We start from the raw sequence: 143,547 nt of genomic DNA on the forward strand, positions 1-143,547 counted from the left end.
TCCACCTTCTCTCCCTGCAGGTCCCCCGACCCACCTTCTCCTGGCAGGTCCCCCGGTCTCTCTTCTCCCTCAGCAGTGTTCCCCCGGCCCACCTTCTCCCCCGGCGGGGTACCCCGGCCCGCCTTCCCCGCGGTCCCCGGCCCGCCTTCCCGCGGCGGGAGCGGCGGCCCAGGCTGGCGGGCGGAGGCGGCGCCACCCGGGGCGCTGACGTAGAGGCCGCTCGGCGGCCGGGGGTCCCTTCGGTGGGGCCGCGGCTCTCCGCCCGCCGCCCCCGCGCGTCCATTCCCTTTTGTGTCCCGCGCGCGGCCCGTCCCCCGCGCACACTCGCGCCCTGCGCCCCGCGGGCCAGCGGGCGGCTCCCGGCGCGGCCCTGCACCGCGCGCCCCGCTTTGTGTGGACGCGCCGGCCGGGTGCGCGCGGGCTGTAGTGCGCCCCCGGCCCAGTCCCCGGCCCCGGCCCCGGCCCCGGCCCCCGCCCGGCCCGGCCCGCCCGGCCCGACCCGGGAGCGCAGCGCGGGCCGAGGGGCGGGCGGGCGGCGCGGCGAACATGGCGACGGTGCCCGTGTACTGCGTCTGCCGGCTCCCTTACGATGTTACCCGCTTCATGATCGAGTGCGACGCCTGCAAGGACTGGTTCCACGGCAGGTGAGCGCGCAGCCGCCCGGCCCCGGCCCCGGCCCCCGGCCCCCGGCCCCGGCCCGGCCCGGTGAGCGTCCCGCAGGCCCCCGCCCGCCGCCTCCCGCCGCCTCCCGCCGGCCGCGCGCCCTTTTGTGCCCGGGGCGGGGGCCGGGGCTGGGCGGGCGCCCCTCGCCGCCGCCGCTCACAAAGCGGGCCCGCGGGGGGCCGCGGGTGGGGGCCGGGCCGGGAAGTTGGGGCGCCCGGCCGGCCGGGCCGCCTGACAGCGGGGCCGCGGAGGCCGGGCTCCCGAGGCCCAGGCCCCGCGTCCGCCGCCTCCCCCGCGAAGTTGCAGGAACTTTCCCCGCGCGGGCCCCGGAGAGGCGCGAGTGGCGGGTTCGGACGCCGGCGGGGCTGGGACGGACGTGGGGCCCGGCCAGGTGGCGGCCGAAGCTCCCACCCTCCGCCGCGGCCCGGAGCTCCGGCACCTCGTCCGGGTGGACGGGACCCCTGCCCGGCCCCAGCAGGGCTCCTGGACCCGGCCGGCCTGCATGTCCCCGGGCGGGAGTGCGGGTGACAGAATGGTGTCTCTGTGTGGGTGGGGGTGTTGTGACTTTGCCGCCTCCTCCCTGGCCATCACATTTCCCCATTCCCCTCCTCTCTGTTTTCAGACACAGGCCCACCCTGGTTTTCACTTGACCTTATGCTCTCAGAGGAAGATGGGGTGGGGGGAGATAAAGCTTGGCCTTTGCCTGTGACCATGACCTGGCCCTGTGCCGAGTTTTCAAAAGCCCGAGGCCCCTTCCCACCCAGAAGTAAGTGGAGGAGGAGGAAGAGGAGGTGATACTGGTGCCCAAACTGCTCCAACAGGTTCTCATGTGTTTGGGCCTCAGCGGGACCGCCAGAGGCTGGCCAGGGTAGTGTGCTCTCCTATGCTCCAGTCTTAAACCCAGCAGGAGCAGGGCTGGGGGCAGGAGATGGGTGTGTGGTGGTAGGTGGTCCCTCAACCCCCAGAGAGGAGAGCCTCCCCCTGGCTTTAACTGTGGATGGGCCAGTGGCCCTTAAACATGGACTATGGTGTCCAGTCCTGCCAGTTTACATGTGGGGAGCCAGGCAGCCAGATGTGGCAGGGCTCACTCAGGTTGATCAGCACCAGGCCTGATTCCCAGCTCAGTGCCTGTGACAGTGACCCCAGTGAGGATGGGTGGGACTCCATGGGACAGGGACTCCCACTGAAATCTCCTGGGCTTCCTGGGCTGCCTTCCTGTGGATGTCCAGGGCTGCAGAGACCCCACAGAGCAGAGGAGCCTGGAGTGTGAGCGCTGGGCTCTGCCCAGAACACTGCTACTATGCACACCCACCAGTTGGCATCCTCTCAGAGTTCATGGCTGGATCAAGGGTGAGAGCTGCCATGTGATGCTTCATGGCTCCTCAGTTCCAGCGATACTGAGAAGTGGGCCCTGAGTGCCCTGAAAGTGGTAGGGCCTCTCCCTCCTCCGCCACCCCAACCGGGGGCCTGCAGAACTCCCTAGGTGCCCAGGCTGGGGGAGTGTGAGGGCCTGGGAGGACCCTTGTCTGGCTGCCCAGGGGCCCTCTCCTCTGGGTGGGGAAGGCAAGACCAGTTCTGAGCTAGACTTTGAGAAGGGAGGTAGGGGGTGGGAGGAGTGGAGGAGGTAGGGAGAGACCCAAGAATGCGGGGCAGGCAGGGGAAAGGGGCTGAGGGCTGGCCTGAGGGGCTGGTGGCATTTGCTCGATTGGTTTAGGCAGAGGCAGGGAGAAAGATGCGTCCTGACAGCTTAAAGGGGATGTTTTTGGGAGGTCTTATTTCTTTATTTCTTATTTTTCATGTGAGGTCTTGGATTTGATCTGATATACGCACAGATCATTTTGATCAGCACAGATTCATTTCCACCTATGTGGGGTCGCCCTAGGGTCTGAAAGGGGCTGTGCTTTCCCCCTGCCATGGGGCACATCTTCTCTACATCTAATCAAGGGTCCCTTACGGAAGTGAGTGAGCCCTGAGGCCAGAACACCTCCTGTAGTCCTTAGTCCCCTGGGTGGCTCAGGGGAGGTGCTGTGATGGGGGAACACAGGGTCAGGGGTTGGGACCTTTGTGGGCAAGGCTGCATGTGGCCCTCACAGCCCTGGGCAAACCCCCCACCTCTCTTGGCGTGGCCCTTCTCCACTGTGACAGGAAGGTGTGTGAAATGATCCACATGTTTCCAAATCTCCTGATATTCCTGGATGGATGGCCCTCCGTTCTTTCCAGATCCATGTATCATCTGTACTGTTGTTTACTTCATATTCAACAGCTCAACTCACTTTTTAAAAGTTTGAATACTTTGTAACTTTTTATTTTGAGAGAAGTTTAGACCTAAAGAAGAGTTACAAAAAAGGTACAGTTTCCTTCTATCCCACACCCTGCCTCCTCTGAAGTTAACATCTTATCAAATTATGCTGGAAGCATGGAAACTGAGGCAGAAACACTAGCGCAGTACTGCTAACCAAACTCCAGGCCTCGGGGCAGATTTATTTAGGTCTAGGACCCCATTTCACTCTTGTGTCTCCTCACTCTCCTGAATCTTTCTTTTCCAAGGAAACTTCATATCATTCCCTGAAATAGAACATTAGTATAACTTGCCATAGACAGTACTTGTAAAAATAAACATAACTGTGAAAGTAACAGGCTCCCTCTTGTTCCACCTGTGACCCCTCCCATCCCTACAATGCACCCCATTTTGGATGGATTGGAAGGGGGTCTCTGAGGTTACTTTCACTGGCAGTGGCCAACTCTTTGCTGGTAGGACTCTAGCAGCATCTCCGGCTGAGATTGTGGCCGGGGCAGTCCCCTTCTAGGGGAAGAACCTGCTCCCAGAATGTGTCCACCTTGGCAGGAAGCCTTGAGCACCCTGACCACCCCTCCTGGCATTCTTTGGGGAGGTCTTTCCGCTGGACTGTGCTGGTACTCATTCAGCCAGGAAGTCAGGAGCTCGTGTTCCACCCCATCTTGACCATGGCTAGTCACTCCTGGGGCTGGGATACCTTGTCAGCCTAGTCTGCCTTCACTGGCACCTACTGTAGTGTCGCCTGGGAATTGGCTTTGACTAGGAAGGGATGGATTTTGCGGCTGGTTGTCTTCAGAGCTGTCTTATCTGTGTGTTTGATAGGGAAGCATGGCACTACTCAGGCATTGGGAAACTTCCTCCCCAATTAGGGTGCCACAAAGCCACTTAGGGCCAAGAACTGGGGGGCTTCTCATGACTGTTGTCTTCTGTCAGACCCCATGTGTCCTTCCACCCCTGCCTTCAGCAAGGCGTCTGACCATGGACCAGTCACTCTAGGGAGTGACCTGGGCCTCTCACCTTGTCACCATCTTGATGTGAAGAGTCTCTGTCTCTGAGAAACAGGAAAGATTCTGTTAAAGTATCAGATATCCTGAAGCTTCCTGGCCCTCTTTAAGTTCCTGTTGTATTAAACTTGAAGGGTTTTTGGAAGCATAATCAGTAAAGTTGATTTTAAAGAGTTTGAAAGCTGAAGGTGCTGTACAAGTCCTTCAGTGGTAGAAGTTTCATTTATCCCTCAGTGAGTACTATGGGGTGCATGTTCTGTGTGGGGTGCAGTGCTGGCCCTGTGGGTTCCTGGGGTAACAAGGCAGCTCCCTTGCCTCTTACAAGGTTTTTTCTATGGGAGTCAGACTTGTGGATCAGGAGTTCCGTGCCAGCCTGGGGAGCTGTTTCAGAGCCCTGAGGAAGCACTGTGCAGGGCAAGGAAGCTGCATCAGGGACGGCCTGCAGGTGTGGCTAGGAGGCAGTAGCCGCCCTGGGGGCCCTGAGCAGAGCAGCAGTGGGAGGGGACTGAGGATTTGACAGGGTCCCTCTGGCTGCTGTGGGCACAGTTGGGGAAGAGGGTGGGGAGGGACAGGAGCCTTTGTCCAGGTGAGAGGTGACAGGCAGGACCTGGGGGTGGGGACTGGGGTGTGGAGAAGGGGTCGAATTCTGCAAGTACTCAGAAAGGTGGGCTGACAAGACTTGCCTAGTGTAGATCCCCTCTGATTCCTGTGTGTTTGTCCCTCCATCTGGGATCCGCCTGCCCTCCTCTCCAGGGCCCTATCTCTGTGCCCATCATCCCCAGGACTGGTTGGCCTTTGTGGGCTCTCGCTGTGTCTTTCACCCCATCCAGCCTTAAGCTTCCTGGGGCAAAGCCTCTTCCTGAGTCCTTGGCCCTCATGGCTGCTCAGTATCACAGAGTGAGACTGTTGGCTGGCTCTGCTGGCCAGCAAAGTGTGCGCACTTGGAGGGAAAGGAGGGCCTGCCAGGGGGACAGGCCTCAATGTGGCAATCTAGGTGATCAGAGCTGACAATTAAGTCTTCCAACCTGAGATCCCTTAATACTGGGGGAAGTGCCATTCACATGGCAATGGAGTTGTGGCGTGTTTGACGTGGTTAGGAATAACGATTCATCATTTTTAAATGAGGAATTCTCACTGTGTGAGTTTAAGAAGTTCCAGAGTTTAAGAAGTCCCAAAGGAGGTTGGGGGAATGTTCTGCCAACTTACAGAGGGCAGAGCAGATGTCCCCTGTCCATTGATCCTTTCCAAATGAGATGAATCTCAAAGGAAGAGACTTGGAGCTCATGGTAATTACCAGAATGTTTGCTTTTATTGAAAATATTGGCTCAGAAACATGCTTGGTGTGAGCCTCTGCACTGCAGCCCACATTTGTTTGGGGCTACTTTGGCTCAGGTGCGGCTGCAGTTGGCCTGAGATCGGGCAAAGATTTGGGGTACTTCATGTGGACCCTGCCACTGCTGGGTACCCAATCCTCTGGGGCCATCCCCTCGCCTCTGTGCTCGTGGCACCTGGCCGTGTGGCAGGGCCTTTTTCAAAAAGAATGAGCAGATTTGCTGTTGGGAGGGAGTATTGGCCAGAAAATAATGTTCCACGACAAAGTGTGCTAGAAGAATCTAACTCCTAAGGTTCCGGTGTGGGTAAAGCAAAGCTGTCAATTGACTTCTAAATGACTGATGTGACTAATAGTGCTGCAGGGCTCGCACTCAGGCTGGCCTTTGTGGCGTCAGGATTAGTTCACAGTTATCCTCTTTATTGGTTCTCACAGCTACTTGGGTGGTGGGCCAGGTGGGCCACCTTGTTCTCCCACTTCAAGCAGATGTGGGGGGGGGGTCTCGTCTCCTCACCTGCAGCAGGTGTACGTACCTCTGCCAGGTGCAGGGACAGAAGTGGCGTTTGGCATATTCTGGCTCAGGGTGCTGAAAACCCCAATACTGTCCACGGTTTTGAAATGCTATGTGGATGGAAACATCTTCTCAGCAGGAAGGCCACATCCGGTGCCAAGTAGGGAAGCTGGGCCCTCTGCAGCACCCTCTGTGTCTCAGGTGTGCCCAGTCACCCGCTGGCCTCCCATTTAGAGTTGTGCCTCCATCCCTGCACCTCTCCTCTGTCTCACTCCATTTCCATCCCCCTACTTCTGCCTGTCTTGGTTCTCAACTTTTTGGCTTGGTGGGAAGTGAGCCTAACCGTGCTCTTTGGAATGGGGCTTGGCCCTCTGCTTCAGGGTGCAGGGTCTCTTCACTTCCACCCAAAGTGCTGGGTCATCCGTGGAAAAACATCTGTGTAAAACATAGTTAGAATTCCAGCCAGTGACTGGCTTTGACCTCAGAGCATAAGAACTGAAGGTCCTGTGGTGTTTGTCCAGGCAAATGGTGAAACCCGCCTTTCATCCTTTTTTTAAAATTTAGGGTGAAATTCACATACCATGAACTTAACCATTTTAAAGTGCACAGTTAATAGCATTTAGTGCATTCAGAATGACTTGCAGCCATTATCTCTATCTAGTTCCTAAACATTTTCATCACCTCAAAAGAAAACCCATTAAACAACTTCCCCGTCCCTCCTCCTCTCAGCCCTGGACAACCACCCATCTGTTTTCTGTCCCTATGGATTTATCTATTCTGGACATTTCATAAATGGAATCATACTATATGTAACATTTTGTGTCTGTCTTCTTTCACTTAGCATAATGTTTTTTAGGATCAACCATGTTGTGGCATGTATCAGAACTTCACTGATTTTTTTATGGCTGAATAATACTCCATTGTAAGGATATACCACAGTTTGTATATACATTCCTCTGTTTATGGATACTTGGGCTTTTTCCACCTATGGCTATTGTCAGTAGTGCTGCTGAGAACATTTGTGTACAAATACTTGTTTGAAGACCTGTTTTCAATTGTTTAGGGAATTGCTGGGTCATATAATTATTCTATGTTTAACTTTTTGAGTAACCAACAAACTTTTCCACAGCAGCTGCGCCGTTTTACATTCTTACTACCAATGCAGGAGCAATCCGATTTCTCCTCATCCTTATCAACACTTGTTGTTTTCTATTTTTAAAATTATGGGCGTCCTAGTGGGTGAGAGTTGGTATCTCATTATGATTTTGTTTTGCATCTCTGTAATGGCTGATGATGTTGAGTATGTTTTCATGAGCTTGTTGTCCATTTGTGTATCTTCTTTGGAGAAACGTCTGTTGAAACAGTTTGCCCATTTTAAAATTGGGTTCTTTTTTTTTATTTTTGAATTTTAAGAGTTCTTTATATATTCTGGACACTAGACCCTTATCAGATACAAAATTGGCACATATTTTTCCATTTTGTGGATTGTCTTTTCACTTCTGTGGTAATGCCCACTGATGCACAAACATTTTTAATTTTGATGAAGTCCAATTTGTCTTTTTCTACTGTTGCTTATGCTTTTGGTGTTATATCTGAGAATCCATTGCCAAATCTGAGGTCATGAAGATTTACCCCTTTGATTTCTTCTAAGAGTTTTATAGTTTTAGCTCTTGTATTTAGTTTTTGACTCATTTTCAGTTAATTTTTATTTAAGATTTGAAGTAGGGATCCAACTTCATTTGTTTGCATGTGGGTATCCAGTTGTTCCAGAACCATTTGTTGAAAAGACTATTCTTTCCCTATCGAAAGTCTTGGTAGCCTTGTTGAAAACCATTTGACCATATACATGAGGATTTAATTCTGGACACCATTCCATTCCGTTGGCCTGTATGTCTGTTCTTATGCCAGTACCACACTGTTTTGATTACTGTAGCTTTGTAGTAAGTTTTGAAATCAGGAAGTGTGAGACTTCCAACCTTGTTCTTTTAAAAAAAATTATGTTGACTTTTTGGGGCTCCTTGCAATTCCATATGGATTTGAGGATTGGCTTCTCCATTTCTGCAAAAAGGGCTGTTGGAATTTCGACAGGGATTGCATTGAATCTGTAGATTGCTTTGGGTAGTATTGGCATCTTAGTATTACATCTTCTGATGCATGAGCATGGGATGTCTTTCCATTTATTTAGATTTAGGTAGCCCCTGATTTCTTTCAGCAATGTTTTATAGTTTTCAATGTACAAGTTTTAAATTTCTTGATTTAGTTTATTCCTAGGTACTTCATTCTCTTGGATGCAATTGTAAGTGGGATTGTTTTTGTAATTTCCCTTTTGTATTGTTCACTGCCGGTGCTTTTACCCCTTTTATTAAAAAAATCACCTTTTAACATGTGGCAGCTGAATTTCCAGAACCAGACATGTGTGGGGTGCAGGTGTTCATGCATGTGCTGGGGTGTGTACACACTCAGCTGGGTGCCTGTGGATGTCCTGTGTCCAGAGTGTGTCTGCATGCCCTGGGAGGGGTGCTGCTTTCCTTTTTAATCTTAAGTGTTTGTTGAGCCTTGCCTATGTCACATCCTGGGCTAGGCATTTTTCATACACATGTGTTGGGGGGGCTCCTTCTTGTATTGTGTGGGGGTCGCCATGCAGGTCTCTATCTCCTTTACCCTGACTGTTGAGGAAGCTGCCACTGAGTAGATCAGGGCCCACTGCTGGCCATGTGCTGCACATGGCCTTGCTGAACTTGCCACTGCCCCTGAGGGCTTGGTGGTGGTGGGCTGTTCTGATTGGGAGGCAAGCGAACTGTGGCTGGAGAGATCAGCTCGCTGAGGTCAACACTACAACATGATAGGCTGGGACAGCAGCAGTGTGTCTGTCCTGGAGCTCCCCCTACCAGCGCCCCTTCATTGATGTTAATGATGGGGGACAGTGCCCAGGACCCCAGAAGGCAGGAGGTCCCAGTGAATGCAAATCTGTAGGATGGGTCAGCACTGCTCCTTGGGTTGAGCAGGACATGAGGGCAGTGAACAAGCCCCTGGGATGGTAGCCCAAGCTGCTGACTAAACCGTGAGCCTTATGCTGGGGTGGGTCAAGTGCCTAGGAAGCTATGGGCACAGTCTCTGGCCTGGGTCCTTCAAGTGGGGTGCCGTTTTCTGCTTCACACAGAAGTGCAGAGTGGAACTCATTTCTTCTTGTGCCCTACACACCGTGGGCTGGGCACAGGTCCCATGGTGCCGGTTAAGTGTGAATGGCTGGATGGGCCTTGGAGAGTGCCCTGGGGCCAGGTCTGAGCTCATAGATACCTACCCTTGGGACAGCCAGACTTGGGCTGGCAATCCCAGACAGATGTATAACCAGCCCAGCTACACGAACTCTGATACTTGAAAATCTTCTTGTAACTTTGTGACTTTGCCTCTCATTTTATCCATCCCCTTAGAACTACCCCCCGAGTCAGAGTCTGAATGTGAATCTCAGGGAAGTTGGGCTAAGTGGGAAGGGCAGTGAGAAGGTGCTTCCTGGGGACATGAGCGTGTCCCAGTGAGACACAGGACCCTTCCCTGCCCAGACCCCATCTCACCACCCTCCTGGGCTGACTTGCCATCAGCTGGAGAGATGACACAGATTTAGGGGTTCAGCCCCCATTTCCTGCAGAAGAGACTGAGGCCTGGTGCAGCATGACTTTTGGCATCCTGGAATAATCAAGAAACTGCAGCCTGATCCAGTGTGCCTCCCAGATGAACAACGCCCAGGGAGGTGTGCAGCGAGCTCCCCAGGAGAGCTCCCCAAACCCTGTGGGGAGGGGGATCCCTCAGCACTGCATGAGGCAACACAGCGGATGTGCATCAGAGCTCGGGGTGGGTTCTCACTAAACATCCTTCTGCTGACATTTGCAAAACTCCAGGATTAGTTGCCATTGGTGCCTGTGGAGTTTCTTTCCTGGAAAGTCTAACGTAACTATGGCTAATCTCCCAGCTGTTTTGGAGCTATAGCTCGTAAAAAAAAGGGGCACCTGGGACGGTGAGGGGTGTTTCTAGCGTCTTGTTTGCTCCCAGCAACAGATACTTTCTGTCAACACCTCGTTCTTTCAGCAGCTCCCCAAGGGCACTAGGCTTGGGTCTGCTTAGGAGAGACTCTGGCTCGGAGAGGGCCAGCAGCCGGCCTGGGTCACCGGCTGATAAGTGGCACATGCGGCTTTGCCACTCTGACTTCCCCTTGGCAAGTTTGAAGTCTGCCAGGCACTGCTCTTTCCCCATGCTTCACCCATGCTGTTGGAAGGTGGAAGTCTTAGCTGCTGTTCGGCCTCGTGGTTCTCATGGTACCGTGTTGTCATGGTGACCTTTCGATCCCAGTCTGGGTGCTTGTGTAGCCGGCCCCCATCTGATCCTGGTACTGCCCCTGGGCCTCTCCAGCATCCCCCTCAGGAACCTGGACCCCAGTCTGCCAGGGCGCCTGCCACCTGCCCACTGTACAAGCACCAAGCATTTGCATTTCAGTCCCTGGCTCCAGATGTGGAGGTGGACAGGTAAACCTGGGGGTGGCTCACTAAGTGAGGGTGGGGCATCTTTGTGAGTCCAGGGGCCGGGTCATATCGGCACCCCCTTCACTGAGCCACAGCTAGGCGTGGAACTAGGGCTCTGAGGACTTTTTACCTGGGCTCAGCCCCAAAACACAGGTACAAGTGCTTTTCCACTGTGTCCTCAGCCCAGTTCTGCCCAGTGTGTGCTGTGTGGAACTAGGCTCTGAGGACTTTTTACCTGGGCTCAGCCCCAAAACACAGGTACAAGTGCTTTTCCACTGTGTCCTCAGCCCAGTTCTGCCCAGTGTGTGCTGTGTGGCCCTCTGCTGGCCTTGCGACGTCCCCTCCCGAGTCCCACAGCCACTCCCCACCCCCGACTCTCTAAAATCCCTGTGGGGCCTGAAGGTAATGCTGGGCAGAAGTGAGGAAGAGACCTGGAGCAGGGAGCCATGAAGCCACTTTCCCAGGCCCCCCATGCCGTGTCCCAGTCCTGCCCATCCCATGCCCTTCTCCAGCTCCACAGGGCACGTGGTTCCCTTCCTTTTCGTCCGCAGATGATGTGACCCTCTGGAATAGAAGGTGGGTGTTGGTGGGACCAGAGAGCACCACATGGCTCTGCTCATCCTTGCACTCAGCGGCTGAGCTCCGGAGGTGCAGCCCTGCATGATCCTTCTGCAGAGCAGCCGTCCCAGCCTCAGGACTGTGAAAAAACCAAGTGCTGGATTGAAGCTTGGAGAAGGAGGCAGGCAGATTTGCCTTCAGTTTGAGAAAAAACTTTTTAATGATTGAAACTGGCCCCAGACTGGACACATCTGGGGAAATAGTGTGTACGTTAGAGTAGGGTTTCTCAGCCTGCGCTCTGTGGACATCGGGGCCAGAAAATTCTTTGCTGTACAGGATGTGGAGCAGCATCCCTGGCCTCTGCCTACTAATCCAGTAGCACCCGCGCCCCCAGCTGTGACAGCAAAAGTGCCTCCAGGCATAGCCGATGTCCCTTGGGGGACACAGTTGCCGCCGGTTGAGGGCAAGAGGCGACTGGACTTCTGCAGAAACATAGTCACCTTTATTGGGTAGACGATGGAGCTTCTGACCCCTTTTCTTACGTTTATTGTGATAAGGAATAACTGCATTTATTCACCCAGAAAGAGTTAATTGAAAAAATTTGCAAACAGAACACTAAGACATGGGTTTTTAAAAAAGAGTATGAAAGAATATGTAGCGAAAAGCTGTCTTCTTACCAGAACCAACTCGATTGCAGCCCCTTAGGAAAAACTGCTGAGAGATTCCTGTCTATACAACGTCTGTGTCAGGCAACCACCCCCTCTCTCTTTTCCCAGGCACATAGGCACACAGACACACACTGCGGGCATGGCTCTGCCTGGGACATAGTTCTCAGACAGGGCTCTGTTGTGTGGGCTGCGCTCAGGGATGCGTTTTCCCCGTCTCCTCTGGCCTGGTTGGTGTTAAGCTTGTTTCTCATCTGGAGCAACTGCAGTTTTGTACAGGGAGCATCCTGGTACATACGACTACGTGTGCATATGTGCAAATTTATCTGTTGCATAAATTCCAAGACATAAAGGTGCTGAGTTGAAGGGAAGCATTTCAGGTTTTAAACTCGCCAGATAGGTTGTACAGATTTCTCTACACACTGGCAGCACGTTTTCTGAGCTTTTTGATCTTTTGTCAGTTCAGTCTGGAAGGTGAAAAATTGTATCTCACTATGGTTTTATAGTGCAGTTTTTATATATTATTATATTATCATTTCAGTTTGTAGTTGTCTAATTATTACGCTCACTCACTTTTAAATCCTTTTCTCCCTACAATTGTAGGATTTTGTAAGTGGCCCAGGTGCTTTCTAACAAAGACAAAAAGAGCAGGTTGAATCTGAGAAGTGAAGTGAGAGGCAGCCTTCCTCTGATGGGTCAGGGCAGCGGGGGGCACGCCCATCCTCTCCCTCCTCCCGCTCCAGCAGTGCTCTGAGCCCCTGCAAACCTCCAGGGCTGGCAGAGGGTGAAAGCTCACTTGTTTGCTAAATATCCCCTCTCCCCTCCCTTTGAGTCTTATTGTGAAGTCAGCCTCATTTGCTTTTATTTTCTTCATAAACTTTTATTTTAGACTTGTTTTAGGTTTATAGAAAAGTCGCAGCCATGGTAGAGTTTGTGCATGCCCCGGCTCAGTTCCTCTGATTGTTAGCATTTCACATCACTTCCATACCCTGGTCACAGCGCAGGAGTCCATGTTGCTTCATTGCCATGCACTTCCTACTCCTAGTCCTCCCCACAGAGCCACGTTTACTGGAGGCCTTGCACACCCAGCTGCTCCAGTTGTGGTGGCTTCTTGGACCCCTTTGTCCTCTGATCCTGACCCTGAAGATCCTTCAGGGTTTGTGTACCTTTGAGGAGCCATGTCTCCAGCTCATGAGGCCTCCCCCCAGGCACCTTCACACATCCCTGAACCTAGGACTCAAGCCCCAATGAGGGCACCCTGACAGCTCGCGGGGCTACCTGTGACCCTGTGAGGGAGCTGAGTGTCACTCAGCAGCCCTGCGGTGGCCCCTGCAACACGGACATGGGGCGCTCTCCACGTGGTCCTGATCACAAGGGCTGCCATTTAGGATCATGGTGCTGTTCCCCTTTCACAGTTTCTTCTAGATCTCAGACTTGTATTGTTTCATTAGATTTCAAACTACTCCTTGGAAAAGAAAGATGTAATTAGAGTGGGTTTTTGCACCGCCTCTCTGAAAAGCTGACTAAGAGAGCAGTTCCCCCCCTCCCCCACTCTTAACGCTCTGCCTTAGGGGCCAACATTACCACCATCCACTTGAATGGCTCCTGCCCTCCGGACACACCACTGGAATAGGATGTGCGAGTTGGGCCTCCCAGGGAGGACTTGGTCCAAGCCCCTCTTTCACAAACGAGAAACAGAGGCTGCCCAGCAGTCTGTGTCCTTTCTCAGCCTGGTGCTCTTTCCAGACCCTGGGGTGTTCCCCAAAGATGGGCTGGAACCCTCTTGGTTGGTTCTGCCCTTGGGGAAGCCCCCCTTACCCCCAGTCCTGAGCAGCACACGTTTGAGTGCGGGAAGCCCTGTGCCTCCTGTGATTCGGTGAGTGATGACTGTCGGCCCCCATTCCAGAACACCTCGCTGTGTGGCCGGGCTGCCTGTCTGCAGTGGGAGGCTGTGCCCAGCTGGCCTTGAGGTTCTGGGGTCAGGAGGAGGTGGCCTGATGCCTGTCCAGGTAGAGGCCTGCCCCACTCCGGGGTCATCCTGCTGGGGCCTCCCTTCCCTGCCTGCCCATTTGCCTTTTCTGCAGGACCTCTGTGTCACCCGGGCGGCCTGGCCAGCTCTCCAAGGTCCCTTGTTGGAACCACGGAGCAGGATCCAGCCCATCTTCAGCCACCCTCAGAGCTGGCCACTGGAGACCTGAGGGGTGGCAGAGCTGGGCCTGGTTGTCTCCTTGCCACTTCCCTGCCAACACTCCGGGATTCCAGGATTCAGATTCATTTTAAACTCTTGGGGGAGTCCCTGTGCAGACGGTCCCTGTGATGAGGCCGCTGGTCTGGATGATGGCACATGGTCACAGAGCCTTGTTGTACCAGCGTGTCCTCCTCTGGGAGCGCGCAGTCATCTCCCAGCACCGGCCTGTTCACCGTGATCTGCACACACTGTCAGTTAGTGAAGGAAAAGGCTCTTGGCGAGGTCACCCAGCAACACTTGGCAGCCTGCCATTCTTACCCGTCGCTTGGCAAGAGAATCCTTCAAGGCCTTCCCGGAAGTGTCCTGTCTGTCGGGGGGAACTATGGACAAGGCCTAACGCTGTGCTTGCGGGTATCTGCCAGTGTGAGTGTCCCTGGGATGGACGGAGGGCTCTGGTGCCCTCTGCACAGTGAGGTCCAAGGTATGTGTGTGCCTCATCTTGTCCTCAGGACCCGCTCCATGAGCCAGGCGAGGTCCCACATTTAGGGATGGCAACACTGATGCTCAGTGTTCCCAACACACCACTAGGTTGGAGGTGATCAAGCACAACCAGTGTCCTTTCACCACGCTCACTGCCCACTGGTCATGCTGGCTGCTGTTGAAGTGTGCCTTGAGGCCCAGCTTGTACCAACCTAGCCTCATGGCCCCGGTCCCCTCTGGGATAGGGTCCATCAAAAGGCACTCACCTCAGGGGGCCGCAGCACATGTCTGCTCCAGGCCCTACACCTTGCATTTGTGCCTTCTGGGAGTCTGGGGCAAGGGCCCGCTGGAGCCCATCCAGGTTTCAATATCCTGATCTTTGCTTTTCTTGTCCTTTATGGTTAAAAAAGAAAAAAAAGACAAAGAACAGATATTAGAATGTTCCAGCAGGATTGGACCTTGGAGCACACCAGTCACTCCTCCCTCAAGATATAGCAGCAGTGGGGACCACAGCCTTCCCTTCATTCTGGGCTGCCCCCTGTAGGGTCACAGCACAGAGTTTGTTCCCAGGCCCCACCCCTAAACACCCTCCAAGTTGATGCCCTCAGGGGTGTGGTAGGGGTTGAGGACAGGGGCCTTACCTCTCTTGGTCTAGAGTGGTATTTCTGTTAACATGACCTTGGATTGCATTTGCTCTCAGGTGAAATTCGTCTTCCCAGCCACCTTGTGAGTCTCTGAGGGTTTTATCCAGATGGAAGGCTGTAATTCCCAGAGCTTCCTGACAGAGGTATTTGCTCTATAGCTGCATACAGTTGGTTTCCCTAGAAACTGCTGGAATAAATACTCCAAAACCTGCTTCTGATTTTTAAAGAGACCATGCCATTTATCTGGAATATCTATTAAAAATCCACTGGAACAGGTTTAAAAACATATAAAGAGATATTTTGAATATTCATTTAATGTATCAAGGATTCTAGACTCTTAGATGATAGAATTGAGGGGAGGATTAAGTAAATTATAAAGTACTCACAATAGGAAATTATTCAGTCATCAACAGTGACGTTTACGACAAGATTTCAATGATACGGGAAAATGTTTATGCTATCATGTTAAATGGAAAAAAAACCCAAGATTCTACGTTGTCTATATAGGATGTTGGTGTGAATCAGTTAAAACAGAAGACATGCTGGAAGCAAATGTTAGAGGGTTGAGAGTGGTTTCTCCTGTTGCTTTCATACTTATCTCCACTTTCCAGCTTGTTTTCCAGGAGCATAATATCACTTTTATAATCAGAAATAAAATAAGCATGAAAATAAGATTTCAGAGTGCAGAGGTCATCCTCCCCTGCCTCTCATTTCACAGATTTTGTGGACTACAGGTTTTATAGACACTTGGGCTCAAGTGTCTCCCACTGCACAGCTGCCTGGAGGCAAGGGTGAGGGATGCTTTCTTTAGGACCCTTGACTCTAAAGGCCCTTCTGGCAACCCCTCTTCAGATGTGACCCCCCACCCCAATAATGAACGCTAGCCTAGCCTGCAGCCTGTCTGCTGAGGAGGGGCTCGGTCAGCCACCCAACAGCCCCATCTGCCCCAAGCATCTTTCTGCAAGTGGAGCTTTAAGTCCCATAGGACCCTGTCCAGTCAGAGGCCCCCTTTGGGATCATCCCAGGGATGAGACCTCAGGCTAATGGGTTGAGGATGGGCCCCCCCACCGCCCCCCCCCCCCCCCCTAACTAGGAGCAGTGACTGAGGCCCCATGACCACTTCCCAGAGCAGCAGGACCATCCTGTCACCAGCTACTCTCACGCCGGAGTGTCCCACCCTAGGTGGGGACCAAAGCATATGGCCAGCTTTGGAGGACAGAGCCTGTAAGCCAAGCTCCTTCTGGTCTGTCCTCACATTTCTCTCCTGCAGACTGACAGCTAAGCCCCTAGTTACTTCATTCCACGTGAGGGAAGACAAGTGAGGCCTCAGTGCCACAAAAATGTGTGGTTTGCAAGGCTGGTGGGGATGTGACACAAGAGGGGGCCCTTGGGGAGGTCCCAGCAGACACCAGCCTTACCAGACATGCTGAAGGCCCAGGCCAGCATAGGTTAGTTCCAGTCTGAGAAGCTAAACACTGCTCTATAAACGGGGAGTCCTCCTTCACAGAGCTTTAAAACATTACTTACAGACATCAAATGATTACGCAAATACACTTGGATACTTACAGATACTAAATTATTATTTACAGATGCTCCACCTAAAAATAAAGAGTAGAGTAACCTAAGGCCAAAAATATGGGGAGCCACTTCCAATCGGATCTACTTTAGCAATGACAGCAAAGAATTCTGAAAATACAATGTAAGCCATGAGAGATTTAGGATTTGGTGTTACAGAAAATATTTCCTGATCACATTCATTGTGTGACCATTCATTTTCAAAATGCTCATTCTGGTGGCGCTGGGTCGGAGGACGGAGAGAACTATTCAGAGAACTGTGATTTCTTCTTGAGTCAGACCGGCCGTGTGGCTGACAGGGTCTTGGTGCTCCGGCTGGGTGTCAGGCCTGAGCCTCTGAGGTGGGAGAGCCGAGGTCAGGACATTGGTCCACCAGAGACCTCCCGGCCCCACGTAATATCAAACAGCGAAAGCTCTCCCAGGGATCTCAAATCTCAACGCTAAGACACAGCTCCACTCAGTGACCAGCAAGCTACAGTGCTGAACACCCCATGCCAAATAACTAGCAAGACAGGAACACAACCACACCCATTAGCAGAGGGGCTGACTAAAATAATAATGAGTTCACAAACACCCCAAAACACACCACCAGACGCGGTCCTGCCCACCAGAAAGACAAGATCCAGCCTCAACCACCAGAACACAGGCACCGGTCCCCTCCACCAGGAAGCCTACACAACCCACTGAACCAACCTTACCCACTGGGGGCAGACACCAAAAACAATGGGAACTACAAACCTGCAGCCTGTGAAAAGGAGACCCCCAAACACAGTAAGTTAAGCAAAATGAGAAGACAGAGAAATACACAGCAGATGAAGGAGCAAGGTAAAAACCCACCAGACTAAACAAATGAAGAGGAAATAGGCAGTCTACCTGAAAAAGAATTCAGAGTAATGATAGTAAAGATGATCCAAAATATTGGAAATAGAATGGAGAATATACAAGAAACATTTAACAAGGATCTAGAAGAACTAAAGAGCAAACCAGCACTGATGACCAACACAAGAAATGAAATTAAAAATTCTCTAGAAGGAATCAGTAGCAGAATAACTGAGGCAGAAGAACGGATAAATGACCTGGAAGACAAAATAGTGGAAATAACTACTGCAGAACAGAATAAAGAAAAAAGAATGAAAAGAACTGAGGACAGTTTCAGAGACCTCTGGGACAACATTAAATACACCAACATTCGAATTATGGGGGTACCAGAAGAAGAAGAGAAAAAGATCAGGTCTGAGAATATATTTGAAGAGATTATAGTTGAAAACTTCCCTAATATGGGAAAGGAAATAGTCAATCAAGTCCAGGAAGCTCAAAGAGTCCCATACAGGATAAATCCAAGGAGAAACACGCCCAGACACATATTAATCAAACTATCAAAAATTAAATACAAAGAAAAAATATTAAAAGCAGCAAGGGAAAAGCAACAAATAACATACAAACGAATCCCTGTAAAGTTAACAGCTGATCTTTCAGCAGAAACTCTGCAAACCAGAAGGGAGTGGCAGGACATATTTAAAGTGATGAAAGGGAAAAACCTACAACCAAGATTACTCGGCCCAGCAAGGATCTCATTCAGATTTGACGGAGAAATTAAAACCTTTAGAGACAAGCAAAAGCTAAGAGAATTCAGCACCACCAAATCAGCTTTACAACAAATGCTAAAGGAACTTCTCTAGGCAGGAAACACAAGAGAAGGAAAAGACCTACAATAACAAACCCCCCAAAATTAAGAAAATGGTAATAGGAACATACATATCGATAATTACCTTAAATGTAAATGGATTAAATGCTCCAACCAAAAGACATAGACTGACGGAATGGGTACAAAAACAAGACCCGTATATATGCTGTCTACAAGAGACCCACTTCAGACCTAGGGACACATACAAACTGAAAGTGAGGGGATGGAAAAAGATATTCCATGCAAATGGAAATCAAAAGAAAGCTGGAGTAGGAATTCTCATATCAGACAAAATAGACTTTAAAATAAAGACTGTTACAAGAGACAAAGAAGGACACTACGTAATGATCAAGGGATCAATCCAAGAAGAAGATATAGCCATTGTAAATATTTATGCACCCAAGATAGGAGCGCCTCAATACATAAGGCAAATGCTAACAGCCATAAAAGGGCTAATCGACAGTAACACAATCATAGTAGGGGACTTTAACACCCCCCTTTCACCAATGGACAGATCATCCAAAATGAAAATAAATAAGGAAACATAAGCTTTAAATGATACATTAAACAAGATGGACTTAATTGATATTTATAGGGCATTCCATCCAGAAACAAAATAATACACTTTCTTCTCAAGTGCTCATGGAACATTCTCCAGGATAAATCGTATCTTGGGTCACAAATCAAGGCTTGGTAAACTTAAGGAAATTGAAATCGTATCAAGTATCTTTTCCGACCACAGTGCTATGAGATTAGATATCAATTACAGGAAAAAAACTGTAAAAAATACAAACGCATGGAGTCTAAACAATATGCTACTAAATAACCAAGAGATCACTGAAGAAATCAAAGAGGAAATCAAAAACTACCTTGAAACAAGTGACAATGAATACACAATGACCCAAAACCTATGGGATGCAGCAAAAGCAGTTCTAAGAGGGAAGTTTGTAGCTATACAATCCTACCTCAAGAAACAGGAAACATCTCGAATAAACAACCTAACCTTGCACCTAAAGCAATTAGAGAAAGAAGAGCAAAAAAACCCCAGAGCCAGCAGAAGGAAAGAAATCATAAAGATCAGATCAGAAATAAATGAAAAAGAAATGAAGGAAACAATAGCAAAGATCAATAAAACTAAAAGCTTGTTCTTTGAGAAGCTAAACAAAATTGATAAACCATTAGCCATACTCTTCAGGAAAAAAAGGGAGAAGACTCAAATCAACAGAATTAGAAATGAAAAAGGAGAAATAACAACTGACACTGCAGAAATACAAAGGATCATGAGAGATTACTACAAGCAACTCTATGCCAATAAAATGGACAACCTGGAAGAAATGGACAAATTCTTAGAAAAGCACAACCTTCCGAGACTGAACCAGGAAGAAATAGAAAATATAAACAGACCAATCACAAGCACTGAAATTGAAACTGTGATTAAAACTCTTCCAACAAGCAAAAGCCCAGGACCAGATGGCTTCACAGGCGAATTCTATCAAACACTTAGAGAAGAGCTAACACCTATCCTTCTCAAACTCTTTCAAAATATAGCAGAGGGAGGAACACTCCCCAACTCATTCTACGAGGACACCATCACCCTGATACCAAAACCAGACAAAGATGTCACAAAAAAAGAAAACTACAGGCCAACATCACTGATGAACATAGAAGCGAAAGTCCTCAACAAAATACTAGCAAACAGAATCCAGCAGCACATTAAAAGGATCATATACCATGATCAAGTGGGGTTTATCCCAGGAATGCAAGGATTCTTCAATATGCGCAAATCAATGTGATACACCATATTAACAAATTGAAGGATAAAAACCATATGATAATCTCACTAGATGCAGAAAAAGCTTTTGACAAAATTCAACACCCATTTATGATAAAAACTCTGCAGAAAGTAGGCATAGAGGGAACCTACCTCAACATAATAGAGGCCATATATAACAAACCCACAGCAAACATCATTCTCAATGGTGAAAAACTGAAAGCATTTCCTCTAAGATGAGGAACAAGACAAGGATGTCCACTCTCGCCACTTTTATACAACATAGTTTTGGAAGTTTTAGCCACAGCAGTCAGAGACGAAAAAGAAATAAAAGGAATCCAAATTGGAAAAGATGGAGTAAAACTGTCACTGTTTGCAGATGACATGATACTGTACATAGAGAATCCCAAAGATGCTATGAGAAAACTACTAGAGCTAATCAATGAATTTGGTAAAGTAGAAGGATACAAAATTAATGCACAGAAATCTCTTGCATTCCTATACACTAATGATGAAAAATCTGAAAGAGAAATTAAGGAAACACTCCCATTTACCACTGCAACAAAAAGAATAAAATACCTAGGAATAAACCTACCTAAGGAGACAAAATACCTGTATGCAGAAAACTATAATAAGACACTGATGAAAGAAATTAAAGATGATACAACAAATGGAGAGATATACCATGGTCTTGGATTGTAAGAATCAACATTGTGAAAATGACTGTACTACCCAAAGCAGTCTACAGATTCAATGCAATCCCTATCAAACTACCACTGGCATTTTTCCCAGAACTAGAACAAAAAATTTCACAATTTGTATGGAAACACAAAAGACCCCGAATAGCCAAAGCAATCTTGAGAAAGAAAAACGGAGCTGGAAGAATCAGGCTCCTGGACTCTAGACTATGTTACAAAGCTACAGTAATCAAGACAGTATGGTACTGGTACAAAAACAGAAATATAGATCAGTGGAACAGGATAGAAAGCCCAGAGATAAACCCACACACATATGGTCACCTTATCTTTGATAAAGGCGGCAAGAATATACAATGGAGAAAAGGCAGCCTGTTCAGTAAGTGGTGCTGGGAAAATTGGAGAGCTACATGTAAAAGAATGAAATTAGAACGCTCCCTCACGCCATACACAAAAATAAAGTCAAAATGGATTATAGACCTAAATGTGAGGCCAGACACTATAAAACTCTTAGAGGAAAACATAGGCAGAACACTCTATGACATAAATCACAGCAAGATCCTTTTGACCCACCTCCGAGAGAAATGGAAATAAAAACAAAAATAAACAAATGGGACCTAATGAAACTTAAAAGCTTTTGCACAGCAAAGGAAACCATAAACAAGATGAAAAGACAACCCTCAGAATGGGAGAAAATGTTTGCACACGAAGCAAGTGACAAAGGATTAATCTCCAAAATATATAAGCAGCTCATGCAGCTCAATTTCAAAAAAACAACCCAATCCAAAAATGGGCAGAAGACCTAAACAGACATTTCTCCAAAGAAGATATACAGATTGCCAACAAACACATGAAAGGATGCTCAACATCACTAATCATTAGGGAAATGCAAATCAGAACTACAATGAGGTATCATCTCACACTGGTCAGAATGGCCATCATCAAAAAATCTACAAACAATAAGTGTTGGAGAGGGTGTGGAGAAAAGGGGACCCTCTTGTACTGTTGGTGGGAATGTAAATTGATACAGCCACTGTGGAGAACAGTATAGAGGTTCCTTAAAAAGCTAAAAGTAGAACTATCGTATGACCCAGCAATCCCACTACTGGGCATATACCCTGAGAAAGCCATAATTCAAAAAGAGTCATGTACCACAATGTTCACTGCCGCTGTATTTACAATAGCCAGGACATGGAAGCAACCTAAGTGTCCATCGACAGATGAACGGATAAAGAAGATGTGGCTCATATATACAGTGGAATATTACTCAGCCATAAAAAGAAATGAAATTGAGTTATTTGTAGTGAGGTGTATGGACCCAGAGACTGTCATACAGAATGAAGTAAGTCAGAAAGAGAAAAACAAATACCATATGCTAACACATATATATGGAAACTAAAAAAGAAAAAAAAAAGGTTCTCAAGAACCTAATGGCAGGACAGTAATAAAGACGCAGATGTAGAGAATGGACTTGAGGACGTGGTGGGGGAGGGTAAGCTGGGACGAAGTGAGAGAGTGGCATGGACATATATACACTACTAAATGTAAAATAGATAGCTAGTGGGAAGCAGCCGCATAGCACAGGGAGATCAGCTCGGTGCTTTGTGTCCACCTAGAGGGGTGGGATAGGAGGGTGGGAGGGAGACACAAGAGGGAGGAGATATGGGGATATATGTATACATATAGCTGATTCACTTTGTTATACAGCAGCAACTAACACAACATTGTAAAGCAATTATACTCTAGTAAAGATGTTAAAAAATAAATAAATAAAAATAAATAAATATAAAACTTTTATGAAAGTAAAAAAAAAAAAAGCCTCTTCTGAAATGCCGTGAGAACACGTGTATCTGTATGCTGGTGCACACATCCTTTCTGAGTGTGCCAGGTGCACTTTGCAATGCACGAGGATGGGCATTCCTACAGATGCACCCTCTGGGCACATGTCCTTTACAAATGTGTGTGTCCACATGGCTGGTTTGCACCAAATATGTGCATATTCAAAGATGCCCTATTCTTTTTTTCTTACACATTTTACAAAATTCAGTTTTATTCTTTCCAGCTTTATTGAGTTGTAATTGACAAAGTTGTAATATATTTAAAGTGCACAATGTGATGATTTAATATATGTATACATTGTGGAAAGATTCCTGCAATTGAGTCAATTAACATATCCATCATCTCACATAGTTTTTTTTTCTTTTGGTTAGAACAGTAAAGTTATACTCTCTTGGCAAATTTCAATTATATAATACAGTGTTATGAACTCTAGTCACTGTGTTATACATTAGATCCTCAGACCTTATTAATCCTACAGCTGAGAGTTTGTGCCCTTTTACCAGCCTCTCCCCCCCCCTCCCCCAAAGATGCCTTGTTCTTGGAGGGATGGTAGACCTGGAATTCCTAAGATGATTCCATCAAACAGAAAGTCAATATCCCTAAGTTGACCCACTTCCTTTACTTCACCGAGCTTCGTATTACTGTTAGTTTTACTCCTGTACTATGTCAGATTTGGTAACTGGTTTCTGTTCGAATTGTTGTGTCCACGGCAGCCAGCAGGAGTGGACATTTTCCCAGTTCCTCATTTACCAACCATCCATCCTCTTGGGTGAGCTGCTCCCAGCTGTTCCTGAGTTTTCTTTTGAGCCGGGCTCCCTCCTCTCCTGTTTTCTGGTTGTGGGGTCTGTGCTGAGACATCTACAGGGTGCTTGAAGCAGAAGAGGCAGAACCAGGTTGAATGGGTGGCTGTCCTGGGCGGGTAACTTTGAACAACTGTGGGCGAGGAGAATCCAAGGAGGTTTGCTTGTTTCTGTCAGGACCCTGTGCCCAGAGCGGGAGGGAGGGAAGCTGCAGGTAGTGCTGGGGCAGCAACCCAAAAGGGTCTGGAGGTGCCCCCTGAGAACCAGGGCCGAGACTATTCTATAGAGACTGGTAGCCTTGTTGGGCCGTGCCTTCTTCACCTAGCTCAACCCAGTTCTGCACCTGGCAGGTTCTGGGCCTCTGGGAATGATGAGCAGTGTGGGCTCACAGGCTGCCAGGTGTGTCCGAGACCTCTATAGGAGGAGACAGGTGATGTCAAGTACTTTCCCAGCCCTAAAATCCCACACTTCTTGAATCTGATTGTTTTCTGTGGTGGGTTGGGTCTATCCTGGTGGGAGTGAGGGCTCCTGGCGGTCCCAGCCGGCGCCCACAGCTTTGAGGAGATGGCAGGCAGGGCAAGTGGGTGGGGTTGTTCTCGCTTCCTGGGGCTTCCCTCCCAGGACGATGCTGATACAGACAACTGAAGGTGTGTCCCTGGGCAGAGTTAGGGAAATCATGCCTGAGAGTCTCAGAATTTCTGCCACGTCTTAAGAAAATAAAAAGTGCCTGGCCATGAGGTTCTGGAAGACGTGCGACAGGAGTGACAGGCGTTCTGGGACTTTCGTCCTGGTTCCTCTTTGTTCCCGGACCCCCGCCTGCCGGCTGTGGGAAAAGCAGAGACAGAGCCCTGGAGGGAGGAGCTGTGAAGTGGGGGGAGGAGAGCAGAGGCTGCCAAACCTCAGTTTCCCTACCTGCGGAGCTGGAAGCAGCTGTTTGCTGGGTGCATGGGGCTGGTGGACATGCAGTGCCCACGGAGGGGTGTGGCTTTAACAGCCCTGCCTATGTTGGGATGCAGGAGATGGTTGAGTGTTCTGAGATCTGCTGGGGAAGGGCCCCTGTTGTCTCTAGGAGGAACCTGGCACATGCTCTCAGGGGGGCTGGGACCTATCCTGTAGGCGACATTTCAGTCCCCCTGCCGCTGAAGCCCTTTCATTCATCCCCTCCTGCATTTGTGGGTTCTTTCAGCCTCCCTTTCTATACAGTGTGGGAAATATCCATACAGCCACGAGTAGGGGGTTTTAAAGAAGTCCTCTCTTCTTGGCTCTCTGCTTCTCTGATTTTCCAACCCCTTCCCTCCCCAGGAGAGCACCTCGGCCTGGCATCCTCCTCCTCTAGGCACCCAGAAGGGGGGTGTGCTAATGTGTGCAGTGGTCCTCAGGAGCACCGTCTCCCAGTTTCAGCACTTCCTGTAGCTCAGCTGATAGGCCTCTGCACTTCATCTTTCCAGAGGGCTGGCTGGTCTGCCCCTGCAGCCTTCGGCTGCTCAGCCTTGGTGGGAGGCCTGCTGCGTGTCTGATGACCACCAGCCCGGGGTGGGGGGGTGCAAAAGTCCAGATGCCCCTAAGAGAAGACAGGAAAGCCTGACCCATTCAGGCACACAGCCCGCCGTGAACCCTGATTATTCTGACAGGTGAGAATCAGGCTGACTGATTGATAATGGTGGCACCAACTCCTTATGAATGTGGCTGCGCTTTGTGGGAGCCTTGCCGACTTCCTCATTTGCAAAACTTTGAGACTTGGCTCCTATCCCACCAGAAAGGCCATGGAGAGGGACACTGGGATGGGCAAGGGATGGGCAGCCATCAGGGTCCCTATGGGCTGGATCAAACTTCCACAAGTGATGATGACGAGCAGGGAAAGCCACCAATCTCAATCAGAAGCGCCGTGCCCATGCTGGTCCTGGCCCTTGCAGCTGTCGCCTCTGGAGGCGGGCATGGCCCCGCATCCTGCTACCTCCTGGGAGGCCCCACTCACCTTTCATGCTGTGTGAAGGCCCAACAGGCTGGCCCTGAGGCTTGGGGCGGGGTCCACTTTGCTGGGAAGATGGACAGAAGAGGAGCTTCCATAGGCCTTCTGGGCCAGGCTGGCTCCACAGCTGGAAGTCTTGGCTGCCATGTGCTCAGGTCTCATCATTGTTTCATGTACCCAAGAATGGCATCCTTAATGCTGGCCCATGTGGGCCTGGGTCTCTCTGTCCCAGGACTGGCTGTGGTTGGTCCAGGGAAGAGCCTAGTAGGGTGTCCTATTGGCCCTGAGCCCCAGAAAGTACAGTTGTCCTCCAGAGGATTCTGCCACAGGCATGTGCGGTGAGTGTGTTTTGGTGGACCAGCTACCTCTGACCCCACGAGAGGGTCCAGCACAGAGGTCCCCATGCAGGGAACTTATGATCACCTCCAGGAGGGCATTTCCCTAAGAAGCTGCATCCCGTGCCATCCTATTGGCCTCGCTCTGTCCCCACACTGCTGGGGGTCCAACATGAGCCCCCACCTTTCCACATGTTTGCTTCTTGCCCGCACCCTCAGAAACTGTTTTTATTGTGCATGTTCTTCATAAGTGATTTCATTTGTACCAGTTGTTCTTCAGCCCCTTCTTCCCTTCAATGCAGGCCTCAGTGAGCCAAGCCAGTTGGACACCCTCAGTTGTTCCAGAGCCCCCAGGATCTGCTGACCGTGCCCCTCACGGAGGTGGAGCAGCTCAGGCACCTGTCCCTATGGACCCTGCAGAGGCTCCCGACGGCAGTTTCGGGGTGGCTTGTGGGGCTGGGGCTATTCTCAGGGTTAGTTTTTATGTCCAGCACGTTCACTTCCCTCTGGCAGTGACAGGCAGAGATCAGGCGGCACTCGCATGGCCTGAAAGCATACGTGTACCCCCGGAGCAGGCTCACGCTGCACACAGTCACGCTGCTGCCCTTCCGTGACCTCCGGGTCAGCCTTTCTGTTCTGTAAGTCCAAGAAGTGAATTTTTAGAGGGATCAAGGAGGGGGTTTCAGACAAATTCCAAGTGAGTTATGGTCAAGGTCGTGCAAGGAGATGGGGTTGGAAAACCAAGTAAAGGAGCGTGCCGCATTCATCGTTTGAATGCCAGTGTTTCAAAACGAGATCCCGTGCCAGTAAACAGCTCATGGGGGAGCTAGTCTGCCACCTGGAGTGTTTGATGATCACCCCTGCATTTCACCTTTCCTGGTCTGCACTAAAGCATGAAATGTCTCAGCTGGGACAGACGGGGTCCAACTCTCATTTCGCACATTGTGGGATTCAGAGTCAGAAGGAACTTAGAAATGCAGGTAGGGGTGCCAGATAAAAAATAGTTTGAATTTCTTTTTATTGGAAATGCGTATTTGACTGGGTGTCCTGTATTTTTATTTGCTAACTCTGGCTACCCTAGGTGTAGCCCAGCCCTGTATCTTTGTCAGTGAAGATGTTGCAGCCAGGAAAGGTAGGACTTCCACTGTCCCAGCACTTTTCAGGGAGGGAATCTGGCTATTGGGATGCCTTGTGCCCCCCAGCTTGGTCTAGCCTGCTTTACCAGTGAGAGGAGAACCCTGCAGTGGGGTGTGTGTTTGTGTGTGTGTTTGTGTGGTGTGTGTAGGTGCGTGTGGTACATGTGGGGTGTGTCGTGTACATGTGTAGAGTGTGTGTGTATGTGTGTAGTGTGTGGCATGTGGGGTATGTGTGTATGTGTTGTGCATGTGTGTGGTGTGTTTGTGAGCATGTGTTTGCATGTATATGTGTATGGTTTGTGTGTGTGTGTTATGTGTGGTGTGTGTGTGGGTTATATGTGTATGTATGTTTGTGTGGCAGCCACAGGGCGGTGGAGTAGGATATGGCTGCCTGTGTTCAGCACCCTGAGAATTTGGGGGGAGGCCCTCGTAAACCCTCAAGGCCATGGATGCCGCACGTGCTTTCTCTTGAAGGGAAAGCAGATGCACTAGGAGGAGAGTCTAGGAATTTTCCAGAGCATCACCTGTGTGAATCTGTCCTCACTGTGGGAGCCTGGGCCACTGCTCCACTGATGTGAGGCTGCCTGGCCTTCCTACAGCGTGGGATGGCCTTGCAACCTCAGATCTGTGCAGCCACCTTCAGCACATGGCCTGAGTGAGCACCTCACCTGTCACAGTTTCTCACCTGTGAAGTGAAAGTGACAGGGCCACTTTGCATGTTGTCATGCAGATTGAGTCCCAGGCCAACAGCCACTCTTTGATCACATCCTGGCGCCTGTCAAAGTCAGCAGGCCAGTGTGGATGGGGTCTCAGCCCCACAGCCTGGAGGCACTTGGCTGGAGCCCCATTGGCTCAGCACGGGAAGTTCTAAGTAGCATCACGTCATAAAAGAGTTAAGTTTTGCTCAAGCCTGAGAGAGGGAAAGACTGTCACGACACCACAGTCAGGCTGAGTTTATAGCCAGGCTCTGACTGGTGCAAAACACAGAAAGGGGTTCTAATCTTTTTTTCGATGTGTTTATTTGGTAAAGAATAGAGGATAAATTGGGCAACTATAGACTTTAAAAATCGGTGTTTTGGATTAGTTGGCATTTCAGGAGCGGTAATTGTGTGCTAGCAGGAGGACTGGCACCCCGACCCCGTGCACTGTTGCCAGGAGGGTCTCTGTGGACCTAGGAGGACCCAGGAGGTAGATCAGTGCCCAGTGAGAGCCCCAGTGCCTAATGGGCACACCAGAAAGGCTCTCAGGAGGGTGGGAGCAAAGCCCAAACGTTGTTTCTGGGGGATGAGGGGACTGTTTTTTCCAGGACACTCCAGGTGGCGAAGCAGCTGCTGTCCCCACTCCCCCACGCCTCCCCGCCCCAAACCTGATGGCAGTGATGGGAAGAGATTCTTGGAGAAGGGGAAGCAGGGCCCTGACTAATGCAAGGGGCAGCAAGGTGGACGTTACGCTTCTCCAACTACTTACAGTCCATCCTGCCTTGGCTCTGCTTCCTAGAGCTGAGCTAGGCCTTTCTTCAATTCCATACAGCCCTCAGCCTCCATCTCTTGGCCTCTCTTCCATTCTCTCCTCACCTCCTGAAGCTGTTTTTTCTTGTGTTGGGCCCTCTCATTCTCTTTCGTGGCCCTTTACTTTGCTTTCACATTTTCCCATATCTTTTTCTTTCTTGGTGTTTCATTCCTGGTGACTCCAGTTCACCAATTCTCTGAATTCCATGGACACATTAAACAAATGTGTCTAATTTGTTGCTTAAACTGTTCATGGAGTTTTAAATTTTAATATCATTTTTCATTTCGAGAAGTTCTAGTTTTTCAGATTTGTCTGATCATTTTATTTTTCCAGCATGTGTGAGTGTGCGTTTAATGCTTTTGATTCTTTTTTTTCCCTACTATCATTTAAAATTGTTTTATATCTTCTATTAGATGACTCTATTATTGTATAATGTACTTGGGGGTTTAGTCCTACTTTCCCTCAGGGTAGGTCATCTCCTTGTGTTTGGAAATCTGTCCTCCTGAGGCCCCAGGGAGCTGCTGTCCTCACCCAGGTCTGTGGGGCACAGCCGGCACCTGCCCCTAGTGTAGTTTCTAGGGGGTGTTGGAGCATCTGAGATGGCCCCCTAAAGTGTGCCCCCTCTTCTCTGCTCCATGGGCTCTGGAAACCCCACCGCTGTGCAGAGGCTTTCAGCCAGCTTCTGTCTGATATTCTGTGGGCCTGGGCTGGTCTTGCGTTGATTTGCCTCTCTGACAAGGCCTTTCAGGGACTGGTGCCATGACTGAGCAGTGCAGAACTGTGAGAAGAGTTATTGATCAGTAAAAACACCTACAGTGTCATGAGGAGAAATGAGGTCCAGCAGCAGGCCCACCCATAGTCTACCATGGACTGCAGCCCTGCTTCTGTTCCCCTGGCCTTCAGGCCATGTGTGCCATTTCCACATGGCTGGAGACACATCCTGATGTTGTAAACGTTTTCCTGTGTTTTTCCACGGCCTCAGATTTCTCAGGGTGTGGCTCACTGTTAGTCCCTTGGTTAGTGGCACCCCTGCGCCAGGCCTCCCTCTGTGGAACACCCGGAACATCAAAAACATCCTCTTAACGTTCTTTGGAATCACATCTTTGGGGCAGAGTCCCAGCAGTGAATTTATTTGGTCAAAGGGCCTGAGGCTGGTTGTATGGCTCATTGGTTGCGATATTACCCCTTAGGGCACTCAGGGGTGGCTCTAGTGCTGTGACAGACTGGTGAGGCCATGGGGAGATGGAACCTTCTCATTCTTCCAGAGCCTGGGGCTGGGGGCCCTGCCTAGGAGTCTTTCCAGCAGGGAGGGGTGATGGACCCCTCCCTAAGAGGGAGGAGCCCTGAGTCCTCCCTCAGGGGCACAGATGGGGGCATCAGTGGGGGCACTGATGTGGGAAGGAAGCTGAGAAATGGAGATGGACTCCCAGGTCTGTGGCTTCCCTTCTCAGGGACCCAAGGCTGCAGAGGCAGCTGGCCCAGATGATGGCGCTGGTGCTGGGAACCTCATATTGGTGCCCTGGGCCACAGTGCATGGTCAGGACAAGGCCCAATCTAGATCCTGGGTCCCCTCCCCTAGGGCCCTGTCACCACTTGGCGGGAGCGGCCAGGTCGGGAAAGGGATGGTTGGCTCCTGGCTGGGCCTGGTGTTTCCAGCACAGAGCACAGGGCGTTCGCAGGCCTTGGATACAGTCTGTCCTTTGGTTGACTTTGAGGGGCCGTGGACCGCCCCCACAAAGTACTGCTGGTGCTGGACTCCCACTTTCCACACAGCTGGGGCCACAGCCCCTTCCCCTTCCCCAGGCTAGCCCTTACCTCAGGGCCTTCACAGCTGTTTTCTGTCTGCAGCCTCTCTTCGCTCAAGCCCGGCTATACCTGCTGCCTGAACATTCTCTCCACTAGGGTCGACCACATGGAAACCTGGACACCCCCATTGTCTGCAGATTCAAATGGCAACCCTCAGCCTGGGTCGGGACATGCTGGGTGCACCCTGAGTCCCTGCCAGCCTGTCTTGAGCCAGGACCACACAGGCTCCTCAGTGTACACTTCACCTTTGCCCAGCGGCACCCCTTACTGCAAACCTGCTTGTGGAAGGAAGCCTTATTCTCCCTTCAGGATGGCTTTGTTCCAGATGCTGCCGGAACTCCTATCTGATGGCATCCCCATGGGGTTGTGTGTGGCCTGGCATAGTGCACTTACCTTCAGTGCTCACCTTGTTATTGCCCCATTAGTCACCACCTGGAGGCTACCCAGTGGCTGCCTCTGGATCCCCAGCCCACAGCCAGTTCTGGTCCAGATGGGCTCAGGGTCTGGGGTGGGCCAGTCTGCACCCACTGGACACTGCTAGTGTGTCTGTGATCGTCTCAGAAGCCTGCTGGCCAAGGGGGCATTTCTGCTGTTTGGGGGGACACCCTGGCCTTGACCTGTGAGCATATGAGGGAGCACCGAGAGTGTGGAGGAGGAGACCCTGAGATAGGGAGGCCCCTGCAAGATGGGAGAAGACAGGTGGTGCTCCAGACATCAGACTAAGAGGCAGATAGTGGGTGGTGGGTGGAGGCCTGCACTCACTAGGTGGGGGCTGAGGGTCAGGCACAGTGGAGGCCTCAGCCTGGAGCCCTGAGCTCTGCTCCTGGTATCAGGGAATCAGGGAGAAGAGTGGGCTTAGTGGGGGCCAACAGGAGGCCTAGGCCTTGCTTTTAAATTTAGAGAGATGATTTACATTAGCATAGGATTCCAAAATTAAATAGCAGCATGTTTCACCATCTCATTACCCAGTAAGTCAGTATTTCTTATATCCTAGTCCTTGTCCATTTGCTTGCGCATTTTTAAGTTATTTTAAGTAATATCTGAGGTAGATATTATTTCTGTAGGTTTTTATTAGTATTTCCTTCATAAGATTTTCACATAAGGTTTTGGCAGTTTTTCTCCAGCATTCTCACCAGATGGCTCCCCATGTCTCTCTAGGATCTTTCAGTTAGTAAGCATGTGGACACACGTGGAACTTTTCCTTTCTGATTGAAAAAAGACGTTTTTAAAGAGTAGTTTTAGATTTACAGAAAGATTGAGTGCAAAGTGCAGAGTCCCCATGTACCCCTTCATACCTGCCCCCAGCCTTCCCTATTATTAACATCTTGCATTAGTGTGACATATGTGTTATAATTCATGAGCCAATATTGATGCATTATTACTAACTAAGGTCCATAGTTTACATTAGGGTTCACTCTTGGTGTTGTACACTCTATGTTTTTGGACACACGTATAATGACACGTACCTGCCATTATATCAATAGTATAATACAGAGTATTTTCACTGCCTTAAAAATCCTCTGTGATCCCTCCGCCTATCCCCCCTGGCAACCACTGATCATTTTACTGTCTCCGTAGTTTTGGGTTTTCCAGAATGTCATATAGTTGGAATCATACGTATGTAGTCTTTTCAGACTGGCTTCTTTCTCTTAGTGATATGCATTTAAGTTTCCTCCATGTCTTTCATGGCTTGATAGCTCATTTCTTTTTAGTGCTGAATAACATTCATCATCTGGATATGCAACAGCTTATTTATCTATTCAACTACTACAGGCATCTTCGTTGCTTCTGAGTTTTGGCAATTATGAATAAAGCTGCTATAAACATCCATGTGCAGGTATTTGTGTGGACATAAGTTTTCAGTTCATTTGAGTAAAAACCAAGGAATGCCATTTCTGGATCAAATGGTAAGAGTACACCTAGCTTTGTAAGAAACTGACAAACTGTCTTCCAAAGCGGCTACACCATTTGCATTCCCACCAACAATGAATGAGAGTTCCTGTTGTTCCACATTTTCACCAGCATTTGATGTTGTCAGTGTCCCAGATTTTGGTCATTCTAATAGGTGTGTAGTTGTATCCCATTGTTTTGTTTTAATTTTATTTATTTTTGGCTGCGTTGGGTCTTCGCTGCTGCACGGGCTTTCTCTAGTTGCAGCGAGTGGGGGCTACTCTTCATTGCAGTGCATGGGCTTCTCATTGCGGTGGCTTCTCTTGTTGCAGAGCACAGGCTCTAGGCGCGTGGGCTTCAGTAGTTGCAGCACGCGGGCTCAGTAGTTGCGGTTCATGGGCTCTAGAGAGCAGGTTCAGTAGTTGTGGTGCACAGGCTCAGTTGCTCTGTGGCATGTGGGATCTTCCCGGACCAGGGATCAAACCCGTGTCCCCCGCACTGGCAGGCGGACTCATAACCACTGCGCCACCAGGAAAGTCCCAATACCATGCTATCTTGATTACTGTAGCGTTATAGTAAGTCTTGAAGTTGGATAGTGTCAGTCCTCCAACTACTTTCTTCTCCTTCAATGTTGGCTATTCTGTCTCTTTACTTTCCATTTAAACTTTAGAATCAGTTTGTCAATATCCACAAAATAACTTGCTTTCCTTTTGATTGGGATCACATTAGATCTATAGATCAAGTTGTGAAGAACTGACATCTTGACAGTATTGATTCTTCCTATCCATGAATATGGAGTATTTCTCCACTTATTTAGTTCTTTGATTACATTCATCAAAGTTTTATAATTTTCCTCACATAGATCTTGTACATATTTTGCTAGATTTATACCTCAGTATTTCATTTTTGGGGGTGCTAATGTAAATTGTATTGCATTTTTAATTTCAATTTATAATTATTCATTGTGGTATGTAAGAAAGCAATTTACCTTTGTATATTAACGTTGGTATCCCACAACCTTGCTCTAATCACTTACAGTTCCAGAAGGTTTTTGTTGATTGCTTAGGACTTTTTACGTACACAATCATGTCATCTTCAAACAAAGACAGTTTTATTTCTTCCTTCCCAATCTGTATATTTTTTATTTACTTTTCTTGTCTTGTTTTATTAGCTAGGACTTCCAGTACCATGCTGAATAAGAGTGGTGGTATTGAATATCCTTGCCTGGTTCCTGATCTTAGGGGAAAAACATCTAGTTTTTCATATTACATATGATGTTAGCTGTAGTTTTGTGTGTGTGTGTGTGTGTGTGTTTGTTTTTTGTTTTTTTAGGACTTTGTTACCAAGTAGAGGAAATTACCCTCTATTCCTAGGTTGTTGTGAATTTTTACACGAAGGAGTGTTGGACTTTGTCAAATACTTTTTCCCCATCTATGATTATATAATTTTTCTTCTTTAGCCTGTTTATGTGGTGGACTATGTTAATTGATTTTCTTTTTAAAAATTTATTTATTTATTTATTTTTGGCTGTGTTGGGTCCTTGTTGCTGCACACGGGCTTTCTCTAGTTGTGGCGAGCGGGGGCTACTCTTTGTTGTGGTGCACAGGCTTCTCATTGCGGTGGCTTTTCTTGTTGTGGAGCACAGGCTCTAGCTGCGGGGGCTTCAGTAGTTGCAGCACGTGGGCTCAGTAGTTCCGGTGTGTGGGCCCAGTAGTTGTGGCTCGCAGGCTCTAGAGCGCAGACTCAGTAGTTGTGGTGCACCAGCTTAGTTGCTCCGTGGCATGTGGGATCTTCCTGGACCAGGGATCGAATCCATGTCCCCTGCATTGGCAGGCAGATTCTTAACCACTGCACCACCAGGGAAGTCCCAACTGATTTTCAACTACCGAATCAACCTTGCTTAGGTGAAATAAATCCCTCTTGGTCTTTTTACATATTGTTGAATTTGATTTGCTAATGTTTTGTAGAAGATTTTTGCATCTGTGTTCATGAAAGATATTGGTCCATAGTTTTCCTTTCTTGTCTTTGTCTGTATGGTTTTCCTTTCTTTGTCCTTGTCTGGTTTTAGTATTAAGATAATGCTGGCCTCATAGAAAGAGATAGGAAGTATTTCCTCTGCTTCTAATTTCTGGAAGAGATTGTAGAGAATTGGTATAATATTGTCCTTAAATTGTTTGGTAGAATTAATCAGAGAACCCATCTGGGCCTGGTGCTTTCTGTTTTGGAAGGTTTTTAAATATTGATTCAATTTCTTTAATAGATACAGTCATAAGCAGATTATTTCTCCTTGTGTGAGTTTTGGTAGATTGAACCTTTCAAAGAATTGGTTTATTTAATCTAGGTTATCAAATTTGTGGGCTTAGAGTTGTTCATAATATTCCTTCATTAACCATTCAATGTCCATGGGATCTGTAGTGATGGCCCCTCTTTCATTTCTGACATTAGTAATTTGTGTCTTCTCTCTCTCTTTTTCTTTGTTAACTTGGCTAGAGGCTGATTAATTGATTGATCTTTCCGAAGAACCATATTTTGCTTTCCTTGATTTTTTTCTATTTGCTGTTTTCATTTTCATTAATTTCTGCTCTAATTTTTTTATTATTTATTTCCTTCTGCTTACTTTGGATTTAGTTTTCTTTTCTTTTTCTAGTTTCCTTAGGTAGAAGCAGAGATAACTGATTTTAGATCTTCTTTTGTAATGTTTGCATTCAATGCTGTAAATTTCCCTTTAAGCACTACTTTCACTGCATCCCATAAATTTTCTTAAGTTGTGTTTCATTTTCATTTAGTTAGAAATATTTTTAAATTTCTCCTTAGACTTTGTCTATGTGTTATTTAGAAGTGAGTTATTTAATCTCCTAGTATTTGGGGGGTTTTCTAGATATCTTTTTATTATTGGTTTCTAGTGTAATTCCATTGTGGTATGTGAGCATCCTTTGTATGAATTCTAGTCTTTTAAATTTGTTAGTGTGTGTTTTATTGCCCAGAATGTGATCTCTCTCTTGGTGAATGTCCTGTGTGAGCTTGAGAGGAATGTTTATTCTGCTTTTGTTGGATGATGTATTCTATAAATGTCAATTAGATCAAGTTGGTTGGTGGTGTTGTTCAGTTCAACTATATCCTTACTGAGTTTTTGGTCTGTTGGATATGTCAATTATTGATAGAGGATGCGGAAATCTCTAATATAATAATGAATTTGTCTATTGCTCCTTGAAGCCTATCAGTTTTTGTCTCTGGTATTTTGATGTGCTGTTATTAGGCACAGACACGTTCAGGATTGTTATATCTTCTTGGAAAATGAACCCATTTATCATTACATAATGCCCCTCTTTATCCTGATGATTTTTCTTACTCTGAAGTTTACATTGTCTGAAATTACTTTAGCTACTCTGGCTTTCTTTTGACTAGTATAAGCAATGATGTATCTTTCTTCATCCCTTTACTTTTTCCCCTCCATCTAAATTTTTAAATTTTTATTATTTTCTAACAGACTTTTATTTTTTAGAGCAGTTTTAGATTAAAATTGAGCAGAAAGCACAGAGTTCCCATACCCTTCCTGCCCCTACATTATCCCTTTACTTTTTAAAATTAATTAATTAATTAATTAATTAATTTTTGTCTGCGTTGGGTCTTCGTTGCTGCGCACAGGCTTTCTCTAGTTGCAGTGAGTGGGGGCTACTCTTCGTTGTGGTGCGCAGGCTTCTCATTGTGGTGGCTTCTCTTGTTGCAGAGCACGGGCTGTAGGCGTGCAGGCTTCAGTAGTTGTGTCACGCGGGCTCAGTAGTTGTGGCTCATGGGCTCTAGAACGCAGGGTCAGTAGTTGTGGTGCATGGGTTTAGTTGCTCCGCGGCATGTGGGATTTTCCCAGACCAGGGATCAAACCCGTGTCCCCTGCATTGGCAGGTGGATTCTTAACCACTGCACCACCAGGGAAGTCCTGTCCCTTTACTTTTAATCTATCTCTTTATATTTAAAATGAGTTTCTGATAGAAAACATGTGGTTTTGTTTTTTCCCCCCGACTCTTATAATCTCTGTCTTTTAATTTGTGTATTTAGACCATTGATTTTTAAAGTGATTATTGAAAATGTTGGATTAATATCTTTATATTTGTTTTCGTTTTCTATTTGTTGCCCTTGTTGTTTGTTTAGGTTTTTGTCTTCCACTGTTTTTCTGCCTTCTCTGGTTTTAATTGAGCATTTTACATGATTTTTTTTTCTCCTCTCTTAGTATATATACTTCTTTTTAAACCTTTTTTTTAGTGGTTGCTCTTGAGTTTGCAATATATATATTTATGGCTAAGCCAAGTCCACTTTCAAACAATATACCAGTTATGGATAGTGCAAGTTCCTTATAACAGAGTATCCCCTATTCCTCCCTCCCATCTCCTATGACATGGCCATCATTCATTTCACTTATCCATAAGCTATAATCAAGTTCATTGTTGCTATTATTATTCTGAACAAATTATCATCTGTTAGATCAATTGAGAATAAGAAAATAAAAGATTTCATGTTCCCTTAATTTATGCCTTTTCTACTGCTCTTCTTTTCTTTATGTAGATCCAAATTTCTGACTTATGTTCTTTTCCTTCTCTCTGAAGATATTCTTTTAACATTTCTTGCAAGGTGGGTCTACTGGTGACAGGTTCCCTCAATTTTTGCTTGTCTGATAAAGTCTTCATTTCTCCTTCACCTTTGAAGGATAATTTTGCAGGATACAAAATTCTAGATTGGTGTTTTTTCTTTCAACATTTTAAATGTTTTACTCTGCTTTCTTCATATTTGAATGATTTCTAAAGAAAAGACCATATAATTCTTATCCTTGCTCTTCTATGAATAAAATGGTTTACCCCTATGGCTTTTGTTTCAAGATTTTCCCTCTTTCTTTTTTCTGTTACAGTGTTTTTGATTTCTAGCACTTCCTTTTGTTCCTTTCTTAGGATTTCCATCTCTGTGCTTACATTGCCCATCTGTTCTCACATGTTGTCCACTTTTTCCATTAAAACCCTTAACATAGTAATCATAGTTATTTTATTTCCTTATCTGATAATTCCAACATCTCTGCCATATCTGAGAAAGCATATCTCATGCTTTCTCTGTTTCTTCAGACTGTGTTTTGTTTTTTTGTGCAAAAAAGCTATTTTAAAGACAAGAAAACTGTCCCCCATCCAGAGGTGCTCACTTGTAACTGCTGTACACCACAGCCTCCCTCCCATCTCTTTTCTGTGTGGATGTTGGGGTGACTCAGTGTGCTGTTTCCTGTATTGCAGCATAAACGTGTCCCTGTCAGTACAAACCTTTGGGTGCATAACGATCTGTTAGGTGGAAGCTGACTTAACAGCTCCCCTGTTGTTGGATACTTTAGTTTGTGAGTTTTTTAGTCTCTCCTGACCTTGGGAGGCTGAAAAGCAGGTTTTCTTGCTGTAGTCTATGGACAAGGAGGCTGAGAGAGGCGCCCAGAGGGGCAGCACCCAGGCCAGCCTCCTCCCTCCTGCTCACCCTGATGCTGCTGCAGGCCTGGGTCGGACCAGGACTCCTGGCATTTCAGCGTCCTGGCCTCCCAGCATCCTGTGACCACATACCAGCTATGCTGTTAGTTCTGCAGGTCAGTGTCCCAGAGCAGCTCCAGGCCTAGCGTCTCCTAGGACAGATGCAGTCCCCTTGCTGCTGGACTGCCTTTCGGTCAGGATGTGTGCAGACCCTGTGTTGGTGGGGGAGGAGGGGTTGCTACCCCAGGCATCATCACTGAGGTCTGGCCAAGGAGGGAGCACTGGAAGGCCTCAGAGGCCAGTGGGACCTCTCACTACCCTGGCACTGGGCAGTGGAGGAGGGCCTCAGGTGGGCTCAGCTGCCTAGAGCAAGGGAGTATATTCTGACCTGGTGATGGGGGCAGAGGCAGAGGTTGCAAACTGCCTGCTGGGCCACAGGTGTGTGCTGGGCCCATGATGTTGGTCAACACAGGGTTTTCAAAAACAGTTCCATTAGCTGCAACATATTAAAATCAAGAAATTTCACATAAAGATGTGCATTCCCATGTTTTCTTGAAAAATCGGGAGATCCGACAGAGCTCAGTGCACATCCACAAGGTGCCCCCATGGGCCTGCTTGGCATTGGGCTGTGGTGTTCCCGTCTCTGCTGCTCACTGAGCTGAGTGGGGGCTGCACCTCTGCCCCCTCACACCTGCACCTCTGCCCCCTCACACCTGCCCGCTCCTACCTGTGGGCATGCAGCATCCCCTGTGCACAGTCAGGGCCCATTTGGTGGGTTGTTCTAGATGACCTTCAGGTCCCTGCCATGTAGAAATGTGATGGGTCTCTGAGGGCCAGCTGTGTGGAGACCCGTGAGTGCTAGGGCTTCTGTCCTTTCCTTAGAGCTGTGTCAGGGAAGGCTGTCCCTGTGCATTGGGCTGCCTGCTTCCTGCCATGGCCCAGAACAACATTAAATGTGATTTGTTGAAGGAATTAAAGCAGGGTGGGTAGGCCCACTGTCCACGCTTGGCCTTAGTGTCCTCGTCTCACAAATGAGAGTGCTGGGCAGGATGGATTTTTGCTGAGAGTCCCTTCATTTTTGATGCTGCAAGAGCCTTCAATTCTTACCTGCTTGAACCTGCTCTCAGAAAGTTCTGAGCACTTACCATAAGCACACGCCAGCACTTGCTTATGACCTACATTCTATGCAGATTTATTTTCGAGAGTCAGAAGAGTATATCTTTAAAAGTCTATTTTTGTCCTTTAAAAAATTCAAATAGCTCTAATATGAATCAAATCAGTTTATTGGGATTACAGTTGTTCTTTATAATGTTTAAAGGGAGATAGCAATATGCACACACAGGAAAAAAATTCAACAGTCAAGAATTTGTCTTCAGTGGCAACTCTGTCTCCTCCCTGCTGACCACCAGTCTTCTCCAAAGGTGGCCACTTGGGTTAGGTTTCTGAGTCTTTGCAGAACATTCTGATTACAGAGGAGCATGTGTATGCATTTCTTTCAATGCCCCACAAAAAATGCGTGTGTGCCCTGGCCCCTTCTGCAACTTGTGCTCTTTGCTGCACAATACATCCTGGAGATTGTTCCAGATAGAAAGTGTAGAGTTTGTACTTCCTGGCATTCCAGACATTTACCTAAGTCTCCCCTGGATGGGCACCTGGTTGCTGCTGCAGTAAACGCCCTGTACACCCCTCCGCCAGTGTACCTGTGCATTCCTGGAAGAGGGCCACAGACAAGGGTACACGTGTTCTCAGTATCAGCAGCTCCCATCCTAGAGGCTGTGCCAGTGTGTGTTTCTGCTGAGGACATAGAATGCTTGTCTGTCTGCAGCATTGACACACCAGGTACTCTCCAGTCTCCTAGGGCTGTGCCAGCCGATAGGTGGAAAACCTTGCACTTTTAGTTTGCATGTCTTACTGAAAGTGCTGTTGCACCTCTTTCCATATGTTGAAAAACCACTATGTCCTTTTCTGTAAATTGTTTACTAAAAGCCATGATTTGAATCACTGGTCAGGCAGTTTCACTATGTTTTTTTTCCTACAAAAAGTCTTTCTGCCGTTTACTCCATTCTTGACATGTGGTCCAGACCTAAACTGAGGTCTCGCAGAGGCACATAAGACTGCACGGAAAGCAGTCATTGACTTGGGTACTTGGTATTTTTCACTCCTGGTGCTGCTGTTCATTGTTTGGAATTGTTTGGGTTTTGTGTCCCTGAGGCCAGCAGCAGGGCACCCTGGCAGGGCTATGGGGAGATGTCCCCCTCAGCTGTGTCTCTGTGGGGTGTGGGAAAGGCCAGGTTTCCCTCCCTGACATGGCCTTGGTTAATTAGTGCCATGAGCCTCTGTGTCCTGCTTACTTCTCTCCAACAAACACTTACCTACACTAAACCTGCAGATGTGGTTTGTACTTTTAAATGCTTTAGGAGTAAGATTTTAAGAAGGCAACCCTTAGGAGGGTTGTTTCAGCTAAGTCCACATGAGTGTCGTGGGCCCTTGAGTGCTGACCTCCCTCTGGTTCCCTCCTGTTCTTGTTTGCTTATGGGTGGCAGTGGGGTGCGGGGGTGGGGGCGGCGTCTGCTCAGTTGTGATCTCTACTGGAGTCTCCGTGCCGACTGGAAATCAAGGACTTCCCTGCTTCCTCTGGGACGGAGCTGCCCATGGGTTTCTAGGTCGTGGAGCTTTAGTGCTCTTGGGACTTTGGAGATGCGCCGGCAGAGCGGTTTGCTTAGGGCTGAGTAACAGGACTCGTGGAGGATAAGTGACTTATGTCCCAGGTGCAGGGGGCTGTGCTCCATCTGTGGTTTCCACCAGTCACTCCTGGGGTTTTCGATCAGCAAATATAGTCCAGAAATGAGGTTGAGCAGTGAATTCCTAGGCAAAGCTGGCACCTGGGTGCAGACTGTGGCCGAGGGCCAAGGTTGCTAACCAGGAGCGAGCCTGGGACTCATGCTATGCATGTGGGCTGCTTTTCTGGAAGGGGTTGTGTGTCCGCCTAAGAAGGAAGTTATAGCCCCGATGGCTCATGGAAACCCCAGGTGAGAGCTGAGAGGAGCATAGGTCCGGCCCCACCTGGCTTCCTAAAATAGGCCCTGCTACAGCAGCTCCCAGGCCCCAGCTTGTCTTTAGAAATGGGCCTGATCCAGTAAGTTAGGTGGGGCTTGGGGTCCAGATCTTCAAAACCTTCCCAAAGGCTCTACCATCTTGTCTGGACATATTGCCAAGACAATATAATTGCCAGGACATATTGGTAAGTGGAAACCCCAGGGCAATAACTGGATCAGCCCTGGACACTGAGGCCACAGGTCAGACGTTGTGGGGGCAACAGAGTGACCCCGCACGAAGTCGCTTCTTCATCACCTGATAGTGGACTTTCCCTGGCCAAGAGACTCCAGTCTGCATGCCCATGGGGGCACAGCCTGACCCGAGTCTGTGACCTGCACCAGCACCACCCATGGGGCACTCGTGTCAGGTGTGGTTGTGCAGGAACACCAGATAGTCCAGAACTCAGTGTCTGTAGGAGATCACTGGCTTGGAGCTTACAAAAGGCAATAGCGCCAAAGACAAATAGCATCCCTCACCCCCATTTAAGGAGCCCAGAGGCTGGGCAGCTGGTGCCATGTGTGATTCTGAGTCAAATATACAAACAGCTGTGAGGAATGTTGTCGAGACAACCGGGAAAATGTGACTATGTAGACATGTGCATTAGGACACATCTTATGGTGTTAACTTTGATGTTGTGGTTATGGTGGCGACAGCTTGGTTCTTAGGAGACTGCAGGCTGATGAATTAGGGGGCCGGTCCTCATGTCTATAACATATTTTCAAGTGTTTCAGAAAAAAACTACAGAGATATAAAGCAAATGAGGGGAATTGTTAACCACTGGAGAACCTGAGTAAAGGGAACACGGGCATCCATTGTAATTTTTCTATAGGGTTTAAAATTTCAAAATGGGAAGTGGGTCGGGAGAGCCCTCTCAGGTGATGGTGACATTGAGCAGGCAGAGAACTGTCACCTACCTGCTCTGCCTGAGTCCCTCACCCGTGCCAGGGGAGGGCCTGGGTCCTGTCCATCTCATAGTGGCACCTGTTTGTAGACTCCCCAGGGCTGTACTCTGCCCCACTTGGGACCCTTCCCAGGGCCCTGTGCTTGCTCCCCCCTGCCCTGCTTTTCTCTATCCTGTCAATCCTCTCACTGCCCCTCCCACTGCCTTCGGTGCCTTTACTAGATGAAGGAGACTGGGGACGTGAGTCACCTGCTCCAAGGTGGCTGGCAAGAGAGGTGTGTGGACATTGGAGACCTTGACCTCCACCTGCACCCACTGGAGTGAGCGACATCAGTTTATAGGGTCGTGACCCACCTTGTTTAAACCTTTGAACTAGGAGAGAGGAGAAACCCCACGTGTCCTGCAAGGTACATCTATGAATATGTTTGCTTCCATTGTAAGTATGGACGCAAGTGTTTCTTTTAGAGATTGTGATAAATTGTGATAAATTGGGAAGTTAAGTGAAGGCTCTTTGGGCTCTGCTTTCCTCCCCTGCAGTGGTGCTTCCTCCAGATTCCTCTGAATGGTGCTCTCCGGGTTGGCCTGGAAGATGATGGAGACTCCTCTCCAGCATGTCTGCCTGTGGCTTCCATCCCCCCATGGCTTTCATCCCCTCCGTGGCTGCTGTTCCCCCATGGCTTCCAACCCCCCGTATCTTCCATCCCCCAGAGGCTTCTGTTTCCCCTGGGTGCCCCATCCTGCTGAGGGAAGTGTGGAGAAGCACAAACAAAGGTATTACGGCCAGGAAGGAAAAACTTCGGGCAAGATGGGGTGGGGCTCAGCTGGTCAGAGGCCACTGGTCCCTTATTCTCTCCTTGGAGATAGGGAGGGGCTGGGCTGGAGTCCATTCACCTCAGAGTCCTGGAGGAGTGGATGTGACACATCTGGGAAGAAGAATAGATGTTGACATTCTTTCCATGTGGATTCTGTGTTTCCCTCTGGAGTTTTGCTCTTTCTCAGCCACTTGCTGACAGATGAGAGCATGTGTCATGATCCATCAGACCAGCAGGAGAAAACGTTGATGCTGATGATAATGATGATGGTGATGGTGATGGTAGTGACGGTATTGGTGATGGTGGTGATGATAATAGTGATGATGGTGATGATTGCAGTGATGATGATGGTGATGGTGATGGTGACTACAACAAGCAGTAAACTGTCTTTGCAGGCTCCTCCTGTGTGCCAGGCGTGGCGCTGGGCATTGTACATACAATCCTTTTTGAGCTTACCTGCCCCACTGGCAGGGGCTGGGAGGACAATTGTCCTTCACATTCTGGAACCTGTTTTCATTTCTTCTGAGTATTCAGTCCCTCCCCATAGTCCTGGTTATCTGTGGCTGTGTAATAGTCACCCCAAAACATAGTGGCTTCTGACAACAACTGTGTGGATTTTTCCCACAAGTCTGCATCTGAGCTCAGCAGACAGACCTACCCCCACCAAATCTCTGTCATTGCTCTGTGGCTGGGTCCCCACGAGGTCCAGGTGGAAGCCACATGGTCTGTGTGACTCTTGGGGGTCCTGATATACTGAGTCCCCAGGCTGACTGCCCTCCAGGGTTGGTAGTGAGACCCTCCTCTGTGGCGCAGTGTCACCTACCGCCCCCCAGGCCATGGCAGGCACCCTGTCATCCCATGCACACAGGCACCCCCCTCCCTGGGGGCCAGGCTTTTCCAGCTGGGCCAGGTCTGGCTGTTTTCTCTTTCCCCTTTCCTGCTCTTCTTTATGAACTTGTCCTATGAGGGCTCAGCTGCCTCAGGGGTCCGGTCCTTATTGCACCCCCCACCTCCTCCTGTGGCAAAGTGTTTGCTACCTACTCCTGCAAAGCAGGCCCTTGGCTGACTGGAAGCTGTGAAGGCTCCTGAGCCTGGCGTACGAGCTGTGGGGTGCAAACAGACTTGGCTGCCCCCACCTGCTCTTGCCACCTTTTCACATGGTCCTGGCAAATGCGGACCTCTCTGGGCCTCAGCTTCCCCCTTGCACACCATGCCTGAGGCTCTTAGGGTGAAACCACAAAACCCATGGACAGCTGCTGCCTGGGGGCATCCCGAGGTGGGACCCAGACACACTGCCTTGAGCCCATGTGTGGCTCTGAGGGTGTCAATTCCCTTCTCCCACTGTGATTTCTCCCCTGTCGTGTGCAGAAGGTTGTGTGGCTCCTGGACTAGTGGCTGGGCATTCACTGATTTAGTAGTTGTTCACACGATTAGGGCCTAAAGGACCACCTTAAGTATGACATGTGGCTGATGACCATCTTGAAGCCGAGTGGTGACCGAGTTGTGGTCCCCATGGCTGCATCGTGTGGAAATGTGCCAGTGAACAGTTTCTGGGTATCCTTCGGAGACCGCAGGCTGGAATGGGGGAGGATGAGGGAGGAAGGGGATGGCTGTGAAGTGGGGCTGGCTTGACATAGGATGAAGTCATCATGAGGGGAATCACTGAGCACCCCCATGCCTTCTGGGGCTCCTTGGCCAGCCCAGGCTTCCATGCAGGTGTCTGCCTGCCCTGCCTCTCCCTGTTGTCTCCAACGTGGCCTCTCCCCTCCATCAGGCTCCCTGGGGGAGACCCAGGGGCCCTGAGATGGGTGTCCCAGCCTCGCTGCAGGGTGGACAGCTCAGGAGCCCTTCTCAATGGGGCACCAGGACCTAAGAAATGCAGGAGGAGGTGAGCTGGGAAGGGGCACCGTTCTGACTTTCCAAATAAAGCAGGAATTTTGCTGCTTGTTATAAAAAGAATACACACTCATTTTCAGTGAGTTAGGAAAGTACAGAAAAGTGTAAAGAGAAAACAAGCATGCCACTGCCCGGCACCAGTGTGGAACCCTTCTGTGTGCCAGGGCTGTAGTTTTAGTGTCTGCAGATCTTAAACATGTAAACTTAAAAATAAAACCTGAGTTTTGATGACTGCATAATATTCTGCTGTGTGAGCGTAGCATGACCTGGGTATCTGACCTCCTGGCTGTAAAAGTTTACCACTCCTAATTTTTTGCTGTTTTAAATAATCTTGCGGTGGACCATCTTGCATGTGAATCTTGTATGCATTTCTACTTTCTGCCTTGTAATAGGTTTGTAGTTGTGGAATTACTGGCCGGAAGGATAAAATCCTTCTTAAAGCTCTTGGCACACACGACCATATTTGGGGAGACTCCTCCCCATGTTAATTCCTCCATGGGCAGGATGAGTGCCTGGTCCCTGCGGCCCCACCTGCATCATGACCATTATTGACACGTCAACTGTGCCACCTCTGAGCCCCTCGGTGCTTCACACTGCAGGGGCTGGCATGTGAGGCGAGGTTTACCCGTCCCCCTCCCCTCTGGAACTGAAAGGGGCCGCTTCCTTCTTTGAGGCTCCTCCCCTAACTTAAAAACAAGTCAAAACAGTGTTACAGAAGTTGTGGTTTATGTTAAATCAACATTCTTGACAACACAATAGAAAAAAACCACAATGCAATCTAATTGTGGATTCATGAGAAAATTCCAGCCTTGATTCTCACAGGCTGAGCAGAGGAGTGTGGTGGGGTGCCCAGGCCGGGCCAGGAGCCTGTGCCCTGGGGAGCTCCTCAGGCAGGGCCATCACCATGAGGTCATACCCTGCATGCTTGGGGCTGGGATTCTAGAAAGTCCTGCTGGAAGTCGCCCTACTGGAGGGCAGAGCAGGGATTACTGTGGGACGACCTCAGAAGAGCCGCTTCCTCTCTCGGTCCCCCTGGCCCTTGGTGTCACAAGGGTCTCACAACCAGAGCATCTCCAAGGGGCAGATTCAGATTTTGCACAAAGAGCAGGGAACCCAGGCTTCCTTGGGAGCAGGACTTCCCAAGGGCAGCTGGCCACTTTGGCAATTCTGACATGATTTTGCCGCCTTTGCAAGTGTCTGAAATCTGCAGCCTCCCACCCCTCCGTTCCCTTTTTCTTGGTCATTTTCTTTGATGTCTTATCCCCCACTCACCTCTGCCTTTGAAAATTCTGTTGTCTTTCTACTTACTTGGCTCTGGGTACCAGATTACCTTTAACATTTGTTTGGGGTTGACTTTCTGGCATGCTGGGGTGGCTGGTGGCTCAGATCAAACCAGTTCCTGGCCCCACTGTGTCATGAGCCCCTGAAAATGCAGCTGCATCTCTCCTTGTTTCTCACCACCTGCCCCCTCAGTGGCAAGGTGAGTGCGGTGGACTGAATGAGCACATAGACAGGAACACATGGGCCCACACACACACTTGCACACATGTGTATGCACACATGTGCAACTTACACATGTATGCACACATGCATGCAGTGCACATACACTCATGCGCGCGCGCACACACACACACACACACACACACATTCACACACCCCATAATTTTGTTTTGGGTTTTCCACCAATAGAAATTATACCATACACATTCTCCTATTACCTGCGATTTTTCAATTTACAATTACTGTGGATATCTTTCCATGTCAGGATGTAAAAATCTACATCATTCTTTTTATTTTTAAATTAGTTCAGCAGTATCCTGCCCGCACAGAGCATTCTGCATTACCGTCTGCCTGTGCCGGGCAGGTGGTTTCCAGGTTTCCTTTATGCTGTGAGGCCTGGGTCCAACCTCGGTCTGTGTCCCAGCCTCTCCCTCAGCTGTCACATGGGCAGAGCCATCCCTGGGCCCCTGGGAGGTCTACAGGTTGGTGGAAACATCACTCATTCATTTGAGTCTTCTCCTAGGAACCTGGAGTCCTGGGTGCCAGCGACCTGGGTTCTCTCCAAGGGAGGGAAAGCGGGGTCAGCAGGGTCCGTGTTGATGTCTTAGGTGGCCCTGGCAGCCTGTGCTTCTGCCTGCTGCCCACCCCCTGGGTGGGCCATGGCTTTCCACCCTGGGCACGGAGGCTGGGCAGGCTGGATTTGGCCCCTGAAGCTTCTGTCCTTTAGGAAGCCATGTGGCCTATGGGGTGCTTGGGGGACTGCTGCTCTCACCAGAGTTAAAAATGACAAACGCCACAATTATCTGGCTGACTGTGTCTTTTTGCCAAGGTGTCAGGGCTGTTGCAGTTGGAGCTCTGTTTTAGAACTGATGTCCTGGGTGATTCTGTCCCCATCTAGCCTCGAGGTCTGTGTAGGGCTCCCCTGCCTTGGCCCCACAACACCTCTCCCAGCTGCTGGTCTTTTCCCCTGTGCCCTGAGTTACCTCCCCCACTCTCTCTCCCTGCCTCTGCCCCTCTTCCTCTCACCCTCATGCCCTCCCCCAGACACCACAGTGTGCTCACCTGGCCAGCGCAGCCCGAGGCCTGGCTGACCCTCCCAGGCTGCAGTTGGGGCTACCTTGTGCAGTTGTGATGATCTTGGGGACACGGATGCAGCTGGGCCCGGACACGTCCAGGGCCCAGCTTGCAGGTGATGCCCCTCATCCTCCTTTTTCCCGTGGACCATTTGCAGGTAACTTCGAACCCCTGCTTGGGCCTGGAGTGTATGGCAGGCTCTAGTGCCTGCTTCCCAGGAGAGTGATGCCCACCTTCCATCAGGAAGCTCACTGTATCCTCATAGAGCTTTCGTCTGTTGCAGTCCCACAAGGGGCAGGGGGCAGGGGGCAGGGGACAGGCGAGGCTCTTGGGTGCGTTGCTGTAGACACAGGAGGACTAGCAGGCTGGGTGTGCTGAGCCCCCCACGTCCATCAGGGCAGTCCTTGGGTGCCCAGCTCTTGTTGTGAGCCAGCAGTGGTCTCCATGGGGTGGGTGGCCCAAGCACTGGCTGCCCCTCCTAGGTGAGGGGCAGCTCTAAGGTGTTCCCAGCAGAACAGAACCCACCTTCCCTGCTTCTCACTTTCTCTTTCAGTCCCGGGGCCTTCCTGCACAACATAGCAAACAGGCAGACCCATCCTGGCCCTGGCGAGACCTGAGGCCACCAGGTGGTGGTGTTCTAAAGACCCCCAGGGGTGGAGTTGGGGTGTCAGCATGCACAATGCACATGGTCGTGACCCCTGGGTCTCAGCTTCCACACCTGTCACAGGGGCCCCTGCCGTGGGCTTTTCAGAGCATGGTGAGGGTTCAGGGATGTGTGGGACCAGCAGGTAGTGTTTGGGGCAGCCAGTCCCAGTAACTAGGCCTGAGGAATGCCAAGTGGGGGGTTTGTATTTTAAGGCACATTGGTTTCCTTCCTTTTGATTGACCTGGAGCCTCCATCAGAGAAGCCCCTTGGACCTTCCAAGGTGCACCTGACTCCTGACCTCCTGAAAGGGCCCTAAGTCTGTGTCATCTGACCTCAGACCTCCTGCCCACCTGCAGGGTCAGTGCCGGCACATAGAGGCCTTGCAGCAGAACCTGCTGCAGCCTCCTTGTTTGTCCCTGGGGCCCCTGGGACCTGGGCAGGCAGGGGTTCACACCGGGCCATGGGACAGAGGCAGACCCATCAGGGGAGGTCGGCCATCCTCAGTGTTTGTGAGCTCCAGGAGCTGCCAGTGAGAAGATAGCCTGGAGCCACTGCCCAGTGTGGACGTGTAGTATGCACTGTTGACCTAAAATAATAACACAGCCAGCTGTTTTACCAGAAAAATGGGTTTATTCAGGCACAGCAAAGAATTGCAGTTTGGGACATGCAATCTCTGGCAAGCCACAGGCAAGTCCAGGGAACAAAGGAGAGTAACATTCTTTTATAGAGGAGAAGGGAGAGTTGGGAGGAGCTGTTGTAAAACAAGAGTCCATTGGAGGAAACTGGGAGTTCGAAATATAGTGGCTTTCATTGGCTAAGTGTGACAGCCTTTGGTTGGCTGGGCTGTTGCCAGGCAAGGAGAAATTCTTCCTCCTTCTGGGTAGTAGTAAAGTAGTAACATTCTTCCTGTTGGAGATACAAAGGTATAGTCTCTTCCTCTGGGTCTATAATTGACATTGAGTGATAGGGTGTAAGAGCTCTCCATTAAGGCCTCCTGACTCCATTTTAAATGAGGGTCTGTTTATTAATTTTCACAGGACTCCAGGTGTGGATGTGGGGTGTAACTTCTGGGTCCAGTCTCTGGACCTGGCCAATCCTGAGCAGTTGCAGGGCTCTGCCTTTGTCTCAGTCCATGACTCCTGGTGGGTATGGGTGATGGGGGCTCACTGTGTGCCCGGTTCTACAGTTGCTGGGTTTCAGCCGTCTTCACCCTGGTGTGATCGCTGGTATCATGAGCCCACTTTATGGATGAGCAAACTGAGGACAGCCAGCTCAGGGCCTGCCATGCAGAGAAGACCCAAGGCACAGGACCCTTCTGTAGCCTGGCTCTGGAAGGCAGGGGCTTGGGGAAGACTGGTAGGGAAGGAGCAGAGGGTCAGGCCTGGTGGGCTAGCCCTGGGTAGGGGGTGGGGGTTCAGGTGAGCCAGCTCTTCCTCCTCCTGGGTGGAGAGAAGCTGTCCTCTGCTGCCCCGGCCTCCAGGGAGCGCCCCATGCCCGGGGGGCTGGGGAGATCTGGCTGTGTTTACTGTCCTCACTGTGCCTTTGCCAATGTGGCATGTTACCAGTTTAATGTGTTCGGTTTTGGTTAATTTGTCAGTTGAAAATGATACGTATTGTGATTTTAGCTTGCCTTTCATGGGTGGTTAATGAGGTTCGGCATCCTTCTCACACAGCTGTAGCATGTGCCTGTTCTGTTCCTGGCTCTGCCCTGTTCTTTTGGGAGATGCCAGTATATAGTTCATGGAGGAAGAGTAGAAAAGCTTTGCTATATTTGCTGTACATACTTTTCATAGCACTTTGAAGTTTGTTTTCATGATTTGGAGCACTGTTTCAATCCATCAGTGTCCTCTCCGGTTTCCTTTCCATTTTCTTTTTTGTTTGTTTGTTTAGAAAGTCACTTTGCGTCATGAGAGCAAATGTGCCCTCATGTTCTGATTTTGATGGCTTTGTCTTTTACATCTGACTCTTTAGAGTTCTTTCACTTTATTACCGTTTATGTTCTGAAGTGAAGACCGAACTTTATATTTTCAAAAAACACTTGCCAAGGTCTTTCTGGGCTTCAGGCTCTGTTCCCAGGGCTGTCGGACTGCGGCAGCTGTGGCAGGCAGTGTCCTGCCCAGGGAGCCTGGGGCGTTGGTGGCCTGCAGAGGGTCTTGTCTGCTGAGTGCTCATCCTGGGCCAATGGCTGAGGGTGGGGGGAGAACTGTCCCTCTGAACGGTGAGGAGACCTTTGGGTGTGGGCAGACAGCTAACCTCTTATGACTCAGTTTCCTCATTGTACAATAGGGCTAATGATAATTATCCCGATTACTGCAAGGTTGTTGCAAAAAAATGAATGTAGAGTTCTTGATGCTGCCAGATGCAGAGTCAGCACTCAGCCAGCCTTAGTGATGATGGATGGTGTCACTCTCACAGGGCCACCAGGTTCTTTTCTTTTTCTTTTTTATTGAGATAAAATTCACATAAAATTAACCATTTTAAAGTGAACAATTTGGTGGCATTTAATACATTCACAGTATTGTGCAACCATCACCTCTATCTAGTTCCAGAACATTTTCATACCAAAAGGAAACTCTGTGTGCACTAAACAGTCACTCCCCATTCCTCTCTGCCCCCACCCTCTGGTGCTGCCAGTCGGCCTCTGTCTCTCTGCATTTACCTATTCTGGGCATGATCATGTAAATGGAATCACAATATGTGGCCTTCTATGTCTGGTTTCCTTCACTCAGCACAGTGCTTTTGAGGCTCATCCTTGTTGTAGTGTACATCAGCACTTCATTCCTTTTTAAGGCTGAATACTACTCCATTGTATGGCAGCACTGCAATTTGTTGAGCCATTCATCAGTTGACAGACATTTGGGTTGCTTCCATCTTTTGGCTATTGTGACTAATGCTGCTGTTAACATTTGTATACAAGGATTTGTTTGAGAAACTGTTCTTCGTTCTTTTGGGTCTATACCTTGGAGTGGAATTGCCAGGTCATATTATAATTTTATATTTAACTTTTTGAGGAACCACCATACTGTTTTGCATAGAAAATATACCATTTTATGTTCCTACCAGTAATGTGAGAGGGTTCTAATTTCTCCACATCTTCACCAGCACTTGCTAGTCTCCTGCTTGTTTGTTTTTTTTCTTTTTAAAATTATAGCCATCCTAGTGAGTGTATAGTGCTATCTCATGGTTTTGATTTGCATTTCAGTGGCATCCAGATGACTTAAGGGTGTTGAGCTTCTCTTCATGAGCTTGTTGGCCATTTGTATTTCTTCTTTGGAGAAATGTCTATTCAGATCCTTTGACCATTTTTAAATTGATTTGTCTTTTTGTTGTTAAGTTGTAAAGTTCTTTATGCATTCTGTATGATAGACCCTTATCAGGTAATATGATTTGCAAATATTTTCTCCCATTCTGCACAGTGCCTTTTCACTTTCTTGATAGTGTCCTTTAATGCAGAAAAGTTTTAAAGTTTGATGATGTTTAATTTATGTCTTTTTCCTTTTGTTTCTTGTGCTTTTGGTGTCATTTCTAGGAATCCATGTCCAAATCCAAGGTCATGAAGATTCACTCCTGTGTTTTCTTCTAAGGGTGTTATAGTTTTAGCTCTTATATTTAGATTGTTAATCCATTTTCAGTTAATTTTTTGTATATGATGTGAGGTAGGGGTTCAACTTCACCCTTTTGATATCCAGTTGTCCCAGCACCATGGTACAGCTCCCTGGGGAAGGTGACTTACAGCAGTCCCCTTCACGGGGTCCAGAGGGGCCCTGCCTATGGCTGCAAACTGCCTATGGTGAAATGGTGGGGGTGCCCTGGCTCTGAGACACGCCCGCCCCCCCCCCCCCCCACCTCAACCTCCCTGGGCTCTGTGGTGACAGGGCAGTAATGGCCCTCATGGAGGCAGGCCCAAAGGATGGCCAGTTCCCTCTGCCTTTCCCAGTCACACATGGTGAGGTCTTCCTTGACCCTCCCTCTCCACTTCAAGTCTCCCATCCCATCCATGTGGGCCACTGTCCCCACACACAGTCTGCCCCAGCTGCCCTCATGCTACCCTGCCCTTCCTCTTGAAAAGTGAGTGGGAGGTGCTGCAGATCTTTGCAGGGGAAGCCCTTGAGGAGTCGCTGACTGCTGGTTAATGATGTCTGTTTCTCATCCGTTTCAGCTGTGTTGGAGTGGAAGAGGAGGAGGCCCCAGACATCGACATATACCACTGCCCAAACTGTGAGAAAACCCATGGGAAGTCCACCCGTAAGTATAGCACCATGCTGCTGCTCCTTGGATCTGACTGTGGGGGCAGGGTCTCTGCTTGGCCTTGACCCCAACCCCAACTGGACCCCACCTTGCTGGCATGAACCGCCCTGTGTAGTTGCAGCCAGGGGACTCTGGTATCTAGGGACCACCTCCTGCCTCATTCATTGCCCCTCATGGCCTTGCTGGGCCCACTGTGGCCCCTCCTGATCATCTCCTGCCTGCACATGCAGCTGGGGCCCCTCACGGCCTTTGCAAAGAGCCCACCAGCCTTCAAAGGCCTGGGCAGGGGTTGCAAAGTCCAGGATTAGCAGTGACCAGGCAACCTGAGATGGGTACATAGCCTGGGAGATGTCCAAGGGGCCATCCATCCCAGCCCTGCCCAGCTCTGCCCAGCTGGCCATCTCTCTGCAGGGGTCCAGGAATGTGCATTGTTGGGGATTTGCTCTCCTTCTCTTCTCTAACCCCCCCTGCATGGAATCTTAGGTGATCACCTTTCTCTCTCTCTCTTTTTTTTTCCAGCAGTGAAAAACATTTTATTTCCTGTCAATTCTACATTATTAATAAGTAAGAGTACAGGGAGGAAAAATAATAGTTTTTTTTTTTTTATTGAAGTATACGGCCAAGGAATTTTGTATTTTTGAAATGCAAAAGAATTCCCTTCTCAAACTGCTATTTGTGCATCACAAGGACTTTATCCTCCTCCCCTTCCATCTGGTCCTTTGGGGGCGTGGGAGGCCCAGTGGGGGCTCCCCAAGGCACAGGCTTATCCAGGGTGGCCCACATCATGGCTAGAAGGCAAGTTCTGAGGCCAGGTCTATGTGGGGGAAGTGCCATGGGGCTTCTGGGGCTGGACCCCTGTAGCCCTTGTGGAGTGAGTCCTGTGGATCCAGTGGGCATAGAGGGAGGACACCAGCACAGGGCGGAAGCCCACCTCCAGCACCCCTGTTCTGTGAGTCGAGGCCAGCCAAGGGAGCCCAGCCCAGCCCCTTGGGAAGCTGGGTGTAGTGGGGTCTCACCTCTCCTTGACTTTTCTTGGGCCTCTCTTTGTGCCTGGCCTGTGCCCCATCATCACTAAGTGACCATGGGAGCTGTATGCATTTCGGCTCTTGTGCCCTACCCTCCAGCACGTGTGGGCGTGAGGTAAATGCATGAGAAGACGAAGAAGAGAAGGCCTGGTGGCTTCTGAACTTCCTAGGCATGAAGATTCTCAAGTTCCTGACTTACCCTCATGCCCCTAGAAGCTGGCAGCACTGATGCTCACAATACGTCTCACCTAAATTACCCGATCCTTCTGGTAACTGCTTTCCAGCAGGTACAGGAGGATGACTATCATCTCACCTAAATTACCCGATCCTTCTGGTAACTGCTTTCCAGCAGGTACAGGAGAATGACTATCATCTCACCTAAATTACCCGATCCTTCTGGTAACTGCTTTCCAGCAGGTACAGGAGGATGACTATCATCTCACCTAAATTACCCGATCCTTCTGGTAACTGCTTTCCAGCAGGTACAGGAGGATGACTATCACCTCACCTAAATTACCCGATCCTTCTGGTAACTGCTTTCCAGCAGGTACAGGAGGATGACTATCACCTCACCTAAATTACCCGATCCTTCTGGTAACTGCTTTCCAGCAGGTACAGGAGGATGACTATCACCTCACCTAAATTACCCGATCCTTCTGGTAACTGCTTTCCAGCAGGTACAGGAGGATGACTATCATCTCACCTAAATTACCCGATCCTTCTGGTAACTGCTTTCCAGCAGGTACAGGAGGATGACTATCACCCCGTGGCTTAACCTGAATTCCTGGCACCTCATGAACCTCCAGGAAAGCTCAGAGCCTAGGAGAGACAGACAGGGTGTGGACCCAGGTCCTGCATCTCGTGGCCCTGGGTGTGGGGTGGGGGGCTGATCAGGGCTGGGGCCGGGAGACACCCCCCTGCCATATAGAGCTGAATGGCTGGGTAGGCGCTACCCTGGGAGGTGCTCAAGGAGGGTGGGGGGCAGGGCCACCTCTGTGAGCGCTGTTCTAGATCAGCAGACAGTGTGGGACTGCAGCCTGGCAGGACCTTGCAGCCCCTCCTTGGCTGTGTGTGTGTATGTGTGTCTTGCATGTGTGCACACGTGTGTGCGTGCATATGTGATTTATAAATTCTGTGAATCAGACTTCTTCTTGTTATTGAGGCCTGTGTGCCCATCAGGGACGAAGGCACTGGTTTTAGCATCTTCCGCCAGTGTGGGCTCCTAGATTGCCCATCACCCTTTATTTTACATGTGTGTGCCCTGACCAGAGCCTGTCTGTGACACACTGGTTGGTTTTTTCTGCTTGGATTCCAGTCACACCTTCCACAGTAAGGCCCCTCGATGACCCTGTGCCCCCTGGGGGCCCCCTAAGCCCATGAGCCTGCCTCCTTTCCTCGCCCTGGCCTGGGTGAGGTTTGTGATGGGCACAGTGAGGTGGGGATGGCAGGGAGAGGACCAGAACAGGATAGAGTTGGGGAATGGAGCACCAGGATGGGATGGAGGCGGGGTTCCCAGAGTGAGCTGGGCCTGAGGCCACATCCCTCTAGCTTTGCATGTCTTTACCAGATCACAGGGTTCTCGCCCCATGCTGTTGCCACCTGTCCCTTGGACTGATTTTGGTCTGTGACCCTCAGGCCCACAGGTTTACACAATTCACAGATTTAGGGGGGGGCCCAGGGGTCCCTGTGGGAACTCGTCAAGGTATCCTTACTGACACGAAGGCTCGCAGGAAGCGGGTGACATGGCCCTTAAAGTGGTTCTGAATCCTGGTGTTGCCTCTTGTTAGCTCTATGACTGCTTAAGAGGTTACTTACTAATTTCTTACTTTCCTCCTCCCTGAGGCAGGTGTAGCTGTCACATCTTCCTGGTGGGGTGGACCACGCTTAGGACGGTGGGCCGGGCTCTGGTGCTGAATGCCTTAGGGACACCTCTTGCCCCCATAACCAAGGGGACCCACTGAGACCCACCAGCTTCCTGCTGTCTCCTGGGCACCTTGTCAGAGGGCCCCTGCCTTGGGCCACCATAGGCAGGAGAAGGCTCAGCCTCTGGGCTTAGGAGGGTCATGGGCCCTGGGGAGGGAGGGAGCCCACCAGCCAGGGCTGCAGAGGGGTTCAAGGGTAGCCCCATGGAGCTCAGACCCTGCCTCACAGCTTCATCTTTGGCTGTTGTCCCAGCATACCTGCTCCTGCCACAGTATCAGGCGTATTCCAGCCTCTCCATGAGGTGCTTGGAGCTGCCCAGTCCCGAGTGAGGGCCTGGGAAGCCCAGGTGACCCAGGACTGCCACTGGCCCCTGGTCAGCATGCACTTCTCAGGCCCAGCTCCTGGCAGGCAGTGGAGATGCTGCTTCTTTCTCCTGCTGCCCACTGCTCCCCTGCATGTCTGCTATCGCTGGGCTGCATGCCCCCTCCAAGACTTGGTTTCCCCACATGACCTTCTGACACAGGTCACTCCACGCTCACGAGGAGCCTGGGAAGCCAGGACTAGCATTAATGATGAAGCACAGAAATACCTAGTAACTTGCCTAGGGTCACATGACTACAAGATAGTTGGATCCCTTTGGATCTCCTGTCTGTGCCTGGTGCTGCCACCAGAAGTTCCAGCTCCGGACCTCACTTCGTAGGATCTTGACAGATTTCTATAGTATCCACTCACACCTTGGTCTTGGAGACCAAGCATGATGTAAATATCACCTGTTGTAGGAGACAGTCTCAAGGAGCTATGACTTGATGAGACGGGGAAGGGGTGGCAGTTTCGAACAGAGCTAAGCTCAGCCACCACCCACCTAGCGCCTTCCCCTTCTTGCTTTAGGCAGGTCCTACTCAGGGCCAGTTGTCAGCTCCCTTCATCCCCACAACCACCGAGATGCAGGAGGACTGCAGCCCCCACCCTGTCTGCATCTGTGAAGGACAGGCACCCTGAGGGCCCCGCCAGCTCTCCCTCACCTCCAGTCCCATCTCAGCCTGTTTCAAACCCTTCCAGGCAGCCCCCAGGGATGGTCTCCATGCCTGGCCCATCTTCACTCACCGAGTTATCTGTGGCTTCCCTGAATGGGAGCAAGGGTATCAAGGAAATAGCTTCCTTCCCTCTGGGGGCTCGAAGTCCAGTAGGGGCAAATGTTAGTGTGTATGCGTGTGCACGTTTGTGCTTGCGTGTGTGTGTGTGTGCTAGTGTGCACGTGCCTGTCCCAGTCCAGTAGGGGCATGTGTGCTTGCATGTGGGTGCACATACATGTGTATGTGTGTGCACGTGTGTCACAGCCCAGTAGGGACAGGTGTGCATACTCACGTGTAAAAAGTCCAAGGTGGGTGTGTCCAGTGCCCTTGGAGCATGTGTGACAATAGGACAGCCTGAGGGAGTGGGCAGGGGGTGGGGAGGGCAGAGGGCGGGCACAGCAGGTGGCGCTGGCCTGCCTTGCCTGTGAGTTGTGGTCTGTCATGGCAGCAAAGGTCCCAGCAGGGAAGGACAGGGTTGGTGCTGTTTGAGGGCAAATCTGAGGGGAGGCCAGGCGGGAGGTGTCCAGAATAGCGAGCCTTAGTGGGACCTTCTCAGGAGGCGCCTCTGACGAGTTCTCAGCAGACTGAGTGCTGAGTGACATGGGGTCCCAGGAAGGCCCCAGCTTTCGGGTGCCATCGTCTGAGCTGGCAGGTCGGGAGGTAGGGGGTGAGGTGGGGGCTGTGACTCAAGGATGTGGAGGGCGGGGGCTCCTGACCATGTGACAACTTGGGGTCCTGAGAGGCAGGGGAGGCTGGGTGGGCCAGGGACAGGGAACCCCAAGTTCTTTGCCTCTGAGGGGTCTGAGTCTTGCAGCATTCACGGTGGCTGCCCTCGCGGCCGGATCCCTGGAAGCACGGGGAGGGGGCTGTGGGTGATGACCTGCCTCTTGTTCCCCCGCAGTGAAAAAGAAGCGAACCTGGCACAAACACGGCCCCGGGCAGACTCCCGAAGTGAAGCCCGTGCAGAACGGCAGCCAGCTCTTCATCAAGGAGTTGCGGAGTCGGACCTTTCCCAGGTGAGCAGGTGGCAGCCTTTTCCTCTCCAGCCTGCCTGCTCCCTCCGAGGTCTGGATACGCACCCCACCACTAGGGCTCCAGGGCCATGGGTTTCCTTCCGGGGGAGCAGCACAGTCCCCAAAACTCCAGGTGCTCCCGGCATGGGGGCTGATCTCTCCCTTCTCAGTACCTCCGAGGACAGGTTATGGGGACCCTCTTCACAGCCCGGGAGGGAAGGGACCTATCTCCCCCACCTGGTATGGCCCTTCCCATGGAACCTTCCTGAGAGAGAGGCTACCGTCCCCATTTTATGGACCAGGAGTGGGGGCTGGTGTCCAGCCTGAGACCATCCTCTGGAGGTGGCAGGTCCTGGTATCAGATGGCTGTGGGCTTTCCTCTGTGTCCACGGCCTGGTAGGGTGTCCCTACGTCTTCTTAGAGCACACTCTCCCCCTGCGCAGCCTTGTCCTATATGAGGACCGAGGGCAGAGAGCAGGATCAGGGCCACAGGAAATGGTTTCTGGTGAGAGGGGCACCATGACTGCATGGACGTGAGGTTGTACAGACAGCTGCTCTGAACCACCCTTGTCCCTTCACAGCTGGAAGACAGTTTCTGTTTGTGTGACAAAGTCTTTACTTCTTCTTCACTTTTGAAGGATAATTTGATGGGCACAGAATTCTAAGTTGGTGGGTTTTTTCTTTTAACACTTTAAATGTCTCACCCTATGCTCAACTTGAGTGCATGGTTTCTGGTGGGAAATTCAGTGTAACTCTTACCCTTGCTCCTCAGTGGATAAGGTATTTTTCCTCTCTGGCTTCTTTCTTTTTTATTTTCTTTTTTCCCACCTTTATTGAGATATAATTCATATACTATACAATCCATCCATTTAAAGGGTACAATTCAGTGTATTCACAGCTCTGCACCACCACCAGTCAGTTTTAGAACGTTTCCATCACCTCAAAAAGAAACCTGTAGCTTTATCATCCTCATTCCTCCCCACTTCTCCCTGAAGTCCTATCACTAATCTGCTTTCTGTCACTGTAGATTTGCCTATTCTGAACATTTCATCAAAATGAAATCAGAGAATATGTGGCCTTTGTGACTGGCTTATTTCACTTAGCATAATGTCTTCAAGGTTCATCCAGGGTGTAGCAAGTGTCAGTGCTTCATTCCTTTTTTATGGCTGAATAATATTCCGTTGTATGGATAGACCACATTTTGTTTATCCATTCTTCAGCTGATGGACATTTGGGTTATTTCTGATTTTTGGCTACTGTGAAGAATTCTACTATAAATGTTCTTGTAAAATATTTTGTTTGGACATATATTTTCATTTTTTTAGGAGTAACTCAATATTTAATTGTTTGAGGAACTGCCAGACTGTTTTCTAAAGTGGTTGTACCACTTTCCATTCCCACCAGCAGCGTCTGAGGGTTTCAATTCACCAGAACTTGTTATTATCTGACTTTTTTTTTGGCTGCGTCGGGTCTTAGTTGCGGCACGCGGGATCTTTGTTGAGGCGTGCAGGATCTTTCGTTGAGAGGCACAGGCTTCTCTCTAGTTGTGGCATGTGGGCTTCTCTGTAGCGGGCTTTTCTCTAGTTGTGGCATGTGGGTTTTCTCTCTCTCGTTGAGGCGTGCGAGCTCAGTAGTTGTGGTGAGCCAGCTTAGTTGCCCCGCGGCATGTGGGATCTTAGTTCTCCAACCAGGGATCAAACCCCGCATCCCCTGAGTTGGAAGGTGGATTCTTTACCAGTGGACCACCAGGGAAGTCCCTTATCTGACTTTCTGATTCTACCTATCCTTGTAGGTGTGAAGTGGTCTCTTACTGTGGTTTTAATTTGCATTTCCCTGATGACTAGTGATGTTGAGCATCTTTTCATGTTCTTATTGGCCATTTGTTGTTTGCCCATTAAAAGTTTTTTTTTTTTGTCTTTTTATTATTGAATTGTAAGAATTCTTTATGTATTTTAGATACAAGTCCCTTACCAGATATATGATGTGCAAATACTTTCTCCAATTTTGTGGGTTGTCTTTTCACTTTCTTGGTGTCTTTTGAAGAACAAAAGTTTTTAATTTTGATTAAGTCTAATTTATTTAGTTTTTCTATTGTTGCTTGTGCTTTTGTTTTAGACAAAAACAAAAAGAAACCATTGCCAAATTCAAGGTCATGAAGATTTATGCCTATGTTTTCTTCTAAAAGTTTTATAGTTTTAGCTCTTATATTTATGTCTTCAACTCATGTTGAGTTAATTTTTGTATATGGTGTGAGGTAAAGGTCCAACTTCATTCCTTTGCATGTGGATATCCAGTTCTCCGATGCACCATTTATTGAAATGCCTAGTCTTTCGCCATTGAATTATATTGGTACCCTTGATGAAAAACAATTGACCATAGATGTTTGGGTTTATTTCTGGACCCTCAGTTCTGTTCCATTGATCCATATGTCTCATATTATGCCAGTACCACACAATCTTGATTACTGTAGCTTTGTAGTGAAGTTCGAAATTGGGAAGTGCCCTCCAACTTCCTTCTTTTTAAAGACTGTTTTGGTTATCTGGGTGCCTTGTATTTCATTTAGCATTCCAAGTTCAGCATGTCAGTTTCTGCAAAGTAGTCAGCTGGTATTTTGACAGGGATTGTGTGGAATCTGTAGATCAGTTTTCCATTATTTCTTGAATCCCACTCCTTCCTTCTAGATTTGGTTTCCTTCTTGTTGAATTATATCCGTTAGTAGTTCTTTCAGAAAAGGCCTATAAAAATATTCTCTGTGTCTGAAAATATTTTTATTTTGTCTTTATTCTTGCATGATTCTAATTTTCTAAAATGGATCTAAAATTCTAGAGTAAAAGTTATTTTCCTTGAACTTTTTGGAGATACTATTTTGTTGTCTTTTGACATTTCTTGTTACTGATATCAGTCTAGCCACTGGAGTTTTTGTTTTGTTTCATTTTCATTTTTGGTAAATAATCTGTTTTTTTCTCTGAAAACTTTTGAGATTGTTTTCTCATTTTTAATATACTATAGGTATACTGCAGTGCCTCTAATGGGCATTTGTTTTTATTTATCCTGTTCAGGACTCAGTAAGTGCCTTTAATTTGAGGTGTCATATTTTATCTCAATTCTGAAAAATGTCCTGTTTTCTCTTTTAATAGCACTTCTTCCCCATTCTGTCTTATTTTTCAGATCTTTTCATCAAATTCACTATTTTCTTTTCAGCCAGCTACTATTTAATGTATCTACTGAGTTTTAAAAAATGTCAATCATCATATTTTTCTTTTCTACAATTTCTATTCCTTTTTAGTGTTGCCTGTTCTTTTCCCTCCTTCTCTGTTCTTTGCCTTATCCTCTCATTATCCCTTTGGATGTGTTTAATGTACTTGTCTTAAAATCCCCTTTTCAATTATCCTATTATCCGCAGTTCTTGGGATCTACTCTTCTGGGCAGATGAGGCTGCTGGCTCTCCCTCCTGGGGGTTCACCTCCTTCTGTGAGGCGTAATCTTCAGAGGGCATCATTCCCATGGCAGCCAGTCTGCCCTGGGCTCTGAGGTGTCCCTACAGGATGGTTTCGTGTTTGCCTCTTGCTGGGTCCTCATGGGTTTCACAGTTCCAGATCCAATCCATGGGTGTGAATTTGGAACTCTCACTAGTGAGACAAGAGCTTGGGATTCCAGTTTATCAAGGGTGACCTTCTACGTCTGGCTGCCTTGTAGCTTCCACAGCTGACTCTGTGCTGTCCCAGTACTCCCAGAGCTTCTCACAGCAGTTGCCCACCACACGACTTCTTCTTCCTCACCCTCCACTCACTCCTTCTGATTTATCCCTAACAGTCTGTCACCATGGCGTCAAACCCCAGGATCACTCTTCAGTCCTCGCCTTAACTGACCCTTGCCAACACGTAGCAGTGGTGCAGCCCCCTCTCCTTGAGTCCTGTCCTCTGTGGAGACCATGCCACCATGCTCTGCTGTCTGTCCTCCCCTGCCCGGCCCCCTCCCCTGCTGACGACTCTCCCTGAGGGATTCTGGGAACTCTGCTCGATCCCCACCATCTGTTGCCCTGGCCTCATAGATTGTCCCTTGGCCAGCAGCTCCTCAACTTCTTTCTCCAGCCACTAGTCCTTCTGAGCTCCTGACCGGTCTGTCCAACTGGTGCATCCACTGGCCAGTCCCAACAAGTGTGTTCCTACTCAGCTCTGGATCTGCCCCCACCCCCATTCCTGCCCCACCTCCAGGCCTCAGTCGGTGGCCCCGGTCCCTTGGTCACTCAGGCCAGTCCCTTGGCCATTCACCTTTGCCTCCCCCTGTTCCCCCACCCCCATCTGATCTCCTGAGTCCACCACCTCCCTCTCACTGTCGCCTTCTGGTCCAGGCACCGCATGCTGAGCCTCCTCCTCCATGGTTGCCGTGCCCCTCCGTGGTCCTGCTGCTGTCCACTGTACAGCCGCACAGCAGCCAGGTGAACCTCTGACTGTCACTGCCCTTCTCAAGTTGTCCAGTGGCTCCCCAGTGCTCTTGGCATAGGTGGCCTGGCCCACCACCTCACTGACTTGGGTGCTTGCCCCTACCCCCACCCCCAGCCACCCAGGTCCTTCTTATTCCTCACACTTGCCACATCCTCCTCCCTCCAAGGCCTTTGCTGGTACATTCCTTCTACTTGGAGCCCTGCCCCTCTCACTCCTGCTCCCCCAGTCTTCGACAGGCCCAGTCTGACACTGCTTCCTGCTGTCTCCACCACAGCACACAGCACTGCTCTCAGCTGTGGGTTAATGGCCTTGCATGCTCATCTGATGAAAGCCCCTCTCTGGCGTCACCACACAGGGGTCTTTCCAGCTGGGCCCCACAGGTCTCTGGCGCCCAGGGCAGCATCTGGCACACAGGGAGGCAGGAGAGCTGCTGACCACAGCATCCCAGTCCAGCCCTGGGTCCTGTGTTTGGCTTGTCCAGGGGGTAGGTTCTCTCTGAAAAGGGGTTTATCTCCATCTGCTGTGTCCTTAGACCTACCCCCATGCAGGGGTCTGATCTCTGAGCACTTGAGAGGAATATTATCGAGTGGAGGGTGAGTGGAGAGCAAGGGAGGTGGGGGGGGGAATCTCGTTCACATCTCTCGAGGCTCCCTCTGCCATAGTAAGAGGGATGGGTGCGGTGTGTCCCCATTCTCTACTCACCACGGCCCTGGACAGGTGCCCAGACCTCCTGGACCTCAAGGTTCCTGTCTGTGACGAGTGTGTGGGACCCTGTCATGTCTACCTTGTGGCTGCCCTGTGGCCACTGAGTGGCACCGTGGCAGGTCCTCCTTCTGGGGCATGGGCGGTGTGTGCCTGGAGCTCAGGCTCCATGTCTGCAGCCCTGAGGCCCTGTCCAGGCCTATCATGGAGGCTGGGACCTGGACTTGATGTGACCCCCGACTGTATTTCCCTGCAGCGCGGAAGACGTGGTGGCCCGCGTGACGGGCAACCAGCTCACGCTGGGCTACATGGAAGAGCATGGCTTCACCGAGCCCATCCTTGTCCCCAAGAAAGATGGGCTGGGCCTGGCGGTCCCAGCCCCCACCTTCTACGTCAGCGACGTCGAGAACTACGTGGGTAAGTGCCCTCTCCTGCAAGTGAGGTGTGGGCTCCCTGAGCCAGGAGTCCCTGTATACGCTGCCCAGGCCCTGACTGTGTCCCAGAGCCATGTGAGCCAGTGTGACTCAGGGTCCTCTTGTTCCGTTCTGGGTGCTTTTCTTAGAATGAGACCCCATGCCCCAGCAAATGATGCTGGACCCTGGCCCCTTCCCTTCTCAGTTACTCTGCCCGCAAAATGGGGGCTTCGTGGGGACCCCTGGATTCTGCCAGCTACAGTACTGTTGGGCGCTAATGATAGTCATGCCTGGGAGGGCCCCAGCTGTGTTGTCCACAGTTCCTGATGTTCGTGCCATGTCCTTCTCAGCCTCTGCTGGGGCCAACGTGGGGGCTGACCTCCCTTGTCTGCCCTGGACACGCTGTCCCATGGCCCCAGGACTACCTCCTCTTCTGGATCCCTTTGGGTTCTAGCTGGTGCTATTGGCGCCCTGTCTTGTGTTCCCTGGCAGCTCCCAGTGCTGTGGACACCCTCGGTCAGGACACCGCTGGGTGGATGAAGTGCTTGTATGTGCTGGGACATCATCTGGCACAGAGAGGCCAGCACGTGCTTGCAATGACCTTGGCAGGGCTGGTGGCCTCACAGCCCTGGCTCTGAGGCCCTTATGTTTGCTGGGTATTGGGGTGTTCACAGGGATGCCTGGGTGGCCAGTGAGGAGAGGGGAGAGAAAAGACCCTGTAAAGGCAAATGCTCAGGCCAGCTCTGGCCGCACACTGGACAGGAGAGGGCACAGGTGCTGAAACCCTCAGACAAGTTGTTCCATCACTGAGCTCTTGACCCTTTGCATCTGTAAGGCTTATGAATGGGGGGCAGGGGGCAGATGGGTGTGAGGATTAAATGAGATCATCTGTACAAGCCACACAGGAAGCCAGTGGCATTCCAGAGAACAGGGGGCGGGGTGGGAAACACCCCTTCTCTGAAGCTGAAGCCCACCAGGGGAGGCCCCAAGGCTGGCCAGCTTGTGGCAGGGAGGAAGAAGGGACTCATGTTTTCAGTCTGGGAATGACCACAGTCCAGGACTGTTTTCTGCCATGTCGTAGCGCCTGTAATAACAGATAATAGCTAGGGAGTGTCTACCAGGTGCCGGGCATTTTTCTAAGCTGTTTCTGCATAGGAGCTAGTGTTGTCCTGCTCACAACTCTGTCATCCAGGCCCCAGGCTCAGCCAGCTGCAAAGGACAGGGCCAGGTCTGCCGCAGACCCTGCCTCTCCCCCACCCCCCAACCAGTTGTGCTTACAGGAGTGGGAAACAGCTTACTGAATAGGGGAGGAGACGGTCCAGAGGTTTCTGTTGTAAACGTCTTTCTTTCACCTCTTAATTTTTTTATTATGCAACTTTTCACACACACACAAAATGAGAGAAATAAGCAGTGAACCCTCATGTACCCAGTACTGGTCACAAAACCCATCAGCTTTTGGCTGTTTTCCTGTCTCCCCAACTCCCTCCTCCCCCAAGTACTTGAAGGCAAGTCTCTGGTACATACATCATTTTACCCATGAAAACTCCAGTACACAGCGCTAACAGACAGTTTTAAAAAAAATATAATCACAGTTCCATCTTGCACTTTACGACCCTAACAATAATTCCTTAAAATCACCTAAGACCACCTAAATTCTCCCCAGTTGCCTCAAAAACACCTTTTTATATTTGGATGTTTGACTCTGAATCTAAACAAGACCCACACACTACATTTGGGTTTGATGTCCCTTCAGTCTCTTCTGTAACAGCCCCCATCCCCTTTCCATTCCCTTGGTTTTTTGGAGAAATGGGGTTGTTAGTCCTGGAGAATCTTTCTTTTTTTTCTTTTTGGCATTTTATTTTATTTATTTTTTTATACAGCAGGTTGTTACTAGTTATCCATTTAATACATATTAGTATATGTATGTCAATCCCAATCTCCCAATTCATCCCCCCCCACCCCGCCACTTTCCCCCCCTTGGTGTCCATACGTTTGTTCTCTACATCTGTGTCTCAATTTCTGCCCTGCAAACTGATTCATCTGTACCATTTTTCTAGGTTCCACATATATGCGTTAATATACAATATTTGTTTTTCTCTTTCTGACTTACTTCACTCTGCATGACAGTCTCTAGATCCATCCACATCTCTACAAATGACCCAGTTTCATTCCTTTTTATGGCTGAATAATATTCCATGGTATATATGTACCACATCTTCCTTATCCATTCATCTGTCGATGGGCATGTAGGTTGCTTCCATGACCTGGCTATTGTAAATAGTGCTGCAATGAACATTGGGGTGCATGTGTCTTTTTGAATTATGGTTTTCTCTGGGCATATGCCCAGTAGTGGGATTGCTGGGTCATATGGTAATTCTGTTTTTAGTTTTTTAAGGAACCTCCATACTGTTTTCCATAGTGGCTGTATCAATTTACATTCCCACCAACAGTGCAAGAGGGTTCCCTTTTCTCCACACCCTCTCCAGCATTTGTTGTTTGTAGATTTTCTGATGATGCCCATTCTAACTGGTGTGAGGTGATACCTCATTGCAGTTTTGATGTGCATTTCTCTAATAATTAGTGATGTTGAGCAGCTTTTCATGTGCTTCTTGGCCATCTGTATGTCTTCTTTGGAGAAATGTCTACTTAGGTCATCTGCCCATTTTTGGATTGGGTTGTTTGTTTTTTTAATATTGAGCTGCATGAGCTGTTTATATATTTTGGAGATTAATCCTTTGTCACTTGCTTCATTTGCAAATATTTTCTCCCATTCTGAGGGTTGTCTTTTTGTCTTGTTTGTAGTTTCCTTTGCTTTGCAAAAGCTTTTAAGTTTAATTAGGTCCCATTTGTTTATTTTTGTTTTTATTTCCATCACTCTAGGAGGTGGGTCAAAAATGATCTTGCTGTAATTTTTGTCAAAGAGTGTTCTTCCTATGTTTTCCTCTAAGAGTTTCATAGTGTCCAGTCTTACATTTAGGTCTCTAACGCATTTTGAGTTTATTTTTGTGTATGGTGTTAGGGAGTGTTCTAATTTCATTCTTTTCCATGTAGCTGTCCATTTTTCCCAGCACCACTTATTGAAGAGGCTGTCTTTTCTCCATTTTATATCCTTGCCTCCTTTGTCATAGATTAGTTGACCATAGGTGCGTGGGTTTATCTCTGGGATTTCTATCCTGTTCCATTGATCTATATTTCTGTTTTTGTGCCAGTACCATATTCTCTTGATTACTGTAGCTTTGTAAGATAGTCTGAAGTCAGGGAGTCTGATTCCTCCAGCTCCGTTTTTTTCCCTCAAAACTGCTTTGGCTATTCGGGGTCTTTTGTGTCTCCATACAAAGTTTAAGATTTTTTTCTTCAAGTTCTGTAAAAAATGCCATTGGTAATTTGATAGGGATTGCACTGAATCTGTAGATTGCTTTGGGTAGTATAGTCATTTTCACAATATTGATTCTTCCAATCCAAGAACATGGTATATCTCTCCATCTGTTTGTATCATCTTTAATTTCTTTCATCAGTGTCTTATAGTTTTCTGCATACAGGTCTTTTGTCCCCCTAGGTAGGTTTATTCCTAGGTATTTTATTCTTTTTGTTGCAATGGTAACTGGGAGTGTTTCCTTAATTTCACTTTCAGATTTTTCATCATTAGTGTATAGGAATGCAAGAGATTTCTGTGCATTAATTTTGTATCCTGCAACTTTACCAAATTCATTGATTAGCTCTAGTAGTTTTCTGGTGGCATCTTTAGGATTCTCTATGTATAGTATCATGTCATCTGCAAACAGTGACAGTTTTACTTCTTCTTTTCCAATTTGTATTCCTTTTTTTAAAAAAATTATTTATTTACTTATTTATTTATTGGGCTGTGTTGGGTCTTCGTTTCTGTGCGAGGGCTTCCTCTAGCTGTGGCAAGCGGGGGCCACTCTTCATCGCGGTGTGCGGGCCTCTCACTATCGTGGCCTCTCTTGTTGTGGAGCACAGACTCCAGACGTGCAGGCTCAGCAGTTGTGGCTCACGGGCCTAGTTGCTCCGCGGCATGTGGGATCTTCCCAGACCAGGGCTCGAACCCGTGTTCCCTGCATTAGCAGGCGGTTTCTCAACCACTGCTCCACCAGGGAAGCCCTATTCCTTTTATTTCTTTTTCTTCTCTGATTGCCGTGGCTAGGACTTGCAAAACTATATTAAATAATAGTGGTGAGAGTGGACATCCTTGTCTTGTTCTGATCTTAGAAGAAATGCTTTCGGTTTTTCACCATTGAGAATGATGTTTGCTGTGGGTTTGTCATATATGGCCTTTATTAAGTTGAGGTAGGTTCTCTCTGTGCCCACTTTCTGGAGAGTTTTTATCATAAATGGGTATTGAGTTTTGTCAAAAGCTTTTTCTGCATCTGTTGAGATAAGCATATGGTTTTTGTTCTTCAGTTTGTTAATATGGTGTATCACATTGATTGATTTGCGTATATTGAAGAATCCTTGCATTCCTGGGATAAACCCCACTTGATCATGGTGTATGATCCTTTTAATGTGTTGTTGGATGCTGTTTGCTAGTATTTTGTTGAGGATTTTTGCATCTATATTCATCAGCGATATTGGCTGTAATTTTCTTTTTTTTGTAGTATCTTTGTCTGGTTTTGGTATCAGGGAGATGGTGCCCTCATAGAATGAGTTTGGGAGTGTTCCTTCCTCTGCAGTTTTTTGGAAGAGTTGGAGAAGGATGGGTGTTAGCTCTTCTCTAAATGTTTGATAGAATTCACCTGTGAAGCCATCTGGTCCTGGACTTTTGTTTGTTGGAAGAGTTTTAATCACAGTTTCAATTTCATGACTTGTGATTGGTCTATTCATATTTTCTATTTCTTCCTGGTTCAGTCTTGGAAGGTTTTACCTTTCTAAGAATTTGTCCATTTCTTCCAGGTTGTCCATTTTATTGGCATAGAGTTGCTTGTAGTAGTCTCTTAGGATGCTTTGTATTTCTGCAGTGTCTGTTGTAACTTCTCCTTTTTCATTTCTAATTTTACTGATTTGAGTCCTCTCCCTCTTTTTCTTGATGAGTCTGACTAATGGTTTATCAATTTTGTTTATCTTTTCAAAGAACCAGCTTTTAGTTTTATTTATCTTTGCTATTGTTTTCCTTGTTTCTATTTCATTTATTTCTGTGCTGATATTTATGATTTCTTTCCTTCTACTAACTTTGGGTTTTGTTTGTTCTTCTTTCTCTGGTTCCTTTAGGTGTAAGGTTAGATTGTTTATTTGAGATTTTCCTTGTTTCTTGAGGTAGGCTTGTATAGCTATAAACTTCACTCTTAGAACTGCTTTTGCTGCATCCCATAGGTTTTGGATCATCATGTTTTCATTGTCATTTGTTTCTAGGTATTTTTTGATTTCCTCAGTGATCTCTTGGTTATTTAGTAACATATTGTTTAGCCTCCACATGTTTGTGTTTTTTACGTTTTTTTCCCTGTAATTGATTTCTAATCTCATAGTGTTGTGGTCAGAAAAGATGCTTGACACGATTTCAATTTTCTTAAGTTTACTGAGGCTTGATTTGTGACCCAAGATGTGATCCATCCTGGAGAATGTTCCGTGTGCACTTGAGAAGAAAGTGTAATCTGCTGTTTTCAGATGGAATGTCCTATAAATATCAATTAAATCTATCTGGTCTATTGTGTGATTTAAAGCTTGTGTTTCCTTATTAATTTTCTGTTTGGATGATCTGTCCATTGGTGTAAGTGAGGTGTTAAAATTCCCCACTGTTATTGTGTTACTGTCGATTTCCTCTTTTATAGCTGTGAGCAGTTGCCTTATGTATTGAGGTGCTGCTATGTTGGGTGCATATATATTTATAATTGTTATATCTTCTTCTTGGATTGATCCCTTGATCATTATGTAGTGTCCTTCTTTGTCTCTTGTAATAGTCTTTATTTTAAAGTCTATTTGATCTGATAGGAGTATTGCTACTCCAGCTTTCTTCTGATTTCCATTTGCATGGAATATCTTTTTCCATCCCCTCACTTTCAGTCTGTATGTATCCCTAGGTCTGAAGTGTGTCTCTTGTAGACAGCATATATATGGGTCTTGTTTTTGTATCCATTCAGCGTGCCTCTGTCTTTTGGTTGGAGCATTTAATCCACTCACGTTTAAGGTAATTATCGATATGTATGTTCCCGTTACCATTTTCTTAATTGTTATGGGTTTGTTTTTGTAGGTCCTTTTCTTCTCTTGTGTTTCCCACTGAGAAAAGTTCCTTTAGCATTTGTTGTAGAGCTGCTTTGATGGTGCTGAATTCTCTTAGCTTTTGCTTGTCTGTAAAGCTTTTGATTCCTCCATCAAATCTGAATGAGATCCTTGCTGGGTAGAGTAATCTTGGTTATAGGTTCTTCCCTTTCATCCCTTTAAATATATCATGCCACTCCCTTCTGGCTTGTAGAGTTTCTGCTGAGAAATCAGCTGTTAACCTTATGGGAGTTCCCTTGTATGTTATTTGTCATGTTTCCCTTCTTGGTTTCAAAAATTTTTCTTTGTCTTTAATTTTTGTCAATATGATTACTATGTGTCTTGGCGTGTTTCTCTTTGGGTTTATCGTGCCTGGGACTCTCTGCGCTTCCTGGACTTGAGTGGCTATTTCCTTTCCTATGTTAGGGAGGTTTTCGACTATAATCGCTTCAAACATTTTCTCAGGTCCATTCTCTCTCTCTTCTCCTTCTGGGACCCCTATAATGTGAATGTTGTTGATTTTAATGTTGTCCCAGAGGTCTCTTAGGCTGTCTTCATTTCTTTTCATTCTTTTTTCTTTATTCTGTTCCATGGCAGTGAATTCCACCATTATGTCTTCCAGGTCACTTAGCCGTTCTTCTGCCTCAGTTATTCTGGTATTGATTCCTTCTAGTGTATTTTTCATTCAGTTATTATATTGTTCATCTCTGTTTGTTTGTTCTTTAATTCTTCTAGGTCTTTGTTAATCATTTCTTGCATCTTCTCAGTCTTTGCCTCCTTTCTTTTTTCCAAGGTCCTGGATCATCTTCACTATCATTATTCTGAATTCTTTTTCTGGAAGGTTGCCTATCTCCACTTCATTTAGTTGTTTTTCTGGGGTTTTATCTTGTTCCTTCATCTGGTACGTAGCCCTCTGCCTTTTCATCTTGTCTGTCTTTCTGTGACTGTGGTTTTTGTTCCACAGGCTGCTGCAGGATTGTGGTTCTTGTTGCTTCTGCTGTCTGCCCTCTGGTGGATGAGGCTATATAAGAGGCTTGTGCAAGTTTCTTGATGGGAGGGACTGGTGGTGGGTAGAGCTGGCTGTTGCTCTGGTGGGCAGAGCTCAGTAAAACTTTAATCCACTTGTCTGCTGATGGGTGGGTCTGGGTTCCCTCCCTGTTGGTTGTTTGGCCTGAGGCGACCCAACACTGGAGCCTACCGGGCTCTTTGGTGGGGCTATTGGCGGACTCTGGGAGGGCTCACACCAAGGAGTACTTCCCAGAACTTCTGCTGCCAGTGTCCTTGTCCTCATGGTGAGCCACATCCACCCCCCGCCTCTGCAGGAGACCCTCCAACACCAGCAGGTAGGTCTGGTTCAGTCTCCAGTGGGGTCACTGCTCTTTCCCCTGTCCCGATGCACACCGTACTTTGTGTGTGCCCTCCAAGAGTGGAGTCTCTGTTTCCCCCAGTCCTGTCGAAGTCCTGCAATCAAATCCCGCTAGCTTTCAAAGTCTGATTCTCTAGGATTTCCTCCTCCTGTTGCCGGACCCCCAGGTTGGGAAGCCTGATGTAGGGCTCAGAACATTCACTCCAGTGGGTGGAGTTCTGTGGTATAAGTGTTCTCCAGTTTGTGAGTCACCCACCCAGCAGTTATGGGATTTGATTTTATTGTGATTGCGCCCCTCCTACCATCTCATTGTGGCTTCTCCTTTGTCTTTGGCTGTGGGGTATCTTTTTTGGTGAGTTCCAGTGGCTTCCTGTCGATGATTATTCAGCAGTTAGTTGTGATTCCGGTGCTCTTGCAAGAGGGAGTAAGCTCATGTCCTTCTACTCCGCCATCTTGAACCAATCTCTCTGGAGAATCTTTCATATTTGCGATTTGGGAAGATCTTACATTAGGGATTTGGCTGACAGCGTCCCTGTGGTGTCATTTAACGTGTTCTTCTGTCCCTAATAGTTCCTGTAACAGGTGGTTAGAGGTTGCTTAGATTTGTGTTCAAGTTGTTGGCAGGACTCCTTCTTGGGGTAGGGGTGCTGCCACCCACTTCTTTTCAGTGGTCAAGGCAGTGCAGTCTCATCTGTTCACAGAATGCTCCATCAGCCTTTCAGCTCACTGTCTGAGCAGCCAGTGAGGACTGTTGCAAAGGAGGAGTGTGCTAATTCTGTCCTTCTCTCTCTGTCTATTGTGAGTCTTCTGTAAAGAACTTTCCCTTATTAGTTACTTGGTTATCCAGAACTCTATTTCTGTCATCAACAATTTTTACCCTGAACTTTTCCCATCAAGTATAGAAAATGTAGGATAAATGTTTTTCCTTTTATTATCAATTTTCAGAATAATACGTTGGTGTCCTAGAAATGCAAGAATTTTTTTGATTTAAAAAATTTTTAAGTATAAATATGTCCATGCATTATTTGGGACATATTTACACTAAAAACATCTTCATTGTTTATCTGAAGTGTAAGTTTTTACCTGGTGTCCTGTATTTTTATTTGCTTATCTGGCCGCCTTAGCTGAGGCTCATGACTGTGCCACCCCACTGTACCAGGGGGTCTTCATGGCCACCCAAGGGAAGGAGCAGGCAGGGCAGGTGGGGGGAGGGTCAGACGTTAGAGCCTAGAGCCTCAGCGTTCAGCCCTCCCTCAGTTGTCTTCTGAGGGTGAGTGAGCATTTCCTCTGCACATCCTGGCCCCCGACCTCACGGAAGGCCACACCATCTTCCCTGGGTGTGCTCACCCTCCCCTGCTGCCTCCCCAGGCCCAGAGCGGAGTGTGGACGTAACAGACGTCACCAAGCAGAAGGACTGCAAGATGAAGCTGAAGGAGTTTGTGGACTATTACTACAGCACCAACCGCAAGCGGGTCCTTAACCTTACCAACCTTGAGTTCTCTGACACCAGGTGAGTGGGGCCAGGGTGGAGGGATGGAGAGGGATACTAGTTTGCAACATGCTGGAGATTTAAGCCTGTGACTGAGGCTGTTGAGGTCAGGGTGGCCTGGCTTATGATTTGTGAACATCTTGTCCGAGCAGGCATGGCCTTGAAGGCAGAGATGTGCCCAGGGCAGCAAGAACACTGAGACCCCGTTCTCGGCTGGGCTGAAGTGTCACTGCACAGGTGCTGCTGAGCTGGATGTTTTTGATGCAGTATTGTGCATTCTATCCAGGACAGTGACATTTAATAGAATCAAAGGCTGCCTTTGCCTTTTCTCATCTTCCCTGGAGATGAGTTATCTGGTCTGACATGGCCCAGTATGGCAAGGAGTTGCAGGCACCCCTGTTGTCTGCTCTGGAGAGAAGTGGCTTTTCCTTAGGTGTTGCCAGGAAGCGCCTGGGCTGTGCATGAGCAATGATATTCACTCTCAGGGCCCCATCGTGCCCAGCGACACTAGCATGAGCCCACCTGACAAGTCTCTTTCCAGTTCTCCAGGAAGGAAGTTGTTTCTGGGGTAGATGGTTCTCAGGCCTTCTCCATGCCCGTCTTTGGGTGAGAGCTCAGTGTTGGATGCCTGCCGCAGTCACACCCAGCAGCTGGGCTCATTCTGCCCTCTGTGAACCTCAGTTTGCTCATCTGTAGAATGGGAGCAATGCCATGTAGCCCGAGGTGGAGAAATAGGCATGGGACACACATCTCAGAGCACCTTTCCCACCCTGCCCAGTGGGCAAAACAAATGTGCTGACGGCTCCCATCACTGTTGACTGCTCCTGTCCCTGCCCCCAGAATGTCCAGCTTTGTGGAGCCTCCTGACATCGTAAAGAAACTGTCCTGGGTAGAAAACTACTGGCCCGACGACGCACTGTTGGCCAAGCCCAAGGTGACCAAGTACTGCCTGATCTGTGTGAAGGACAGCTACACTGACTTTCACATCGACTCCGGGGGTGCCTCTGCATGGTACCACGTGCTCAAGGTGAGCGCTGCCTCTGCTCCCCATGTGGGCCCTACGTGGGCCTCAGGGGCAAGACCTGCTCTTGACCAGGCCACTGTCCGCCTGCAGGACCGTTTGTAGTCCCCACAGGCCCTAACGGTGGCCAGCATCAAGTGGGATGAGGGACAAGATGTTTCTCCACAGAAGGGACACAGATGTTGGGCCCTTGGGAGGCATGGGGGTGGGGGAGAGCACCTCAGGACCAGAGCAGCACATGTGTGTTGCCTTTTCTAAAGATTGAGGCTCATGAAGCAATTGGAGGAGGCCCACTGCAGTGGTGACCAAGGGCTCATGTCCAGGGAAGGGAGAGCAGTGCTGGGAAGACTTCCTGGCAGAAGGGATGAGGGAGCATGCCCCACTGGGAGGATGAGGGGGTGGGCTGGGGGCTGGGGAGCAAGGCTGCAGTGGCATCTGAGTGGCAGAGAGATCTAGGGGACTTCTGGCTGGGGACAGATAGGGAAGCTAGGGGAAAACGGAGATGTGAAAACAAACAAAAAAGGAGAACCTAAGCCTTGGGCTCACCACCTTGCCCCGGGTCTCCCCAGACCTGCTAGAGCCCAGGCTAGGGTAGGCAGCTCAGCTTCTGATCCTAGCCCTTCGAGGCCCTGAGCAAGTCCTGCCCCCGCCCCCCGTGCATCCCCACCCTCAGCCTGTCTGCCTCGTGAGTGAGGACCTCTGTATCTCCCTAGTCCAAGTGCGTGCAGGGCTGGGCTGGTGCTGATGCTGGCAGCAGGGCCATCCTTCCATCTCCAGCTGGGACCCAAGCCACTCTCAAGAGCAGAGCTTTCTTGTAACTCGTCAGACAGCAGGTCACAACGTTGTTCCCCTTGTCAGATAGGCATCCATAGTGCTGCAGAAATATGGTGTGTGGAGTGGTAGGGGTTGCCCTGAACATGCCGGAGGCGCCTGTGCCTAGAGTCTTCCTAACACGCAGACGTCTGAATTGCAAAGCACATGTGGCCCCAGTGTTTCAGGGGAGGAATGATGGGCCTGGGCAGGATGCTGTTGAAGCTAGGACCCATCCCCGGGACATGGTGGGCTCCGTCCCCTCTCAGCATCCCCAGGACATGATGGGCACTGCCCACCCCCAGCATCCCCAGCATATGACAGGCTCCGCCAATGGCCTCTTGTTGGCAGGGGGAGAAGATCTTCTATCTCATCAAGCCAGCTTCGGCCAACATCTCCCTGTATGAGCGCTGGCAGTCGGCCTCAAACCACAGTGAGATGTTCTTTGCTGACCAGGTGGACAAATGCTACAAGTGCACCCTCAAGCAGGGCCAGACGCTCTTCATCCCCTCGGGTGAGTGCCCTGTCCCCATGTTGTGTCTCCCACCTCTGATGTCTGCCAGGGGAGGTCATGCCCTGGCTGTTCCCTGCCTTGCCTTGGGGTCAGTCCTGCTCTGTGGTCACCTCTGGGGCCACCTCGGGGCCATGAGCCCCTGCAGCTTCCAGCCTGGCTGTGCTCACAGAGGCCAGGCACGTGGGATTGCATGGGGCCCCAAGAGCCCAGCCCAGAGAGCGCAGCCACACTGTCAGAGATGGTGTTTGCTGATCTCAACATCTCAAACATATGCAGAAGGAGGAAGCATGACATGAGCAGATAAATGCCCTTTACAGATGTCATGTTGCTTCACCCATAAATATTTCACCGTATCTGTAAGGTTTCCTTTTAAAAATAACATAATTACAATACTGTCATCACACTTTAAAAATGAACAGTTAACAGTTCCTTAGTATCACCAAATAGCTAGCCAGTGTTCAGATTTTCTAATTGTCATATATGGAGGCCCTCACATTTCCACTGATTTATGTGCCTCTGAGTGAGTGCCTCCTGATCTAGCGCCTACCCCTGTTTCCTACAATCACAGTTATTTCCCAAAGTCTGTAGGGACAAACCCAGCTCTCCCGGGAGGTGTGGCAACTCTGCCTGTCTCTTTCCACCCCTGCATGTGGAGATCAGGGATGCCAGGCAGCCCGACTCTGGGGTGGGTCTGAGCAAGTCCCCTTGGCTCCTGGGCCTCAGTTTCCCTGTCTATACCATACAGGGCTGGATAGAATAGACTGAGTGAGCTCGGACACAGTCTGTCCTTCTGGGAGGGCCCACCCACTCATTACACGGAAGCCAGGGCCAGAGCACCTTCCAGGGGGCCCGGGTGGATGGGGGCACAGAGGAAGGGCTGGCAGGAGTCAGGCCCGGTAGCTGCCAAGAGCCTGGCATGAGAACACTGTGAAGAGATAGCCCCATCCCTGTCTCCCCAGGCTGGATTTATGCCACACTTACACCTGTGGACTGCCTGGCCTTCGCGGGACATTTCCTCCACAGCCTGAGTGTGGAGATGCAGATGAGGTAGGGCCACACCTGACTCCCAGGATCCGCTGGGCAGGGTCCCCACCGTCGGTGTGATGATCCCTCTCCTGAGCCCTGGCCGGGCCTCCGTGTGGTGGGGAGGAAGGAGGAGAGGGGCCATGATCTTACCAGGGCCCCTGAGGTGCCTGGCCGCTGCACAGCCTCGGGACTGTAGTGGGTTTGGGGTGGGCTGAAAGGCCGAGTTGCCTTCTCCTTGGGCACTGACCCAGAGGTCTAGAAGCCGCGGCCCATGGGGCTTGCCGTTAACGCAAAGCACTCATCCTGATGTGGTCCTCTGGTCCACCTCGCCGCGTAGGGCCCAGAAGGGAGGCCTGAGCGGTCATGGCCTAGGTGTGGCCTCTGGTCATAGTGTGGGTTCACCTTCCTTTATCATTGCCTGCTCAGGGCTTAATGCACTGAATAGTTCTTTGCTATGGCTTCCAGAGCATACGAAGTGGAAAGAAGGTTGAAACTGGGCAGCCTGACTCAGTTTCCCAACTTCGAAACTGCCTGCTGGTACATGGGGAAGCACCTGCTGGAGGCATTCAAAAGTACGTCCCCTGGTCGGCGTCTCAGCCTGCGGCTCTGGACAGTTCGTTTGCGTGCGGAGCTCAGGGACGCCGGGGAGTGGTAACAGTTCTGCCATCATGCAGCAGGGTGGCTGGGCCCTGGGGGACAGGCTGAGCGATGCCTTCATGGGCCCTGAGCAAGTCCCCTTAGCTCACGGGCCTTGCTTTCCCTGTCTGTGTGCTGTGGGGCTGGACTGGACTCCTGCCTGCAGGGTCATCTGGTGTTGCAAAAAGAGCACTGGCCGCATGTTCCCAGACCGGGTGTGTGTTCTGCTCGGTTCATGTGGCCTTGTGTGGTTACTGACAGGGCTCAGTTGGGACATTGAGAGGCCTGGGGGCCTGCCTGGCTACCAGCTGAGGGACCCCTGCAGCATCCCTGCTGTACTGGGGGTGGGTGTGCATGCCAGAGTCCCCTGTGGAAGGCCTGTGGGGAGGGGTGGGCTCCACTGGGTCCATGCCCTCTGTGGGCATGGCCCTCCGTCCCAGGCCCTGCCAGGCCATGCCTTTGGGATCAGCGTTTGGCTCCTGGTGGCCAACCCCTGCTCAGGTCTCCAAACTTTCTGCAGCTGGGTGAGGGACCCAGGAGGAGCATTTGCTTTCATGGAGAGCTTCCTTTTTCAGCAGCACCCACCCTTCCAGGAAACTGCTGTTTTGTGTTCTGATAAGAGCTATGAGTGGAGACCACCGCATCAGGACTCCTTTGCACTTTGGCTCTAATTTGAGATGAGAAAGCTGAAAATGGTTCTTAACCTGGGCTGGCCAAGTTTCAGTGAAATTCTTCCATCGCTCTCTAAATTCAAGCCCTGTGCTCCACCCTGGCAGAGCGAGTGCCCTGCCCTAGGGGCCTCTTGCCAGGGAGATGGAATGGGGGTAGTGTAGGTGGAGTCACACCCTGGGGACCTTGGGACAGCCTGACCAGGGTGACCGCTGACTAGCTGGGCCTCGCTGAGCTGCCCCTGCCTCTCTGCCTCGGGCCTTCCTCTGTGAAGGGGCTGGCAGCTCAGCAGCCCCAGAGCTGAGAGGACCCAGGGATTTGCCACAGGCCAGACAAATGGTCACCTGGTGGTGTCAGAGCTCGGGGCTGCTCTGCCTCCATGCTGAGCTCTCTGCCTGAAGGGGGAATGCTCTGTCCCTTTTGTTTGGGGCTGGCTCTGGCTCCCAAGGGTGTGTTTGAGGTGGTGCTTGCCCTGAGCCACCCCAGTGGGAACTGGACCCACTGCCCGGCATCCTTCAGCTATGCAGGGGGCAGTGTGATGGTGGGAATCAGAAAGCGTCTAGGGATGCTTGGTTTGGGGCATGACTGTGGCCCCTCACTGATGCAGGCTGGGGACCAGGTGGAGGGAGGAGCCGGGCCACCTGCATGAGGGGCCTGGTGTGTAGACAATGGGAAGGCCAATCCTGCCCCTCGCAGGGCATCTTAGGTGGGCGTCCCCTAGGTTCCAAGAGGAACCATTGGCAGTCGGGCAGGTGGCAGTGGGCAGAGGCCTCTGAAAGGTCTGGCCCTGAGCGTCCCCCACCACTGGGGCTTTAAGTCACCTGCAGGCGGCAGGTGAGAGTGGGCACCCTCCTGAGCAAACCTGTCTATCTTCCCCCAGGTTCTCACAAGTCTGGGAAGCAGCTGCCCCCTCATTTAGTCCAAGGAGCTAAAATTCTCAATGGTGCTTTCAGATCATGGACGAAAAAGCAGGTAGGGATGTGTACTAGGAGTGATCCAGGGCAGAAGGGAGGGTGGCAGGCGGGGAGCCATTCCCAGGGCTTGTCCTTCCTTTGGTGGGAACTAGCACGTGAAAAGCAGGTGGGTGCCACCTGGCCAGGTCAGACACCTGTTGGTGGGGGCAGATGCAGCACAGAGCCCTCCATCTAGGGACCTGGCCTGAGGGGTGGGGGCTGGGCGGCAGGGAGGTTCAGTGGGAGGAAATCAGGTGGTGGAGACAGCACTGCGCAAACCCGAAAAGACAGGGAGCAGGGAGGACTCGAGTCAGTGACTGGCTGGATGTTCAGGGGTCTGAAGAGGAGAGTGGAGATGTCCTCCTTGTCCTACTGGCTGTCCCAGGCATCAACTCAGAAGCTGGCTTTGCTCTGTGACTAAGACAGTCCCTTTGCCCCGTGCCCCTCCATCATCCCCCCCCACACCACCACAGTAGCACTGCCCTTTGCCCCTCATGGCTCCCTTGAAGCAGCATGTCTGGGCCCCACCTCATGCCCCCACTGTAAAGTGTTAGCATCCATGCAGCAGCTACTTCTCCTAATGGAGGCTCCAGAGAAGCATCTTCCAACTTCCTTTGGCATCTTGCCTGGATTGTTGGTACAGAGGGAGGGGAGAGGCCTGGCCAGCCTTGGGACTCCCTGTCCACTGCCAAGGGACTCTCTCCCAGTCAGGGGTGCCAGCGTAGTCTGAGCAGGTCCCATCAGGCCCGCAGGAGGCCTTGTGGGGGTGGGGAGTCCAGGAGGGGAACACCTGTGCACTTCCTGCTGCTCTCATGGGTGAGCTGGGTGGGGTGGGGCAGCAGATACCCTCCTAGAGCCCTCTTTCAGCCACATCTTCTCTTGCCTCAAGGCCTGGAGTAATGCAGGGTGTCCCTCCTACCTCACATCAGCTGTGTGGCCAGGTGGAGTGGCCTCGTGCCCAGGAAGAAGGGATGGCCCACATTCACTTCACAGCTGGTGGTGGCCTCAGGCACCCCCTCCTCTCTGGGACTTGTTTGTCCACCTGTAGAGTGGAGTCATGGCAGAGCCAACTCGTTGGGGCAGTGTCTGGCCAGAGTGGGCTAACTCCCTTAGGACCCCATGCAGACAGTCCACACCTTTGGCAGCGCCTGCCCTTGTGCCTGTCGGGATGGCAGTGGGGCCGGAGGTCCTGGGTGGGTAGATGGGGGACAGCCTGGAGGGACAGAGGGCATGAGTCAGGAACCACAGAAGCTGAGCCTGCTTGGGGCCCCTGTGGGTGGAGGGTGGGTGGGCATCAGTGCCCAGACTCGGCGGCTGGCCCGCTGACCCTGTGCGTGGCTGTCCTGCAGGCTTTGGCGGAGCATGAGGATGAGCTACCAGAGCACTTCAAGCCATCGCAGCTCATCAAAGACCTCGCCAAAGAGATCCGGCTCAGTGAGGTAGGGCTGACCCTCAGGGCCCGCTGACCTTGGTTGAGGGAGGCCCCTGCCTGTCTTCCCTGGGTATCTCTCCAGAGATGGCCATGTGTGAGGCAGCCCCTCCTGTAGCCCTCTGCGGCAGGGTCACCTGCATGATGGCTCTGGACTCCTAGCTCCCGGTGGTAGACTTGCAGTCTTCTGGTGGGAGCCCTGGGAATTAGTGTGGGGACTCCCTGCAGCTCCCTGTGGGGGTGGGGAAGGACTCTGCAGGGAGGACTTCAGTCCCTTGAGACCCTGCTTGTGTGAGCCTGTCTAGTCCCCACCAAGGAGGTAAAGGGGTCAAGTGGCTGGTGATGTAGATGGATGGCACCCTGCCTCACGGATGGTGTGGGACAGATGTGAATGTGTCACACAGATGGTGTAGATGGATGTGAGCCTGTCACACAGATGGTGTGGGATGAATGTGAGCATGTCACTGATGATGTAGACAGATGCTCCTTTTCTGCTCGAGTGTCTCCCATGGCCTGGGGCTATGAGACCCTCCTGGCAGGGTGTGGTTGGTCACCTCTCCCTGTCCTTTTCCTAGAATGCCTCCAAGGCCTCCCGACCTGAAGTAACTGCAGCCATCTCCTCGGACGAGGTCTGTTTTGGGGACCGAGAAAAGGAGGAGCCCCCATCCCCCATTGAGGCCAGCCCTCCTCGGTCCTTCCTGGAGAAAGTGTCCAAAAAAAAGACTCCCAAAACCGTGAAGATGCCCAAGCCGTCCAAAGTTCCCAAGCCCCCAAAGCCCCCCAAGCCTCCCAAATCACTGAAGCTCAAGGACGGGGGCAAGAAGAAAGGGAAGAAGTGCAGGGGCTCGGCTTCACCCACCATCCCCAACCTGGACCTGCTGGAGGCCCACACCAAGGAGGCACTGACCAAGATTGAGCCTCCTAAGAAGGGCAAGGTGGGTAGCCTCACCCTCCCCACCTATAGTCAGCAGGCCTGCAGACACCTCCGAGGACCAGGCCTGTGGGATGTGCTGGGGCTGCCATGTCCTTGTGCTAGAGACCCAGGGCAGCTGGGCTCTGCCGCAACAAGCTTGGTGTAGTGGGCAGCTGGAGAGAGACCCTCACGATGAAGGCAGCAGAGTCTCTGCTGGGTCAGGGTGGCACCACTGAGGGTCATCTGGGGGGACAAGCCGGCTGAGTCTTCCCTGGGGCCCAGACATTGGCTGAGACCTGAAGGTGGGTGAGGTACCAGTGGAGGGCAGTGAGGAGGCAGGGGTGGAGCCGGTGATGGGGGCAGGTGTCCTTGGGGGCCTGAGCCCCTGTGGCAGTGAGAGAGGCAGGCCTGGCCCTGAGGACCCACCAGTGTGAGTAGAGGGTCTTAGGTGTGGGCTTTGGGGACCATGAGTCCCTGAGACCAGGCCACAATGAGTGATTTCCTGCTAGTGGGAGGTCATTGCTCACTTCCCAGGGGTTTGGTGGCCACCGGAGCTAGTGTTGCAGGGCTTAAGTGGGGCACATTGGTTTTCCCTTCCTCAAGGCAAAGAGGGTAGATGAATGTATGAATGAATGAATGGATGGAAGGAAGGAAGGAAGGGAGGGAGGAGTAAGAGTAGATGAATGAATGTGTGGGTAAATGGTTTGATGGATGGATGGTGAATGGATGAGTGGATGGATGAGTGGGTGGGTGGCTGGCTGGCTGGTGAATGGATGGGTGGGTGGATGGATGGATGGTTGGTTAGTTGGGTGGGTGGTTGGGGAGATTGATGGATTAGCTGATGCATGCAGGCCAGCAGGAGACAGGGACTCTGTGCTGTGTGGTTCTCACTTTGTACTGTAGTCTGGTGGAGCACTGCCGCCCACCCATGTCCGCTACCAGATAATGGCTGGTATTTTCTAGGCCGCAAAGAATGTCCTGAATGTGCCCAACAAGGAGGTTGTCAGCACGCAGAACGACGTGGAGAGGTTGGAAATCCGAGAGCAGACTAAGAGCAAGTCGGAGGCCAAGTGGAAGTACAAGGTGAGATGTGTGTGTACAGGTATGCTGGTGAGTGAATCTACTCTCAGGGAGGGCTATGTTAGTGAAAGAAGGTGGTGTGTGGGGCAAGTGTGGGCTTGGTGGTGTGTGTGTGTGCCTGTAGGGTATGTCAGGTGTGTGTCTTCCTGTCCGCGGGTGGGCAGTGCTGTGAAGGTCTTTGAGGGTCTGGGTGTGCACGTGGCTTCCATGGAGCTACCTTCTGAGGGGTTGGCGCGGGCACATCTCGGCCTAAGAGGATGGATGGCGTTGCCCTTTGTGGCCTGCCCTGGTTCAAGCTCACACTGCCTGGAGCTGGGCAGCATCCGAGGGCAGGTCCTGTGGGCCTGGGGCTGCAGTGGGTCCCCAGGTGACATGTCAGAGGGAGGAGGCTGCCCAGTCCAGCTGCCTCTGCCCACTGGGCGCCTGTATGGGGCTCAGGGATGGTCCTGGGTTTGCTTTTCAGAACAGCAAACCCGACTCCCTACTGAAGATGGAGGAAGAGCAGAAGTTGGAGAAGTCTCCTCTGTCAGGGAACAAGGACAACAAGTTCTCATTTTCCTTCTCCAACAAGAAACTGCTAGGGTACGTGAGTGCTCGTGCCAGGAGGGGTTGGTTGCACAGGTGCCACATGCCACACACACACCCTGAGCACCGCCCCCCCACATCACACACACACATCCCCTGCTTGTGCACACATGACACACACACACACACCTTCCTGGAGGTCTCCGCGGTGAGCCCCCCTTCTGAGCTGGCTGCTGTTGCTCGGCACACCCTTCATGAGGGCCTCCAGGCAGGCTCCTTTCCTGCCTACTAAGCCAAAAAGCTCGGGTAGGTGGGCAGGGGGCAGTGGTGTGTGCCAGCAAGGAGTAGGAGAGTGTGATTGGGCAGATATTAGCCGAGTGGCTGTCCTGGGCTGGCACAGAGGACATGGTGGGGGTCAGGATCTTGGCCTTGGAGTCTAGATGCCAGTGGGGAGGGGCTGGTATGAATCCAACACTCTCAAATCCATCTAAAATTATGGCTGTGATTGGGGCCATGGAAGAAGGATTTGTGGGGCCTGGGGTGCTGTGGAGTCCTTGTGTGTCCAAGGGAGTTGGTGGGAGGGCTTCCTGGAGGAGATGGCACTGAGCTGAGAGACTGGGGCACCTAGCCTGGGAGGGTATGTGTGTGTGAGCTGGTGTGTCCGGGTTCTGGACTGTATAAGGGGTCTCCATCTGCTGACCAGTGTGGTGGGCTGGCCAGATGGGAGGTTGGTGGGCCAGACACCCTGTGCCCACCAAGAAGCCCTTTGTGGCTTCGGTCCCACACCCAGTTGTATGCTGAATCCAAAGTGCAGGGTGGGTGCCCAGCAATCAGGAAGCAGACATGTCCCAGTGGGAATGGGGCCACTTTTCTGCTGTAGGCCTGAGTTTTCTCATCTGCAAGATGAGGGGAGAAGGCCATTTTTAGGTGGTGGGGGAACAGAGCTGGTCAGCATCTTGTGCTCTTGCAGAGCCTGGCACAAGTGGGCCCGTTATTCCCAAGAGCTCACGGCAATGTGCCAAGGCTGCTTGGTGAGCAGGTGGGTTGGGTCTGATCTGCAGGGGCCCGGTTGCCCTGACTTCATGGCCCTGAGCACGTCCTTGATTTATCTGAAGCTCAGCTGCTAGGTCCCGGGGAGCTTTTGCACAGCATTAACTCTACGACTGACTGCCTGCGCTACAGAGTTTAGAAATGGAGGGGAGAAAGGGAGACATGATTCTATAACTATGTCACACCTGTGTGTATGTACATGGGTGTGTGTGTACATGTGTGTGTTGTGTTATGTAGCTCATGACTACACCCAGCAGGGCTCACTGCCAGCCGTCCTCTGTGTTTCCATTGTTGGGAATCAGAGCTGTACCTGTTGGGAATTGCAGATGCCTGTGCCCCGCCTGCTGTCCCCACTGCTGAGTGTGCGCTTGTGCCCTCAGCCGACAGGGAGACAGCGGCTGGAGCGTTGGACTCTCCTCGTTTGCAGTAGCCCTGTCTTGCCCCAGGAGAGAGATGAGTTGTGTGATACTTTTTAGACTATTGTGTCTACACCTCAGCCCTGAAATTATTTTTCTAGAATAGCTATGTAGAAAACCCAGGCCAGTTGGCACTGGCTCCGTCTGACACTGGGCTTGTATCAGGCCCCAGAGCAGCCTGAAAGAAGGCGTGCTCATCCATTGGCTAGGGTGAGGGGGCAGTGAGGGGCACAACCTTAAATAGCCCGAGAAAGGGCCAGGCATATACCCTGTGGGTTGTGCGTTGTCTTCACTGGGGTCACGACATTGGAGAGGAGGCTGTGGGGTTGGGAAGGGTCCAGCCTGGCTGTTGATCCTCCAAGGCCTGTGTGGGGTGGTGCTGGGGACACTAGCCAGGCTGTGCGGATGTCCACTGACCGGCCCACTTCTGCCGCCCCAGCTCCAAGGCCCTCAAGCCACAGCCAGGCCCAGGGGTGTTTGGAGCCTTGCAGAACTTCAAGGAGGACAAGCCCCAGCCAGTGCGGGATGAGTATGAGTACGTGTCGGATGACGGGGAGCTCAAGATTGACGAATTTCCTATTAGGAGGAAGAAAAATGCTCCGAAGAGGGACTTGTCCTGTGAGTTGGGGGGACATGGGGAGGGGGCAGGCCCAGCCCCATAAAGGCCATCTCAGGCATGTGGAGTGGGCATCGGGTGTGGCTGGACCAGGTTCCCCCTCTGCTCCTCCGAAACTGCTGCTGACTCCCATGTGCTCTGCTTTCAGTCTTACTGGACAAGAAGGAGCCGCTGCCCACGCCCGTTACGAAGCCAAAGCTGGACTCGGCGCTTTACAAGGTAAGCGAGTGCCTTCTGGGTGACTGAGCTTTCTGGGTGGAGTGCAGAGGGGGATGTTTTCCTGGGGAGGCTGGCTGGGCTCCAGATGAAGAGCTCTGAGCCCCGGGACCCTGCACAAAGGGACAAAAGCAGATGCAGGACTTGTGGAAGGTCTGCAGGTCTCTTATGAGTGGTGGGGCCTTGGGAGCCGCACTCCGTAGTCAGATCCACCGTGAAGATAATGCATCTCCTTGATGCCGGAGGACTGGGGTACAGGGGGTAGCAGGCCAGGCCTGCTGGGGGTTGGGTCTTGCACTAAACATGTGGGGGTTAAGTTAGATGTCCTCCAAGGCCATGCATGTCCAACCCAGGACGCAGTGGCCGTCTCCAAGGAAGCCAGGTTCCCTGTTGGGGTCATACCCTGCCTGCAGAGCCCAAGGTGTCCCTGCAGAGCCACTTGCCAGGGGCTGTTAACTGGTGTCCCTCAGGTACAGGCACACCGCCTGTTCCCAGTCCAACCATGCCGACTCCTCTTGTATCTGTGTTCAATACTGGGGTCTCATGTAAGGTCCTGTGAACCAAGCTTCACCTGGGGAAATGGTGCAGGCAGGGCTCCAAGATCCCAGCACAAAGCTCTGGCCCCTGTGCCCTGCTCTGTGTGTCTGGTCAGCCAGCCCCATGGTGCTCGTTACAAGGACAGGCTCTTTAAAAACCTCTTTTTCTCACTGAAGGGAAACAGTAGTCCCTACCCCTACCCCCAAGTCCTTTTCCGACCGGCTACTCTGTCCCCACAGCAGAGTGATGACTCCTCTGATGAGGGTTCGCTGCACATAGACACGGACACTAAGCCCGCCCGCAATGCCAAAGTGAAGAAAGATGGCGGGGGTTCGGCTGCGGGCATCTTGGACCTGCTGCAGGCCAGCGAGGAGGTCGGCGCGCTCGAGTACAACCCCAACAGGTAGGCCCGGTGCCCACGGGGAACTTGGGGAAGTGGGTGCTTCCACAGAGGTGGGCCAAGCAGGGCTCCGTCAGCCCACGTCCCAGAGGCCAGGCGGCCAGAGCAGGACCCCTGCCTGGCAGAGGTGGTGCCAGGTGGCCAGAGAGGTGAGCGGGGGCTGGCTGTGCAGGTCCTGTGTGTTGCAGAGCTCCTGAGCGAGGGCACAGAGCTCTGAGGACAGATGCTTCTAGATGCTAGATGGGGAGGCAGCTGAGAAGTAGTTCCACGTTGGGGCCTTGGAGGGAGGAGTCTGTGGGGCCACCATACCTCTAGGTGCCTGTAGGGAAGCAGGGCCAGGCTGGGCACCTGGAGGGTGTCAGGGTTGTTCCAGGCCAAGACCCCCAGCTGTCTCTGTCTCATCACTTCCTGAATGCCATAAAAATAACATAAGAAAAATTCCACGGTGTGTGCCCAGTGTCAGGGTCAAGGGCGTTTAATGGGCCTCTCTGGGACCCCAAGCTGGCTTCCCTGCAGAGACCTTATCTGCGGCAAGGGAAATGATGGCTTCAGAGCTCGGGGACGTGAGAGCCCACTCCCTGAGGAGGGGCTGGATCGGCCAGGGGTCCCAGGTTCCCACACCAACTGCGGGGTGTGTGGGAACCAAGCCACGCTGTCCTTGAGACCTGTGTGCATCCAGATGTGCAGCCTCAGGAGCCCACTCGCTGCTGGTGTATATGCTGTTCTTTCCTGGAGGCCCTGAGATTCTGGGCAGTCGGGCAGGCTAGGACATGTGTCTCCTCAGCTCAGGCGGTCTTCCCTACCTAGGCCTGCCCAATTGCAGTCCTTTGATTTGAGAGAAATGGATTAATCCTCTTTGGGTTTGCATTGGTGGAAGGCCACAGGGCTTGTTTTTCTCATGGTGGTCCCAGTTAAATTCTCTTTTGATCCCAATTAACTTTTGTTTTTATGCATCATGGCCATTTTTTTTTTCCACATGGAATTTCTACAAGTACCACAGACAGAAAACCAAGGGATCAGGGCCCGTGCCCCCTGTAGCCTCCCCATTCTGGGGACCTCAGCCACCATGGAGGGGGGTGGCTCCCCTCCTAGTCCTTGAGCCAGCAGGAGAGTCCTGCTGCACGGATGGGGAAACTGAGGCTCAGGGAGCTTAGGTGACTTGCTCAAGGCCGCACCGCCAGGAAGTGGCAGAGGCAGGGCCAGAATCTCCATCTGCTGATAATGGAACCCAAGCGTGGGGGTCCTGGAATGTTAACCATGCTGGGCGGTGACATCCAGCCAGGAGTGACTTGGCTTGAGGAAGGCAGGGCTCATGTGACCTGCTTGGGGTTCGCTTGGTCCTCCAGATCTGCGTTCCACCCGTCCCCCTCTGCCTCTCAGTCTGTGCTTCCAGAATCGAGGTCCAGGGGCTACACGAGCCTGTGGAGGCAGCATGTCAGCCCCGTCTTAGACAGTGGGACTCCGGGAGGCGGATTAGGGCTTGATTGAAAAGCGTTCTTGCTAAATCAAATGGTTGTATTTTCTTTCATAAATTACCATAATTTGTGCAGTGTTACGCTCACAGACAGCCGTAGGCGCCTTCTCTCATGGGAGTGGAGTGTATGGCTGGAGGCTTCTACAGAGCTGTGGGGTGCAGATTTCCTGTTCAGCATTAAGTGGTTTCTGTAGATGAGCAAACCTAAGCCCCTCACTGCAGAGATGCCCTGTGGCCTTTGCAGTGGTGGAGGGACCCTGACCTGAGGCCCTTAGCCATGAGGAGAAGCCTGGCTGTGAACCTCCTTTTCCTGGAAGGTGCTGGTGCCCAGGCTGGCCCCTCACCTCTTTGGAGGTGCCTTTCTTCTGGGAAGGCTATGGCTAGCTGGCACCTCAGTGACGGATTGACGCTCAGACCCTGGAGAAGTGCCCTACACACCCTGGGTCCCCCATGAGTTCCAGGCAGAGGCACCCCTGGGATGAGGGCAGGTGGGGCTGGTGCCAAAACTCTGCATGGAGCTGGGACACAGGTGCTGCAGCTTGGGCTCCTAACTGAACCTGGACACAGCCTGCCGGGAGGAGGGCAGCCAGTTTGAGGATGCTCTGTGAACTGCTCTGTAGGCACACACGTATGTGCTCACACACGCCTGCACACGTGCACGTGTGCCTGCTGGGGCTGGGTCCCCTCGGCCGCTGCAGGCAGTTCCTTTCCCAAGTCTCCCATTTGGAGTGTAGGTCAGTGTTTGATGGTCCATTTGCTCTGTTTTAAGTATTTGCTGTTTGGAAAAAGCCAGCTGAAGAAAATGGAGGAAAATATGTTAATTTCTTCTGGATGGTTTGCTTAGTGTTTACTGCCTGGGGGTGGGGGAAAGAGAGGATTTTGGTATGATAATTGGAGGATTAAGGTATTATTTTCCATGCGCACTAGTTAGACTTTGCTCCTTGATTCGCCGGCCCACGTGGACAGCCTGCAGCCCTGGGCTCCAAGGCCCCTCCCTCTTAGGTTGCAGCCGAGCTGGGCTGGGACCATGAGGTCCAGATGGCACAGGCAGGCGGCTGGCTTCCATGCTGGCTCCCGGAGGACCCTCATGGTGAGTGTCCCGGCCCCCACCCTCCCATCCCTGCAGGAAGCCTGCTGTTTGGCTGGGCCATGAGGCTGGGTGAGGGTGCCTGAGACCTTCAGGGTGAGCCTGGAAGGGCCTCATTCGTAGAGCACTGGAGAGCCTGGCAGAGGATGGGGGGCCAGCTATCAGCTCTTGCTGGCTCTAGTGCTGGGTCGGGGGCCTGTCCGTGCTCAGAAAGCATCAGCGATGATGGTACAACAATGATACTACTGCTACCAAATGCCATGTGCTCTTGGCTGGGTCTGGGTAGCCCTTTGCCGTCATGGCATGGGACAGTGGGGGTCTGGAGGATGCTGGGGCAGGTGGAGAGTCTGGTGGAAGTCTCCCGACTCTCCATGGCGGTCTGACCATACTTGATTTTTCCCATTGTTTGTGGCTTTGGAACCGTAATCCATTTGCTTCCAGCAAAACCCCAAAACACTGCGATCCAGTGTGTCTCGGGCAGGGCTTGCGGAAGTGGTATTCGTGGAGGGCTGCCCAGAGAGGCGCCTGCCCGTCGCCTCCTCCTGGCTTGGGGCAGGAGTCCTTGGCCTGGAGCCCAGCAGTACCCCTCACAGGATGGCTTTTGTCCAAGCTTGCCTCGGTGGGCCCCCAGGACCACAGGGGACCACCCTCTGTGTCTGTGCTTCCTGGGTCCAGCTCCATCTCCCTGCACCCTCCAGCCTCAATCTTGGGAACCTTATTTCTGAGCAGGGACTCCTTCTTGTTCTGATGTCTTACTAAACATGCTTCGAATACTTCTCAGAAGTGGAGGAGGGAGCAGGGACCATACAGAACCACCAGGGGCCCATGTGGACTGGCACTTTTGGGTGCTGCTTCTGGGTCTGGCAGCCCTGCAGGTGGGTCCACTCCCTGGGGGCACATGGGGCAGGCAAGAGGGGGCCTGGATGTCAGACACACAGGGCAGGCCCGCTGCTGGGACTCCTGGGCCTCCTGGGTCTGTGACCAGGGAGGAGGGCTAAGCAGTGCCCCACTCCAGGTCCTGCTTCCTAGGGTCCCAGGGTGCAATGAGAGGTATGGCCAGGCTGCCCAGAGGCCGTGGTGGGCCATCCTGACCCAGGTGGACAAAAGCGCGCGGGGTGATGGGCAAGGACGAGGGTCTGGGTGCTGGTGCAGGTGCAGTCATGAAAAGATGGTGTGGGTCACCTGGGGAGATCGAGTGCCATGGGAGGGAGAGGGCTCTGCTGCCCCATCTCAGGTACCGGATGGGAGGACGCCCTTGAAGACATGGGGGAGGGAGCGCTTGGGGCTGGGGCTGAGTGCAGGAGTCCACGGTGGGTGGAGGTGTGCACAAAACCAGCAGGAGTGGAAGAGGGAGGGAGGGGGGTGGCCTGGGTCCTTGGGGGAGTCTGCTTGTTGACTTTATGGTAGGAGAGATCAGGAGTAATGGCACCTTTGTCTACCACCTTCTATCCCTCTGCCCCTCTTCATCCCCTCCCTCCACATCCTCCCCCCTCTCTTCTCTCTTTATGCCCCTCTCTGTCCCAAGGCCTCCAGCCCTCCTTTGGTGTTGCGGGGTGGGAACAGAGGGTAGGGGAAGGGGATAGCTGGCTCTTTCCATGGGGGAGTTATCAGCTACCACTATCCTCCACCCCACACCCTCTGCTGGCTGCTGAGTGGGAGGATGTGTGGGCCATGGGCTGAGTGCCTGTCTCTCTGTGCCTCCAGCCAGCCCCCCGCCTCCCCCAGCACACAGGAAGCCATTCAGGGAATGCTGTCCATGGCCAACCTGCAGGCCTCCGACTCCTGCCTGCAGACCACATGGGGTGCTGGCCAGGCCAAGGGCAGCTCGCTGGCGGCCCATGGCACCCGGAAGAATGGGGCTGGTGGTAAGAGCGCAGGCAAGCGGCTGCTGAAGAGGGCGGCCAAGAACAGTGTGGACCTGGATGATTACGAGGAGGAGCAGGACCACCTGGACGCCTGCTTCAAGGACTCGGACTACGGTGAGCGTGGCTGTGCAGGGAGGGGTGCTAAACCTGGGGGTTGGGAGCCAGGCCCTCTTATGGATATAATTCACAGACCTTAACAGTCACCCTTTAAAAGCGTGTAACTCAGTGGTGCTTAGTGTATTTAGAGGGATGTGCATGCCACCATCATCACACCCAATTTGAGAACGTTTCATCATTCAGAAAGGAACACCCTGCCCTGTACCTGTTAAGAGTCAGTACCTCTCCTCTGGCCCCTGGCAGCCACTGATTTATGCTGCCTCGTAGATATTCCTAATCAGCATGTGTCACGTGAACAGAACTGCACAGTGCTTGGTCTTTGGTGCCTGGCTTCTTTCATTAGCATACTCTTCAGGCTTCATCCACGATGTAGCATATGTCAGCTCTTTGTTCCTTTTGATGGCTGAATAATATTCCACCACGTGGACACACCATGTTTGTTTATCCCTTCATCCATCCACAGGCACTTGGATGGCTTCCACCTTTTGGCAGTTGTGCACAGTGCTGCTGTGAATGTTGGTGTGCAGGGAGTTTTGTATGGCCTGTGTCTATGGTGCTCCTGTGGTGTATACCTGGGTCACTGCCTGTTTCACCTTCTGAGAACCTGCCCGACTATTCTCCACGTGGCTATACCATTTCAGACACGTTGAGACCATGTCCATCCTATGTCTGTGTAGACAGAGAAACCGAGGCCCAGGGTGGCTTTGTGGCCTGAGTCTGAGGTGGGCAGTGAGTTGGTGGCTGGGCCACAGCTGTGGCCTCTGCCCAGGGGCATGGCCCCTCGCCTCCCACTACAGCCCTTCCTTCCAGGCCTGGCGCTTTGGGTTCCAACGGGCTCTGAAGGAGCTGCCGTTGGCCGCCTGGGAGGGGACTTGGAGCAAGGACCTGCCTCCATGCCTCAGCCCATTGCCCATAGATGTTCCAGGCCCCGCGGGTGCGGTGTGCTCCTCAGGGCCAGGGCCGTGTTGGCCCCCATGGTGCAGGGCCTGTTTTCAGTTCAGTCCTGACGGTCTGAGGGCAGTGTATTTGTCCTGGAGACCCTGTCCCTGGAGAGCCCTCCCGTGGTGAGGCTGGACCTACCCTATCTGGTGGACACTTTCAGGCCTCAGTGAGGGGCCTGCCGTGGTCTGACAGATCAACAGCGGGGTGAACTCCATTTTCTGGGCACCCTTGGGGCACAGGGCAGGTCCTGGGGGTTCGGGTGTCACAAGCCTTGGAGGTTGAACCTGTGATGGGAGGAGGTACCCAGCGAGTCACCCAGGGCTGCTGTGTGGGTCTCCCTCCTCCAGAGACTTGCTGAGGTGAGCCTGGGGTCCTTCAGAGCCACCCAGCTCCGTGGACATCAGATGTTTTCTTCTCTGATAGCAGCAGAGGAGATGTTTCGAGAATCGGGCATTCAGGTGGGTGCGGTGGCCAGGCTGGGGTAGGAACAGCTGGTCAGGTGGCCATGGAGGCTGGATGGAGCCCATTGCCTGGCCCTCTCTGGACCTCAAGGGGGCCTGGGCTTGACAGTTTCAGAGGCCACCTGTGCCTTGCCTATGCGTGTGGCGGCCACACCAGGAGGGCTGGTGCTCTGCAGCCTGGGGACAGCCTGGGGGATGCCGGTCACAAGGTCTGCCAGTAGCCTGCGGCAGCCACCCTCCTGTGGCCACACCAGCAGCCCAGCCCTCCTCCCCTTTGCCCCTCTAGTTTACCCCTCCCTGGAGTCGGACGAGGACAGTCCTGTTTTCAAGTCCCGGTCCAAGAAGAGGAAAGGCTCGGATGATGCTCCCTACAGCCCGACAGGTAGTGCTGGGGGCTGGAAGGGGCGCTCCATCCACACTGAATGCCAGCAGCCATGTTCCACACCCACGAGCCCCGTGTGGGGCTCAGACGGGCTGTCACTTGCCTGCAGGAGCCTGATTGGCGTTCCACGTCTTTCTCCCGGGACCTCAGCCCAGGTGCTCTTGCAAGCTCACCCAAAGGCATCCCAGCTCCTGCCAGTAGGGCAGTGCGGTGTCCCTGTCGTGAGGTGGCCCTCTGCCTAGTTTCTCCTCTATGAACAGCCCTGGGAGGGTCACGTTTGTACCTGGCCCCCCATCATGGCAGCCAGCGGGGTGGGGTCTGGTTCACCCAGCACATGACTTCCCTTCTGACCTCTCCTGTCTTGCTGGTGTAGGGGAACCAGCCCCACACCAGCTTAGGGCCCATGCTGACACTCCCCGAATTGTGAGTTGTCCCTGGGATTTGGGGACAGACTGGGGCAGGACCTGGGGATCCCAGGAGGGCGCACAGGCAGTGGGTGGCTGCTCGAGGCAGGTTGACCTTCTCTCCCGCAGCGAGGGTCGGCCCGTCGGTGCCAAGGCAGGACAGGCCTGTGCGTGAGGGGACCAGAGTGGCCTCCATTGAGACCGGGCTGGCGGCTGCTGCAGCCAAACTGTCCCAGCAGGTGAGGAGGGGACCCACTCCTGGGCTCAGGCTCCCCAGATGCCTCTGCTCACCCCACCCTCATGTACGGAGACCACCCAGTCTGGGGCTGTCACAGCCTTGGGGACATTTGAGTATTGCTGACCCTGGTTCCTCCAGGCTCCCAAGTCCCTGCTAGTGGGAAGCAGAGAAGCTGGGAACTGGTGGCAGGAGTCTCATGGCAGCTCAGAGTGGGGCGGTGGGGAATGGAGGGGGTTAGGGTGACGGGGGAGGGGGCCCATACTACGTGCCCACCAATAGGTAAACTCAGATTGAGTCTGTCCACTACAGCTGAGTGCTGGTGCCACATCCCACACGTCCCCGTGTCCAGGACGGCCCACCTCACAGAGGGGGGCCTGGTGGTCTCTCCACAGGCCCCGGTACTGCTCTGCAGGGCTCGTGGTGGCTGGAGGTGGGGCTTGGGTGTGGTCCAGCCCTTTCTGCTCCTGCAGTGCTGGCTTGCTCAGCTCCATGGGAGAAGCCTTGTACACAGCAGACCAGGCTGCTCCCAGGCTGCAGGCTGCTTCCCAGTGTCCGAAACCTGGCCAGCCCTGTGGGGTGACACACCTGCATGTTTTGTTCAAAGGAGGAGCAGAAAAGCAAAAAGAAAAAGAACACCAAAAGGAAGCTGGCTCCCAACACCACCTCCCCTTCCGCCTCTGCCTCTGCCAGCACCGCCTCAGCCGGCACCACCTCAGCCGGCACCACCTCGGCCTCTACCACCTCGGCCTCCACCACCTCGGCCTCCACCGCCTCGGCCTCCACCACCCCAGCCTCCACCACCCCAGCCTCCACCAGCACGGCCAGCAGCCAGGCCTCACAGGAGGGTAGCTCACCTGAGCCCCCACCAGAGTCCCACAGCAGCAGCCTGGTTGACCACGAGTACACGGCAGCCGGCGCCTTTGCTGGGGCCCAAGCCGGCCGTGCCTCTCAGCCCATGGCCCCTGGGGTCTTCCTCACCACGAGGAGGCCCTCCTCGTCATCCCCCAACAACACCGCTGCCAAAGGTACCTTGCCCGCCGACCCTGAGTCACCTAGACTTGCAGACTGTCCCTGTGGATGACCACAGGTCTCCTTTGTCCCCGCAGCCATGAGTGTGTATGGCCAGGCACTCAGTCAGTATGTGGAACAAATGGTCCCTTTCAAGACCAAGAGCTCTGGTTACTCACCAGGGGGGTTCTGGTTACTTTGGAGTTAGGTCTGGCCCTTCAGACTCCCAGGGCCTCGGCTTTGGGGCCTGGCTTGAAGTCAGAGTGTGGTTGGTGGTTTGCCGAGGATTCACTGGGAGGAGCCTAAGGTGACCCAGCCTCCTCTGTGTGAATTAGGGGTGGGACAGCTGTCCGGGTCTCGTGGTATCCCCACTGTCACCCCCGGACGCCCTGCACCATGGGCGTGAGGCCCAGCCGGCCATGGACATGGGGAGTGTGGCTCTAGGTGGCCCTAATGCCATCCCTGGCCTGTCCCTACCCTACTCACCACGGCCCAGCCCCTTGTCGACATAGCCTTTGAGTGGGGCGCTTTGCTGACAATTGGTGGTTTTGGAGGGATTCAGGACTCCCTGGACCTGGGAATTGCAGGCCCATTTTACAGACAGGGTGGGGGCTCAGGAGGGTTACAGACCCCCATCCCACATGCTGCTCCTGTCACTCATCTGTCTTTTTTGTGTCTGTGCCTCCCCCAGGAAAGCGTACAAAAAAGGGCATGGCCACTGCCAAACAGAGGCTTGGGAAAATTTTGAAAATTCATCGGAATGGAAAGCTGCTCCTTTAAAGTTTGGAAAGCCAGGATCCTTCTGCTCCGCTCAGGACCCTTGGAGCCCTGCTAAAACATCAGCCCCCAGGAGGGTGGCCTTGCTGCCTCACCCCAGGGAGGGCCTGGCCTCTTCCCGGCAGCCATCCCCCTCACATGAGCATCTGTTGCTTCAGCGGGCGGAGCTCGCCAATACGGACAGACGTCCTTTCTCAAGTTGCTTAGAGTGACCAGTTCCCGAAACGTGGCCGTGCCAGTTTGAGGACCATTCCAGTTTCAGGACAGTCTCCAGGCATCCCCGAGCATGGGTGTGATTGCAGGGCCTTTGCAGCTCTGCTGGGAGCATGAGTCCTTCAAGGAAGGAGGAGTGAGCCAATGCTCACCAGGCCCAGAGTATGAGCTGGCCACAGGCTGGTAGCCTCCAGAGGCTTTAAAAAAGGCAAAGAACACTAGAGAGGAAGAGGAGGAGAGATCGGGGTGTGTATGTGCCCCCCTTCTCTTCCCAAGTGATTCTCAGACAAGTCCAGAGACTGTTGGGCCCAGCCAGGAGAGGAGCCTCTGTGCTCCCCGGCTGGTGGGTGGTGGGCCGGATGGTGGGTGTTGCACCCTGAATGCCTGGGGCATTTCTCAGGGCTGGCTGGGGCCATCAGCAGGGTCAGTGTGTCAGTGTTGGGGGGGAAGCCATCATGGGGTCCCCAGGGAAGGGTTCAGGCCCAGCCACAGTGTGGGGCCCAGGGGGCCCAGGCTAAGCTACATGGGTGGGCCCCGTCCAGCCTGACCATCTATACTCCGAGAAGCACTTCCCAGCCAAGGCACCCCGCCATATGCCTGGTGGGGCAGATGGTGGCCGGGTGGCCCGAGGACTTGGGGGCCAGGCACTTCTGTCTTGTCACCTGTTAACGTTTGGTGTCGAGTGCATGGGTGGCTCCTGGACCACGTGTCTGCCCATCGACACGGAGGGGCTGGATTTGTTTCTCAGGCAATCCTGTATTTTAATTTTAGATGTATCTCCTGAAGCATATTTTTCATAGAATGTAGCGTGTAAATAGCTTTTTAAATAACTTCTTTTTTATAAGAGTAAAAGTATCTTTAGGAATTTCTTTCTATAGAGTCCTTCATTAACATTTATACGAGTTTTTTGCCGAGTATGATGAACAGTTGGGTTTCCGATGCTTTTCCTTTTCCTTCTTTCTTTGTATTATTATGGTTATTATTATTATTTTTTCTTTTAGGAACTAAGGTATTGCCTGAAAAACAAGTGATGTCTTTGCAGCCTTATATCTGTCTTTACAGAAGCAAACAGTACACAAAAGATCTATTTCAGACACATTTGAAGAGGAATCTTCAACTTGAATACCAGCTCTTTCTTTCCTTCTTGTTGATGAAGGGGGTGGGGGTACAGTTATTTTACTAGCACCTTGTGAAGTGTTTCTGTGTTTTGTGATGCTGTAATTTATTAATGTTTGTAGCTTTTTATATTTGTACATTTCTTATGAGCTTTGTTTATATGCCCATCCCTGGGTGTTCTGTCCATGAGGAGAGGCAGCTTTGCGTGGGCCTTGCCACCCTTGCTCATCCTGTTTGGGGGATGCAGCCCCAGGACCCAGAGGCTGGGAGGGGCGAGCCTCATGGGGCCCTCACTATTCCAACCGGGCGTTTTGAAGGTTTCCTTTCCTGTCCTTGTTGAACATTTATATAATCTAACCTGGCCATCAAGCTGTTCTCTCTCTTCCTCTCTCTATCTCTCTTTTATTTTTTTAATTTTATTATTATTATTTTGGCAACATGTACATTTCTAACAAAGTTTATTGTGGCTATTAAAGTGTTTTATTTCCCAATTCATATTACTCTTGTATCGAGTTCATGAGGTCTAAGGTAACTTAGATCAAAGTTTTAAAAGAGTAAAAATATTTCAGGTTTTGTACAGAACCATGTCTGTGTCATTTCTGCCTTGTTCACTGTCATCCACTCTGGTAGTGAGGACGGTGGGGATCCTCGACGCTGGGGAGAGGAGTGGGCCAGTGAGTGGGCTGGGTGTGAGGGTGAGCAGTCAGGCCAGGCCCCCTACCCAGGCCCAGCCCTGGCTGCCAACTTTCCCCTTGGAAAGCCTTTGGATTGCCCACAGGGCATATGTACTGCCCTGCACCCCAAAGCTGCAGCACCCTGAGCCAGCCTGCAGGAGCAGGCAGACGAGACTCTTGGTCAGAGTGGGCAGCCTTTGAGACCCTGACAGTACCAGCCCCAGCCCCTAGCATCCTCTAGTACCTTCTTAGTGGTCACACGTGTGCGGTTTAGTTGAGTCCGGTGAGAGGCACCGGAGAACATGTGCAGGACTTCAGTCTAAAGCTGATGTTAGGGACTTCCCTGATGGTGCAGTTGTTAAGAATCCACCTGCCAATGCAGGGGACATAGGTTCAATCCCTGATCCGGGAAGATCCCACGTGCTGTGGAGCAACTAAGCCTGTGCGCCACAACTACTGAGTCTGCACTCTAGAGCCCGTGAGCCACAACTACTGAGCCCGCATGCCACAGCTACTGAAGCCTGCACGCCCTAGAGCCCATGCGCTGCAACTACTGAAGCCCGAACGCCTAGAGCCCGTGCTCCGCAACAAGAGAAACCACCCAATGAGAAACCCACGAACCACAATGAAGAGTAGACCCCGCTCGCCACAACTAGAGAAATCCCACATGCAGCAACGAAGACCCAATGCAGCCAAAAAAAAAAAGAGCTGATGTTATTCCCAACAAATGAACAAAAGCAGACCCCTCCCCCCCCCCCCCCCCCACGCATACACAGATGCACAGTGCAGGGCACAGTGAGGATCGAGGATTAGGGAGAAAGAATGACCAACTGGCCAGAGGGGACTGCCACAGAGGAGACCCTAGGCCCACGCTGGGGCTGCCCCAGCTGCCAGGCATCTCAGACGTTGCTGGGCCCTGGTATGCAGTGTTCAGCCAAGGCAGCTCCACAGCCTGAATTCGCTCCGCTGAACCCCGCAAGAGGGGCCTCGGCAAACCCCAAGGTTGGGCATTCACCCTCCTGGCAGCTGTCCTGTCCCTGCCCAGATCCAGCCAGATCTTGCCCTGTGGCTTCCCCAGGGGTCCCCACCCCCTCACCCCACAGCCGCTGGGGGACCGTGCCAAGCCCTGGGCTGTTCTGTACAGCCCACCCCCCCGAGGCCTGGCTCTGGCTGCCCAGCCTCTGAGCTGGAGTCCTTGAGGCTGAGCTATCTGGGTGCTCCTTGGGTCTTCCCACGCCAGCATGGCTGTAGGGACTGGGTCTTCAGAGGGCCATCTGGGACCTAGGGACTTAGGCTTGGGAAGGACCTCCCAGAAGGTACCCAGAGCCTCTTCCCTGGCCCTAGGCCCTATCCTGGGCTGCACCCACACCATCCTGGTGCAGCATGGCCTGGTCGTGCCCTGGGCCATCACTGTGGCCCCAGCTGCACTTATGTGCGGGAATGTCTGTAGGTGGACCAGAGGCATGCATTTCTGGGTGTGCCTGCAGCAGGGGCAGCAAGGGGCCTGTGTCACTCTGTGCTTGGTGCTGGCTGTGGCCCTTCCAGGGTCTTCTCCCCATCTCCATGCAGGGCCAACAGCCCTGTGACAGTGAACTGGGAGGGGAGGGGCTGAGCAAGCTCCCTGCCCGGCCCCACGGACCCCTCATTTAACAGGTAGGTAAACTGAGGCCCACACTGAAGCCCTCCATGGATGAGACTTGAGTGCTCCAGGATTGTCCCTTGCTCACCATAATTTCTCAGCCTCCTGGTGACAGGTGTAAGTGGAACACCACCATCGTGTTGAGGCAGCTTCTGGGGGCCGCAGGATGCCAGCAGCAGGGTCCTGGAGAGCCACCTGACCAGCAACAAAGGTTGCAAGAGGAAACGTGAAGGGTTGCATGTTAGGCCTCTGAGATGTTGGGAGCTGTTTTTTTACTGCAGGCTGCCTAGTTCTGTCTGACTGAGACTCACATGCGGCTGTGTCCTGTGTACTGAACATGGCATAAATAAACAAATTGCCCCTTAAGTCGGCTTCCAAATTTCAGCTGAATTTTACAGTCATTTCCTGAGCACCTATTGTGTTCCAGGCTCAGTGTTGAGAAACTTCTAGAGGCTTCATCGGGGCCGATTTTGCCAAGGAGGACTCCAAGCTCAGAGGGGGCACCTGTTCCCCTGCTCCTCTTGGGAAGCGTGGGCCTTGCCTGGGACCCACACTGCCACCTGCTCACTTGTACAGTAGGACAAGCTGTGATGAGACACACCCATGGTGTTGTGTTACACTCCAGGTGAATGAAGGGGGTCTGGAAGCTTCCCTGGAGCAGCCCATGAGATGAAATTGTCTTCAGCAACACAAGCAAAGGCCGCAGGGCAAGTGACCAGACCTCAGGGTGGTCAGATGGTGGGAGGTAGGGCTGGAGCTGGCTCAGAGCAGGCGGAGGGTGTCCACACAGTGGGGAATGTGGCAGGCCCTGGGGAGCCCCTGCAGGTTAGCAAGCAGGTGCAGTGGACTCTCCGGGAAAGCAGCCTCTGCAGGGTAGGCTGAGGGCAAGGGGATTACCCTCCCCCTGGCTCACATTCCCCTAGGATCCCCCTCCTCCTAGGGCTCCCTCTCCCCTCAAAGGCTCCTCCTCCCCCAAGTCTTGCCCTCTACCCCTTGTGCCCATCAGGCACATGTTGCCATCGTCTCTGTGCAAGTGGGGAGCTTAGCCCCGCCGGCAGCCCAGTCTGCTTTGCATGGTCCTGCCTGGGTGCTCAGAGCCTTGTACGGACCCTGAGCCAGTCCCCAAACCTGCAGGAAAGAGTCCCACTTGGTGCCTTGGGGCAATACTGAGAGCGACCACCAGGGGGCATGGGAGGGCCACGAACGAACAGTCCTTCAAGAGAACAGCAGTTCGTTTAGCACATGTTGTCCTGTGGGCAAGACCCTGGGGCTAACAGCCGAAGGGACAGCAATGGGCAAAGAGGAATAAAGTTAACAGCATGCTGTGAGCGTTGGGAAGGAGATGATAATAATCAGATCAGCTTGGTCCTGAACTGTTTTAAGGGCTGGGTGTGCTGGGACCTGTTTAAGTATCTGGCCTGTATTAGCGCATTCACGCCTCACAACTGCCCTCTGAGGAAGGTCCTTCAACTGTCTCTATCCTACCAAGGAGGAAACTGAGGCACAGAGTCTCACAGTTAGTGGAGCTGGCAGGACAGTTACAGAGCCCTTGAGCTAATGAGAGGCACCATCCTGCAGACGGCGGCCAGGAGGGCAGCTCCCCAAGGCCCAGGAGGAAGAGCTGTGCCAGAGCAGAGGAAAGGAGCTACCGTTCAAAGGCCCTGAAGTGGGGACAAGGTGAGGTGCTGTCTTTGAGGATGGCTGGAGTGAGGGGCTGAGCACAGGGGATGGGGTGGAAGGTTGGGCAGGGCAGCAGGCTGGGCCATCCCCTTGCCTGACTCTCCCTTCCATCGTGGGGGTCTCCCTCTTCCCCAGGCTGCACAGAGACCTTCAAACCCCCCTTTCCCCCAACCACACTTTCCCCTCTGGACCCAGCCCACTCTGCCTCTGTGCACAGCCCTGAACCAGGAACCCTCTTTGCAGATGAGGACACTGAGGCAGGTCTTGTGTTGGACACATGGCTGCCGGGGTCTCTGCCCTCCTTGTCCACGGTACTGAGCGCTGGATGGTGTGTGGGAGGAAGAGTGAAGTGGGCTCATTGTCCAAGGGTTAAAGAAAAAGATGCTGGGCTTCCCTGGTGGCGCATTGGTTAAGAGCCCACCTACCAATGCAGGTGACACAGGTTCAAGCCCTGGTCTGGGAAGATCCCACATGCTGAGGAGCAACTAAGCCCGTGCGCCGCAGCTACTAAGCCTGCGCTCTAGAACCCGCGAGCCACAATTGCTGAGCCCATGTGCCACAACTACTGAAGCCCGCGTGCCTAGACCCCGTGCTCCACAACAAGAGAAGCCACCACAGTGAGAGGCCCGCGCACTGCAACGAAGAGTGACTCCTGCTTGCTGCAGCTAGAGAGGGCCCGCGCACAGCAACAGAGACCCAGTGCAACCAAATATAAATAATAAATAAATTAATTTAAAAAAAAATAAAAAGATGCTGCTGATGTAAAACTTCAGGCTGTGTTCCCAGCCCTGTGAAAGCAATTCTCCATAACAATAATGATAATGGTGCATAAGATTCATATCAAAGACATTAGAGGCTGGTGCTGAATTCCATAGGTTTCATGTAGTAATTGTGCTGCCAGTGTGGTCCCATTTCCTGAGTGCCTACAGTGTGCTGGGCAGGGTGCCATGAGCTTTCCCAAGGCTAATCACTTACCACTGCCCCTACACCTCAGGCTTGGGTCCTGGGACTGGGAGGCCTCTCTGAGAAGGTGACCTTTGAGCAGAGCCCAGAGACCATGGGGGAATAGTGTTGCGACCGAGGGAACAGTAGAGCAAAGACCCTGGGGCAGGATCCAGCTTCGTGAGGAACAGTGGGGGCAGTGTGGGTGGAGAAGTTGGCAGGGCCAGGGTTCCAGCAAGGCTTCGTCTGCCCCAGGCCTTGGTCCAGGCTGCGCCCCCTGACATGAGTGGCTATACTCTTGGCCCAAGGAGCCCGTGGCAGGCCCAGCCCAGCCTGGCTGTGGAACCTTGGGGCTGGCCTCACCTTCCTCATCTGTAGAGTGGCTGATAGCGCGACCCCCACACAGAGGTGCTGCAGGGCTGGCTTCTCCCCACAGGCCCGCCATTCCCACCTGGCCCTCTACTGGGGCACGCCCCACTCTACCTGCCTGCCCTGACAGCCTGTTTGCTGTGTGATCTCAGGCAGGACTTCCCCTCTCTGGGCCTCTTCTTCCATCAGCCTTCCTGATGATGAGGGGGGTGATGGAGTAGGGATCTGGAGCTGAGGGGACAGCATGTCCCCGCCTGGTCTGCCCTACGTCTTCTCTGCTATGGCCTGCAGAGGACTGCCCACACAGGAGGCAAGTCGCAGCAGGACACAGGACACAGCCCGGCCTTAGGTGGCCAGGCCTGGCCTGAGAGATCTGTCAACAGCATGCTACGTGCACCCCGACCTGCAGAGGTGTGAGGTGTGGAGCAGAGGCTGTGCCCTGGGCTGGGTGTGTACCCAGGTGGTTGTGTCGATGATCAGTTAAACGTTTATTCACATCCAGTTTGCAGTCTCCTTCCCATATTTTGGAGTGGATCCTTACTTTTCGCCACTCATGCTTTTGTGTCCCTAGAGCCCGGTGGACGGAGGGACACCAGGTGGGGCTGCAGGGTTGAGGAGGCGTGGTGGTGTGAGCGGAGCACTGCGGGCTGTCGGGCAGCCTGACAAATGGCCTCCCTCCTCAGCCGCCAGCCCGCCTTTCCCAGGCTGAGTCCCATCGGCCGCCTCATCCAAACATCCCAGGGGATGCCACCTCGGCAGAAAAATGATGCTGTTCCATTAACATCTGACACGGATTTGCAGGCCCCAAACAGACGAGCGTGCATGTAAACACCCGGCCTAGCTGGGCCCTCGCCCGGCTCAAAGCGGGATCCTCGTCATTAATTGTCCGCCTGCCGGCCTGCCGGCCTGAACCCACACTCCAGCCCATGTTATTTCAAGATCGCAATCCCTCCTGTCCCCCCACCCCGCCCAACTGCATTTACCAAACAGCGGATGTGCTGGAGCTTGTAGGAAGGAGCAGAGAGATGGTCCTGGCTCTGCAGGCCTCCATTTCCTCCCGGTAAGATGGAGCCATCGACTTGGCTTCCCTGATGGTCAGGAGAACAGGGCCCATGTGCCTGGCTTGAGTTGGGCCAGAGCATCTGCACACTCATGAGCATGCTGTCTCGGGCTGACCGGCCCAAATGGGTCGCATGCTGAGAGAGCACAGCCCCGACAGGCCACCAGGGTCTCCGCACCCCGGATGTGGGCTCAGCTAGGCTGACACTGCTGTTTATCTTTTCTGCTCATTTTGGCTGATGAGTAAGTGTGTAAAGCCACATGTGTTACAATATGTGCCTTTTTACCTTGAAGAGGGAGGATTTTTTGTAGAATGCTGTTCTAGAATGTTGTCTAGAGTCAGTGATACCTTGTGCATATGTGTACACCAATAATACCTCTTTCGCTTATCAAAGAGAAATCTCATATAAATGGGCCACAATCCTGAGTAAGCTTTGGTCTGCCACATTTATATTTCCTTCCTTCCCTCCTTTTTGGTTTAATTTATTTTAGAGTTTAGGAAAACTGCATAACTTTGCCGGCGATGGGCCATCAAGGGTCTCCCTGCTCTGCACCTGCAGCTGGTAGAGATGCCACCTCTGTGAGCTGTAACATGGGGACAATTATCTTACCTTCTATGGGGTCATAGGGATAAACCAAAGCCAGGCTCACAGATGGGTCCCTACAATGTGTTCTGGGATCAGTATCTTTGCTCAAATGCTTAAATCTGAGGGAAAACCCCAGTCCTACTTTCTTATTCTTTTCTTTTTAAATGATCTAACTATGACTCCCTGGGGTGAACTGTAGTTAATGGCCAAGAGCAGGGATCCCAAGTTTATCCTCCATCAACATCCAGGTATCTGTGACCCATATCACACAGACATTTGTTGGTGGGTTTCTCTTGGTGGCTGTGGATTAAGCTCTGGCAAAGTTTATTGGTGTCTGTACTCTGCTCTTCCCAGGGGGTTACCAGGAGCAGTGCCAGGGTTAGGGGTTGAGGGGGTGGTTCCATGAGAAGGAGGCATCTGGGGGCTTGTGGCAGATGTAAATAAGGATACTTTCTGGGGAATTCTTTCATTTTTGGTTTCTGTTTTTTCTGTTCTAGACTCAGACCATATAGTTTTTGTGACTGTGGCTTTAGGATATATTTCCAATCTATCAAACGCTCCATGTGCTTCTTGAATTGCTGTGCTGCAACCTGTGAAGCAGCTCTGAAGGTGGGGGAAAGGGGGCTCATGCTCCAGCTATGGTCTCCACTCAGGGAGGAGGGGTGGCTTCTCCATCTGTTCAAAACCTCCCTCCTCCTCTCCCCAGATGTGGGCATTCTCTGGGTTCAGCTCTCCTGCCCTCACCCTGCAGTCTTCTGGAGGGGACCCCTCAGCTGTGCCCACTCAGCTGCTCCAAACCCTCACTCCTCAGTGACTTTGGCCTCAGGGGCCCTTCTTATCTGTCATTCCACCAACACGCTTAGATGGGTTGATTCTGGCTTCTTCAGGTCTCATGTACCTGCCCGCCCCAACTTAGCCTTCCCCAGGATGCCTTATACCAGCCCTGTCCTGACTCTGTTTCCCTGATTCCCTTCTTCAGTCCCCAAATTCAGTCCCAGACACCACCTCCTGTGGTCATTCTTCAGCCCAGCCACCTTCTGTGGCTCCCCACTAACTGCCTACAGGACCCCCACAATCCAGGCCTTCAATTCTTTCACGCCTCAGTGCCCACAGCCCCAGCAGGGCATCCTCTGTGTGGTCAAATGGACACCCTCCTGGCCCATTTCACCCCAGAGGATAGTCTACGTCCTCGACGTGGGCCTTGGAGCCGTGGGGAGCCCCTGGTTCAGGGCAGGCAAGGGCACCAGTGGCTGGTGGATAGTGGGAAAGCAAGGTGGATTGAAGGACCAGGGACCCCAGAGGAAGGAGGGAACAGGAAGGTGGGAGGGGGACAAAGGGGGGCTTTGAGAAGAGGGATGTTTTAGTGGAGAGAAGGAGTTTGTAAGGAAGAGGGCTCCAGGCAGAGGGACTAATGGCATGTGTGGAGCAGGGGCTGTTAATTCCTGCCCTGCAGGGGTGGATTAGGACAGACAAGCATCCAGGGTGGCCCTTCTGAGGCCTGGGGTTATCACTGCTTCCTCTTGTGAGGCTGCTGGTGATTCATGGTCTGAGGGCTGATGGGCAGGAAGTCAGAGGCATGGCTTAGCCAGCAGGGAGGGGTTGTGGCCACTCACACTGTGGTGGGCTGGGCTGACCTGTGCAGGCAGGCACAGGCTCCTGGGAGCCCAGGTGGCAGAGTGCAAGATCCCCCAGCCACAGCCTAGGAGCCCATTCAGACAAGTGCTGTCTGGCCTTCAACCCCACACCCCTAATACCTCTGATGGGGTGCTCACATCCTCCTGGATGCTCTGTCTCACTCTTAAACTTGGTTGGACTCAAAGATCTGGAACCTGCCTTCCTAGGCTGGCCCTGGAGGGCCTGGAGAGGAGGTTCCCTGGGGCTTGGTTCTGGGGCTTAGGCCATAAACCAAGTCCAAGAGAAGGGGCCATGCAGCTCTGGGGCTGGTGGCATTTTTTCCTGGTAGTCCAGTGGGTGGCTGAGGCCAAGTGATGCAAGTGACATGGATGTTCTTGGTGGCTCATTTAAAAGTGGGGGCTGCTCCTAGCAGCCATGGCTCAGGCTTATGGGGGAAACAGATCGTGCTCTGCTGGGAAGTCCTGTGGGAGCCCAGGTAATGGGAGCACTGCAATTTGTGAAAGGTGGTGCAGGGGCAGGTCACTGTGTTGGAAGCTCCCTCTGGAAACAAAAGTGGGGAACAGACGGTTGGGACTGAGAGGAGGCAAAGGGACCAAGAAGAAAGGAGGTGGCCACAAGGCCTGAGCTGGGACCAAGGCCAGGGTCATCAAGAGGACAGGATGGTTTCAAGAGCCACCTGGCTCTCCCATGACCCCTATGAAGCTTAGAGAAAATGCCTAGCTGGGGGAGATGGGACCAATTGAGAAACAGACCTCCCTCCCTCCAGAACAGGCCTTACCGATAAACTATTTGCAATGATGAAAATGTTTATATAGTGTAGTTGAGCACTGGAAATGTGGTTAGTGTGACTGAGTTTTGAATTCTTAATTTTATTTACTTTTAATTGCTTTAAGTTTAAATTTAAATGGCTGTGTGAAACAATCAATGAAATAGAAAATAGAAGAATAATAGAGAAAATCAATGAACCCCCAGTTTGGTTCTTTGAATAACACTGATATATCTCTAGCTGGACAGATAAGAAAAAATGGAGAAGATATATATTTCCAATATAAGAGTGAAAGAGTGGTCGTTACTGCTGATCTTGCAGACATTAAAAAAACAACAAAGAATATTATGATCAACTTTATGTAAATGTTTGACAACTGACATAACATGGACAAATTCCTTGAAAGACACAAATAACCAAAATCGGTGCAAGAAGAAAGAGAATATCTTGTTAGCCTTCTGTGTATAAAAATTTTCAAATTAATAATTAAAAAACCTCCCTGCCCCCCTCACAAAATTCTAGACCCAGATTGCCTTACTGGTGAATTCTAGCTAACATTTCATAATGATATAATATATAAACTCTTTCAAAAAATACTGGATGAAGCAACACTTCTTATCTCATTTTATGAGGCCAGAATTACACTGATGTCAAAACTAGAGATATTACCAAAAAATACAAAGAAACCTATAAACTTATATCCCTTATGAATACAAACATAAATTTCTCCATAAAATATTAGCAATCAAATCCAGCAATATAAAAAAAGGATCATATATTTAAGTGAGGTTTATCTCAGGAAGGTGAGGTTGGTTTAACATTCTCAAATCAATCAATGTAATTCACCAAATTAAGGGAATAAAGAATAAAGCCATATGATCATTTCAAAAAACAAAAACAAACAAACATAAAACAAACCACTTGATAAAATTAGGCACCCATTCAAGACAAATCTTTCATGAAAATATATAATAAATAGAAGGGAATATCTTCAACTTGATAAAAGTCTAGATACTTCCCCCCCAAAACAGAATTGAGGTAAGGAAATCCATTCTAACACTTCTATTCAATAGTGTACTTAGCCAAAGCAATAGGCAAGAAAGAAATAAAAGCCCTATATATTAGATGACATTCACAGATGCTACTACTGTGCACATAGGAATTTCTAAGGAATATGCAAAAGAGTTACTGGAACTCATTTGAGCAAAGACCTGGAGCATAAATCAGTTTTATGTATAATGAACAAAGAAAGAGAGAAAGAGGAAAAAGTGTTAAGACTGGAGAAACTGGCAAAGGCCAGTTCATCAAGGCCACAGAATACAGGATCAGAATTTAAAAATCAATTGTATTTCTATATGCTAGCAATGAACAACTGGAAAAATGAAACTATAAAATGATACTTTTCACAATAGCATAAAAACATAAAATCCTTAAGGATAAATTTAACAAAAATATTTCCAAAAGACCTATACACTAAAAATTACAAAAACTGCTGGAAGAAATTAAAGACTTAAAAAATGAAGAGATAAATTGTATTCATTGTTCGGAAGAATCAATATTTTTAAGATGTCAGTTTCCCCAAAATCGTTCTATACATCTATTGCAATTCCAATCTTAGCAAGCTTTTTTGTAGAAACTGACATAGAAATGCAAAGGACCTAATACATCTAAACCAAACAATTTTAAAGGAAAAACACTGGACTTACACTGGTTGGTTTCAAGACTTGACATAAAGTTATAAAGACTTGTTATTAAACTAAGCAAATGAAACAATGTAGTAGATATAGAAAAATAAAACTGGATGGCATGTTCAGAAATTATCCAGGAATATCTATATGTATATAGTCTATCGATTTCCAACAAAGGTACCAAGGCAGTTCACTACAAAAAGAAAATTCTTTTCAACAAATGGTACTTGAAAAACCAGATATCTACCAGGAAAAAAATAGAGCTTTGGCTCTTACCTCATTCATACACAAAAATTAAGGTCAAAAGGATCAGAGACCTTAAAAAGCTAAAACTATACATCTTCAAGAAAACATAGGAGAAAATCTTCATGAACTTGTATAGGCAAAGATTTCTTAGAATGGACAAAAAAGAACAAAAAGTAAATTAAAAATTGGCAAATTGAACTTCATCAAAATAAAAATATTTTGCCTTTTGTAAGTTTCCATTAAAAAATAAAAACCAAGCCACATGAAAGACATAAACCTCCAGATTCAAGAAGCTGAGTGTTTTCCAAACAAGATAAATCCAAAGAAATCCACACCAACCATGACACATCAGAGTTAAACTTGTGAAAAGTAAAGACAAAGAAAAATATTTTTAAAATTCAGAAAGAAATGGCACATTACCTACAAAGAAGCACCAATTCAAGTGACAGTAGATTCCTCATTTGAAACTGTGAAGTTCAGAAGGAAGTAACACAATGATTTTCAAATGAGAAAGAAAAGAATTGTCAACCTAACATCCTATCTTCAGTGAAACTATCCTTCATGACTGAAGGGGAAATAAAGATACACTCTCAGATGATCAAACAATAAGAGAATTTGTTGCTAGCACACCTACTCTTAAAAAATAGCTAAAGAAATCTCTCCAACGTAAAGGAAATGATAACAGAAGAAGACTGGGAACTTCAGAAAGGAAAGACAACAGAATAGGTAAAAATAGAAGAAGGAATAGATAAAAATATAAGCAAACGCAATAGGTAAAAAGAGAAGTAAAATAGAAGTAATCTCTTTACCTCAAGAATTTCTTTAATCATATTTTGTTGTTGAAACAAAAGTAGTATCACCCTTGTGATGTGGTGCTCAAAATATGTAAAAGAAACAATTAGGAAAATTATATTTTAAAAGTTGGCAGGGTAAAGACAGTCTAGATGGAAGAAAGGTTTCTACACATCACTCAAATCAAAGCATTAATTTTAAAAAGGATAAGTGGCTATGTTAATATCATATAAAGTAGAATTTAGAGCAAAGAAAATTCCTAGGGACAAAGAGGAACATTACATAATGACAGAAGCAACAATCCACCAAGAAGGTATAGCAATCCTAAATATCATGCACTAACAGCTCTTTCAAGTACATGAAGCAAAAATTGATAGAGCTGAAAAGAGAAATAGACAAAGCCATAATTATGCTTGGGAATTCAACACCTCACTCTCAGCAACTGAGAAAACACAGAACACATCACCAAGCAACAGCAGAATACATATTCTTTTCAAACAGCCATGGGATGTTTACCAAGACAGGCCATAAAGCAAACTTCAACACATTTAAAAGAATTGAAATCATACTGAGAAACCAATAAGGTAAAGACCAAAGGAACATCTCCAAACACTTGGGAAGTAATCATCAACATATTTCTAAATAATCCATGGGACAAATAGGGAGTTTCAAAGAAAATACAATAATAAATAGAACTGGGTAAAAATAAAAACATAGCAAATCAAAAATTGTGGGATACAGCAAAAGCCATGCTGAGAGGAAAATTTATAGCACTAAATGCTTATATTAGGATTTAGAAAAGTTCTCAAAACAATAATATACGGTCATACCTCAAGAAATTAGAAAAAGGAGAGCAAAATATATCCAAAGCAATCTGAAGGAAGGAACTAATAAAGATAAGAGCAGAAATTTATGATATTGAAAAGAGCAAAACAATACAGAAAATTAATGAAAAATATCATCAAAATTGATAATCTTTTAGCAAGACTAAGATAAATAGAGAGAAGACCCAAATCACCAATATCAAGAATGAAACAGAGGGTATTACAAGAGCTTCTGCAGCCATTTAAAATGTAGTAAGGGAATACTGTAATAAACTCTATGAGAATAAATTTGACAATTTAGAAGAAATCAGTTGATCAATTCCTCAAACACTAAAAACAACCGAAACTCAATCAAGATGAATGAGAAAAATTGAACAGTAATATAGCCATAAAATAAATTGGATTGGTAATTTTAAAACTGCTGGAAAAGAAATCTGCTGGCCAAAATGATTTTTCACTGGAAACTTCTAGAAAACATTTAAAGAAGAATTAGCACCATTTCTGCAAAATCTATCTCAGAAAGTACAAAAAGAGGGAACACTTGCCAGACTTATTTTATGAGACCAATGTTACCCTGATACCAAAACCAGAGAAAGGGGAGAGACAGAGAGACAGACAGAATGAAAGACTAATATCTTTCATGAATATAGAAGCAAAAATTTTCAACAAAATATGAGCAAATCAAATCCAGGAATATAAAGCAAAAAATTATACACTCATAGTGGGACTTATTTCAGGAATCAAGTCTGGTTTAATATGTTAAAATCAATCAATACCATCAGCATCAACTGGTCAAAGACGAAAAATATGACTATATCCATGGATGCAGAAAAAGAATTTGACAAATCCAATAGCCATTTATTATTATTATTATTATTTTAATTTATTTATTTTGGCTGTGTTGGGTCTTCGTTGCTGTGCGCGGGCTTTCTCTAGTTGTGGAGAGCAGGGGCTACTCTTTGTTTCAGTGAGTGGGCTTCTCATTGCGGTGGCTTCTCTTGCTGTGGAGCACAGGCTCTAGGCACACGGGCTTCAGTAGTTGCAGCACACGGGCTCAGTAGTTGTGGCTCATGGGCTGTAGAGCACAGGCTCAGTAGTTGTGGTGCATGGGCTTAGTTGCTCCGGGGCACGTGGGATCTTCCCATACCAGGGCTCAAACCCATGTCCCCTACATTGGCAGGCGGATTCTCAACCACTGCGCCACCAGGGAAGCCCCTACTTATTATTTTAAAAAGCGTCAACAAACTAGGAATAGAGAGGTGAACTCCCTCAACTTGCTAAAGAACATCTACCCAAAAACCTATAGCTAACATCATACTTAATGATGAAGGACTAAATGCTTTCTTTCTGAGTTTGGGAACAAGGGAGAGATGTTTGCTCCCACCACTGTTATTTCACGTAGTACTAGAAGTTCCAGCCACTGTGAGAAGGAAAGGAAAAAAGCACACAGATTGTAAAGGAAGAAATTAAACTACCCCTATTTGCAGATGAAATGATAGTATATGTAGAAAATCCAAAGGAATCTGCAAAATATATGAACAGACTCTTAGAGGTAATAAGTTAATTCAGCAAGGTTGAAAGATAAAGGATCAAAATACAAAAGTCTATTTTATTTCTATATACTAAAAATGAACATTTGAAAATTGACATTAAAAACATAATATCATTTATACTCACTCCACAGAAAATAAAACACTTCGGTGCAAGTATAACTAAGCATGTACAGGATCAGAAAAGCTGACAATTACAAAATGTTGGTGAAAGAAGTCAAAGAAGACCTAAACAAATGGAAAACCATACCATCTTCATGAATTGGAAGACTTAACGTGGTAAACAAGTCAGTTCTCCCCTAGTCAATCTATAGGTTTAACGTAATTCTTGTCAAAACTCCAAAAAGCTTTTGAGTAGGCATAGACAAACTCTTTTTAAAATTTGTATTAAAAAGCAAGGCTTTAAATTAGTGTTATGTGTTGAATTGTGTTCCCCAAGATTCATATATTGACATCCTAATCCCTATACTTCAGAATGTGACCTTATTTGGAGATAGAGTCTTTTTTAAATTTAAAAGATCTAATTGGCTTTATTGAACACTCATGAATCAGGCAGTTTCCCATCTAGCAAGTCAAGAGGAGCTGTACTTATGATATCACTCATATGTGGAATCTAAAGTATGACACAAATGAACATATCTATGAAAAAGAAACAGACTCACAGACATAGAGAACAGACTGGTGGTTGCCAAGGGGGAGGTGGGGTGGGGAAGGGAAAGATTGGGAGTTTAGGATTAGCAGATGCAAATTAGTATACATAGGATGGATAAGCAACAAGGACCTACAGTATAGCACAGGGAAATATATTCTATATACTGTGATAAACCATAAGGAAAATGAACATGAAAAAGTATACATATAATATGTATAACTGAGTCACTTTGCTGTACAGCAGAAATTAACACGTAAATCAACTATATTTCAATAAAATTTTACAAAAAGAACTATGGAAAAAAAAAAAAAAGAGGAGCTGCACTGGGAAGTACTTCATAGCTATGGTCTGTAAGACCCAAACCAATCAAAATCAAATAAGTCTAAGAAAGACCCCATTGAAAGAGTCACCTTCTTATGCCAAGTGGCTTGTTTAGTGATTTCATGTAACTGAGTCTCAGTGGAGATAGAGTCTTTACAGAAGTAATCAAGTCAAAATGAGGTGATTAGAGTGGGCCGTAATTCAAAACAATGAACCTCAGTCTAAATGTCACACCTTATACAAATACGAACTCAAAATGGATCATAGATTTCAATGTAAAACTAAATGAATTTTAGAAAAAAATTAGGACAAAAGCTTTGCTACCTAGACTAGGCAAAGAGTTCTTAGACTTGATATCAAAAGAATGATCCATAAAAGGAAAATGAATCAAAAGTAAAAACTTTTGCTCCTCTGTGAGAGACCCTTATTGAGAGGATGAAAAGATAAACTACAGACTGGGAGAAAAATATTTGCAAGCCACATATATGACGAAATACTAGTGTCTACAATATATAAAGACCTCTCAAAGTCTAACAGTAAGAGACAATTCCATTAGGAAGTGGGCAAAATGCATAAACAGGCATTTTGCCAAAGATAATCCACAGATGGCAAATAAGCTTGTGAAAAGATGCTCAAAAAGCAGTAATCGTTAGGGGAATGTGATATTATTACATGCCGATCAGAACAACTAAAATTAAAAAGTGTGACAACGCCAAATGCTGTGGGGATGCAGAGAAACTTGATCCCTCATACATTCCTGGTTTGAATGTACAATGGTGTAGCCACTTCGTAAAATACTTGGGTAGTTCCTTTTAAACTTATTAATGAAATGACTTAGAATACCCAGCAATTGTACTCTTGGGCATTTATCCCAGAAAATGAAAATGTATTTTCACACAGAAATTTGGACAGGAATGTTTATTTATAACAGCTAAAACCTAGAATGGATCTAACGACCTTCAACGAATGAATGTGGAAACACTGTGGTATAGCCATACCATGGAACACACTGCTTGGCAAGAAAAAGGAATGAATATTGACACACACAGAAATATGGATGAATCTCCAGGGAACTAGGCTGAGTGAAGAAAAGCCAATTTAAAAGGACACATATTGTGGATTCCTTTTATATAACATTTATTGAATAACATAATTATAGAGATGGAGAACAGATTACTGGTTGCCATGGGGTAGGGATGGGATGGGAGTGGCTATAAGGGAGCAGCGCGAGGGAGACTTGTGGAGTGTCTTGATCCTGGAGACAGTTATATTCAGCTACATGTGATAAAATTGCATAGAGCTGGACACACACACGCACACACACACTTGCATGAGTGTACCTATAACTGGAGGAATCTAAATAAGCTCCATGGACCATATCAATGTGAATCTCCTAGTTTTATTTACGCACTAATTGTTATGCAATATGTTAGGCTTGAGGGAGGCAGAGTGAAGGGTGTATAGGACTCCTCGAAAATCTTTTGCAACTTGCTTTAAATCTATAATTATTTCAAAATAAAAAGGTAAAAAAGAAAGGCAAACCAAAATTCAGAAGGGAAAAAAATCTAAATAGATTTTGTGTGTCCAAAACACATAATGCTTACAACTCAGTAATAAGACAAACACAGCAAAAAAGGACAGAAGAGTTGAAAGACCTTTTCCAGAAGAAGATATTCAGATGACCAGTAAGCACATGGAATGGTCTCAGTATTACTCATCAGGGAAATGCAAATTACAACTGTAATGAGATATCACTCACTAAGTATCCACTAAAATGCTGACATTACTACGACTGACAATATGAAGTGTTGAAGAAAATGTGGAGCATATAGGAATTCATATATACTGCGGGTAGCAGTATCAAATGGGCCCCACTGTGTGAAACATCTTGGTAGTTTCTTGTTAAGTTAAGCACATAGTTACCCTAAGACCCAATACCTCAGTACGGTTGACTTAATAATGCCTTCTATGTTTCCCCTCATTTGAGGCTGAGATCCTGCTTCTTTAACAAACCCCAACAGCCCAGCTTGGCTGAATGGCTCACCATTTACTTCTGGAATGGAATCTTCCATGTGAAAGCATTTTTCTTCTTGTCTCCTTTAGGTAGCTACATACAAATCACTGACTCTCCTCGGACCAGGTTGGCCTCCTCTCAGAGTGCTCTCCTCTCACAGAGACTTCCTTCACTCCTGGTCTGTCCTCTCCTACTTTATCCTTCCAGTGTCTGGTTCAGGCAGCTCCTCCATCTGGAAGATTTCCCTGGTTCCCCAGGCTGAGTCAGGCCTCCTGTGGATCCCCCAGTGTCCCCATGGTGTCACACACTGACATGCTGCTTTGTCCTCCCTCCTTGGGGATTTCCTCTGGGTTGGGCCCTCCGTCCCTGGCTGGCTCAGAGTCCTCGCATCCTTGCTGCTGGGAATGCGGGGCCTGCCTCTTGCCCCAGGCTTGTCCTGAAGGACACTGGGGACTTCTACCCTGTGCGGGGGACTGAAACCTGCGTCCAGTCCCCCAAGCGGCCATACCTGTGTTTGGAAATGCAAGCTTGACAGGTGGGTTGGACCTGGCGCTCGAGTTCAGGGCTGATTCGTTAAAAGGTTTTATGAAAGCATGCTAAATAGACCATGCAATTGCGAGAGTAAGTCCTTCTCTGGTGGAAATTACTCAGCCATTTGGTTTTTATTTTTGCAAAGGCGGTTCGGCCCTTTTGAACACTCACTTGATACGCCTTCGCTGCCAAAGCAACAGGAAGATATGCTTTGAATTCTCTGTAAAACCCCCATGTAAACACCAGGCTTACGGGTAATTGCAACAGAGCACCGGCTCCACTCCGGGAGCCTTCACATGGCCTGCTTTCCCCGACTACTGCGGGTAAACACACATTACCCTTGGGAGCCCCTGCCCCCCCCCCAAAACACCCACTCCCCAAAGCTTCAAGGGTTGAAAATGAGCCATTTGGGCCCCCACCCCAGACTGAGAGGCAGGGCTTCTGGAAGGGTTCTCTCTGTGGGGAAAGGGGGCTTCCAGCTTCTGGAGGCCTCTGGGTCCCCCATCTCTCGTGGTTAGCTCTGTTCACCCCTCAGCTCCGATCCACAAAGTCTAGTCCTGGGGAGCCTTCCCTGACTTGGCTCAGGTCTGAGCAACTCCTGCCCGGCTTCCCGATGGTGTCCAGCCTCCAGACTCATTCCTCCAGGCCCATCCTGCAGGCCCACCCACCTGGGCCTGCCCCTTCCAGCCTCCGCTCGGAAGACACTCCAGCCCTGTGCTTCCATGATGTGTGCCACCTTGGCTTACCTTGCCTGGCTCCTGGGGAGGCTTTTACTTGGGACCAGCCATTTGCAATTCTATTCAATACTCACCTCCTGCTATAGCTCAGAGCAGCCTTTCCAGAACTCCCAGCTGCATGACTTTCTCTTGCTTCACAGCTTTCCTGAATCTTCTCAGGGTGATGTGTGTGGCCTTCGTCCGCGCTGAACTGGATCATATCCGGGCTCTGGGTTGGGCCCTGTGCCTGCCTGAGAAGCCTTGGCCAGGGTGCAGGACTGTTAAATGGAAGTTTCAGCCAGAGTCCCCTGATACAGTACATGGGACATTCCAAAGGCAGATTTGAAATTCCTGCAACTCTGACCAGCAAGGTCCCGGGAAAGAGGTCAGTGTCCTGTGGGACCTGCAGGGGCTTGTCTCTGCCGTTGAGAGACCCCTGGCCTGGATGAGCAGAAGGGGTCACCAGGGGCTGCTGGACAAAGCTTTATCTCAAGGCCTGTGATAGCAACTGGTACAGGGACCCCACTTTGTCTCCTGAAGCCCAGGCTACTCTCTGGGTAGGCCTGATGGCTACCCCTGCCACACACCCTATGGTCAGAGCTGGATGCAGCATCAGGTTCCAGAGTAGAAACGACAGTGACAGTAGGGTGACTCCCCGCTCTCAGGACCTGGAGAAGTGTGGATGAGCTGGTGTCCATCCTGGGCAGGTATGGGGGGCCACTGGGCATATGTAAAAGGATGGAGGGGGCAAGCATGCCTGTATGAGATAGCCTCTGGTGAGCCATGTGTTTATACCTCCATGTACGCTGTGAAGAGTTGAACGCCGGGACCGAGAGAAGGGGTGTGTGCAGCCCACATCATGCGCTCCTTCACTTCACTCACTCATTCACTCGTCACCCCCCAGCAGCTGCTGGCCACTGGGCCCTCTGCTGGGCATTGCTCTGACCCAGTGTGAGTCTTTGAGGGGCCCAGGCTGGTGGGGAGGCTGACACAGAAATGCATGTGACCCCACAGGCTGCCAGGAGAGGAGGCAGAAGTGGGGCTTCAGAGCCCAGAGGAGGCCCTGGAGAGGGGCTGGCCACGTGGGGGTTGGTGTGATGGGTGATAATGTGCTCCAGGTGGGGGACAACACAAAGGCCTGGGTATGACAGCAGTGTGGGTGGAGGCTGCACGTGGTCAGGGGAGGAGCCTCTGAACTTGTTCATCCCCCTGTGGCACATAGGCAGGCCCATGGAACTTGGGGGGCCCCCTGGTCCAGCCTCCACCCAAGGCTGGCAGCTTCTGTCCTGCCCCAGCGCTGCCTGCCCTTGCTCATGTGCCAGCGAAGGGGCCCTCCCTCCGCCTGGGCATTTCCCTCCATCCTGACTGAGCTCTCACTGGGAGGATGTGCTTCCCACAGCACCATTGGGGTCTGAACTGGGCAGATGTTGAGGCGGGGGGCAGTGCAGAGATGGGTCTTTGTGGGGCAGGAAAGGAGTTGCCAGTACTTGTGGGTCGGGCCGTTCTGTGGCTTGTTGGGTCACAATGGACTCAGTCACGCAACCTCATTGTGTCTCAGTTTCCTCATCTGTAAAAAGATGGGGTTGTTCATCTCTAACTTGTAGCGCTGTGGTGAGCATTAAGTACAGTAATGTGTATGAAACTCTTACCTCCTCTGGGCATGTGATGGATGTGAGTTATTGGTACAATTATTGGTTCCGGAAATGCCCTCCTCATTCTTGAGCCAGTGCCCCCCCCCCCCCACCTCTCAGGTAACTGGGGCTGGAGGCCTTCTTGAAAAACCATGGGCACAGCTGGCCATAGGCATTGGTCCAGGTGACTCCTAGCCTGAGAGGCAGGGGCTCACTCCCACTGTCAGGGTCTCAGAGACTGACCTACATGGTGTCCCTGAGCGAGCCCCACCCTAAAAACACCCAAATTCTAGTGTTCTGGGATCTCTGCAGCCAAGGACAGACAGGGCCTTAGGGAGCAGACTTGACTCCATTATGGGGAACCCCAGTCATCCCATTCTGGTTTGAGTTTAAACCAGCTAGATGGCTGTTCTGGGGAAGAATGGCTGATCCCCTGGCGGTGTGGCTGGGGCAGTGTGTGTCCTTCATCTTGGCTGACAGAGATTCCATCATCTGTCACCATCAACAATTGTCCCTTATCCCAGTGAGGAGATAGAGGCCCGGAGGGGCTGTCTCCTCCTCAAGCAGACTCAAGACAAGGGTCTGAGTGCAGCAGTGAGTGGGCGGAGCCCCAGGAAACACCAGGAGAGGAGGGAGGAAGGGAGACAGGGAAGAAGGAGCCTAGCAAAGCATGTGTCACCTGGCCAGCCACCCTTGTGGGTGTCCATGTACAACTCCAACCTCAGTTTCCCCACCTGAGTGAGTTGGGGCACGTCTACCCGCCACTCCTGTCAGCAAAGGGGCACTTTATCCTGGCACATTCCACCTGCCTGGCAGAGGCTCTGCAAAGGGTCCCAGCTCAAACCAGAGTGGCTGACACAGTGAAGGCTGATGAGTGTGGGTGGACAGGGCAGTGTCCGTGCAAGGACGTAGGGTGGGTCCATCTCTCAAGGACATAGAGAATCCGGTTCCCTGTGACACCACCATGCCTAGCACTTGGCTTGGGCCAGAGAGGGAGTCCATACATTCCAAGTGGGGCCTAACTTGGAAGACTTGAATGGCTGGGGACCTCTAGAACCATCTGGAAGCTTCTTTGTCACAGGCCCAGCACATCTGAGGGGAGACCTCACTCCTTGATGGAATGTCAGCGGATTTGTAGTCACGTTGAACACCACCATTCAGTGTGCTGGATGCCGGCCTGGGAGCTTTGCGGGCTCAGGACACTGCTGCCTCCGGCCAGACCCGTGAGGAGGCGGGTGGTGAAGGCAGAATCTAACCCGGGTTTACTCCTGGGCTCCAAACCCCACCCCACCCCACTTCTGTAAACCACCGAACTTCATTCTTGTGTGAAAAACTTCTCCATTCTGTCAGCAAATGTTTACTGAGTTCTAGTCTTGGTGACCAAGCTGGATGTGGCCCCAGTTCGCTGGAGCTTGAGCACAGGACTCAAAAAACAAGAAACCAGCAATGACATGCCTGGGTTGGGTGGGGTGAGGTGAGGGTGCAGCGAGGAGGGGTCCTGTGACAAGGAGAGCAAGGGAAGGCCACTCTGAGAAAGCGACTTTCCATCTGAGATGACAGCAGAAAAGGCCTGCGGCGAGTGCAAACCTGGGCAAGGAAGGGCCCTCCCGACTTCGGGAACAGTTTGTGCAAAGGTCCTGGGGTACAGCTGAGCTGGGAGTATCTGAGGGCTGAAAGGAATGACTCAGGAGGAGGGGGAGAGGGTATGAGTGCTGAGGTATGGAGCTGTCTTGAGGGCCTTGCAAGTCTTGAGTCTTGGGGAGGAAATGGCATGGAGGAATAAATGAACGGTCCATGGGGCCACCTCAAACCCAAACCCTCTTTACCCCCAGGCCACATTTGCTGTCTGCAGGGCTGGTCCCCCTGGGGACCTGGGCCAACCTCATGGCCAGCCGCTCTCCTCCCCCTCCAGCTCCCACCCTATGTTCTGGGATCCCTGTCAGGGAGCAGGGCGCAGGCGGTGTGGATCAAAAGGCCTCCGGGGGCTTGGCTTTGCCCATCAGGGAAACATCACATTGCTCTGGAATGAGGTGATTTCGAGCAGCCGATGCGAGGAAATGGGTATTTATGTAACGGTGGGCATGGTTTTTATTTTCCCTAATTTTCAGATTACTTTCGATTAGGCCTCTTTGGAGTAGAAAAGGCTTGAAGTGAAATAGATCCTGCCTAAATCATTATGGCCAGCCCGGCCCCAGGCTGCCTCTGCAGACAATTACCCCAGACCCTGGGGTTAGGGGGCAAACTCCAGGCCGGGGTACTTCCTCGGTGCTCGCAAGGCAGGGAGAGCCCAGGGCTCGGCCGCACGGCCTTTTGTGCTGTGCGGACACACAGCGGCCATTGATTCGGCCGTTCCTCTGGCCAGAGGGGCTGGGGGGAGGGAAAGAAGAGAAGTTAATTCCCACCAACATCTGGACTCTATCTCTTCTCCCCACCCCCAACTCAGGACAAGGCGGGGAGGGGGAGAAGGAAAAAGGAAAAAAAATGCCCAGGCCAAATTCAAATGCTTTCATAAATTTTGCACCAGAAATGTTTTGACGTGAATATTTTTGTCAGTCTCCAGCGTTTGCCAAAAGAAACTCAACTCCACACGACAGCTCGAATATACTCTCTAGATGACTCTGGAGCCGCTGCGAGGCTGGGCAGGCTGGACCCCCAGCACCTGCGAGGCACGCGGGGCCTGGCGCCTGGCCTAGGGTGGGCAGCCGGGGAGGTGCTGGGGACCTGAGGCTCTGTGGGTGTGCGACCTTGAGGACGGCTGGTCTCTGTTGAGGGAAGGCCTGGTGGGCATCCCCAGGCCGGGGCGCTCTTCCCAATGTCCACCCATGAGGAAGGCCCACGACCCAGTCCAGCTGAGCCCAGGGCAATTAGCTGCGAAGGACGCCGACAGGAGGTGAATGGAGGGATTGATTGAAAGCATGTTGACACCTCTGGAGGGAATCATACACATATCTTAATAGTGGGTTTCTTCTGCAAAATTGAAAAGAACAGTCACTTTTGATTTTCTTTTTTTCTCTACTATATTTTTTCCACTTTTCTACAATCAATATAAATTACTAAAAGTGTCATTTAAAAAATATATCTCTCTTTCTCAAACAATGTATGTAGAATTGTCATATGATCTAATAATTCCACTTCTGGGTATATACCCCAAAGAATTGAAAGCAGGGTCTTGAAGAGATATTAGCACACCCATGTTCATAGAAGAATTATTCACAAGCCAAAAGGGGAAGCAACCCACGGAGGTATGAATGGATAAACAAATTGTGGTATATCCATACAATGGAATACTATTCAGACTTAAAAAGGAAATTCTGACACAAGTTAAAACATGGATGAAACTTGAGAACATTATGCTAAGTGAAATAAGGCAGTTACAAAAGGACAAATACTGTATGATTCCACTTATATGAGGTCCCTACAGTAGCCGGACTCATAGAGACAGAAAGTAAAAAGGTGGGTACCAGGGGCTGGGGGAGGAGGGAATGGGGAGTTAGTGTTTAATGAGGATAGAGTTTCAGTTTTCCAAGATGAAAATGTTTTGGAGATGGATGGTGGTGATGTTTGCACAACACAATGAATGTACCTAATGCTGCTCAATTGTCACTTAAAAATGGTTAAAATGCCAAACTTTATGTTATGTATATTTTACCACAATTAAAAATAATTTAACAGATATGTGTCCTCCTCCTTGCCAAATCAGTTCTGCCTGATGCAGTGGCCCTATCCAAAGGCATCCCCTGGCGGGCGGGGGGTGGTCTGGCTGGAACGTGCGTCCACGCTTGCCGGCCCTGTGGACTTGGTTTTTCTCATCCATAAAATGGGATGCTGCCTCTCCCCAGCACAGGGCTTGGAGAAGGATACCACAGTAGGTGTCCAGGGTCAACATGGGGGCACTAGGGACTGAGCTGGGTGGACACCGTCTCTGGACTGGCCTGGCTGTCAGGAGCTGGGTACCCCCCTGCTGACACCCAGAGCACCAAGAGCTTTCTAGAGGGGGCAAAGGAGATGGAACCCTGGGTTGGATTCTGAGCCTGCAGGTGGGAGGGTCATGGCCCCCAGTGGTGGATACAGCCCACAGCGGGCAGGCCAGCCAAGCCCCCTCCTCACTCCAGGGCCCTCAATTGGCTGTGGGGAGATGGTGGAAGCGGTGGCTAAAGGTAAGCTCCTAGCTTCTCCATACCTCAGTCTCCCCATCTGTAGACTGGGATGATGATGTCAACCTCAGGGGCATCTGTGAGGAGTGAATGAGAGCAGGTTCTGCTACACAGGAAGCGCCCAGTACCCTGTGCTGGGTTATTAGGTTAGTACTTGCTTCAGTACCCAACATGTGCAAATGCGCAACAATATTGGCTGAAATAGTTTTTATCTGAAAAATGGGGATCCCATGTGCTCATTTGTTGTTTCTTCCAAACTACTCTACTGAACACCTGTCCTGTGGGCCTGGAACTGGGACAGGGCTGGCCCTTCCTGGGGGCTGCAGGCCAGGTAGGGGGGCAGGTGCAATGGGATGATCCCAGACAAAGAGGTCAAAGGGCAGGAGTGAGGCCACTGAGAACATGTACTTGCAGGCCTGAGGGGCAGAGGCTTCTGGAGAGGTACCACCTCAGGGGAGATGGAGGAATGGAGAAAGCAGTGTGGTAATAGCATTTGCCAGTCCCCCCATGCCTGAGTGGGCTGGCTCTGTGTTTGGCTGTCTGTCACGTCTGGTCTCCAGCACTTCTCCTTACTATCTCATGGTCCCAGGACACAACCCTGGGCGCATTGGCTACATCCTACCTGAGATGGATTCTGTGTGGCCTGCAGGTTGACGCCAACATTGACTAATCAGGAGATGGGGTGGCTAGCTGTGTGGTTGTCTGGGACTTCCTCTAAAGGTTGTGGCTAGCTTGTACCTCGTGCCACGTGGGGCCACGTGGGGCCCCATGTGTGGCTCCGACCAATGAGGTAAGCAGAGGTGATGTGTCTCTTCTGGGTCTGAGCATTTGACTGCAAGGGGGAGGTCCTCCAGCTCTCTCTCCTTGGCATAGAGACATCTGGGATGGGGGATGCTCCTTTAGCCAGCACTGAGTTGGGCCAGTCCCCTAAATCCTCTCAATGAGTCACATAGGACAAAAATCATGGTAAATGATGGTGATCAGGGGCTCCTGCAGATTTTAAGGGACACAGACGATGAATGAGCAAGATAAAAATCTCTGTTGTTTCCAGCCACTGGGATTTGAGGTTTGTTACTATAGCAGAACCAAGACAATCTTGACTGCTACAGATATTTTACATAATTATCTGGATCTCTGGATTTTCTAGAAAGAGTTGGGAGCTCTGGCCACGTGAGGCCCAAGTGCCCGCATGGCCATGAGTGGATGGGCTGAGTGGCAGCTTTGTATGGGGGCAAGACTATTCCACTTTGCCTCAGGTTCCCCTTCACCCACTCATGTTACCATTGTGGCATGGGAGTTTGCAGAGTCTCCCTATTACTGTGAACTCCTGCTCCAAGGAGAGGCTCTGAGACTTGGTCACCTTGATGTGTGAGGGAATGCTGCGCTGTAGGGACCTTTGCATCCAGTGCTTGGCAGCTTGGGATGGTAGGTGTTCATAATGCGTTTGCTACTAACAAACCCCTGCACTCAAGGAATGACACAATCAGTGGGAGGGAGTTGCCCTCACAAGGAAGTCTGACCACATGGCCATCTACTCCACTTCTGTTTGTCAGAGCAGGAAGATTCTACTGTAAGGGCTCAGAAGAAGATGGTAGGCACCTGGAATAAGAACCTCCCAGGTGAACTGATCAAAGTCACACAGCTAGTGTGGGGAGGATGCGGCTGGCCCGAAGCCAATGCTTACATTTGCTCACAGCATTTCCTTATATAGCTCCCCAGGGGAACTGAAAGCTCTCCTGCCTCTCCACCTACTTTCCTCAAAGGTCATCAGGCTTCATAAGGTCTTCAAAAGATACTTAGTCTTACTCCTTTCCAGAAGAGAAATCATCTCTGTACACGCCACCAAGTGTCCAGATCCAAGAAATTCCCTTGCTTTCCCTCATGGGTGTTCACTCTACTTTGGGAGCCTACTTCATTATACTTCCATCTTAACATTTCTGGAAGAAAAGTATATCAGACCAAGAGAATGAACCTCTCTCAAGATGTCCACCTCAAGCACACAGAAAGAATCAGGCCAGCCACCAGTAAATCTCCCCCAAAGAAGTAGTATAGGCTGTACATCACAGCAACTCAACAGAGCTCAGCTACAAGCCCCCTGAGGCAAAGATTCTGATCCTCCTTTTACTGATGCGGAAAATGAAGCACAGAAAGATGGAACAACTGGACCAAAGACATACAGTAAATTGGGGGTAAATACTGGAGCTAAACCTTCTGCTTCCAAATCCAGCATTTCTCTGGCCTCTGGCCTGATAAAGTCTCCTATTCCTAGAAATCAGGAAAAAAGATTCAGGCAGACTTAGATTTTATTATAGACTCTTCCATGTACTCTAACTATGAGACCTGGGCAAATCCCAGTGCCCCTCTGAGCCTTGGATTCTTTGTTGGTAACATGGGGTTAGCACACTCCATACACAATGTGGGAAGATTAGTTCTGACTGTGTGAGGCTCATGTGTGGTTAGTTATATCCAGTCACTCATAACCCTGGGATATTTCTAGAGCCACTCCACTTGGAAAGCAGAGTCCCCTTTCTGAAATGCTAGGATTTCCATCTGGAAATAGAATGAGCATTTCTCCTTCACCTGAAAAATTAAGATTGTGAAAATAGGAGAAACTGCTGCCCTCCTTCAACTCTCTTCTTTGGGGATTAAATTATTCTTCTGTTTACTTTGGAAATATACATATCCAGCCTAAGAGGACAGTTTGTATGGAGGCTGGATCAGGAAAGGCAATCAACTGTCGCTGTCAGGCCCGGAATAACAACCAGGCTGGCCTGCCTTCTCCCTCTCTTCCTTTCCTTCCTCTCTCCCTCCCTCCCTCCCTCCCTCCCTCCCTCCCTCCCTCCCTCCCTCCCTCCCTTCCTTCCTTCCTTCCTTCCTTCCTTCCTTCCTTCCTTCCTTCCTTCCTTCCTTCCTTCCTTCCTTTCTCCCTCCCTCCCTTCCTTTCCTTTCCTGATTATATTTTACTGTGGCAGAATATACATAACATAAAATTTACCTTTTTAACCATTTTTAAGTATACATCATTTTAAAGTGATGAAACTAATTACATTCACAATGTTGTATAACTATCACAAATATCTATCTCGAGAACTTTTTTATCATCCCAAACAAAAACTCTGTAACCTCTAAGCAATAACTTCCCATTCCTCACTCTGCCAGTCCCTGGTAACCACCTTTCCACTCTCTGTCTGAATTTGCCTACTCTAGGTATCTCATATAAGTAGAATCATACAATATGTGCCCTTTTGTGTCTGGCTTATTTCACTTAGCATAATGTCTTCAAGGTTCATTCATATTGTAGCATTAACAGCATTTCATTCCTTTTAATGGCTGAATAATATTTCATTGTGTGTATATATCACATTTGTTTATCCATTTACCTGTTGGTGAACACTTGGGTTGTTTCCACCTTTTGACTATTGTGAACAGTGTTTCTATGCATGGGTGTACAAGTGTCTGAGTCTTTGCTTTCAGTTCTTTTGGGTATATGCTTAGAAGTGGAAAGGCTGCATCATATGGTAATTCTATGTTTAAATTTTTGAGGAACTGCCTTACTGTTTTCCATACTGGCTGGATCATTTTACATTCTTATCAGTAATGTGTGATATTTGCAATTTCTTCAAGTCCTCACCAACAACAACAACCAAACTTGTTATTTTCCTTTTTTTAAAAAAAAAAAATACAATTGCCATCCTAGTAGGCATGAGATGGCATCTAATTGTGGTTTTGACTTGCATTTACCTAATGACTAATGATGTTGAGTATCTCTTCATGTGCTTATTGGCCGTTTGTATACCTTTTAAAAATATGCCTATTCAACCCTTTGCCCATTTATGAATTAGATTGTTTAATTTTTGTTGTTGAGTGGTAGGAGTTCTTTATATATTTTGGATATGAATACCTAATCAGATATCTGATTTGCAAATATTTTCTCCCATTCTGTGGGTTGTCTTTTCACTCTCCTGACTGTGTTCTTTGATGCACAAAAGTTTTTAATTTTGATGAATCCAATTTATCTATGTTTCTTTTGTTGCCTATGTTTTTGGTGTCATAACTAAGGAATCATTGACAAATCCAATGTCATGAAGATTATTCTCTATGTTTCCCACTATGAATTTTATAGTTTCAACTCATGTTTAGGTCTTGACACATTTTGAGATAATTTTTTTTATAGGGGGTAAAGTAAGGGTACAAATTCATTATTTTTCATGTGGATATGCAGTTTTCCCAGTACCACTTAGTTGAAAAAACTTTTTCCCACTGAATGGTCTTGGCAAACTTGTCGAAAATCATTTAATCAAATATATGAGGGTTTATATCTAGGGTATCCATTCTATTCCATTGGTCTATATGTCTGTCATTATGCCAGATCACACTATTTTCATCACTGTAGGGTTTTTTTTTAGTAAGTTTTGAAATTAGGAAGTGTGAATCCTCCAACTTTGCTCTTCTTTTTCAATATTCCTTTGGCTATTTGTGTTATTTGAGATTCCATATGAATTTTAGAGAGCGTTTTCTATTTCTACCAAAAATGCTGTAGATTTTTTAATAGAGATTGCATTGAATCTGTAGATCCCTCTCGGCAGCATTGTGATCTTGACAATATTAAATCTTTCATTTCATGAATATGGGATGTCTTTACATCTATGTCTTCTTTAATTTCTTTCAGCAAAGGTTTGCAGTTTTCAGTGTACAAGTCTTTTGTATACTTTGTTAAATTTATTCCTAAGTATTTTATTCTTTTTCGATGCTATTGTAAATGAGATTATTTTCTTAATTTCCTTTTCATTGTTAGTGTATAGAAATACAACTGATTTTGGCCTATTGTTTTGATATCTTGCAACTTTGTTGAATTCACTTATTAGCTCTGACAGCTTTATTTGTGTGTAGAGTCTTTAGTGTTTTCTACATATAATATAGTTTCATATTTGAACAGAAATAATTTTTTTACTTCTTCCTTTCTTATTTGAATACCATTTATTTCTTTTTCTTGCCTAATTGCTCTGACTAGAATTGCCAGCATTATGTTCGTTGTTGTTGTTTTTATTGAAGCATAGATGGCATACACTATTATATTAGTTTCAAGAGTACAACATAGTGTATTTGTATTATTCATAGTGTATTCATTTGTGTATTTCCCTGATGATTAGTGATTCTCAGCATTATTTCATGTGTCTGTTGGCCATCTGTATGTCTTTCTTTGAAACCTAACTATTCAGGTCCTCTGAATATTTTTTAGTTGGATTGTCTCTTTTTGATATTGAGTTCTGTGAGTTTTTGGTATAGTTTGGGTATTAGCCCCTTATCATAGATATGATTTGCAAATATTTTCTCCCATTAAGTTGCCTTTTCATTTTGTTGATTGTTTCCTTTGCTGTACAGAGACTTTTAGATTGATGTAGTCCCATTTGTTTATTTTTGCTTTTGCTGCCCTTGCCTGAGAAGACAGATCCAAAAAATATTGCTAAGACCAGTGTCAAAGAGTGTACCGCCTATGTTTTCTTCTAGGAGTTTTATGGTTTCAGATCTTACATTTAGGTCTTTAATCCATTTTGAGTTTATTTTTATATATGGTGTAAGAAAGTGGCTCACTTTCATTCTTTTGCATGTAGCTGTCCAGTTTCCCCAACACCATTTATTGAAGTGATTCTCTTTTCCCTGCTTTATATTCTTGGCTCTTTTGCCATAAATTAATTGACCATACAAGCATGGATTTGTTTCTGTGCTCTCTATTCTATTCCATTGTCTGTTTTTGTGCCAGTATCATACAGTTTTGATTACTATAGCTTTGTAGTATAGTTTGAAATCAGGGCACATGATCCCTTCAGTTTTGTTCTTTTTCCTTAAGATTGCTTTGGCTATTTGGGGTCTTATGTGATTCCATACAAATTTTAGGATTATTTGTTCCAGTTCTGAGAAAAATGTCATTGTTATTTTGACAGGGATTGCACTGAATCTGTAGGTGGCTTTGGGTAGTACGGACATTTCCAATAATTCTTCCAATCCATGAACATGGTATATCTTTCCCTTCATTTGTTTTGTCTTCAGTTTCTTTCATCAATGTCTTATAGTTTTCAGAGTATAAGTCTTTCACTTCCTTGGTTAAATTTATTCTGAGGTATTGAATTCTTTTTGATGCAATTGTAAATGAGATAGTTTTCTTTTCTTTTTTCTTAATTTCTCTTTCTGACAGGTCATTATTAGTGTATAGAAGTGCAACCAATTCATGTGTACTGATTTTTTATCCCCCAACATTACTGAATTAATTAGTTCTAACAGTTTATTGATGGAGTCTTTAAGGTTTCTATATATAAAATCATGTCATCTGCAAATAGTGACAGTTTTACTTGTTCCTTTCCAATTTGGATGGCTTTTAACATTTTCTTGTCTCATTGCTATGGCTAGGACTTATACTACTATGTTGAGTAAAAGTGGCTATAGTAAGTATCCTTGTCTTATTCTTGATCTTAGAGAAAAAGCTTTCAGCTTTTCACCATTGAGTATGATGTTAATTGTGGGTTTGTCATATATGACCTTTATTATGTTTAGGTATGTTCCCTCCATACCCACTGTGTTGAGAGTTTTTATCATAAAATGATGTTGAATTTTATCATAAGCTTTTTCTGCATCTATTGAAATGATCATATGGTCTTCAATTTGTTAATGTGGTGTACCATATTGATTTATTTGCAGATATTGAAAAAATCCTTGCATCCCTGGAATAAATCCCAATTGATCATGGTGTATGATCCTTTTAATGTACTGTTGGAGTCAGTTTGCTAGTATTTTGTTGAGGATCTTTGCATGTATATTCATCAGTGACTTTGGCCTGAAATTTTCTTTTTTTGTGGTATCTTTGTCTGGTTTTGGTATCAGGGTCATGATGGTCTCATAGAATGAATTTGGGATTGTTCCTTCCTCTGCAGTTTTTTGGGATAGTTTCAGAAGGATAGGTGTTAACTCTTCTCTAAATGTTTGTTAGAATTCACCCGTGAAGCCGTCTGGTCCTGGAATTTTATTTGTTGGGAGTTTTTAAATTACTGATTCCATATCATTACTGGTAATTGCTCCATTCATATTTTCTATTTCTTCCTAATTCAGCCTTGAGAGATTGTACATTTCTAAGAATTTGTCCATTTCTTCTAGATTGTCCATTTTATTGGCATATAGTTGTTCATAGTAGTCTCTTATGATCCTTTGTATTTCTGTGGTGTCATTTGTAACTTCTCCTTTTTCATTTATGATTTTATTGATTTGGACCCTTTCCCTTTTTTTCTTGATGAGTCTGGCTAGAGGTTTATCAATTTTGTTTATCTTTTCAAAGAATATGCTTTTAGTTTCATTGATCTTTTCAATTTTTTTTAAGCCTCTATTTCATTTATTTCTGCCCTGATATTTATGACTTCTTTCCTTCTATTAACTTTGGGTTTTGTTTGTTCTTCTTTTTGTAGTTCCTTTAGGAGTAAGTTTAGATTGTTTATTTGAGATTTTTCTTATTTCCTGGATTGTCATAAACTTCCTTATTAGAACTGCTTTTTCTGTGTCCCATAGATTTTGTAACATTGTGTTACCATTTTCATTTAGGACCAATAGCAGGGTCACAGTGCAGGACAGCTCAGACCTGGGCTTTCTGATCTGGGGCCCAAATCCCTAAGAAGCATCACTCCCACTGCCCATTCTACTCTATAGTGGACCATCAGCACTGCCTGTGTGTCCTGGGCCCTGGTACCTCACATTGCTGAGCCTTCCCGCAGCCTTGCTGTTCAGCATCTTCCCACCTGGAGGGGTACCTCTCCCAGTGTGTCTCCTCTGCCCATCATGGCCTCACCTGTGAAGCTGCTCCTGGTCCTCAGTGTGAGGGTGGTTCATGGCTGGACCTGATGCTATCATGACAGTATATGTGTGTGCACATGCATGCTCACAAATGTGCATTGTTCTGGCATGTGGGACCAGAGCTCCATAATATTCTCATAGAGGTCTGTGAGCCTCAGGTGTTTAGCTCCCATTCCCATCAGGGTTCAGGCTCAGAGCAGCCTAGACCCCCTCCCTCCACAGGGCTCACACCATATGCAGCTTTGACACTGCAGCCATCACACTGTGTGTTTGTGGGGTCTATTTTCTGGGGTGTTAGAGATTTGGGGGCAAGTTCCCATGATTGTCTCCTTAGTGGACCCAAGTGATGGAACCTCAGCCTGATTGTTTAAGCAGATTCTAATGTTTTCCTGGGACCAGCTTCCTAACAGGCATTTTTGGTTGTGGTTGTTTTTTAACTGGGTTTTAATTAAAAAAATTTTTTTCTTATAAAAGTCTTTATTACATATAATATATATATGTATGTATATATATGTGTATATATATGTGTGTGTATATATATATACACACACACACACACACATACATATATATATTCTTTTTCATAGTCTTTTCCTGTTTAGGTTGTTACAGAATATTGAGCAGAATTCCCTGTGCTATACAGTAGGTCCTTGTTGGTTATCTATTTTAAATATAGTAGTCTGTATATGTTAATCCCAAACTCCCAGTTTATCCCTCCCCCCCACCTTTCCCCTTTGGTAACCATAAGTTTTTTTTTCTAAGTCTGTGAGTCTGTTTCTGTTTTGTAAATAAGTTCATTTTTATACTTTTTTAAGATTCCACATATAAGCAATATCATATGATATTTGTCTTTCTTAGTCTGATTTACTTCACTTAGTGTGATAATCTCCAGGTCCGTCCATGTTACTGCAAAGGACATTATTCATTCTTTTTAATGGCTGAGTAATATTCTATTACTCATTACACATCTTCTTTATATATTCAACTTCATTACACATCTTCTTTATACATTCATCTGTCAATGGACATTTAGGTTGCTTCCATGTCTTGGCTATTGTAAACAGTGCTGCAGTGAAAATTGGGGTGCATGTATCCTCTCAAACCATGGTTTTCTCCAGATATATGCCCAGGAGTGGGATTGCTGGATCATATGGTAACTCTATTTTTAGGTTCTTAAGGAACTTCCGTACTGTTCTCCACAGTAGCTGTACCAATTTACATTCCCGCCAACAGTGTAAGAGGGTTCCCTTCTCTCCACACCCCTTCTAGCATTTGTTATTTGTAAACTTTTTAATGATGGCCATTCTAACCAGTGTGAGGTGGTACCTCATTTTAGTTTTGATTTACATTTCTCTAACAATTAGTGATGCTGAGCATCTTTTCATGTGCCTATTGGCCATCCGTAAGTCTTCTTTGGAGAAATGTCTCTTTAGGTCTTCTGCCCATATTTTGATTGGGTTGTTTGTTTTTTTGATATTGAGCTGAATGTTTATTTCAGAGATTAATCCCTTGTTGGTCGCATCGTTTGCAAATATTTTCTCCCATTCTGTGGGTTGTCTTTTTGTTTTGTTTATGGTTTCCTTTGCTGTGCAAAGCTTTTAAGTTTAATTAGGTCCCATTTGTTTATTTTTGTTTTTATTTCCATTACTCTAGGAGACAGATCAAAAAAGATATTGCTGTGATTTATGTCAAAGAGTGTTCTGCCTATGTTTCCCTCTAAGAATTTTACAGTATCAGGTCTTACATTTAGGTTTTTAATCCATTTTGAGTTTATTTTTGTGTATGGTGTTAAAGAATGTTCTAATTTCATTCTTTTAAATGTTGCTGTCCAGTTTTCCCAGCACCATTTATTGAAGAGACTGTCTTTTCTTCATTGTACAGTCTTGCCTCCTTTGTCATAGATTAATTGACCTTAGGTGCAGGGGTTTATTTCTGGGTTTTCTATCCTGTTTCATTGATCTATATTTCTGTTTTTGTGCCTGTACTATACTGTTTTGATGACTGTAGCTTTGTAGTATAGTCTGAAGTCAGGGAGTCTGATTCCTCCAGCTCGATTTTTCTTTCTCAAGATTGCTTTGGGTATTCAGGATCTTTTGTGTCTCCTTATAAATTAAAAATTTTTTTATTCTAGTTCTGTGAAAAATGCCATTGGTAATTTGATAGGGATTTCAATGAATCTGTACATTTCCTGGGGTAATATAGTAATTTTGACAATATTAATTCTTCCACTCTAGGAACATGGTATATCTTTCCATCTGTTTGTGTCATATTCGATTTCTTTCATCAGCATCTTGTAATTCTCAGAGTACAGGTCTTTTGCCTCCATAGGTTTTTATTTTTAATATACTAAAATACATTTTATTTTTTAAAAAACTTTTAATTTTATACTGAAGTATAGTTGATTAACAATATTGTGCTAGTTTCATGTGTACAGCAAAGTGATTCAATTATACATATACATGTATCTATTCTTTTTCAAATTCTTTTCCTATTTATGTTGTTACATAATATTGAGCAGAATTCCCTGTGCTATACAGTAGGTCTTTTTGATTATCCATTTTAAACATAGCAGTGTGTGCATGTCAATCCCAAACTCCCTAACTATCCCTCCCTACCACCCTTCCCCCTTGGTAACCATAAGTTCGTTCTCTAAGTCTGTGAGTCCATTTCTGATTTGTAAATAAGTTCATCATACTGAGTGATGTAAGTCAGAGAAAGAGAAATATCATATGATATTGCTTATATGTGGAATCTTAAAAAAAAATGATACAAATGAACTTAGGTAGGTTTATTCCTAGGTATTTTATTCTTTTTGGTGCGATGGTAAATGAGATTTTTTTAACTGAAATATATTTGACATATACCATTGTATAAATTTAAGGTGTACAACATATTAATTTGATACATTTATACATTGTAGCAAGGTTGTCAATGTAGGGATAATTAGCGCCTCTGTCACATCACATAATTATCATTTCTTTTTAGAGATTTGGATAATTAAAGTCTAATCTCTTAGCAGGTTTTATGATATAATACAACATTGTTGTCTATATTCACCTCATTGTGCATTAGATCTCCAGGGCTTATTTACTAACTCATTGCAAATTTGTACCCTTAAACAACAGCTGTTTTGCCCCCCACCCCCATCCCCTGGTAACTATTATTTTACTCTCTGTTTTTATGAGTTTGGTTTTTGTAGGTTGTACATGTATGTGATATCATACAGTATTTATTTTTCTTTGTCTGATTTACCTCACTTAGTATCACACCCTCAAGTTCCACCCATGTTGTCACAAATGGCAGGATTTCCTTCTCTCTCATGGCTGAATAATATTCCATTGTATATATACATATTCCACCTCTTTACCCATTTATCCATTGATGGACACTATACTTCCAATACTATAAATTTTGCTGTAAGCTCTATTTTAGCTGCATCCCACAAATTTGAATATGATATGTTTTTATTTTATTTAGTTAAATGTATTTTTGAATTTCCTTTGAGAATTTCTTTTTGTCCCATGGATTATTTAGAAGTGTATTGTTTCATTTTTAAGTGTTTAGAGATATTTCTGTTGTCTTTCTCTTATTGATTTCTAATTTGATTCCATTCTGGTTAGAGAACACACTCTGTATGATATTAATTTTTTTAAAAAAAATAATTAATTAATTTATTTTTGGCTGTTTTGGGTCTTCGTTTCTGTGTGAGGGCTTTCTCTAGTTGTGGCAAGCAGGGGCCACTCTTCATCGCGGTGCACGGGCCTCTCACTATTGTGGCCTCTCTTGTTGTGGAGCACAGGCTCCAGACGCATAGGCTCAGTAGTTGTGGCTCACGGGCCTAGTTGCTCTGCGGCATGTGGGATCTTCCCAGACCAGGGCTCAAACGTGTGTCCCCTGCATTGGCAGGCAGATTCTCAACCACTGCATCACCAGGGAAGCCCATGTATGATATTAATTTTAAAAAATTTGCTGATGATTGTTTTATGGCCCAGGATATTGTCTATCTTTGTTAATGTTTTATAGGTGCTTGAAAAGAATGTGTGTTCTGCTGTTGTTGAGTGGAGTGGTCTATAAATCTCAATTAGATTATGGTGGTTGGCTTTATTGTTAAGTTTTTCTGTATTCTTGCTGATTTTCTGTCTAGCAATATATCAATTGTTGAGTAAATGTTGTTGAAGTTCCCAACTATAATTTCAGATTTTTTCCATTTCTCTTTTAAGGTCTATTGGTTCTTGCTTCATGTATATTTTGAGGTTCTGTTATTTTGTGCATGCCCATTTAGGGTCATTATGGCTTCATGGTAGATCAATCCTTTAATTGTTATGTAATGTCCCTCTTTCTCTTTAGTATTTTTCTTTTCTCTGCTAATATTCAAATAGCCACTCCTACTTTAAAAAAGAAAATAACATTTTCATGGTCCATCTAGTTCTATCATTGACTTTACAATCTGCCTAAGTTGTTGTATTTGAATTGAGTTTCTTGTGGTCAGCATACTGTTGGAATCACAATTTTATCCACTCCATCAATTTCTGTCTTTTAACTAGTGTATTTAGACCATTTACGTTTAAGATAATTACTGATAATATTACGACTAAAGTCTGACAGTTTATTTTGTTTTCTGTTTGTTTGTTTCTTTTATTTTTCAGTCCTCTGTTTCTCTCTTTTGATTTATGTATAGTGTTTTTGAATATATTGTGAAGTGTAGAAAACTTAATTTCCTTTATGTTTTTTACCTTCCCCATTTAAAAAATATATCTTTAGTATTTCTTCTTCATACATTGAGCACCACATCAGATTATATTATAATTTTGATTCAATCATCAAATATGATTTAAAAACTCATGAGAAGTAAGATAGTCTTTTACATTTACTCCTATTTTTACCCATGTTAATGCTGTTCTTTCCTTTCTGACATTCCAGACATTTTTCTTTCACCATTTCCTTTCTGTTTACAGAGCTTTCTTTAGCCATCATTTAAGAGAATGTCTTATAACAGTAAATTTTCTTAAATTTCTTTTATCCTTCATTGCTTGAAGGACAGTTTCATTGGATTTGGCATTCATGGTTGACAGTTCTTTCAGTACTTGAAAAATGTGCCTACATAGTTCCTGATGAGAAATCTGCTTTAATTCAAATTTACGTTTCCTTATAAGTAAGGTGTCTTTTCTCTCTGGTCATTTTCAAGATTTTTTCCCTATATTTACAGTTTTCAGAATTTTAAATATGTTGTGTCGTAGCGTGGATTTCCTTAGGCTTACCTTATTTAATATTTGCTCACCGTGAATATACAGGCTGGTATCTTTAAGTTTAGTAGGTTTTCAGCCATTAGTTCTTCAAATATTTTTTCGTCTGTCTTTTGCTTCTTTCCTTTTAAGACTACAATGAAAATGAATGTTAGCTCTTTTCTTATTTTCTCACAGGTCCTTGAAACTGTTCTAAATTTTTTTTCTGTCCATTTTCTCTCCGTTGCTCAGATTGTGTAAATCCTCTTAATCTGGCCTCAAATTTACTGATTCTATCATCTATGATCTCCACTCTACTACTGAGCCCTACCATGTGTTTTTCATTCTAGTTGTTGTATTTTTCTATTCTATCATTACCATTTTGTTCTTTTTCATAACTTTTACTTCTTGAATGATATTTTCTATTTTTAAAATTTGTTTCAAGATAATTTATAATTGCTTGTTGAAGCATTTTTATAATGGCTGCCTTTAAATCCTTGTCAGATAATTTCTATATCTGAGTTATGTCAGTGTTGTTATATGTTGCTTGTCTTTTTCATTTATGTTGTGATTTTCCTGGATCTTGGAATGACAAGTGATTTTTTGTATTGTATTTTGGACATCTTACATATTATATTATGAGACTCTGGATTCTACTTCATCATCATCTTCTTTTTTTTTTTTTTAATCAGGTAGTCCTCCTGTTCATCTGTAGTACAAGTGTCAGGTAGGTGTGTATGTGTAGTTCCCCACTGAACCTTGCTGATAATTTTTTAGCTGAAGTGTGGTACCAATCAAAGCACACTTTGTGAGCAGGAACAACTCCTGCTGGAGTTGACCTGAGGGAAGGAGAATTAGAAGGCTGGCTCACACTGCTTTGTTGCTGCAGGGTGGGAGCACAAGTTTAGTTCCCTACTGGGCCTCACCAACACCAAGAGTCAGGGGAAAGTAAAGTGTTTATTTACCCTGACTTGTACTGCCTTGTTCAGTCTTACTGATTCTGTGAGGGAGGAAGCCTCAACTTTCTAGACTCTATTTGTGGGAGCATCAAAATACTGCTTGCTTCTGCTGGGAAAGTGATGGAAGATGAACAGCTTACTTGATCCCACCAAAACTCGCCTGCTGCCTGCTTCTATAGGAAGGGGATGGAGGATCAACTTCCTCTCAGCCCAACTGAAACCACAGAGGTGTGATTGGTGCAGACCTCCTCTTTGTCTTTGGCTGGAGTAGGGTGGGTGTTGCCTAAAAGGATTCCTATTGTTAGGCCACACTCTTCTGGTTTTTTGGCTAGGGAGAACAGGCTTTTAAATTTTTAATATTTTATGTTTTTAATTGTGTTAAAATCACATAACATAAAATTTACCATTAGTGACATTTAGTACATTCACAATGTTGTACAACCATCACAGCTACCAAATTCTAAAACATTCCCATTGCCCTAAAAGGAAACTCCCATATCCATGAAGCAATCAATCCCCATTCAGTCCTCCCCTGCCTTGGCAACTACTAATTTGCTTTCTGTCGCTCTGGATTTACCTATTCTAGACATTTCATATAAATAGAATAATACCTTGTGTGGCCTTTTGTGACTAGTTTCTTTCATTTAGTATAGTGTTTTCAGGGTTCATCCATGTTATAGCATGTGTCAATATTGTATTCCTTTTTATGGTCAAATAATATTCCTTTGTATGGATATGCCACATTTGCTTATCCATTCATTGGTTGATGGACATTTGAGATGTTTCTACTTTGGGGCTTTTGTAAATAGTGTTGCTATGAACATTTGTGTACAAGTTTTTGTTCAAACAAACAGCCATTTTCTATTCTTTTGGGTATAAACCCAAGAGTGGACTTGCTGGGTCATATGGTAATACTATGTTTAATTTATTGAGGAAACACCAAGCTATTTTCCATAGTGGCTACACAATTTTACATTCTACTAATAATGTACAAAATTTCAATATCTCTCTATCCTTGTTAACACTTGTTAGTTTCTGGGCTATAAAAAAAAAAAATAGGCATCCTAGCAGATGTGAAGTACTATCTCTTTATTAGTTTGACTTGCATTTCCCTAATGACTACAGATGTTGAGCATATTATCATGAGTTTGTTGGCCATTTGTTTATCTTCTTTGAAAAAATGTCTACTCAGATCTTTGGCTTGTTTTTTAATTGGGTTATCTTTTCATTATTGAGTTGTAGGAGTTCTTTATTTATAATAGATATTAGACCCTTATTAGATATATGATTTACAAATATTTCCTCTCATTCTGTGGTTTATCATTTCACTTTCTTGATAGTGTCCTCTGATGCACAAGTTTTTAATTTTGATGCAGTCCAATTTATCTATTTACTTTTTTGTTGCTTGTGTGGAATAGGCTTTGTGTGTGTGTGTTTTTGTGTGTACTCATTGGTAGCCTGTTAAGACTAAACCACTGATAATATGAATATCCTGATTTACATGGAAGACAACTGAAATCCAGTGAAGCTAAAGCCATTCTGCTGGTAGATGGTGGAACCAGGGTTTGAACCCGACAACCTGGCTGTGGAGCTCTTCTATCTTTTGGACACAATTACTGAAAGCTTAACTTCTGGTCCCCAGTGCCACGAAAATGATAGGCTTCTACACAACAGCATTCTTTGTGTAAAAAACAGCTATCTTACTTTTAGGAAACCAATTAGGACTATCAGAACACTCGGGTTAGTCACAACAATACAATAAAATGTATGTCATGCTATATAAAGGTCTCAGCCTAGAAATTTCACAGTAGTTACCCACACGCTAAAGTTTAAAACACTGAGAGGTAGGTGATGCAGGATAGACATCTTGGAACTACATTTGCAGTGTGCCTAAGTCATCTAATTTGATCTGAATCCAGTCCAAATAGGTTTAACTCTCTAAGGGAGAAACAGACCATCAGGGTGTTCATCAAAGCTGGCTTAAAACAAAACAAAACAAAACAGGGGTAGATCAGCCAAGATGGTGAAGTAGAAAGACCCTGAGCTCACCTCCTCTCATGAGCATACCAGAACCACAACTATCTGTAGAACGACCATCTATGAAAAAGACTGAAACCTACAAGAAAAGATCTTCTACAACTAAAGACATGAAGAAACCACAGTAAGATAGGTAGGAGGGGTGGACTTGTGATATAATCAAGTCACATACCCTGGGTGGGTGACCTACAAACTGAAGAACAATTATAGTGCAGAGGTTCTCCACAAGAGTCAGTGTTCTGTGTCCCATGTTGGGCTCTCCAGCCCATGGGTCCTGTACCTAGAAGACAAGCCTCCAGAGCATTTGGCTTTGAAGGCCAGTGGGGCTTAATTTCAGGAGCCTCAAAGGACTATGGGAAATAGAGACTTCATTTTTAAAGGACACACACAAATACTCGTGCACTCTGGGATCCAGGGAAAAAAATGAGTAATTTGATAGGAGCCTGAGCCAGCCCTACCACTGGCCTTGGAGAGTCTCCCAGTTAGGCAGGGAGTGGCTGCTGCTCACCCTGGGGACATAGACATTGGCAACAGCCATATCTGGGAACTCATTCTACCATATGGAAGCTGGTGCTGGTGGATGCCATTGTGGGATCCTCCCTCTGGCTCATTAGTGCCAAGAACTGGCCCAACCCAACAGCCTATAGGCAGCAGTGCTAAGACACTTAAGGTCAAACAACTGAGTGGGAGCACAGCCCCACTCATCAGCAGACAGGTTGTCTAAAAAATTCCTGAACCCACTGCCACACCTAGACATGCCTCTACACATGACCTTGCCCACCAGAGGGCCAAGATCTAGCTCCACCCACCAGGGAGCAGGCAATGCTAGCCTCTAGACCAGCCTCACTCACCAGTGGGCAGACACCAGAACTAAGAGCACAACAATCTCATAGTTTGCAGACCTAGCCCACCCACAGGAGGCCAGACCCTACCCTGGGGCAGCTGGGCCCCACCCCTGCTTACTAGCAGGCCAACACAGGCTTCAGGACCCAACTGTGTCAGGAACCTCCCCCCCCCCCCACACACACAGCAATCTGACACCAGCTCTGCCTACCAGTGAGCTAATGGTAGCCATGGGACCCTAGTGTTCTGCCTTAGTTGCCTTGTGATCAGTCCTCACTAACCAGCAGCCAGCAGCATCCACACAAGGCAGGGCTTGGCAATCAACTGGGCTAGGGACCAACCAAGCCTATGAGACTACCCATATAGTCAACCCGCCACAACAGAAGGATCCACACATTCCTCTTAGGGGAATCCCTAGAGCATATGTCTTGGGTGATGAGAGGGGATGTGCAGCTGGGATACATTGGACTTCTTCTACAGAGAAGGCCACTTCTCTAGGTCAAGAAACATAACTAACCTACTACATACATAAAAATACAAATAGCAACTGACAAAATGAGGTGGCAGAGGATCATATTTCAGACAAAAGAACAAGGTAAAACCCCAGAAGAAGAACTGAGTGAAGTGAAGATAGGCAATCTACCCAAGAAAGCATTCAGAGTAATGATCCTAAAGATGAAGAAAGAACTCAGGAGAAGAATGGATGCACAGAGTGTGAAGTTAGAAATTTTTAGCAAAGAGTTAGAAAATGTGAAGAGCAACCAAACAGAGATGAAGAATAGAATAACTGAAATGAAAAATACACTACAAGTAATTATCAGTAGACTAAATGATACACAGAAACAGATCAGTGAACTGGAAGACAGAGTAGTAGAAACCACTGCTGCTGACAGAAAAAAGAAAAAAGAATGAAATGAAATGAAGACAGTTTAAGAGAATTCTGGGACAACATCAAGCCCACTAACAGTTGCATTATAAGGGTCCCAGAAGGAGAAGAGAGAGAGAAAGAAAGGGGCTGAGAACATATTTGAAAGCATAGTAGCTGAAAACTTCCCTAAGCAGTGAAAGGAAGCAATCACCCAAGTCCGGGAAGCACAGAGAGTCCCATACAGGATGAACCCAAAGAGGAATACACCAAGACAAATTGTAATTAAAATGACAAAAATTGAATATAAAGAGAAAATATTTAAAAGCAGCAAGGGAAAAGCAATAAGTTACATACAAGAGAGCTCCCATAAGGTTAAAAGCTGACTTTTCAGCAGAAACTTTGCAGGCCAGAAGGAAGTGTCACAATATATTTAAAGTGGTGAAAAGGAAAAACCTATAACCAAGAAACTCTACCCAGCAAGGCTCTTGTTCAGATTTGATAGAGAGATCAAAAGCTTTACAGACAGGTAAAAGCTAATAGAGTTCAGCACCACCAAACCAGCTTTACAACAAATGTTAAAGAAACTTCTCTAGGTAAAAAAGAAAAGGCCACAACTAGAAACAAGAAAATTACAAAATAAATAAGCTCACCTGTAAAGGTAAACATGCAGTAAAGGTAGGAAATCATCCACACACTAAGCTATTAGGGTGGTTAAAAGACAAAAGTAATAAAATCATCTATAACCACAATAAGCAGTCAAGGGATATACAAAGAAATTAGATGTAAAATATGATATCAAAAACAGTAATCATGAGGGGATGAGAGCACAAATTCAGCGTTTTAAAAACTGTTTTGAAATTAAGAGATCGGCAACTTAAAAAAATTATATATATATATAATTATATATATATATATATATATATATATACACACACAGACTACTATATAAAAACTCCATGGTAACCACAAACCAAAAATCTATAATTAATATACACACAAAAAAGAAATCCAAACATAACACTAAAAATTGTCATCAAATCACAAGAAAACAAAAGAAGAAGAAGGGGGAAAAAAAAGACCTACAGAAACAAACCCAAAACAATTAACAAAATGGCAATAAGAACATGCATATTGATAATTACCTTAAATGTAACTGGACTAAATACTCCAACCAAAAGTCAGAGTGGTTGAATGGATACAAAACCAAGACCCATATATATGTTACCTGCAGGAAACTCACTTCAGATCAGAGACACACAGAGACTGAAAGTGAGAGGATGGAAAAAAGGTATTCCACATAAATGGAAATAAAAAAATAGCAATACTTATATCAGACAAAATAAAGACTGTTACAAGAGACAAAGAAGGACACTACATAATGATCAAGGGATCAATCCAAGAAGACAATATAACAGTTGTAAATATATATGCACCTAACATAGGAGCATCTAAATATATAAGGCAAATATTAACAGACAAACAAGGAAAAATTGACAGTAACACAATACTAGGAGACTTTAACACTTCACTTACATCAATGGACAGATCATCCAGACAGAAAATCAATAAGAAAACAAAGGCCCTGAATGACACATTAGACCAGATGGACTTAACTGATATATATATATATATATATATATATATATATATATATATAGAGAGAGAGAGAGAGAGAGAGAGAGAGAGAGAGAGAGAGAGGGAGCATTCCATCTGAAAGGAGAAGAATACACATTCTTTTCAAGTGCATGTGGAACATTCTCCAGGATAGATGAAATGTCAGGCCACAAAACAAGCCTTAATAAATTTAAGAAAATTGAAATCATATCAAGCATCTTTTCCAACCCCAATACTATGAGACTAGAAATCAACTACAAGGAAAAAACTGCAAAAAACACAAACACATGGAGGCTTAAACAATATGTTACTAAACAACCAATGGATTGCTGAAGAAATCAAAGAGGAAATAAAAAATACCTAGAGACAAATGAAAATGAAAATACGGTGATCCAAAACCTTAGAACTGCAGCAAAAACAGTTCTAAGTGGGAAGCTTATAGTGATACAAGTTTACCTCAGGAAACAAGAAAAATCTCAAATTAACAACCTAACCTTACACCTAAAGAAACTAGAGAAAGAAGAACAAACAAAACCCAAAGTTGATAGAAGGAAAGAAATCAAAAGATGAGAGCAGAAATAAATGAAATAGAGACTTAAAAAACAGTAGAAAAGATCAATAAAACGAAAAGCCTATTCTTTGAAAAGATAAACAAAATTGATAAAACTCTAGCCAGACTTATCAAGAAAAAAAGGGGAGAGTGCTCAAATTAATAAAATCGAAAATGAAAATGAGAAGTTACAACTGATACCACAGAAATACAAAGAATCATAAGAGACTACTATGAGCAACTATATGTCAATAAATTGGACAATCTAGAAGAAATGGACAAATTCTTAGATATGTACAATCTCCCAAGACTGAACCAGGAAGAAATAGAAAATATGAATCAGGCAATTACCAGTAATGATATTGAATCACTAATTAAAAACTCCCTACAAACAAAATTCCAGGACCAGATGGCTTCATAGGTGAATTCTAACAAACATTTAGAGAAGAGTTAACACCTGTCCTTCTGAAATTATTCCAAAAAATTACAGAGGAAGGAACATTTCTGAACTCATTCTATGAGGCCACCATCATCCTGATACCAAGACCAGACAAAGATATCACACAAAAAAGAAAATTACAGGCCAATATCACTGATGAACATAGATGCAAAAATCTTCAACAATTAGTAAACTGAATCCAACAGTACGTTTGAAGAATCATACACCATGATCAAGCGGGTTTTATCTCAGTTATGCAGGGATTTTTCAATATCTGCAAATCAATCAATGTGATATTAACATTGAAGAATAAAACAAACTGAAGAATAAAAACCATATGATCATCTTAATAGATGCAGAACGAACGTTTGATAAAATTGAACATCCATTTATGATAAAAACTCTTCAGAAAGTAGGCATAGAGGGAATCTACCTCAATATAATAAAGCCAACATATGACAAACCCACAGCTAACGTCATCATACCCAATGGTGAAAAGCTAAAAGCATTTCCCCTAAAACCAGGAAAAGACAAGGATGCCCACTCTTACCACTTTTATTCAATATAGTTTTGGAAGTCTCAGCCACAGCAATCAGAGAAGAAAAAGAAATAAAATGCATCCAAATTGAAAAGGAAGAAGTAAAATTGACATTGTTTGTAGATGACATGATTCTATACATAGTAAAATCTAAAGACACCACCAGAAAACTACTAGAGCTCATCAATGAATTGAGTAAAGTTTCAGGATACAAAATTAATATACATAAATCTGTTGCATTTCTATACACTAACAGAGAACTATCAGAAAAAGAAATTAAGTAAACAATCCCATTTACCATTGCATCAAAAAGAATAAAATACCTAGGAATAAACTTACTTAAGGAGGTAAAATACCTGTACTTGGAAAACTGTCAGACACCAATGAAAGAATTGAAAGATGACACAAACAGAGGGAAGGATACACTATGTTCTTGGACTGGAAAAATTGTTAGTAAGATGACCATACTATCCAGGGCAATCTACAGATTCAGTGCAATCCCTATCAAAATACCAATGGCATTATCACAGAACTAGAATGATTAATTTTAAAATTTGTATGGAAACACAAAAGACCCCGAATAGGCAAAACAGTCTTGAGAAAGAAAAACAAAGCTGGAAATATTATTCTCCCTGACTTCAGACTCTACTCAAAACAGTATGGTACTGACACAAAAATGGAGACATAGATCAATGGAACAGAATAGAGAGCCCAGAAATAAACCCATGCACTTATGTTTAATCAGTCTATGACAAAAGGAGGCAAGAATATACAATGGAGAAAAGACACTCTCTTCAATAAATGGTGTGAGAAGGGGCTTCTCTGGTGGTGCAGTGGTTAAGAATACGCCCGCCAATGCAGGGGACACGGGTTCGAGCCCTGGTCCAGGAAGATCCCACATGCTGCAGAGCAACTAGGCCTGTGCGCCACCACTACTGAGCCTGTGCTCTACAGCCCATGCGCCACAACTACTGAAGTCTGCGTGCCACAACTACTGAAGCCCACGCACCTAGAGCCCATGCCCTGCAACAAGAGAAGACACCACAATGAGAAGCCCGTGCACCACAGCAATGAGTAACCCCCACTTGCCGCAACTAAAGAAAGACTGCATGCAGCAACAAAGACACAATGCGGCCAAAAATAAATAAATTAATAAATTAATTAAAAAAAAATAAAAAGATCCTGCATGCTGCAACCAACAGCCAAAATAAATAAATAAATAAATAAATATTTTAAAAAATGGTGTGAGAAAACTGGACAGCTACATGTAAAAGAATGAAATTAAGACATTCTCTAACACCATATACAAAAATAAACTCAAAATGGATTAAAGACCTAAATGTAAGACCAGATACCATAAAACTCCTAGAGGAAAACATAGGCAGAACACTCTTTGCCACAAATCGTATCAATAGTTTTTTGGATCCATCTCCTAGAAACAAAGGAAATAAAAGCAAAAATAAACAAATGGGACCTAATTAAGCTTAAAAGCTTTGGCATAACAAGGGTAACCATCAACAAAATGAAAAGACAATCTACTGAATGGGAGAAAATATTTGCTAATGATATGACTGAAAAGGGATTAATATCCAAATATACAAAGAGCTCATACAACTCAACATCAAAAAAAAAAAAAAAACAACAAAAACAAAACCCGATTAAAAAATGGGCAGAGAACTGAATAGACATTTTTCCAAAGAAGAAATACAGATGGCCTACAGGCACATGAGAAGATGTTCAGCACTGCATGATTATCAGGGAAAGCAAATCAAAACCACAGCTGTCAGAATTGCTATCAAAAAGAACACAAATAACAAATGTTGGTGAGGATGTGGAGAAAAGGGAACTTTCCTACAGTGTTGGTGGGAATATAAATTGGTGCAGCTACTGTGGAAAACAGTATGGCAGTTTCTCAGAAAACTAAAAATTGAACTACCATATGACCCAGCAATTCCACTCATGGACATGTATCTGAAAAAAAATAAAAACACTCATTTGAAAAGACACATGCACCCCAATGTTCATAACAGCATTATTTACAATTGCCAAGTTATGGAAGCAACTTAAATGTCCATCAACAGATGAATGGATAAAGAAGATGTGGTATATCACACACACACACACGGTGGAATACTACTCAGTCATTAAAAGAATGAAAAATTGTCATTTGCAGCAACATGGATGGATTTGGAAGGCATTATGCTAAGTGAAATAAGTCAGACAAAGAAAGACAAATACTGTATGATATCTCTTATATGTGGAATATAAAAAATACAACAAACTATTGAATATAACAAAAAAGAAGCAGACTCAGAGATATGGAGACCAAACTAGTGGTTACCAGTGAGGAGAGGGAAAGGGGGAGGGGCAATATAGGGGTAGGGAAGTAAGAGATACAAACTATTAGGTATAAAGTAAGCTCCAAGAGTATATTGTTACAAGCTTTTGCGCAGCAAAGGAAACCATAAACAGAACGAAAAGACAACCTACAGAATGGGAGAAAATATTTGCAAAAGATGCAACCAACAAGGGCTTAATTTTCAAAATATACGAACAGCACACACAACTTGCCAACTAAAAAACAAACAACACAATCGAAAAGTGGGCAGAAGACCTAAAGAGACATTTGTCCAAAGAAGAAATACAGATGGCCAATAGGCACATGAAAAGATGCTTAACATCACTAATTATTAGAGAAATGCAAATCAAAACTACAAAATGACCTCACACTGGTCAGAATGGCCTTCATTAAAAAGCCTACAAATAACAAATGTTGGAGAGGGTATGGAGCAAACAGAACCCTCCTACACCGTTGGTGGGAATTAAGTTGGTGCAGCCACCATGGAAAACAGTATGGAATTTCCTCAGAAAACTGAAAATAGAATTACCATATGATCCAGCAATCCCACTCCTGGGCACATATCCAGACAAAACTATAATTCAAAAAGATACATGCACCCCTATGTTCATAGCAGCACTATTCACAGTAGCCAAAACATGGAAACAATCTAAACGTCCATCGACAGATGAATGGATAAAGATGTGGTACATATATACAATGCAATACTACTCAGCCATAAAAAAATGAAATAATGCCATTTGTAGCAACATGGATGGACCTAGAGATTATCATACTATGTGGAGTAAGTCAGAAAGAGAAAGATAAACACCATATGATATCACTATATGTGGAATCTAAAATATGACACAAATGAACCTATCTATGCAACAGAAACAGAATCAGAGACATAGAGAATAGATTGGTGGCTGCCAATGGGGAGGTGGGTAGGAGAGGATTGGATTGCTAGTTTGGGATCAGCAGAAGCAAACTGGTATATATAGAATGGATAAACAACAAGGTCCTACTGTATAGCACAGGGAAATATGTTCAATATCCTGTGATAAATCATAATGGAAAAGAATATGAAAAAGAATGTATATATATGTATAACTGAGTCACTTTGCTGTACATCAGTAATTAACACATTGTAATTCAACTATACTTCAATAAAAAATAAATTAAAAAAAGAGTATATTATACAACATGGGGAATATAGCAAATATTTTATAATAACTATAATGGAAGATAACTTTTAAAAATTGTAAATCACTATATTGTACACCTGTAGCATATAATATTGTATATCAACTATCCTTCTATTTAAAATAACTTAAAAATTGAACAAAACAAAACACAGAAACTTTTAAAGTACCAAATAAATTTGATTTTCTATTTTAAAAACCCATATCTCTTTTCCATGGTTCAAAATTCAGTAAGGACAGAAGGATACACAGGAAAATCCTGCCCCTCCCACTCCAGGTCAACCACCTTATCCTGCCCATTTCCTGTGTACCCATTTAGAATGTCTTTATGCACAAACAAGTGTTTTGTCTGTATATTATCTCATTTTTGTCTAGCTGTGCAAACTTTTGTGCTTTTGTTTTTCCCTTTTGATACATCTTGGAGGGAGTCTTCATGAGTATGAGGCATGCCCTGATTCTTTCTTATGACTTGCCCTCACCCTCTCTCCTCCTCCTTCCCACTCTTGGCACAAGGTCTTTGGAAGGCAGGGCCAAGGACAGAGGCTCCAGCAGCCCTGTC

At 48.0% G+C, this 143,547-nt stretch overlaps 1 protein-coding gene across 3 annotated transcripts; it reads left to right on the forward strand.

Annotated features, from left to right (window-relative positions):
- The first annotated feature begins 495 nt into the window (after positions 1 to 495).
- PHF2 (PHD finger protein 2) lies at positions 496 to 94,563 on the forward strand. 3 transcript variants are annotated; one of them, XM_068552190.1, is made up of 22 exons: positions 496 to 644; positions 51,433 to 51,518; positions 56,444 to 56,558; positions 61,959 to 62,119; positions 71,057 to 71,198; positions 72,018 to 72,204; positions 73,360 to 73,522; positions 74,482 to 74,569; positions 75,014 to 75,120; positions 76,734 to 76,825; positions 78,156 to 78,245; positions 78,811 to 79,170; positions 80,112 to 80,231; positions 80,692 to 80,810; positions 82,659 to 82,837; positions 82,984 to 83,054; positions 83,828 to 83,991; positions 88,254 to 88,528; positions 90,221 to 90,316; positions 90,850 to 90,959; positions 91,563 to 91,983; positions 92,658 to 94,563. In XM_068552190.1, the coding sequence occupies exons 1-22, from the start codon at positions 547 to 549 to the stop codon at positions 92,744 to 92,746; spliced, it is 3,333 nt and encodes a 1,110-aa protein (XP_068408291.1). In that variant the 5' UTR covers positions 496 to 546; the 3' UTR covers positions 92,747 to 94,563. The 3 variants fall into 3 exon arrangements, with proteins under 3 accessions (XP_068408291.1, XP_068408293.1, XP_068408292.1); XM_068552192.1 differs by having other exon boundaries at positions 88,275 to 88,528; XM_068552191.1 differs by having other exon boundaries at positions 83,831 to 83,991.
- Positions 94,564 to 143,547: the final 48,984 nt, after the last annotated feature.

The sequence above is a fragment of the Eschrichtius robustus genome, chromosome 10 (assembly GCF_028021215.1).
Source record: "Eschrichtius robustus isolate mEscRob2 chromosome 10, mEscRob2.pri, whole genome shotgun sequence".
NCBI classification, from domain to species: Eukaryota; Metazoa; Chordata; class Mammalia; order Artiodactyla; family Eschrichtiidae; genus Eschrichtius; species Eschrichtius robustus.

Excerpts from the sequence above, each read along its gene's own strand:
- PHF2 (XM_068552190.1), top strand. The coding sequence starts at position 547 with ATGGCGACGGTGCCCGTGTACTGCGTCTGCCGGCTCCCTTACGATGTT. Across the intron at positions 56,559-61,958 it reads CGGAGTCGGACCTTTCCCAG|CGCGGAAGACGTGGTGGCCC; the intron begins GTGAGCAGGTGG and ends ATTTCCCTGCAG. Across the intron at positions 76,826-78,155 it reads GATCATGGACGAAAAAGCAG|GCTTTGGCGGAGCATGAGGA; the intron begins GTAGGGATGTGT and ends GCTGTCCTGCAG.